At 43.0% G+C, this 127,327-nt stretch overlaps 3 protein-coding genes and 1 long non-coding RNA gene across 6 annotated transcripts; 1 reads left to right on the plus strand and 3 right to left on the minus strand.

Annotated features, from left to right (window-relative positions):
• Positions 1-38,985: 38,985 nt before the first annotated feature.
• Positions 38,986-42,241, minus strand: LOC309587951. The gene is made up of 3 exons (XR_014227634.1): positions 42,180-42,241; positions 40,837-41,005; positions 38,986-39,204 (listed from the first exon to the last, which is right to left on the minus strand). It is a non-coding gene; the product is annotated as an uncharacterized lncRNA (long non-coding RNA).
• A 999-nt stretch (positions 42,242-43,240) lies between these two features.
• On the minus strand, positions 43,241-80,139 carry CDC5L (cell division cycle 5 like). Of its 2 annotated transcripts, XR_014227633.1 has the most exons (17): positions 79,962-80,139; positions 77,477-77,580; positions 76,398-76,559; positions 75,458-75,585; positions 74,402-74,501; positions 73,927-74,145; positions 72,660-72,804; positions 72,347-72,535; positions 70,722-70,870; positions 67,901-68,063; positions 66,299-66,463; positions 65,073-65,153; positions 64,469-64,714; positions 61,586-61,783; positions 46,246-46,458; positions 44,198-44,457; positions 43,241-43,532 (listed from the first exon to the last, which is right to left on the minus strand). XR_014227633.1 is itself a non-coding variant. In XM_082306585.1 (16 exons), exons 1-16 carry the CDS (start codon positions 80,004-80,006, stop codon positions 44,353-44,355), a joined length of 2,412 nt encoding a protein of 803 aa, XP_082162711.1. In that variant the 5' UTR covers positions 80,007-80,139; the 3' UTR covers positions 43,977-44,352. The 2 variants fall into 2 exon arrangements, 1 of the variants encoding a protein (XP_082162711.1); XM_082306585.1 differs by lacking the exon at positions 43,241-43,532 and having other exon boundaries at positions 43,977-44,457.
• Positions 80,140-80,996: 857 nt separating this feature from the next.
• On the minus strand, positions 80,997-87,708 carry LOC309587953 (uncharacterized protein). Of its 2 annotated transcripts, XR_014227635.1 has the most exons (4): positions 87,605-87,708; positions 86,707-87,324; positions 82,920-85,824; positions 80,997-81,832 (listed from the first exon to the last, which is right to left on the minus strand). XR_014227635.1 is itself a non-coding variant. In XM_082306589.1 (3 exons), exons 1-3 carry the CDS (start codon positions 87,645-87,647, stop codon positions 83,174-83,176), a joined length of 3,312 nt encoding a protein of 1,103 aa, XP_082162715.1. In that variant the 5' UTR covers positions 87,648-87,708; the 3' UTR covers positions 80,997-83,173. The 2 variants fall into 2 exon arrangements, 1 of the variants encoding a protein (XP_082162715.1); XM_082306589.1 differs by having other exon boundaries at positions 80,997-85,824.
• Positions 87,709-116,373: 28,665 nt separating this feature from the next.
• Positions 116,374-121,727, plus strand: LOC309587385 (opsin-5-like; the record flags this gene model as incomplete). The annotated part of the gene is made up of 4 exons (XM_082305503.1): positions 116,374-116,446; positions 119,311-119,604; positions 120,225-120,556; positions 121,380-121,727. 4 exons carry the CDS (start codon positions 116,374-116,376, stop codon positions 121,725-121,727), a joined length of 1,047 nt encoding a protein of 348 aa, XP_082161629.1.
• Positions 121,728-127,327: the final 5,600 nt, after the last annotated feature.

The raw sequence follows: 127,327 nt of genomic DNA on the forward strand, positions 1-127,327 counted from the left end.
GGGTGCGGACTCCAAAAATGCAATTATAGATGGTTTCCTCACAAAATAGAGGTCTGCAGTTGGTGTCTTCTCCTGGATCCCCACTGCTGCGAGGGCCCCAGGTAGCTGCAAGCACAGCCAGGTTTGACCTTGAGGACAATTTTGACTGTGGATGCGAAGTAGCCATGATTCTGTACCCAGAAACAAAAGCTAAGCATCTAAGAAAGTGTTAAAAAACACCAAGTCCCATGCCTAGACCTTACTTTGGAGGTAAAGCACCATTTTATTTTGACTGAAGCCTTTAATTGTTTTACTGATCACTGGGAAACACTTTTCACTCTTTCTATCCTAGTAATATTGTAGGGGATCAAGCAGCATAAACACACTTGTGCACTGCTTGCTGCCAAGATTTCTGCTTGTCAGCCAACCTGTAGACTACATGCATGTCCCTGTTCCCTAACTTGTTATAAACAATAATGATTTTCAGTGTTTTTAGAAGGTCCCATTCTCATTGTGCATGCACGTCTACATGATTCATGAGTTTTGGATTGCTTTTGAGGTTTGCTCCAAGAGCTGTTGCAGGTGGCTGTGATGTTATCAGGAGTAGCTGGAGAAACAAAGGCCTTTGTACAGAAAAATTGGCAGGTAAGGGAATAAGGAAATAATTTTCAAATCATTTGTTTTAAGGTATATTTATCATACTCAAATCTAAACATACTGATTTATATTATGACTTTGGCATCATAAACATTTGATAGGATTATTTATTAAAAATGTGCTGTTCTTTTTTGGCTTTCCAAAACATATTTCTAATGAAATATTTAAACAAACACATGCTACACAACTGGCTGACTCCAGCTCACCTTCTCAACACAACTGGATTGTATGAATATTCACATCTGTCATAAAGAAATCCAGCACTCATGAGTGCAGACAGATCACAGAATCGGGCTTCTGAGCTAAAAGCTACAAATGGACCTAAGTGCTACTTCTAACATGGTTATTTTACAGGGATCCTTCAAATTCCTGTGGCTGAGGGCTATGCACATTCACTTTACTGCTGGCAAAGCCTCATGGGCCTTAAGTCTCCACCACTAGCCTTAAAACTGTCATCCCGCTCAGACCCCTGTGTCACATCAGAGGCCAAGCAGAGCTCTCAGACTGCCTGTTTACTCCATGGTCCTTCCTCTAGGACCTGCTTCAGGGCATGTTGCTCTTTGAGCACAGTTTTTGTACTTGGCTTTGCACAGCCAGAGGTGGTAATGAAACTTTCTGATGTTGCCATGTGTGTCCCATCGTATCACACAGCCCTGTGACTGAACTTGATTGGTTTCTTGCTAGTTTGCCTATCCTGCTACGGAGATGCCCAAAAAACTACCACAAAATTCGAGATGTGGGTTAAAGCTCCTGCCTCAAACAAATGCAGAGGCTATGTGAGAAGACAGGTCCCCACTTTCCTCTTTCACTGTCAAAGAACAAGGGATCTTCCTGCAGGTTTTCATAAATTTGAGCTAATGCGATTTAGGTACCTAATCTGGCTTCAGAGCTGAAAATCCCAGCTAGAGATTCCCATGTAGCCATGTCTTCCTTCATACAGGACCAGGTATCTAGATGGTCCAGAGGGCCCGTCTTCCTATTTTCTACAGGTTGCTCCAGGTGTTCTTAAACTCTTCTTTCTGGCTTTGTGTAATCCCATTCACTCATCTAATCTGTTTACAGAGATCCTGAGTGCTTGATACCTAAACAACCTGAGTCTGCTTATAGATCTAGTTTTAAGTGACTTCCAAGAGTAGGGAGAAAGTGAATGCAAGAGCCAGGAATGGAAGCCAAGTTTCTTGTTTCATAAACTCCTGAGTTAACCTCTTCTGCTCATAAGAATCAAGTATGAAAAAAACATAACAAAGGTGAGTGAGAAGCAAAGCTTTCAAAGAAACAAAACCTATATCACCTATTCAGATTTCTTGCATGCCTTGTGGTGCCAAACATTTATGGCTTTGAGCACTGCTGGAATTCTAAAAGCTGGTGGATAATTTTCCCCACAAATGTTATTACTGTAGAATTTGATTCTGCAACCCATACACATCTTGGTCAGCCCCACTTTTTCCCCCAGAGGTTGAAAAGAGCCCTTAAGCATTGAGGGGACAGAAGACTGCCAAGTGCAGAAGCTAACTTTTATTTTGTTGGCTTTTTCTTAAAAAAAAAAAAAGGAAATGAGTAGATGAAATCCACGTTGCTCTCTAAGCTTTTTTTCTTGTTAATAAAATTTGCCTTCCCTTATGATGCTAACTTTTCCCTGCTGTATTATCCAGGACAAGGTAACACTGAATATGAACCAGATCCAGTGAGAAATTCTCTCCTCAGATCATTTTCCTGCCAGGAAAGGCAGGTTTGCTACTATCTGAATGCTTCTTGGAAGTGGTTTGGTTTTGGCAAATCTTGCAGGAGACCTAAGCAAGAGGCTGCACTGGAAATTTGTGTTATTTTCTGTCAGCTCAGAAGGGTGCTTCTGAATTCTTTTGAGTGGCAGTCTAAGAAGGCTTGACGAGGACCTGGGTGCTCAGTGACCAGGGTCTGTGGGTCTTTCCATACGGAAATTTGGTAGCAAGTAGAATTGAGTCTATACTTGATGAAGTGCTTTGAGGTAAAAGAGAAGAAGAGAGGATATTAAGATGGACTTTTTTACTACAGTTTAATATGCATGAAAGTAATTGCCACAGCAGTTGCTACAATTAGAGTGTAAACATTTATAAACAGACATCTCTTCTATTTCTTGGGGAAAGAAAATATGTAAATGAATAAAACTAACAGCAGTGAAGATGAAACTTCCTGGCTTCTGACCAGCAAGGGAAAAAAAGAAAAGAAAAATAAAAAAAAAAGGTGGCTGCTGTGCAACATTGGGGAGAGGAAAAGTTCGGTAAACAAGACAAAACAGACCTAACTAACTGGAAACAGGGCCCTGGAGGCACTCCGGGATGGAAGGTAAGTGGAGAGAATGGGAGAGCTGCAAAGATTAGAAGAACTGAAAAACCCAAAGAAAACCAAGGGAAACTGAATAAAAACAAGTCTGCTTACAAAAGTAAACATAGGGGGGAGAACATGCAAAGGGAAAACAGATGCACAATGAGACAGTGCTCAAGAGACAGAAGGAGATGAAAGCGGTCTAAAACAAGAGGGAAACTTGGAGTGAAAAAAAAGGAACAACAAAAAAAACACAACAAAAAATATTGGCAGCAATGCCTTGGTGAGCTTCATGTATTGAGATGCCTCTGCTTGTATGGGCCCCGGGGAGGTTGGTGGCATTTTGTACACACAGAGGAATTTGCCACCAAGGAGCACACTGAGAAACCTGAAACACAGATGTGCTCTCTTACTCAAGATTGTTTTTAAAGTCTCCTCCCTGTTTGTGCCTCTTCCTCCTGAGTAATGCAGATCTGAGATGGAGCAGATGAGAAGGAACTCTGAAACTGAGCCAGGGTACCCATCTGAGGTCTGGCTTCAGCCCAGACCATCCAAAGAGAGCCTGATCCACCATCAAGCATCTGAGCAGCCTCTCCCAATGGGCTGTAGGTGCACATATCTCCCATAGGCTTGAAGCCAGAAGGTCTACAAAATCGTGATTTCCAAGCACAAGTTAGGTTGCTTGTAGCAGTGTGTTCTTTCTGCTAAATAGATGCACAAAAATAAACTGCCATAGAAAAAAGCTGCTCTTTAGAGCTTCTGTGGAACCTGTTGGAAACCCACAATGGTTCACAGCACAGAAACCACATGCAGAAGGTCTTCTGATGTGAAGTAGTTTCTCTGAGCTTAAACTGAAGGACTTGGGATTCTTACAAGGCGATTCTGGGGAGCTGTGCAAGGAGTTTTAAAATCTTGCTCTCAGCTGCCTGTCCTCCTCCTCAGGCAGCTCACAGTTTGGTGAATTAGTGCAAACTGACCTTCATTATCAATTTAAAGTAATACTCCAGACTGAGTAGGTTCCCTCTGTCTCCCCTGCTGTGGTACAACAGAATCAGGGTGATACAGTGTGAAAGCAGCCACGCAAAACTTCCCCAAACAAGTCCACCTGGCTGTGTGGGAACAGGTGGAGCAAGGGTGTTGAAAAGGGATAAGGAGGCAAGTCCATGAGTGCCCTAGATGGGCTCTCCCAGAATTGTTTTGATGGTGAAGCAATCTGGCTTTGACAGTGGTCCCATGAGTGATGAGAGTCTGGCATGGCATTTGTCTGTGGTATGGAGGGTCAGACCAGGAGGCTGTGAAGAGGCTCAGAAATGTGATTTTAATGCGCAGTGATGCCATCTCTGTGATACTGGCCTGTGTGACACGTGCTGGAGGATCAAGGGCACCTGGGGCGTGGGGTGATCTTATTGTTTCCTCTTTGATCCTGCTGGGAAAGCATTCATGACAGGGAACAGCAAGCCAGAACATGGGATCTTTAAATTATTGCCAGTGATTACCATGACAGGGCATGGCAGACACAGAAAGGATCTGTGTCTTTTTGGCAGACTCTATGGCATGTGTTTGACTTGGTCCGCTTCAGAGTTTAGGAGTTTCCAGAGCATCAGATGAGTCTTATTGACAGCATTGGCAAAAAGAGCTAATGACTGGGTCTGGGAGGCTGAAGATGGTCTCAGAGAGCTGTGATTTTGGGTTAGTGATATAGCATTAAGTGCCGCTGCCTGTGTTATTCCCATCTAATGAAAAAGCAGAGGATTTATAGACCAGACTCTTATCTTCTTTCAGTCCTCATCTCTCAGAATACTTAAATGTGTCTGTCTCTTCAGTTTGCCTCATTGACCTCAATGGCTACATCTGTATTAATAAAACAAACATTGCCAGGAGTCATTCTTTGGTTTGGAGACTAACAGTCTGGTTACATTCACGCTATTAAACTCTGTTAGCCTCTAAAGCAGGGTGACCGCATCCAGCCATCTATTGGACGTGGTCCCAGGAGCGTGCCTGTTGCTGCACCATCCCTGGGAGCAGCCTGGGAGAGACCTGGCAGCCTGGCGAGGACCACTCTGGCAATGTGACAGCAGATGCCATCAGCGAGGTCTGTCCAAGGAACTAGTTGTTCTTAAGGAGACCGAGGCAAAGAGCAAACTGTCCTCTGACTGCTCGTCTCTATCTATTGGTTCTCACTATCCCGATATAAAAACTTGTAGAGAAATGGTTGTACGTGCCAGAAAAAAAGACCTGGTACAATTTCCTTAACCAAAAATATCCCAGATCTCTTTAGGACAAATCCTCAAAGACATATATAATTTCCTCACCCTGTAAAATTTCACTGTTTTGCCCAAACCATGGTGTTTGCCAGGAGAATTTTGGAACAAAATTAAATCTTCTGTCCAAACACAAGAGGAGTAAAATTCCAGTTTCTCCTTTCTGTTTTGTTTAGAGAAAGGTCATGTATGGTTGCTTTTTGTCAGAACCAAACTTCCTCAAAGCCTGTCTCTTAGAAATGGAGTTTTGGATCACTTTTGTTATAAGCAACAGCCTCCAAATCCAACAACATTTGGATTTGGGACTTAGGTGTGGGCCTATTAACAAATTAGGACTGTACATGATGCTAGGTTGAAGATCCAAACTTGCCCAAATGTTAGGGAGTGATCCGATCTGTGGTTTTGGTTTAGCTCCATCACTGGTTTAGAGGGAGGAAAGTAGTTTGGACTTCGCTGATAAAAGAAGCTCGCACTTGAATCATTTTATACCGGTAATGTGTTAAATATACCGCAGCAGATTCATATGGCAAGGAAGTATTTTAAGCATTGCAGTGAGTTAACTGAAAGGAACCATAGGAAATATATACCAGAAGTTAATTTTTTCCAGTTCTTTTCCAGCTCTGCACCCTGCCTGCATTAGCTCTTGTGCAGGGTGGCTTATTTTCACTTAGAACTGTTTTGGAATCATTATAAAATACAACTCGCGCGCCACAAGGACACGGGGAGTCTCTTGGTTTATATTTTGCAGATGTCCGTAATTTAATTGGACCAGCAGGTGACCAAGATTACAAGGTCACCTTATGATGGTGATCAGCTCATGGCTGAACGTGGGCAGCTCACAGTAACACATTGGGACTGTTGTACCCGTGCTCAAGCCCTGCACTCAGCCGCTTTCCAGCAAGTCTGTTGTGGATATTAGATGCTCTCTGCCTGCAATCTGTCCCTTGAGGTTGAGTTACAAAATCTAATAGTGCCTTCTGGCCCTAAAAAATGTGTCAATCCAGTGAGGTGGTGTTTTTGCTTAAAGGTAAAGCAATCCAGGGAGCTTTCAGGTCGAGATGCAACAATCAGTGATTATGGAGTTTATCATGACATTTATTAGTTGTTAATGGTGGTGATTCCAGAGAGCTAAGCACTTTCCAGGCAGCCACACAACATCCTTGGCCTGCAAGAGCTAGTAGTTTAAGAACACACAAACACTAAAGGAAACAGCAAAAATAAAAAGGGGTTTTAAAATTTGAAGGTTTTTTCTTTGTCATTAAAGCTCACTTGAGTCACTACTAGCCAGATGGCAGTAGGCAGTTTCCCAGAGGTGAAAATATCCATGGGGAAGGGAGCTGCAGGTTGACCTAGATGGGCATAGTGAGGTCAGTTGGAGCTTGGGCTTGGCCCTCTCCAGGTGTAGTGCGTGCCAAACCCAACAGGGATTTGGCTACAGTCTGAGCAAGAAAAATCACTGCTTGGGTGAAGAGCCTCAGTGACAGTGGCAGAGGTTGTGACCAAGGAGGAGGTCAGCAGAGAAGAAACAAACAGCAACTCAGGAAGTCACGTTGAGGAGTGTTGCCCCTTTGAGATGCCAGCAGTGCTGGGACCATCTGTAATGGCTGGCGATCCTGAAACTATGGAAATACAGCTGCTCCTTTCCCACTAGAAAGAAAAATCCTGAAAGGCTGAGATCCTTTTGGGTGGTCCTTCCCATCAGTGTCTGGTGCTGTCCTGCAGCTGAGGATGGAGGAAGGATTCGGATGTCTCTGGGCTCAGACCAAGCTGATAAATGGCATCCCAAGACAAATCACCTTACACGGCAAAGTTAAGTCACTGAAGCTCAGTGTCAGTTTAACCAGCATGGGCTGAGTTATTTCTGAGCAGAGCTTTTTGCTTACCAAACTGTTCTCTTGACTACTGCCTTAGGGGTTGCCATGTGACATGAAAAGGCCTTTTGTCTTTCACCAGGAGAAAACCTTCTTCCAGCAGATAAGAGAAACATCTCATTCCAGTGACTCTCAGTATAGCAGAGACAAGTGGATGAATGGCCAGGGGAAAAAAAAATGCAGCTAATTGCATCATTGAGTCTTTCGATATATATTTATTTATTTTCTGGTTTCCACCTAAGCTCAGAAACTGAAATTCAACTCTGAACTCTTCATCTACATAACTTGGGGAGGTCTTTTGACCTATCTGGGGTTTTCCATTTGTAAAGCATGGGTAATAATGCCAGGTAGCCTCTGTAATTGCAGAAAATGCCCCCATGAAGTAATTTGCAGATCAGAGAGAAAAGTACCATTTTTCAGCAATCACAAAGGACTGTGTAGAAATGTTTTTAGATAATGATGTATTACTTCCTTGGGGTAATCTCAGATTTCAGAGCCATCTCACACCACACCCTGTGTCTCTTCAGACTGTAGCAGTGACACTGGAAGCAGGACCCAAGTCAGACGGATCCTGATACACAGATCTCTGTTGCTTCCATTAAAGCTGGTGCCTTTAAAATTATTTAAATTATTTAGACTCATTTATTTAAAATAAAAGAGACTGCTACCAGTGCAGGTCCTCTAACAGACCCCTGAACACTTTGGATTTCCCCTGGCAGATGCCCTACATATGAACAAACTCCTTTTAACTAAGTTTATGATAAATACGTAGGCTTAGCCACCACATGACTGCTCTGAGAAGTGCCAACGCCACAGCACAGGTGCCCCTGCACATCTGAAAAGGGGCCACATATAAGCCCTCCTCCAAAGATGAACTTGTCTGATTCCCCTCAGGGCAGCAGCAGATTTTGGTGAAGGCAGCAGCCGCTGCTCCTCTGAACTACTACTCCAGGCTGCTCACAAGCTGGCAAAGGCATTGGTTATGTCTCTCTGTGCTCCTCAGCTTTTATTCGCAGCCATAAAGAGTAGGGACTTTAAAAAAAAAAAAATCAGCAGATAATCATAGATGTGTCGGTCCAGATCCAACATCACCTTTTGGGTCCTAAATCCAGTTTGTTAAGAAGGTAGGAACCTAAAAAGGCTGCTGAGTCTGGGTTGGGGCATTCACACTGAATACGGCAGCAGCCCCAAAAGGGTGGAAATGGCTCAGCTTGAAAGTTTTACAAGTGCTTGGGAGGGACGAGGGTTTGTAAGATCCAGGCGAGATGCCTAGAAGCTTAAAGAATGCTGAGTGCGGCTCAAAAAGCACTCCCTGTGGACAGACCATCTTTTCGACACAGCCAGAGATTACCCATACGTCTTTAAACCCCGTTGCACGCTACATGTTGCATTGATTGTGCACAGCAGCTGAGCGCTGAACAAATAAGCTGCCGCTGCTGTGCTGGATGGGGGAACATCCTGGTGTTGCTATGACATTTCTTGTCAAGTTTTCAGACTCAAATGGATCCCACATGGGGGAGTGCATCAGGCTCCGTTGGTAAGCGGGAGATTTGGAGGCTGGAGTGCTCCCCATCTCCTGTTCGTGGAAACAAAGCATCTTTTATGCTTTCTTCCAGCCAGGACAAGGGGCTGAAATGAATCATCAAGTGACCCAGCCACTCCCCTGCTATTATAACAAGCAGCTGGAGGGCCACCAAAACTGGGCACCGCTGCTAGTCAAACAGGCGCTTTCCTGTTCGTCTTTTATTTGGATTCACTGGTGGCACTCTGGGGGTTCGCCGCTTCTTTCTTTGCCTCCTACTGTCCAGAGACACTACCAGTAAAACCCCAAAGCGATATTAAAAAAAGGGAGGCTGGGCTCACAGCCAGTTGTTGCTAACAGATGTGCCTGTGAGCATCGCAAAGAATAAGCCAATTTAGCCGATCCAGCCTGCTCATAAACCAGAGTCCATTGTGCGATGGGGCACAACAAGCAACTGCAGGAGGTTAAACAAATCCCAGGGCACAACTTCTGCAAGCTGTGGAAAGCTTCCAGAAAGGTGCTTGGGACTCCCCTGTGCTCATTGACGCAAAGAAAGGTCGGGGAGCTCTCTGGAGCAGATAGTAGGTGCCCAAACACTGGCGCTATGGCACCAAAAATATACCCTTGCATTTTTAAGCTCTTATGCACCTACTTTGAAGATAATAGGAGTTTATTTAAGGGTCAAAGTGCAAGTTCCCGGGTGCCCAGGTTGGACGGGGTTGACTTACATGACCTTGAAGATGAAGAGGGTCTGTGGTGGAGCCAAAAGCAGATGCCCAAGCCTTTTGCTGCTGCTTCAAAGCCACCCTCCCTCCATCCCTCCCCTTGTCTGGAGTCTGTCCTGCACTACGCAGAAGTGGCAGCTGCTGCAGCCTGCTGGGGTTTGTTTCCTACCTCGAACCACAGCCTCAAGGAACAGCAAAAAGATGAATTTGGCGATGCCCTGCAAACCAGCTGCTTTTCTGGGCCTGCTGCCTCTTCTGCTGGAAAAGGAGAGGCGCAGCGGGGGGGAGGAGGCTCCAGCTGGGAAGGTGGGGAGGGCGAGAGGAAAACCAGGAGGGAAGTGCCTGAGCAATTTCACAGCAAAGGCGGCGTATGAAGTTGCTTCGGTTCGTGGTCTGCACTCTGGGGGTTGTCTGTGGGAAGCCTGCAGGGGTGTTGCAACCTGCCAGTGCCAATAAACATCACCACAAGACCAGAGGAGCTCAGGGCCTGCAATATGAAAGGCAAAGAGAGGAAAATTAGAAGGAAAAATATGAAGTTAATAAAAGTCCTTTATCCAATCAGACTCTAAAGAGAGCACAGCCATGGGCTGGAAGCAGCAGCCGGGCGCTCCGAGCCCTCACTTTGCCTAATTACCTAATAGCTTGCAGAGCCCCTTCAGTTTTATGAGTTGCACGTTTATTTGCAGCTGTCCTGCCTTGCAGGAGCCATCGTAGCTGGTGGGGGGGTGTCTCTGCCCGTGCCCCCTGCCTCGATATAGGGCGATGGGGCTTCATGGCCCAGATGCTCCAGATCTCAAAGTTTAAACTGGCTAAAGCCCTTTAGGTAAATAATCTTTCTTATTAAGTACATAATTTGCCTGCTAAGGGAAAGAAATTCCCCCCTCCCCGCTGTTTGCACAACAGGTCCTCTGGGCAGTTTATCTGAGTCTGTATTCCCAGGACAGCGGGTTGATGATTTCATGAAGATCAGAAATTGTGCCTGTGGAGGCTGGCATGGGCTTTGCTTTGGTTTCCCTGCCCTGCTATTACTGCAAGAAAAACCCTTCCCAGCTCAGCTCCAATCTCCTGCTGGGAGCAGCTCCCAGAGCAGGGGGTGGGTGGGATTCTGGAAAATCTTTCAGCACTGGTGGGTGCACTTTGCAGGGCTGGAGTTGGGCATGGACAACGTAGGCACACAGCTGCCCAGGGTGTGGGCAGCACCCTGGACCCTGATAAATAATGGGGCTGGGCACAGTAAATCTTCTGTTTTGCTCCAGGTCAGGCTGATGCTGGCTCTAGTGAGATTTTTCTCCAGGTTGGATTGATGAGGACCGCTGGGGTGTGCTGTCTTCCCCTGTGTCATGGGATCCTCCCTGCTTCCTGGGCATTTTGTCTACATGCCCCATCCCAGCGTCCCAGTTCTGCCAGAACAACCCCCTGCATCCCCATCCAGAGATCGAGCTGCAGGCACAGTGTTTCAGAACTGCTGGCACCCTGGCACCAGGCTGTGCTGATGGGAAGGTCACCGCATCTGTCACGCAGGCAGAGAAAACCAAGCCCTGCCTTCAGCAGATTATGAGAAGCCGGGTAGAGTTCTCTGTGCTGACAAAGGACCACTTGATACCTGCTGCCTCAGCGTGTCCCAGGAATAAGCAATGTCTGAAGACCTCTCTAATCAACAAGAAATTATTTGCAAGGTGCCCATGACTAGAGAACTTCAGCTTTTGATTAACAGCTTGCTTAGCAGGGCAAAACTTAAAGGCACCATATGCAGAAGTGCTTGTCCCCCAAAGCTGGGCGATTACTTCTGGACTTTGTTCCTAGATGTTTTCTGGGGGAGGGCGTGTGCCTAGATGGCTATGGAAAAACATGATGGCTTTTTCAGGGCTCTTAGACCTGGAGGGCAGCACTCATGGCTGACATGCAGGGATAAACACTGACCATCTGGGAGGAGCTGATGGCTTACTTTATAGCTGAGCACCATTAACGCCACGTGGTCATTAATCCCCAGGAAATTGAATCATATCACAGAACTGAAGGATAGAAGAGTTGAGGGGATCTTGTGAGACCGCCTTATCTGACCCTCTGCAATGTGGCAATATCAGGGAGCCCCTGTTTCAACACCTTTTGGTGTTACAAGCTAAAAAATGGAGACGGAGAGGGAAAGGAGAAGAAAATAAAAGAAAGTGTTTAACCAGAACTGCAGTGTTATCCATTCAATGCATGTCCTGTTGTTATTCCTTCTCTGCTGGCAGTTAGGTGTTGGTATAACTGAAGAGGGGAGATTTCTTATGGCACAAATCCTCTCAGTGAAAAATTTGGGTTGAGCATCTGATTTCTGTTTATGCATTAGGAGGGTCTTTCTGCTCTCTGTCTGTAGTATATTACTGCCAAAAGGTGATGGACCCTCAAAGCAAAGCCTGCCCACAAGCTCTGGACTGTCTGGCTATGGGGCAGTGCCAGCTGTGTGTTTGCTGGGTGCCTGCACTAGTCGTGGCTGTGTGTTCCCATGCCTATAAGGTGAAAACAGTTGATGGATTGGTGGGCTTTTCTCCTGGGCAATTGCAGTTGGGCTTTGTATGATGATGCTCCTGTGATCCTGTCCTGTGCTCCACTGCCTTGGCGAGACAGCGGAGAGATACCTCATTCCCCTGACAGGTTAAGATGGACCCAGAAACTGATATGACTCTGCACATGAGGAACAATCCCTGACCTTCCCTGCTTCAAAACCAGTGTGAAGTCCATCCTAATACACCCAGCTAGTCAACTGAGCAGGCGGTGGGGTTTCAGGGCCCCCCTTCCAAATGTTTGGGTGTGGACACACACAGCTTTGTCCCAGTCATAGAGAGACCTCTACATGGCTTTTGGGATGTTTCCTAGGTACCTGGGCCCAAGTACAAGGTGCATCATGCACGACCGGTTCACCAAGCTTCAGCTCATCTTTCATTGCTCTGCATTGGGTGCCACCACCCTGAGTGCCCCCAGTGCCAGATGCTGAGCATTGATGTGGCCCCGATGCCTTCCACTTGCCAGGAGCCCTGTTAGACATGGCTGGTGATGGACACACCACCCTCTCATTTCTCTGCTGAGGTTGTAAGCTCTACCTAGCTCTACCTAGCAGAGCTCACAATGTGCCCAGTGAAGCTTGAGGCTCCACAGAGATCAACCTTTGAGAAAGGTGAAATCCCCTGGGATTTCATGGTCCATGGGACCCCAATCTGAAACATTGGGCCACTTACCGGGGCACCTACAGAGGACCCAGAGAGCCCAATACAAGACATTGATCTGGCAATGATGGGTTTTGAGCTGATATTATTACTGGGCAAATCCACTACGTGGTCTTTTCTTGGCAAAAGAATAGCTAGGTTATGTTTCAATAGCAGACCCAGAATTTTTTGTTCTACTTGAAAGAAAAATGGCAAAAATTCAAATCAATATTATGCCTTTAGTGGGTGCATGAAAAAAGTTCACCACTCTCTAACTTGGGCTCATTGTGAAATAGTTTTATTGCACATGGAAAATATAAGTAAAATGAGCATTTTTTTCCTACTCATTGATATTTTTGAAATAGATACTCTAAGGCTTCCATTAAATCTCAGTCAATTCTAAATGGAACACAGATAAATGAAAAGCTTCAGGTTTCAGAAAGAAACTGAAAAAAATTAAGATGACCTGGGAATAAAATATAATAAAATAAGAATCCTCTTTCTGTAATTATTAAACAGAAAGAGAAAAAATTCTCTCATTTCCCCAAACTGTTCTCTGTAGGAAACCCGACGTGATGGGAAAAGACTATCCATGGTTTTCTGTGTTGCAGAAGAGGAAGATGGTAGATACTTGCTTAAGTAAGGTTGAAATGAATAATTTCTTCGTAGAAAGGCTTTTTAATTAAGTCCAGACATACAATCTCAAGCTGCAACTGATAGAGGCCGTGTAAACCTGGCTTTTCATACTCTCAGTGCACGTTTTGATTCTTATTCCCATTTTTCCAAAACATCTCAAAGTCCCACACTGGCCATTTCTGAAAATCCGCCCACTGTCTAATTAGGATCTGAGCGCTTTTGAAAATGTATCTCCAGTTGGGAGAGCTGACCACTTCTGTAAATCTGGAACAGGTTTTCAAAGGGAATTAGATGTCAAGCTTTGAAAACACCAGTCGGCATTTAAATACCACCAAAAGTTTGGCTGTAGGTGCTCCAAGGATAATAACCTTTTCTTCCCTTCATCTAGTCTTTCTTTGGTGTCCTCTTAGATTGTAAATCATTCTGTGTACAAGCTGTCTCTACCATGCATGTGTGCATCAGAGCCCTGACTTTGGTTAGAACTGCTAACCATTGCCAGAAATGCATTTAAAAACATTGATAATCATCCCTTTCATGTCTATAAGTGAAGAAGGATGCAGAATTCAGACGTAAATTGCCTTTAATCCTAATTGGGCCCATTATCCCATTTTTATGCCAGGCAATACTGCAATAGGTATTACTTGTGCGTGCTACTTAGAGTAAGCAAAACTTGCAGAGTGAATTTGATGTGAGCTTAGCAGATACACGACCTGAAACCAGGTTTAATATTAGATCTGACACTCATGGCTTCAGCGGAGATGTGTGGATGAGCAACAAGTGAATACTTGCTCCTGCTCCCCTGCATCTCAGCCCCTAAACCCGTCCTGCTGGCACATGATGCAGTGAGTGCTGGGTCTAGCTCTTTTACGAGCTCATCACGTGCAAGGGTTTCTGGAGACAGGGGGGATTTGCAAGCTCCAGACACATCTTGGTGGCTGCAAAGGGCCAGTCCATCTGCTGCACGGTGTACGCTTACGTGGAGTCAGCGGAGCTGGCTGCCAGCTCTCAACAGACAGATCAAAACAGCATAAAACTAGATTAGTATCTGAAGTCCGGATGAAATTCCCTGACGTTACCCCTTAAAAGTTTCAGGTGGAGGATAAAGAAAAATCTTGTAACTCGAAACCTTCTGATGTCCAAATTGTTATGTTACATAGGAAATCTCCTTCTTTCTTACAGCCCCTGGTGGACTTTCACTGATGAGTGACTGGGCCATCTGTTTAATTTCATGATTAACATATGTGTCGTGCAGTTACAAACGCTTTCCTCCCGGCGCTGTCCGGCTGCCCGTATCTGAAGTGTAGCTGATTTTGGTCCAAAAACCACAGCAGGGCGTGTAATTAATAAGGGTAATGTTGTGATATGATAAGTGCTGCAGTTTAGTGTGTGGTTGAGCCTATTGTTAACCCCAGAGCTGTTAATTTCAGGGTAATGTTTTAAGCTGATTTACATGAGAGATAAGCAAATTCATCTGTATTACAGCAATGACTACTTAGCACTTATCCAGCTGCAGATCTTAAAGCACTTTATAAACATTAATGAATTAAACTCCGTGTTCAACGAGGCTGCAAACAAAGTTACAATGCTATAGCCCCATTGCTAAAAAACAAAATTCAGAAGAGTGGGAGAGAAATCACTGTTTTACCAACACGAGCTGAGACCAACTGCCTCCAGTTTTTATTAGTAGTTGTAAGAAGCCTATTTTGGGGCTCTGTCCTTCTTTTGACACCTGGGGCAAAACTCCCTTTCACTTTGACGGCCATTCAATGCTAGGTTTCCCCTTACAGCTTAATAGTGAAATATCTCTTTACCAAAAGCTGGTGTTCGAAACACACCACTAATAGGTTAAGAAGAGGGAGTGGGTGAGTTTTTCCCATGGTATTCCAATCTATACTAGAAAAATGTCTTTTATGCCCCATTTATCTATGTCTGCTTCTTCTCTGTCTATACTCAACAGCAACATGAAAAAGAAGGTCTAAATTTTTGCAGCAGTCAGTAGGGGTCTATTCCCAGCCCTGTGTAATCAGTTAAAAGGGTCCTCGTGCTTTGCAGTGGCTCTAGATCAGACCCTGAGGATAAATGACAAGGTCATTCTTCTATGCTCCTTCTTGTTTAAAGATAGGTAGCTCCACAGTAAGCTAGCCAAACCCATCAAGCGAGTCAAAGACATTTTATCTGCCCTACAAAAAAACCCTCGTTGATTAAACAGGACTTGCCCCGGTAGGTTTTGCAGCATGTGGTGGTGCCCTGCAGGCATTATTTCATGGTGGGATGGGCAGTCCTCAGTAAGATGGCTTCAATTGTTGCTATAGGGTTTCATAGCAGCAATACAGACTTTGGTTAGATGTGATCCTGATTGCTTGTGATAGGCATTTGACTATTCAGTAGAAATGGCAAATAGGAACGTTAAAGTCTCAGCAACCTGCAAATGAAATATAACCACAGCTGGAGAGAGCCCATACACTGGGGAGCATGCAAGGAGAAGGACAAGAAAGGAGTTGCAGGCATCCCCCCTCTGCACATGGAGAACAGAGTCAGAGGAAGATCAGGCCAGATTTGCAGTGAGCTCATCTCTCAGCATCAGTAGGGTTTACCTTCTAGGTGCCCAAATAAGTAATCATATTTTCTGGAGCTTGAGTGGACTGCAGTTGCCATCTCTGGCCACCAGCGTCATGTAATGAAGGTTCTCACACGCTCTGCCCTCGCTTACACATCAGGGCAGGGTCACAGTCTCCTGACGAGCTCTGAGGACAGATCCTACTGAATGCAGCGCTGAGGCAGGAGTTGCATCCTCCAGTTGTATCCTAAAGGCCATCTCTGTGTGAGTTGCCTGTGCTCATGCCCACCATTGCTGCATCCCAAAACAAACCCAGGGCTCTGCTGGCAGGGGAATCGCAGGGCAATGCAAAGCTTTGCGCTCTTGTGGTGTTGGCAAGGGTCTGGTTATCACAAGGGCTGACTTACTTTGTGTCAAGGCATCTGGAGGCAAGTCTGCTATAACTTGGCCTTAGTTATTGAGGAGAAGGGAGCGGCCAAGTTGGAGAAGTCTTGCTGAAGAGACTGACCACCATATGCAACGGGGTCCATAACACTGCAATTCCAAGTTTCTTCCTCTAATGTCTGGGGCCAGCCCTGGAGAACACACTTGCACCAGCATTTTTTTCTCAGATTCAGCATAATTTTTTTATAAATCCCTATTATTGTTGGCTGAGCTTCTTGTGGGCATCACCTGTGATTTGCGTTTGTGTGGAACACTTAGAGAAAGTGCGAGGTGCTTCCAGCTGCAGGTTTTTAATCGTTGGTGTCACCAAAAAGGATGTCTTACGGATCTTTGTAAAGCTTGCTGAGAGATAGGGACCCACAGGGAAGAGGAAAGCTGCATTTATCTGGTTGGCATTCTCTGATACATGAGCTGGGGCACACATCATAAGCCTTTTGCTCACAGACAGAAAATAATCACTAACAGGAACTTTCCTGCTTCAGCTCATCTGAAAAAAAAAAGTGTGCCAAGAAAACTCCTATCCAGGGCCTCCTAGACACTTTCCCAGTGCCAGAGGATGATCTTTAAACATCTGTTACAGCTCTGCACATGAAAGGCTCACAAGCACATTAGTTTGCATGTTCAGTCATCCTATCTCCAAGGGGAATGTGCTCATCGGCTGACAGAGCTATCTGCAGGATGCGATTGTTCGTGCTGCATCCAGGTACTTGGCAAGCAAAGCGGGTGACGATGTTCTTGGCATCACACCTGCCTTGTGTAATCAGCCACGGGCGGCGATTTCCGCATTGCTATCTCGCTCTGCCCGGGGAGGAGAGCGGCTGCGAGCTCACAGCTGTAGCTGGCCAAGCTGAGCCGCTCAGGAGGAAGGATTTTTTCTCCCTTTTCAAGGCAGAGCTGTGAAAAGACTTGCACTCGGCAGGTTTTTCCTCTCTAGCTAGATTGAAGATGCTCAGCGAACTTGGTGGATGGTCTTTGCTTTAGCTACTGAAATAGTTTTTAGGTAAAATGTTCTTCTTCCCTGGGAGGGGATGGAGGTGACTTGTAGGAGGTGACACACCACCCTTGCCCCACCAAATGCATCTGTAGCTTTCCTGGTGGTTTCAGAGCAGCCTCAAAATTACTAAGGAGCCGAGTCCAGATGTTATCAGCTCCTGTTGGTTTGCTTAGACTGCAAAACCCACCTTCACATGCTGCGGTATCTTGTGACATAAATCCCCATCACCAGCAAAAGAGTTAAAAGAAACATTGAGTGTTATAAAAGGCCAATTCACCACATGCATCCTTTCACTTCTCAGCCTGGAAATGGTTCCACTCACCACAACTGAGTGCAGACTTCTGGGACCTGTTGGACATCTCCAGCCTCTGCTAGTTGTGTGTTAGTGCTGCAATTCTATGGTAGCATGAGCACACACCAAAGCAGCATCCTTCCCTCCCTGTCTGCCACCAGGGTACCAATTTAGACTGTTGTCAGTTTTATAACCATGCCTTTATACCAAATATTCTAGAAATCACCCCAGAAGAGTCAGTTGTCTGAAATGTCTTGTGCTTCTTGGTATTTGCCCAACCAGAAATGCTTGCAGTAAGCAACGCCTCCCAGGCCAACTCTTTCAGGTGAGGAGGCAACAGAAAAAAGACGACTGCTGACATGTCCTGGGGTCTGTGTCACACGAGTGTTCAAGCCTGGGCTTGTGTTACCTAAAAGTCTTTGGTCAATTGTCCCTGCTCCTATCTCTTCTCTCTTCTACAGATTTATTTCCAAGGAATTGTCTGGACTGTTCTTAGGCTGAAGTCCCCTGTTCAGTTCAGTCCCCTGATATATATAGCAGTGTGTCCATGTTATACTTGGATTTAAGAATTTTATATGGTGTAGACAATTATCTGCTGGAAACCAGGTAGAGAACAACACCTGGTTTCATGTAGCACACCAGGCAAATGCCGCACAAGTAACAGCTTTTCGTCATCAGTGGTATGGGCTGGGGTTACAGCTACTTGCCTGGAGATGGAAAAGCATTTCTTCCTGGGCCAAATGCTGATCTGCTCATACCATCTGCCTGGTTGTGGGACTACCTCCTTCAGAACAAGGAGACAGAGACAGGGCAAAACTTGATCCTAAATCTTACCAGAGCTTCAATTTTTCTCTCTCTTTTTCCTCAGTCTCACCCCATTTAATTCAACTCTTGCCTTCCAAATTTGCAATAGCGGGTTATTTTGTATCTGCAGACACAAATCCAAATCCTGATCCCATTAAAGTTAGTGGCAAAACTTCCAATAACTTCAACTGCACCAGGACTTGGCTCAGTGTGAAGAAAATGTTGTTCTGAAGGCAATATGTACTGCCACAAGGATTCAGACATCTATAAATCCATCAGGCCAATGAGTATTTCCATCTGCCATCCAGCATTTGGAGCCGGGTGTGTTAACAATATGAGCTAGAGAGTGAAAGTTACCAGCAAATGCATTTCTGCAACCATTTCTCCCACTCTTATTAATGAGGTTTTTGCATTTACTGGCAGAAGGATAAAGAACAGCTTCCAGAGCACAGTGGTTTATGTGCAGGTTGAGGTCCTGGGACAAGAGCTTGGATGCTAGTGTGATGGACATCTTAAAAATGTTGTAGTTAGACCTGTTTTAAAGAGACTGGTTTGGGTCTCAGGAAAGCTGAGCTCAGTTCCCAGCTCTGCCACTGACCTCCTGTGTGCCCTGGGGGCAAATCATTTGATCTCACTGTGTCTCTGTCCCTCTGCTATAACATTTCTAACTCCTGTCCTTTGCCTATGCAAACTTTCGGGCAAAGCTGTAATACACATAATAATAATAATAATAATAGTAATAAAAATAATGACAATCTGGTATATACACTGCATCAAATCTCAGCCACCCGCATCTGGCCAGCTGCATTCTGGCAGGACTCTCACAGCCGAGCAGCACACACGGGAACCCTTTAGCTGGGAAAAAAACTTTCCCTTTCCCAGTGAGTAATTTTAAGGACTAGACTGGTAGCAAAGCCAGAGTGAAACCTGGAGGCAATTTCGCTGGCGTTCTGAAATGAGTTTTATTTAAGTCCATAAATGTTTTTGAAAAGTCTGTTTTAACAGAGGCCAGAGTGCCCCGGGGTGACTCTCTTTAAAGTGCTTTGTTTTGTTAATAATGATTTGTAAACGATGTCTGTCGGAAGTGTCGCTGCCACTATCTGGAAAAGTCTCGGCTGGGAAACACAGGTACCTTGTTACTTAATGTGCTTTGAGTATTTTTCCTTGCAATAACGCCTGTTAATGCCGCGAGTCTGTGTGGTCACAGCTGCCAGAACAAAGTGCTGCTCTGCTGAACAGCCAAGGTCTCGGGCTAGATTCAGCCATCCCTTCCTCTGGTGGCATGTGGGAGGTCACCACAGGGAGCAGATGGCATTAGCCCAGGACATGGGGAGCAGAACATCTTGGGGAACTCACCGGGTCATTTCTGAGTGAGGGCATCTCATCCCTGCTGTAACCGCAGCTGGACGGTGGTGGCGTATGAATAAAGGACCCATCTCACCTGTCGGAGGGAGGACCCAACTCATGGCACGGAGAGTGCCCCGCTGGGATGGAGAACAGCAGCTGTGGGGATGCCCTGAGCAGAGCAAAAAGGCCAAAGCCACCAGGTCCTAACATTAATTGTCAGAGAAAGGAAAAAAAAACCAACCCACTTATTTCAATGTCTGTATTTGTATTTAGTGGGAGTTAAGATCCCTAAGTGCCTTTAGGAAAAACTCAGAATTGTACCTGTTGGAGATATGTCTCCAAGCATGTACTGTATGAAAACACGATCACTGCTATTTCCCTTTAAAATCCCACAATTTGGTTTGCCTACAAGCACCGTTTCAAGCCTCTGGGTCCTTTTGGAAGACCCAGTACCGTCTTCTAGGGATCCACAGCACTATTTCCATCTTTCAAATCTACTCCAGCAGCTTCGGTTGGCTTAAAATTACAACGGCCATCAATCCAGCCCTCCTACTTCAGAGCATACACTAATCACCACAGAGGGGAAGGAAGCAATTTTCTTCACACTTTATTATTGCACAGCCCTGTACGTTACAGATCTCGGTGCTGCTCTTTGTTTTGCATCCTTGCGGAGCATCCGTCATTGTCTGCTGATGGAAAGCCTGACAGAAAGCCAGGTTGGACAGACCTCCGTGGTGCCCAGACGGGATTCGCCTGACCTAACTGCAACTGCCTGCAAGTTTGGCTAATGCCAGATATCCTTCTCTTGTCAGTGGAGAGAGGGGGAGAGGGTCAGGGGATGATTCATCCCATGCTAAGAGAAGTGTCCGAGGCAGCCGAGATAAATCACCCTTCAGAGGCCCTGACTCTGTGTTGGCTGTAGGTGGAGCCCATATGATTCGCCTATGTGGGATACTTAACTTCTAGATGGCTGGAGGGAAGCGAGGTGTCTCTTGCCTCCCTTGGCCGTGTGTGCTGTATTCCTGCTCCTCTGCAAGATTTCTTCTTCAGATGAATGAAAGATCAGAAGATTTGTTTATGCTTAATAAAAAATTGCCCCCAGCACACTGCCTCTTAGCAGGTTGATGCCAGGACACTAGCACAATATGGATGTGAAATGATGATGATGATGATGATGATGATGATGATGATGATGATGATGATGACGATGTTGATAATGATGATGATGATGATGATAATAACAATTGCTATTTTGGAATAGGGGGTATATAACTGCTGAAATCCAGCGGAAGGGGCCAGCAAGAAGTCCTGTTCTGAAGTGATTGTGCACTGAGATGAGGTGGAAGAGGAGAAGTTTTATTAATTATTGTGTTTAAACCTGAGTGAAATGGCAAACATTGCTGCTTTTAAAACTTCCCAGCTGCTCTTTCCTTTGTTCTGGTGACTGCTTGGAAGTTTGAGCAGTGATAAAAGCAAGGACTCTTAAAGCAGTTTGCAAAGTTGTAGGAGACTTTAAACAGCTGGTATGATAAAACACCCACATTTCCCCTGACAAATGTAAGCTCCACCGGTAGCTTTTAGAGAAGGGATCCATACCAGAGCCATAAAAGAAATAAAATGGTTAAGTGTAGAGGTGACGTCCTGGGTTTTCCCAGCTCAGTAAAGATATATCTAACCAGCCATTATCACGCAGGTGCACGTATATCATTCAACATCAGACATCAAGGAAAAATAATTGCCTGGAGTGAGAGAGTAAAGTTCAATGAAAGTTTGAATGCATTACACACCAGCACTCCTGGAAGTATAATCAGACACCAAAAAAAAAAAAATTACTCCCATACTTTTGTTTGGTTGATGAGTTTGGGTTTTCTGGCTGCATCAAATGAGATCTCATACAAATCTGTCTTCATTAGACTTCTTCTAAAAACAATTGTACATTTCCTGGAAGCTCATTAACAGAAGAGCATTGCCAGGCTCTTATTCATAATGGCCCTGATTCAGTAAAGTACTTAAACATGTGCTCTGGGCCCAATGATTTATAATAGAGGGTATAAAAGTAACCCAAACTTTTTCTAAGTTGCAGAAAATACTACGCCCAGCTTTCATTTGCATTTTCAGTGAAAATTCTGGTCAATTCCTCTTCTGTTTGATCTGATCTGTTTTAAATTATAACATGTTCAATATCTACCTATCTATGATTCCATCAGTCAGCATAAAGTCGTGCTGTGCTTAAAATTGTTGGTGGCTCCACCTCTGCATCCACTGATTCCTCCTTATCTCTTCTGGAATACTTCAAACTCCCCCGCAGGCTGGGAGGGCAGCAGCTATTACCTGTTGTGCACAGAGACATCTCTGTCTTCGTCCTCTGTTGTCCTACCCTGTTGCCAAGTGTGCTGTAATGGAGATGGCGAAGGTGCTGGAGGATGGCAAAGTTGTGCCGTTACACATACTGTGGGCCATCAAGCTCTGCTAACTTTCCTGCTGGGACATGCTGAAAGCCTCCAAAGATATTATTGCTTTTGGGTCCCTCTGCTTTTCATCGCCTGACTTGAGGAACCTCAGCAGGAGACCAATTTTCAGGAAGCCGTAAATTCCTGGCTTTGCAAACCAGCTGCCTGGCTGGGCAGCTGCCTGTCATTCTTGTGTGCATGCATTTCTCATCTGCTTTCAGCTCTCGTGTCTAAGGGATGGCTCCTCAGTGAGATGGACTGCGGGACATGCAGAGATAGCTGTCTCTGCCCTAACCCTGAGGCCAGCCAGACCCTGAACAGCACCAGGACTGCTCCCAGCTCTGGCCAGCACAGATATGGCTGTACAAACATGCAAAACATTCACATGTTCACCAGACTCCAAAGGAGCATGCAGGTAAAGGTCCTTCACGTAGTTTTATTTTTTTTTAATAGTTTAAATATATTTTCCTATTGCACTTTCCTCACTAGAATAGATTTTCTGTTCCCTGCTAGCTGTGATCCAGCTTTGGTCCTCCAGTGGAGGACCTTATCCAAACCACCTCCAAGGGACCTGCATCTACTGCTACTTTGCCCAATTTTTTACTCCTTCACTGTTCCTATTACTGTAGGCCAATAGCCCTAACTGCGATTAAGTCCTTACTACATACTAGGCGCTGTACAAACATGTAGGCAGAGATTAACATCCCTCTGAAAAGCCTATAACCTAAATAGATAAAATAAATAAGGAGGTGAAATGATTTGCCAGGAGGAAAACCTGATTTTCAGATTTGCACCTGACCGCGCCAGATCTCAGTGCCCAGTCATTAATCCCCAATTGCCCGGGGGAGCACGCGTGTTACCTGCTGGAGGTCCACAGCTGGAAAGCCTTCCAGCTACAGATTTCCTATTGCAATTCTGCGGGAGACAAATCGTTCCTTGCGTGACACGCGGAGTTGTATGAAGTCTCGTTACAGAAAATGTTTTATGCTGTCGATCTTCCAAAGCATCGTCACTGGCAGTAGGGCACTGGCTTCAGAATGGGTGAATTGTGCTTGCAAAAGCTAATTAAAATCATTATCAACTCTCTCAGATCAGTTGCCAGAAGCTATCCTTCATGACAGCAACCTCATATTCCCCCTTGTCTGCTTGGGTACGCTTAAGAGTTATTCTGAAGTTTATTATCTACCTTCTAAAAAATAATTCATGGTTCTTTTATGGTAAGTAAGGGGAGACATCGTAAAATGATTATGTATACCCAGATAAGCAATAAAAATCACAGAGGTCAAGAAAGAGAGGGCCTGTTTTGAATGTTACAAGTGCTCTGTATCTGCTGCTAGGTTCAAGCCCAGAATCTTTGCCAAATCCCCTGAAGTCAGATATCTTTGCGCTCTCTGCCTGTTACAAATGGTAGCCACGATGCTGCTCAATGGGAAGGGGATGGAAGGATGAAAGGGGAATTCGCAACCAGAAAATAGTCACGAGACAATATCACCATTTAGGATTTTTTTTCTTTGCCCTGTGTTTCTAATTCTCTCATCCTCCACTATTCCCGGTGTTGTATCCTTTGGAAATGGATAGAAACAAGGGTTTCATGCAAGCTAGTATATGTGTATTTGTGGTATGGATAAAAACTTTGACAAGGATTTATACAGCTTACCTGAATACTTGTATTAAGAGTACAGCTGCTCTAAGTCCCCAGATGATAGAGAAAAGTGGTTCAGTTCACTGAATATAGGCTGTGGCCCTCAATAAATCGAAATAATACTGCTCTCCTCTGAACCCTTACTTGTCCTGTCTGTTTAAAGTATATTATATTTGCCTTTACCATGTTGTACAGTGGATTCCCCAGATGTTGACACAAAGTCAAGATTTGTAAGCCACATTACACCTGCAGTGTGCTGGGTGAATGCTGCAAGAGGCGCAGTAATTTCAGCTATGCTATGCTGAGGGCTGCTTGCCACAAGGATTTTGGCAGTGAAATCAAGTGGCTAAAACAAAGGATTTTGGGCTACTGTGGGCAATTCTTTGTGTGGCTGATTGCTTTCATAGACATGGAAATTCATGCTGGAAACATGGTTCTAATCATTAAATTCATTTGGATATTTAATATAGAGTGTTGGTTTAGTTCTGTAATAATAAATTCCAGTTTTACTTCTATTCTGTTTGCAGCAATTTAACTCTTACTGGAAGAATCATTTCTGTTCTGCTTCCCACTCTCTGGTTGCTCTAGTGCCATCTATTCAATGGATTTATCCACCTATGTAGTTTTGAAAAGCACAGGATCCCAGCAATTTCTCTATATTTGTAAGTATATCAAATTAGTGAATACAAATCTATGAATCCTAAGTCCTAACTGTGGCTGAAGTTGCTTAATGACACCCTTGTTGTGCTCTGGCTCTTTAGATGGGCTAGCTTTTCAGGTCTCATGTAGCTCTGCCAAAATCACGTTGCTCTTACTCTGGTACTCTTCAGCAAAAAGCTCTGTTCCCATTAATGATGATTATTGGCAATAGCAATGGTAGTAAAGAACTGAGCTCTGCTAGCACAGCCCTGGCTGTAGGTGGGTTGCCTGCAGTGCCTGGGTGAGCAGCAGAAGACCCATGGTCTTGCTTTGCCTCCAGCAAAGGCTGGTTGCTTGTGGTATTGTCTTCAGTAAGCATCTCAGGGTGCATTGGTGTCCCTCTCCTGGGTGCCATGCCACAGCAAGCTGCATGCAAGACCCCACTTTTTTCTCACCAAGACTACCGTGTTTGCTGGGTGTGAGCACTGAGCATGCTCGTGACACTTGTTGTGGGGTAAGGACCTTGCCCACGGGCTCCTGACAGAGATTTCAGAGGTCTCCTTTCCCCCATCCCCTGCATAGGAGGCGGTTGGTGAGGCTCACATGTTCCTGACAGACCTGCTTTTCCATGCTGAGGAAGCAATTTCAGTGCCTATGAGAATATTACTCTAGGCCTGAATCCAGTGACCTTTATTCAACTTTTACTCTGTCAGGAGAATAACAATGGAAATTGGAGGAGGAGATTGAAAACTTTTTGAAGGAATGCTTTCCCATATGGTGCCACCAGGACTGTAATGGTGTACCCCACCATAGGGGCATACCGTTGGCTAGAGGTTCGGCCTTGGCTGGTACACTGTCCTTGTGCCAAGTGAGGCTTTGAGGGATCATCCACCACCTGCAGTAACTTACAGATGGATATTTTGGTACTTGAAGTCCCCTTAGCAAGAGGAGGGGAGTCCAAAGCTGGCTGTGTCACCCAAGAGGGAGGCATTCACCCAAATGAATGTCCTTGATTAAAGGTTTAACCCACTTGGCCCCTTAGCCTAGTGCCCACAGCTGTAGGTATCTGCCTACTCCTCAGTCCAGCTCTCTTCCAGCTGAAGCTGTTCTCCAAGTGCTCCACATCCCAAGGCACCTGTAAGATGGGGCTCCCCATTGCCCCTCAGCCAACCCAGTCTGTGAGCAGTGCTCCTGCACATGGCTACCAGTGATTCCAGCACAACAAAGAGCAGCTCTGGATGGTTTTGTTCAAAAAGGATGAAGGAAACTATGATGTTCTTTATGACTGTTTCTTACAGTGAGAATTTTCCATGGTGATGGAAGGTCCTGGTCCAGTTCCTGCCTCTGTTTGAGGGGATGCAACCTCTCTTTCCCACCTGCACAGGCTACAGAATAAGAGCTTTTCTTTTTTTTTTTTTTAATCTATCTTTGGCCTCTCTGCAGGCAGGACTGCAAGATATTTGGGGACAGGAGTAAAACAGGTAAGAGAAAGTGGGGCTTTTGTACCCTCAGCTGGGACAGGGGCATCCTAAGGCTCTGCTCCCTGGGCAAGTAATGTACTGCAAATTGCACTCCTTGGATATAAGAGAGAGGCTACTCAGGAGCGTGGTTGGGAGGGCAGGATCCCCTCCTGCCCAGCCATGGGCCCTGCGGCTGCGAGCAGGACCTGTGTGCTGTCTGGACCGAGGTGTCTAAAACCATGTGCGAGTGCAGACTTCCCCTGTGAAGTTTGTTCCAAAGGCTGCTCGGTGGTCGTTTGGCCGCGATCCCCATCTGCTCGGTCAAATCCAAGGTTTTGAAGGCAATGCCTAAGACTGCTGGATGAAAAGATAACAACTAACAACATTCCCTGGCTTTAAGTGAGTTGCTGCTCAGCCAGGATCTGCTCAAATTCCTTGAAATTGTTGATTCACCCCAAATGTGCCCAGAAACCGAACAAAAGCTTTTGCAAGCCTGATCCCTGCCATGCGCGAAGGCTGTACCTGCAGCAACTAAGCCATGCCACTCAGTGAGAGCCACCTCTGCAGCCATCCCGGAGGGAAGCAGCAGTCCAGCCACATCCATCAGTTCGTAGTGATGAATAAATATAGTAGCTCTGTGCATCGTTCACCTAGCAGCGGGCTGTTTTCAAAAGTTTTACAGCTTTTTTTTTTTTTTTGGTAGTAGGAAGCGTCCTTCGAGTGAACATAAGACCATTTGATGTTACAATAAACCATTCTGCTGGCGCAAATCAAAGATGAGGCACCGAGGTGTTGTAAAAATCTTTGAGTCAACGAAAGACAGCTGGTTGAATCATTTCCCAGATTTTCATATGACTCATAAATTTGTTACATAGTGAGGAAATTCCCTGAAAGCTTCTTGGCAGGCACTACCAGTCTGACCAGTAGCTAAGAAACACATAACCTTCCAGTTAGAGGGGGGGAGCGGTGTGGGGAAGAAACAAAGACGACTCTGCCTTCAGGTTTGAGCATGGGGTCAGCTGAAAATGTATTCCTGCCACCAAATCCTTCTGCACATGAGGCCAGGAGATTTAAGGGACAGCTTCTTGGTTGCAATGCGTATGTCCAGAAGAGTCTGCCTCCTCCCTCCCTCTCCTTCCACCTATACACCCGGGAGCAGACATGCACAGAAACACACATGGCCAGACTCCACGGGAGTGACCTGGTGGAGCAGATACCTGCATATCAGGCAAATGCATGAAATTAGACCTTGTCCCTGTTAACCAAGAGCATGACATTCCATTTCATTACTTGACAGGCAGCCCAAATCCTGTCTTATTCAGGCATCTGGCTAACAGCAAAATTGTACATGTTTCTGTCACCAAGATCCACGTCTCTTTGGGTAGTTGATAGTGAGCGCCTTTGAGAGCCTCTAAAGGGAAAAGCCTGTCTGCCTTGGGTAGGTAGGTTGGGTACTTGTGTTTTGGTCTCCTGTGAGACCTTCACAGGCTTCTTCTCTCACCACTGACTGTACATGGAGAGAAATGGCTTCCTTCAAGGGAACCAATTAATTAGACACCTATAGTCTTGGCATGGATTGGGGCCTCAGTGATGTGGACCTCAGCTCCTTGATGTAGTCCCCCCCAAATTAAGCAGTGTGAATAAGGCCCAGCGACCACCTGCGTTAATGCAAGCATTGGGCCAAGATCTTTCCTGGCTTCTCAGAGACCTTTTGAGCTTGGAGTTGTCTCCATTACCCCACAAAAATGGAGCGTTACCCACAAAACTCCCCCAACTTCAGATGTCACTTGTGCAGACATCTGCATCTGAATTACTCAGTTATCCCTTCTTCATGGCCAGAGGAGAGGAAGGGCAGGTTCCTCTCATCCCAAGTTAAGCAATATGAAGATCCACATGATCTCTGGTATCATACAGATAAGCTCACAATAAATTTTTTTCATGTCCCTGTGATATATGAAGAATAAAACAAAGGACACCTTGTTGAAAGCTGTGATGTAATATCATTAGTACCTCTATAGTAAGACCTTACAATGCAGCTTTTGGTTGGTTTTGGTTGTTCTGCTGGGTCTCTCAACTCTGCGCTTAGTTATATTTTGAGGAAACACCGAGGCATCTGCAGGGCTTGGTGAGCCAAACATTTGTACAGCCTGGGTGTAAGCGTGGTGCTGTGCTGGGGATGTGCATGTCTCGGGCTGTAGCAGAGAAGCCGTAGTGCTTTGGTGTGTTGGCAGACAGGTCATCTCAGGCTGGTTCCCTGTCACTGGGACCGTGGGAGGAGTCCATAACCCAGCTGCATCAATTGACCCCAACATGCCGGGTTAGGTGATGGGACAGTGTCCAGGTTGGAGAGTGTGACGATGATGAGGGCCACCTTGCAGAGACTTGGGGACCACCAGAGAGATGGGTGATCCGGTTTAGGAACCATCAGTTCAGATACTTTAGTGCTTCAGAAGCTGTGTGACCTGGAAATTTGCCCCATGGAGTTTGCGTGCACTTGATTAATTCATTAGGTAATTCAACAGCCATGGACAATATCACATATAAAACTCCCACTAACATCCCAGTGCGTGAGCACACACAGCCACACGCACGTTTAATGTAGCGCTGCTCCCCGCTCCCCAAATCCTGCTGTGTTTAAGAAAGCCAAAGGAAACACAAATGACATTTTGTTTCTTCTCTGTGAAAAACACTTGCAAACTCTGACCAGCAAGAATGGATTGCATTTCAGGGACTTGTTTATTCATCCAAAGCTCAAAAGATTTAAGAGTTTAAATAAAATGTCTGAACGAGGCTCCGTGTATGTGAGCCTCTGAAATGCTCTTTTTAAGAGACAGACTTCTGACGCCTTGGAGGAGCTCCTCAGTGGCAGAGAGGGGTTTAGCGGCTTCAGTCGTGCGCAATTAAAGCTGATCAGGGCTTCGGACTGGTTGACAACATAGAAAATCATGCCCAGTGCAGCCCTCCAAAACGCTTCTCCATGTCACATGTTTGTCACAGCTTTAGCTTCAAATCGCAGCATGAAATATACAGCCAATCACCAGGTTTAGGAGTAAAAATGTTCTGAGGAATTCAGAAACTTTACCAAACCGTTATTCTGACTGCTTTCCAGACTGCGTCTTTTTTTTTCCTCTCTCTTTCTTTTGGTTGCTTTAATTTAGTAGAGGAAGTGAAGGCAAATAGTTTAATCATAACCATCCCTAGGGGCAATTTAGAATCATTTTCTCATTAGTGTATATAATATGCAGTATAAGTAATGTTCAATCAGATGGTTGCTACAAAGGCCTGTGCAGACACTGAAATGAAATGCACTCCAATGCTATGAATAGCTGAATGAGAATAATCTTGTCTTTTTGTATCATCTTGCTTCTTTGTTGGTGGGTGAATAGGATTTTTTATCCCCCCTTTCTTCTCTCTCTTTTTTGGGGGTGGAATCAAACTTTCTTCTAAATAGTAAAATCAAGTTATAAAAGTGGAGGGATTCCAAGACTATTAAGGCTCCAGGGAATTCAATCACAGACAGCCAAAGGCAGGAAGTATTTGAAGAAGGAGAAGAAAATAAAAACATGAGGGAGCAGGAAATACGTGCTCCATAAAGATGACTTAACTGGGAGACATGTGTCACACATCCACAAGAAGGGTCCAACAGGAGTACCTCAGGGTATTTTGGGGGAGACAGTAGCTTTAAAGGCTTCTCCTGCCCCAAAGCAACTCAACATATGATGCATTTAACGCCTCTCCAGTTTTGTCATACTACCTTGTGTGGGTCAGGCTTACAGACGGATCATGGAAATGACCCCAGTTAAAAAGCAAGCTATGAAGAGCCAAGGTGGTGGGGCTCCTACCAAAGCTGGCACAGCATGGGATTACAACCCAGCCTTGTAGATGGGCAGATAAGCAGAAGTAAAATGCCTAGTATTTGGATGGCCAGGCAGCTCAATGATTGCCCTGTCGCTCCTACCCGCCGGGGTGGGCTGCTCACTGACAGCTACACCATGTAATTGGGATCTCATGGATCATCCTGACCGTGATGGGACGCCCAGAGAGCACTGCCTCTGATTTCAGCACAAGCTGGGAGCTGAGGAAGGTAAACGCTTTCCTCTTCCTAGGGGAAGAAGTTAGTAGGACCCCTAGTTCTCTGCCTCTTTCTGCATTTCCCAGTCGGCTCATGGAGCGCTCAGGATGGTACCTGCTGGCTTTGATGGACCTTGTCTGGGAGAAAGGAAAACTCTGGGATTTCCTACTTTCCAGCTGGCCTCAGGGTGGTGACTGGGACTGGATGTTGCCTCTTGGATAACGAAGTCTCTACATAAAAATGTAGTGGCTTCACTGGCCTGTTTTTTATAGGTTGGAAGAGATGCGAGTGCTGCTCCCAGCATCCACAGACATCAAAGGTATGAAATAGGACTCCATAGCAAGGGGGTTTGCAGATCATTTTTCAGGATCATTCAATGAGGGTTTGAACCTCCCAAGTTTCACTTAATTCTTCATAACTAAATAAAACCAAAAATTCAAAGTGAAACTCAACCCAGAAATCCACGTTCAGCTTGGTTTTGGATGGAAACCAAAGGAAATCATTTAATCCCAACATGGTTTCCACCAGAAGCTCTGTATTGGTCTGAGTTTGGTTGAAACTCGGCTTTTGCTTCCCTTTGCTGAACAGTTCATGTAAACTATGGGATAAGAAGAAACAAATTCAGGAAATACTTGTGTATTTTCCTTTAACGGTTTAAAAATATCTTCTGAATTCTATCAAACACATCAGTTCCATGAAATTCCAGGAAATACACCAGTCCAAATTCTCTGTAAATTGGAAATACGAGAAATTTGTAACTGTTTATCTTCAACACAAATACAGATATCCCAGCACTGGAAGAATTAGGAATATGTAGCCTGCAAACTTTCCCCATAGGTGGAGAAAAAGGACAACTCCAAAATAGATTCTTCGTTTTGATAAACAAAAATGAAAGGCCTAGACAATGCGATAAACTAGTTTTTCCTCTCACTTTTACAAAGTCTGAAGGAAGCAAAACCATCACGCTTACTGCTACAACAGACTTGGAGGATGCTTTCTGAGATCTTAAAAATTACGGTGTTGTACTAATGTCCTGTTGTGCAACAGGCTGTGTGCGATTAAGGACAAGTCTAAAGGTTGTCTTATCATCTCATAGGTCATTGCAAGGAAAACTCTATTAAAGCGGACAGGATAGTTCACAGTGTGTTAGTAGTGACTAATGTGTATCCAAAATGGATGTTTCTTATTTTATGACGTGCTTGTATAAGTCCCACGAGAGACTGTCATACAATGGCAAGTTTGCTAGACAGGCTTGTCTAGGTCGTATCCTCTAGACCATGAGAAGATGCTGCTTCATGGGAAGGGACAAGAAACCATAATTTATGCTTATGGGATGAGCAGTCCTGTGCAGGAGTATTTTGCTAAGCCCACAATTAGGGGTTGCCTGAACTCAGGAGACGAAGTACTTGCTCCTTTGAGCTCATGGATGAGTTGGTATCAGTAGATCTGGACGACTACTGTAAATTGGTATTGCCCTTTAGGCATGCTGGGTGGCAAAAATACTTGTTTCTAGAGTTTTGACTATGATTGTTACCCCATAGGGAGTGCTGGGCATCTGCAAGCTGCGTGCAAGGCAAAGTCACACCCCGGAGATATTTTGTGGAAATCCTGCTCAGTGACGTGTTTGTTGTTTCTCCTCAAATTCCTCATCAATATATTCTCCACTAATAAATCTTTTAATTGCTCAACCAGCTCTGTAGCAAACAAAAGTACTGTTGGGGGGAGTGTTTGATTGCAACATTTTTTTTTGTAGAAATAATTATTAGCCAATAAAGTTGGAAGGAATTTGGCAGAGTTAAATCTTCCACTGGGACTGGGTGCTTCCTCATTGGATCCTCTTGAAAAGACTCAAATTAATTTTGCCTTTGCCATGATTTGATTAGCTCTTGTTTCACATGTGGTTGAGCTTCAGAAGAGATTTATGTCTGTGTAGCTAACCTGTGTAATAGCACTTGTTGCTCCTTTTGACTTTATTTAACACATTAAGTACACTACATAAGCATATTTTAAAGACATGTAAAAAAGCAAACCTAAAGAAAAGATTTAAAATACTGACTCACACACATGATGTTGTTGTGCTTCTTTCCTTACTTTGACTGTATGCAAGAACATAATATGTTTTGGCCAGGCCATTGTCAAAACAGACGGAGATTAATTACCACGGCCATTTGTTCTGTTATAAAAAAAGATAAAAATAACTCATGAGTCATGACAACAGCGAATACTGTGGAGCCAAATCCTGCATCCTGTTTGCCATTTTCTAGCCTCAGCGTAGAAGAAAAGATGTGATTTTGAGAAATGATCTGATGCTATCTTTAGTACCTCTGCAGTGTTTACACAGCTAGGGAAGCTGGTGTCTGGCATTGCCTTTAACGACATGCAGACGTGGTTTGGGAGGAGAGTGTCCTGCTGCAGGCTGTGGAAATGGAGTGTTGCTGGATGGGGCTGGGAAGGGGCTGTGTACATCAGTAGATACGGCTGCAGGGCAGAGACATAACCTTAAAACACGTCAGGACTCAGAAATTAGAGGAAAACCTGTAGTTTTGCTCAAGCAGAGTCCATCAGCATGTGCTTGGCATTTATTAGCATGTTGTCATGGGGCCCTGACCACATGCTTAGGCGCTATGTGGAGTCTTCGAGTGAGCTTTGGAGGGTTGGGTTTCATCCCACCATGTGGGACTTGTCCTTCCATGTAGGGAACATGAATAACAGTATTCTGGCCCATTTGCTGGTATAACCTTAGTGTTTCTGAGGTTTCCTGCCCTTGTATTATTACTAGCATGGACAAGGAGACGGACTTCACCTCTGAAGCATTTTCATGTCTATAGGTCATCTTTGCATGGGCAAGAGATCACCGTAGTCTCCCAGGGAGCATTGTCACCATCTTTCATGCAGTCTTAGAGCTTCAAATCCAGCAGTGATGCTACCCACCGAAACACCGCAGAAATACGAGCTGATGGGTCTGCATCGCCCTGCCACAGGCTCCGTACGCTGATACAGAAGGAGGGAGGACACAACGGTGATCCTGCAGCTTAGCCCCAAGAAGCTCCTTGGCAAATGGTGGCCTCACCAAAAACCAGCACTGGTAGCACAAGTGAGCCTCATCTCCCCTCCTGCCTCCTGCAGGAGAGAGGGAACCTGCTTAATCAGCTCCAAATCTTGGATTATTTTATGAACGAAGATTTGAGTGCAGAGGGGAAGAAATCAGCCAGCTCTCCGGTAAAGTGGGCACTAAGCAAATAAGCTGATAACATTGGCAGAAAAAAGGAACATTTTAAAATGTGATCTAGATATGCTTGAAACCATCTAAAGCCTTAAACCATGTCAGAAAAATAATTCACAGTGCTCTGCTTCAACAATTGTAGCTGTTTCACCATGGTAAAAGACCGTCTTTTAAGAGAGATGAGTCTGTCATGAATTAATCATGCTACCCTACCTGATAGCACTATGCTGTGGCTGTGCCAGCATCTGCTGAGACGGTCAAGGACCATTTATTGCTGTTCCCTCACAGGGGAGGCACGAGCCAGCCCAGGGAGGATGGGTTTGGGTCTGTACATGCTGGAAATGATGGTAGTGGAATGTGTAATGCGGCTCTGCAACCCATGGGGTAGGATGCTCAGCCACAAAAAAGGCTGCCATCACCTTGTCACTTTTTGGGGTAAGAGAGCAGCTCTTCCTTGCCTACTTTCCATTAAGCAGTTACAGACGCAGCACAGGGCCATGTGTCACCAGCAGCCTGGACCTGGGGCTCCATATTGTGCGGTTGGTAGGATGCTCCCTTTGCACCATCGATTCCCAAGCTTTCCTCAGGTGTTAGCAGGGGCCAGGGCCAATTTTTAACACAGTTATCATTCTGGGAGAATGAATTTAATAAGGTATGGCCATGCCCTACCTTAGGGACAGGGATAGGCATGGTTTATTTTCCTGGCACAGATGTGGCCATGCACTGGAAGGAGGACCCAGTAACCTCAGTGGGGCAGGCAGCAAGCAGTAAGCAGCTCTGGACTCTACACCCAGGTCCAAGGACTGCTCAGATATTTTTCATTTAACTGTGACTGGATATAATAAACAAAGACAAACCTGACCAGAGCCTCCTAACCTCTTCCTTGCAGTGCTACTGTCTGCCTGATCTGGGGACGGGGGGGGAAGAGCTGAGTGCCTTGTTACTACAGCACAAAATTGGGCAGCTCCTGCTCCAGGCACTGCTCCTCAGCAGAGAGCTATGGGGATGAGTCTCTTCCAGCTCCGACTGTCCCTCCTCTTGGTTTTTATGGGGCCAAGTGCTCTGCTGAGGAGCTTGAGCCAAAGATGGCCAAAGACCAAATACGTCACCTGAGTCCCGTTGTCTCTGGGAGTGTGGTGATGCCAGACAGAAGGCATTTGAGGTCAGCCCTGCACGTGTGACATGAGCAGAAAAGCATCAGGACGCACTTTTTTTTTTTTTTTTTTTTTTTTTAATTTTGCTGGCACACGTCTTGTGTGTCAGGTCATTCCTTCACACATACGCATGTGTGCACTTCATTACAGCTCCTTGTCTCCCTCCCTTCCTCTGCCTTGCCCCGCTTCCCTGCAGTATCCTCCTTCCACCCTGGGGCTTGGAAGCTGTGCTCAGCCTCTGCAAGAAAACTGCTTCCAGCTGTGGGCTGTGACAGGCTCTCAGCCGCTGTGCAGCTGTTCTCGGGCTTCTGCTCCCTAAACCAACGGGACGGGTGGAGAAAGGCTGATCCTTACTGCTGACTGTCTTCAGAACCAGTTACCCGAGCCCGGGTTTGGAGGTTGCCTTTGGACACTGCCAGCAATAGGCACAGGACCCTTCTGACAAGCTAAATCGACGTGCAGGGCTACAAGAGCTAAAGGAAGATTTCAGCAAGGTGGGTCGTAGCAATCTGGTGTCATCCGTTAATGCAAGAAGGGTCTAATGGCTGCTTGGGGAATCTCCCCTTCTTGAAGTAAATTTGGCAAAAAAGGATCTTGTATGTGCTGTGCCCAGGCAGCTCTCTCTGTGGCATGTGCTTTTTCCCCATTTGGTTACCGTCTCAACCTGTTACTGACTCGGTCTGGTTGGATGTCAAATACCATCAAACTCCCAAGGAAGCTGTTCAAGCCTCCTTAAAGCGCTCTCTCTGGCTTTGGTCAACCAGCCTTGGATACTCCGGCCACTGCAGGTAGAATTTCTCTGCCTGAAATGTCAAAATTCCCGTGAACCATTTCAGCCAGTTCCTACGGCAACTTTCTTTTTGTGCCAAGGGCTCTTCTCAGCAGTGTTCAGACAGGTTGAGTGTCTGCTTCTCCTTGAAACCAATGGGACAGAGGTGCTGGATTTGTGTTCCTGAAGACACCAGAAATAGGCCAAGTACATTGGGTGATACCAAGAGGAAGACCTAAGTGCTTGCAAGTGGGACTTGCAGAGAATTTAGCTAGCTCGGCCCAAAAAGCTCTCTGCAGTCCTTAGGCCCCCTCATTTCTTTGTCACAAACATGCCCAGAACTGGCCTAGGCCAGATGCTTCTTTCTAGTCTAAACACCACCATGATATGCACAAGCCAAAGTGTCCCCAGAAGGGCCAGGTACGGTATAGCCCAGCCCCCAGTTTGAAGTTCAGCACAGCATTTATGCTTCAAGACTTTTGGAGGTACCACTCAGTATCTCTGCACCCAAAGGCAAGGAAGTCCTTTAGGAAAAATCTGTCCCTTACAACACCAAAGGGTTGGCAACCTGCTGTCCTGCTGAAGAGGACTTCCTAGCAGGTAGGTAGGTGCCTCCCAACCAACTGGCATCTCTTGACCTCTCCTGGCCAAGTCTTTCTCATTATTTTTGTTATCTTTTGCTTGGTGTTCCAAGACATGTGTCTGCCTGGCTCAAGCTTTTGCTGCGAACCCGTGTTCTTCTGGCTGATTCGGCAGTTTCTTCAATTACTGTCACAACCGCCCCTTGCGTGGCCGCATCGGCTTGGCTGTGCTCCTGCGATCACTCATTACTGCTGGAACAAGGGAAGGCAGACAGACGTTTGTGCATTCTCTGGTGATGCACAATCTGCGTCCTGTGGTCACTGGGTAACTGTAAAATTAAAACAGATCCTTGCTGTTAACCAAAAGGCATTTGCAATAAAAGGAAGTTAAATACAGTGCGGGAGGGGTTGTTTTGCTGCTAACAATACATTATAGGACCTGCTAGGAAATTGGATTCACTACTCTATCCTCGCCCCCACAATTAAGTTCACCCCCAGTTTAATGTGATTTAGAATTAGGTGGCATATTTTATGTTGATAGTAGGTTCAAGGACTTTTTTTTGCCTGGACTTTGGTAGCATTGCCATTATTAAGAATGACAGAATAAAATCCACAGGCTGTGCTATAGCAAACATGAAATACATAAAATACAATTCTTGAGCCTCCTTTCCTCTCTGTGCAATCCTTTCATGAGGTAGAGGATGGCCAGCTACTCCCACCTTCCTATCTAGAGACCAGGCAGAAGGCCAGAGCCAAAAAATTCTGCCTTCACTGCAATTTGGATGCTTTCCAGGCAACAGAGCGATGCTGGATTGCCAATCCCTGGGACTGGCAAAAGTGTCCCCAAAGGTCCAGACCTTCAAATTCCTGACAATGCTGAAGGTTTGGCATCTCCTCCAGAAAGGCCCTTTGTCATACAGAAATGACACACTTGTGTGACTAAACATCTGCTAGCACAGGGACAGAAACTGGCTGGGGCCCTCTACAGCAATGACCGTCCATTTAATACATGGGGTGAAAACCCCCCATGGGGGTGATGGAGAGAGGCTCTGAGAGGTGCAGGGTTGGGGTTTTCCTGGCCTGGAGAAAAACAAGGTTTGTGCTCTGCTCCAGGTTACATCTTCAAGATCTTTGCTCTGGCTCCCTGAGGGAGTGCTTCAGCCCTGACACAGCTAGGGATGGTGAGGCTTTCCTTCTGCTCTCCCAGTGATCTGGGTCTCTTCATTAACTGCTATGCAGGTTGGTGACCCTGCAGAACTCAGCTTGGCCAAGGCTCCAAAGTGAGTCCTGTTAGGATGCTGGTCAGAGGTGCACACGACCAAAAGAAAAACGATGCAGCTATTACATGGTAATGAGGCAGGTTTCTGTAACACGAGAAAGCCCAAGGCTGGGTTTAGACATGTGAAGGTGCACCACAAAGCAATAGCTTTGGGATTTAGCCCACAGAGCTGAGACCTGTCAACCCACCTCTCCCGTTTCCCAAGTCACCAGGCGATGGTGCAGTCAGGGTATTTGAGCCATGTTTAGCTCATCAACAGTGATGAAAAATAAGTAGTTTGATGATGGTTGGGTAGGTTCTGTGCTCAGAGCTCCTTCACTCCAGGTCAAGAGAGTGATTTCTGAAGCACGTGGGATCCATCGATGTCTGAGAGCTGGGAGACCTTAGTATTTAAGGAACTCTCTCCTCTTTCACCTTACTGCTCCTAGGTTTTGTCTTGTTTTCCTCTAAACTTAAAGCAAGAAGACCAGCATTGCCTCTTTTCAACTAAAGCACCAGGAAAAAAGGGCATTAAAATCTTTGGGGTCACTGTTGTAGCCAGGATGAGCTAAGGACGTAGAAGCAGCATGGTTTGAAGGGAGAATATCTTTGAATAAACCAGCTGGAAAAGGGAGGTGTGATTCTAGTTTCAGAGTTCAGGGCTTCATGAGTATCCGTGTTCTCCACCTCTATGGTCTAATGAAAGACCCGACCTCTTCCCAAACCCTTGAAAGTGCTTTGGTAGCAGCACAGACCAAGGAGGGACAAGCCTGTTCTGTGCTAGAGATTAATTTGGTTGAGTTCAAATTAAGAAAGAGAAGTAGGGGGAAACAATCTATGGAATAATTTAACTTCTATTTATAGTAATTTTATGGTCTGCCATGCAGATTAATTAATGTGGCCAGTAAACTCACTCTTTTGTTAAGGTCCAGCTACAGTGATGGTCCTGCCCAAACCCTAAGATAATTCATGAACATTAATGGATAAGAGAGAGACAGCTTTGAAATCAATGCTTTACACAAGGGCCAGATATTATAAAGATCAGTACAATAATTAGTTTTGAAAGAAAAAATCATACCGTTGAATTACTCCGGGGGTGCCTTTGTGTCTGAGGTTCAACCAGTGGATTCAGTCCTTTTAATCAGAATTCATTCTGGAATAGATTTTGCTGGCCATAGAGCTAAAAACATAATCCTGGCTGGCTCGTTCAGCTTTATTAAGCATCTATGACTATTTTTCAAAAGAGGATCTCTTTCTTCTCCTGACAGAAAAGCTCATCAAATACAGACAGGAGAGGAGAGGAAAGGAAATCTCAGCTTCATTGAAGTTGAAGCCAAATCTCCCATTGCTTTCACTGGGGCCACAATCTCACCTAAGCTGCATAACACGCTTTAAAATGCTACTGGCATGATAATTGTACAAAATAGACGCCACATTTCTTTTTTGGGAGAGGGGAGGGAGTGGGAGGAGAAGAGGGCAACCTAATACACATGTTTGTCTGATCCTATGAGGCATTTACCTGTAGCATGTACTTGGCAAAAGATCTGATATATGAACTGAATAAATAATAAATAGTCTGTGTTTCCCCGCGTCACAATTCGTAAATGCTTTCAATGTACATAAATGATCTTAAAAGAGGTACTTACATTTCCTTTGAGGAATCTTTAAGGAATCCAAATACATCCGAACCACGGTTGTAACTTGGAAACCTGAAAGTGATCTAATGAGACAGACCCTGTCTAATCTGATATGTGAAAAACCTTTGACTTTTACTTGAAAACGAGATTTTTCTAAGCCTGACACTAAGGCATCTCTTAATAAATGACAAAGAAAACCCAGAAAACACCCCCCAACAACTGGCAATCAAACCCACTATGAGTAATCATATCAGCAGCAGAAGTGATGCTGTAAAACACTGCTTGTACCCACTTCTTTACCTTTTCACCTACTGCGTGGATCACAGTTAGGCCTGAGGCAGCAGGAATTGGTGAAAGCCACCTCATTTAAATACATCACAAGAATACTGAGCCATCGTCTAGCTGGAGGGGAGAGGAGACACTTACCTAATGGCAGTGCCTGTATACAAGCAAAAAATGAAGCTCCTCTTTATCCACTGCTACTCCCCTTTGCTTCCAAGTCATTAAGGCCCTGATTCAACAAAGCACTTAAAGGCCACGCTGAACTTTTAAAGCGGTGGGACAATTGTATTTAGTGGAGATATAGGGATGGATTGGCTTACGTCTATGTTAAGCACGTCTTTTAAGTCCTTTTCTGAATCAGGGTCTGATCTCGCTCCCATGTGCGTTAATGTGAGTGCAAGTCTTCAAGACCAGCAGAACCAGGTATTCTGTTATTCATAAGCAAAGGTACGAGCTGGAGTCCTGGAAAGGCAGAAAGTACAAGTCTGGAATCAGTTATAAGGACACTTTGCTTTTAGATGAGTATCTGGCTATTTTTCAACATGCATTTCACTCAACTAAGAAAATGGGGGAAAAGTTATTTGATACTTCACTTTTAAATCCTGCTTGGAAGACAGGTGTTGCTTTGAACCCACAGTATAGAAGATAACTGCAAGCTGGATTCCCAAGATGAATGTGAGGCAGATTAAGTCCAGACCACAATAATGTCATCTTCTCCAGCAACATCACTGTCCTGGGATATCGAAGGCAAGCCAAAGTTCACACACTAGTTTAAGATACTGCTAGCTAGTTTGCAGCCAAAACAAAAAGTTCAGACATGGGTTTTGATGCATTTTATTTAGAAATCTATGTTCAGGCCATGTTTGCAAGAAGCAACGAATCTCCAGCGTTTATCATCAGGGGCTCAGATCCAGTTAGAACCACAGAATCATAGAATCATTTAGGTTGGAAAAGACCCTTAAGATCATCGAGTCCAACCGTTAACCCAGCACTGCCAAGCCCACCACTAAACCATGTCCCTCAGCACCACATCTACCCGTCTTTTCAATACCTCCAGGGATGGGGACTCAACCACTTCCCTGGGAAGCCTGTTCCAGTGCCTGACTGCCCTTTTGGTGAAGAAGTTTTTCCTAATATCCAACCTAAACCTCCCCTGGCGCAGCTTGAGGCCGTTTCCTCTCGTCCTATCTCTTGTTACTTGGGAGAAGAGACCGACCCCCACCTCGCTACAACCTCCTTTCAGGCAGTTGTAGAGAGCCATAAGGTCTCCCCTCAGCCTCCTCTTCTCCAGGCTGAACACCCCCAGCTCCCTCAGCTGCTCCTCATAAGACTTGTGCTCCAGACCCTTCACCAGCTTCATTGCCCTTCTTTGGACACACTCCAGCACCTCCATGTCCTTCTTGGAGTGAGGGGCCCAAAACTAGTTGAGTCGGTTTGAGGGCCTAGTTATGGGTAGTTGCCTCATGTTAGCTACTTGCCTTGGAGCACTGCGGACCATGTTTCACAGTTGCTTTAAGCAGACAATGAAGTGGGACAGCCTCTGACAGAGGCAATTCCGCCCCACTTCTATCTTCATAGAATCATAGAATCGTTTAGGTTGGAAAAGACCTTTAAGATCATCAAGTTCACTTGCATTTCCTACCTTGAAAGTTGGCCCAACTCACATCTGTACCGGGGATTGGACAACCGAGCTGGATTAACACATTTTAAACCAAATGTGGCTGCCCCAATGCTTGCACCAGCAAACAAGGGTGCAAAAGCAGAACAAGCAGCAATGGGCAAGGACAAGATGCTCCTTCTGTTGGCACTGTAAGTCTCTGCTTAAGGAAGCCAGAGAACTACAGTGCATCGTGGCCATTGCTGGCTGGAGTGACTAATTACAACGTTAAAACAGTGCTTATTTCTCTGGAGATTTGCCATGTTTTGAAGAGCTGGCTCCAGCTCTGTTGGCTTTCTCACAGGGAACCTCCTGTGCCTTAGAAAAGTCTCCCCCTTAACTTTAGCTCATGCTTGATTTTTGTTATCTGTTGGGTATGGATGAGACACTCAGCTGTTACAACTTAACGCTGCTGTCCTGATAGCTTTCCCAGGTACCTGAATCCAACTCAATTGAAGAAAATGACAGTCTTATCAACTCCACGGACTTTGAAGCAGGGTCCAGCTACGGGATTGATCCAATATGTAAATGCCAAGTCTGATTCCAGGAAGGGAGGAAAATCATCAGCTGAAATTCTTTAAGGACTTGCAGATATATCTTGGCATGCTAAAGGGAAATGAAGGAATTGCTCAGGGAGAATGTTAAATAATTTTCAAAATAATTGTTAGCACACACAACACAACCCCCGTCCCACCTCTGTCACTCAGTCAGGTTATGGTTTACCCAGTGCAGTAAACTGTTAACTAATTTGCTCTGTTTGTGGTTATACTTACTATTGTTCTTGGAATCAAAGACCAAATTAGTGGCTGACTTCAGAAGTTTGAAATAAGAATTTGGTGTCAAGGTGTGCTGGTCACTCTTGTGTCCACCAAACATGTGTATTCAATTACAAAGCATTTTAGAAAGAGATTCAGGGAGCATTGTTTGGGACATAAACTGGGCCTAAGCCCAAGAAAGAGATCTAGAAAGCCCAAGCTCCATCACCACCTGCTGTTGGAAGCATTGACATCTACCAGCATCCAAATTTGGTTGAACGTAGCTCCTAAGCGCTCCAGTTTAAGCTACTACACCTGAATTCCTTGATCTCGGGATGTCCTAGCCAGGCTCTGCTGCTCCATTCACAACCCTCTGGATCCAACAGACACATGCAAAGAGCATCCAGTGTGAAGTTTTCGGGGTGATTTCAGCAGATCTAAGACTGGCTGCCTTAGAGTGGGCACTTTCTGTCCTCTGGTCGCTAGAGTCCCGGTTACACCAGGGCTCGTTTAGGACCCTCAGCAGTACCTGACACCAGGCCTTCTCCAGCACTCTTTTTGAGCTCGAGAAGCACCACCGGGCCTTGAGGTTCACCTTCTGAACAAAAAGGGTCTCCCCTTGGCTCACAGCAGGATTTCCTGGCAGCTCGGGGCAGGTAAAAAGCCAAAGCAGGGTACAACTGAGCTTTAAGTAAGGCAAGAAATTCTGTTTCATTAGTTTTGTTTCATTATTGAGATAGGCAGAAACTTCAGGACAAGAACTCTTAACTAGAGAGAGGGAAAACAGTGACCTTGCTTAAGCAGTCTAAACAAACTGAACTGGAGAAAACACTGAACAAACCTGCAGGTACCTTTCAAATAAAATAACCTCGTATCTGCTGCGTTCCATGTCACAAATACATATCTGCTACAATTAACAATTGGTTAATTGTATGCATTTCAAGAAAGAACAGTGTCTTTTGCAATTTATGAGTCCTTCTGAATTTGCCATTAAAAATATTTGCTAAAGCAGAGTGTTTGAATACCTGTCTAGCTCCAAAGCTGTCAAAAATACAGGAAACATCAAAGAGGCTCTGCTGCAGCCCTAAAAAGAAAGGAAATAATTGTAGTTGTGGTATTGGTAAACCTACAAGGGTTTTCTGTTAATATCTCTAGCTACCACACAACCACAAAAACTGTCATGATATGCATTTATATGATTTTTCCTTTTGGGTATAACCATCTAAGCTAAAATACCCCATATGCTAAAAGATTAATGCTTAATACTTCTTTCCAGATGTGCTCTGGTTTAGTTAAATATTTAACACATTTCTAGAAGTATGTAGTCTATAATTGCATTAATACTTCAGATGAATGATGTCCTCGTGAGTAAAGGGAAAGATATTCCAAGGCTGGCTGTGTACCTACTCCCGCCAGCGATCAGCAGAAATCAGACAGGTTGCCTTTAAAAAATCTGATTACCATTTGACAGCATTTAAACAGCTACACAACCACAACCCTGACAGCGTCCCCCAGTAATCCAGCGTCCCCAAGGCCTAAACAAAGTGACGTTCTGTAACACGGTAAAATTGCAAACAGTGAAGTCCTCATTTAAATTCAAATATGTACAAGCAAAATTGCATGATGCATGCAACTGGATGTATTTAATTGCTGAATTCTGTGCTGTTAACAATACAGTTTTGCCTTTTTCCTTATGCATTTCCACAAACAATTGCTCAAAAGACCCAAAGCGTAAGAGCTGGAAATAAAATGGATCCCTGAAGAAGCGATGAACGCCTCCACAAAAACAAAAACATGAAAGCAGTCCTCTAATGAGATGCCTGACTCTGGCAAATGTGTGCATTGAAAGCATTGGGAATAGCTGACAAAATTTTAAACAGTAATGTCTAGCTCAAGTGTGGTCTGACTAAACAGTACTCAGAGAAAGATTTTGGGTGAGATTTAGGAAAGTACCTCAATGAATAGGAAATAATGCATTCAGCCCTTTCAATAATCCCATCCTTACCCTTCAGAAGAACAGTCAAAGCAGTGAGAAAATGAAAACCTGCTGAGATGTGGTGAGAGGATAGGAGGAGTAAACAGGGAGCTTTTCTCCACCCCACTCCACAGCTGCTCTGGGCAACGAAGCATGCCGAGAAACCAACTCTCAAGGAGCAACAGGAACTACTACATGAATTCACAAACCATGACCTGGAGGTGCTTTGTAGACACCAGCTGATCAGAGGCAGCACAGAGCAAAGGACAATTCTAAAAACTGAACAAGCAACTGAGTTCCTGTGCTTGTGATGCGTAAGAGATATGGACATAGCCTCCGCAACCATCTTCCACAAGGTCCGGGCCAAGGTAGAACTGTGATGTGACCCAAGTCCTTCAGCCCACTGTATGAAAGTCAGCAGAAGAAGGTTCATCAACCAGATGGAGGGAACATGCACCATGCACGGATGATTTTAAAAGCATTAATACTTAGAACATTTAAGGGTACATTTTCTGCTGAAATCTACGGGAACCGTTAGGCTATGCTGAGTGCTTTTATAAAACTTAAACCTACCCTGTTTCAGGATGGTGAAGTTACGCTTACTGTCAGTATGACCATTTGAACATCGTGATAAAAATGGGAGTGTTTAGTCGCATACACAGAGGAGAATCGGGAACATGATATTACATGGACCACATTATCCCGCACAGGTCCTTCCTATTCCAAATTACAGTCTTGGAAAATAAAAGCAGAAGCAGGGAAAGGGAAGAAAGACAATTTACCAGAAACACAGAAGAGGCCTGGGATAGGGAAGGATTCAATTTTAGTTAAAAGAAAGGCATTTTATTTCTTAATCATTTTTTAACATTCCAGGTTTATTCAAAAGACATTATTCTGCAGGCATGTATCTTACAGGTCTTAAGACTGATAAAACACTAGGACTAATGTGATAACCCTAGCAAATGAAGACATGGCTAAAATCATACCAGAGTGATATTTTTTTTTTTCTTTTAATAAAATTTTGGACATCTCAATCCAATTTTTAATACCGGCCAAAGCCATTCATACCTAGAGCATTTGGAATAGTCCATTACAGGAACAAAACTTGACAAGATGAAAACAGCAGACTACACTTGATTTTTTGCAACTGATGGCAAAAGCTGCTGGAGAAGTAACTGTACACTTTAAAAATGTTACATCAGTGATGAACGGAATTTTGTGCTTTAATACTTTGCTTGAAAAGTCTCTTTATCCAGCATGAAGTCAGCAAATCTCTGCTGGAGCTCCTTTTCTCTCTCCTGCTGTCGCTGCACATCTTCTTTCAGACACTGTAAGGAAAACATAATAAAAGCAACCAGTCAGTTTTTCCAATAGTCACACCCATGAAGATCTTTACCAAAGGTTATATTTTAGTTCCTTCAGAAGAAGGGGTCAGAACTGAGACAGGACATTGCTAAAATTACTTATTTGAAATATAAATGTAAAACAAAGCAGTTGATGTAGAGTATCAAGAATCACAGTTATCTTACTTCAAACATCAGGTATCTTACCCTGTTTTTGACAGCAGTTAATATCAAATGCTTCAAAAGGAGAGAATTCAAATTGGAAACCTGCCACAAGCAGCACATTGTATTTAACAGTTATCCATAGATTCTTCTTCCATGAGTTTGTTCAAAACTGGTTTTGGGTAACCTTCCTAATTAACCCTGCATCCTGCCACCAGGCCTTCCACAGGCCTTCTTCCACTAACTACACAGTGCATGAAGGAGAACTACTGCTCGTCCTAAAACTGCCAGCTGCTAGTTCATTTGATCTCCCTTCACTCTTTTATCAGAAGAGACAGTAAATGTATTGAGGATTAGCCCTAAGTAAAGTGCCATTTACCAAAAACAGGTGCTATTAGTAGCTATCAAGCTATTTAATACACTTTTACTGTTAACTTTCACTAAATCAATTAATCACTTCTGAGCTTCTAAACACATCTATCAGCATTTCTAAACTATCTTCACAAAATGAGTTTTAAGAACTGATACATTTTGTCTTTTTTATAGCAAGTGGTTGAGAAGATTTGAGACTCAATGGAACCTTCTCTTTTGGAAGAAAAAAAATTACAAAAAAATTGTGCTCGGGTGAGTACTTGTTTCTTGGAAAGCAAGACTGGCACTGGCTCAAGCCTAGGACTGAGTCTTGGTTGAGGGTTGCCTTGTTAGCTGAATAAAGCGGAGAAGAATACCCTGGAGATCCTTAAACTGAGAACAGTGACTTTGAGGCATTGTTTTCAGGTATCGCAGTGTACCTGTTTCTGTTAGTTCTGGGCTGAAGCTAAGGCTGTTTAAGAGAAAAGGATAGCTTCCTCCTCAAAGCCATGCCAACCAGTTAGAGGCCAGTAAGGCAGGTGGTGGTATTCAGGAGCAATGGTCCAGATCACACATGCACACGTTGTTAGCCAGCAACAGGACTGCAGGCAAATGGCCTGAACTCTGACGGCGGCTCAAAACTGTAACGACGACGGCTCAAAACTGTAACTACGGAGCAACTGCTCAGCTTCTGAAACTGAGAGCCATGTTTAAATCAGTACAATAACCCCATTTCAGTACTGGCTTTCTGAAAGTCCAACCATCTGCAAGTCTGACAACGTTAGCTTCAGGGAGTAATACAATCAACATGTGAAAAGAAAGGAGAATCTCCTGTAGTATATGCTGCCATTTGGTCCACTGACTTTTAAGGAAGTAGGAGGCTTTACAAAAGTTTCAGATCTACCCTAAGTTCTAACAGTAATTAAAACCAAAACAAGCCAAATTAAGATAGATATGGAACTTCTGCTGATACGCATTGCAGAAGATTTATAAAATAAACCACACAAGGAAATAAAATAAAAACAACGTTAAAGAACACACTAGTAGATTAGTCCCAGCTTCTAATATATGTATCACAGAATCTTTAATATTGAAGTGAACAGCAAAGGAGTCTGGTAATAGCCAAACGTATAATTTGAAAAGACCATTAAAAACTTGATACAACCTCAGGCTGTGAACCTCAGAGCCCATGCATTGTAAAAACATCTTTTCCACAAAGTGCCTGTATTTGACCTAAGGTATTACATTTAGGAATCTCACCTCCAGTCTCCGAGGGATCGCAGCATCCTCATGTTTCTTCAGTTCCTCAAAAGTACGTAGCTCCAGATGTGCCTGTTCGATTTGGTCCCACAAATCATTCAACTGTTTGATGAGGCCCATTGCTCGAGACTGATAACCACCAAGCAAGATCTTCAGCTTCTTCTCCATCTTGGCAGCCCTCTTTGCTTCAGTTGTCATGTGACCTCTGTTTATCTGTTAGAAGGAACCCAAGAATTGTTTTATTTACCTACAACTCAAAAGTCAAGAGAGAAAAAAAAAAAGTAGTAAAAATATATCTGCGGAGCTGTATCGAGTAGATCGAGTTCTTTGATTTCTATTAACAAATCATACTGCACATTTTACAACAACCTAGATTTCTGGATTAAAACCTTTACAATGTAAATACATTATTCCAGGGGTGATGTCCACTAGCCAAAACAGGGGTGATGACACACTACATGAGTACAGCTTTATAGACAGGAATTGTTGCAGTTGCTGAGCTAAGTAAGCAGCCAAGTCGCATGATAGCTTGCTATGTCACATCCCACTTACACAGATGGTCTTTGCCTTAGTAAAGGAAAACTAAATAAATATATGTTCCTCCTTTTCAAAATTATATTCTTAATCTGCAAAACCAGTCACATCTTTCAATCCTTCTGCCTATCCCAAAAGGATTCACCTAAATTGTATTCCATAAAGTAAAAAGGCAATTGGGAATGCTAAGGCAGCTCTGAATCTGTCTCTCTGTTGCAGAGAACCATAATGAAAACGTTTAGACTGGTCTGAGTGGCAAATGAATGGCAATGTTGGGGCATGGAAGCACTGCAAGGAACAGCAGAAGGACTATTAGAACGGTAACCAAATCCTACCACCTATCTGCATGCGCTTCCTCAGGACAGCCATATCAGGAGACAAAGGACTAAGCCTAAATCCTGGTAACTCACAGAGGTGGGACAGGATGGACACACCACCTACTGTCTGCTTCTACAAGGTATGAAAGGCAAATAAAACCAAAAAACCCAAAAAACCAAAAAAAACAACAAACCAAAAAAAAGAAAACATGGTCACCATCCCAAGAAGAACCCAGGTGCCATGACGAGAACTCCACAGGTGGTGACCCTTCATTCCTAGTGTCATCATAAAGCATCTCAGAAAGATTGCTTGGATTCAAATGTCTCGGTAGCTGAATGCTGGACAGATTAGTTGATTAAGTGTGCAAAGTCAGGCTGGACAGGGCTTTGAGCAACCTGAACTAGTGGAAGGTGTCCCTGCCCACGGCAGGGGGGTTGGACTAGATGATCTTTAAAGGTCCCATCCAACTCAAACCATTCCATGATTATGCATCTTAGTGTTTGTAAGCATGTGAGTATGAGACTGCAAATAAGTGAAACTGGTTTTGTCTTAAATTAAACCTCGCCTATCTGTAAGATCTCCCATTCTGCTGTACTACATTGCTATAATGTTGCAACATTATTCCCTCCTGCACCATGGCAGAAACCTGGAGCTCCCCGGAGGCCTAACACTGCTTTTCCCCAGGGCTTTTCCCTTACAGATCTCACAGCAAGAAGGTAAGATTATCTCTAGCTAACAGACAAATACTGAGATAGCACAAGGCCAGCGGCAAAAGCCAGAAGCAAACGCCCACAATTTACAATCCAACAGCATATACAACAGATATGATAAAGTGATGTGATTAAAATGTGGTATCAAAACCACAGAGCAATTGGCATGTTGGACATGAAGCTCTCCTTGCTCTATCACTTGGGTAAGCACTACCTGGTATGCCCTGGATTTAGAAGTCTTAGTTTCCCCAAAATTGTCCAGGTCAGTCCTCCAAAACCATAATCCAGACATAATCCATAAACAGACAAGTGATACAAAATACAAAATTCTGCCAACTGTGACACAACACAAATAAACAAGCATATTCATGTTCACATGTTGTAAATGTTTTATATAACATTTATAAATAGCAAAGGTAACAGAAGCCTTTGCATATTTTTATACCTGTATCCAGTGGGGCAAAATTAAATGTGCAGTAAAAGCATGAAATAGCTATCAGCATTTTTAAAGCCTGATAGATGGCATCAAAGAAATCTTTAACACCGAATCACAAACCAACAAATAACACAGGACTATACCACTGAGCAAAACTGTGGAGAGGTGTAGCATTTCACATCTCTAAATATGGACATAAGGCTCCTGGTTCTTTTTTTTTTTAATGCTCCTTCCTTTAAAAAAAAAAACAAACCACCCTTTTTTCAGAAAGCTTTGTATGAAAGATGCCAAACTCAACAAAAAAGGCATCAGGCTTCTCGGATTTTGATTTTTGCTACAGTTAAAGACATATTAGTGCAGGAGACGAAGAAAAATGTTTAAGTTTCTCAATTGTTAAAATATAAAAGCCTAACTTGGAACCACAGTGGCTAAATCACCTATCCTTGCCTCGTTTCTTTAAAAATCAAAGCTCTGCTGGTGAATGTTCTTACCTACAAAGGAATTACCACTGATCAGCCAAAAAGCAGAAGCTTTTCACTGCTTTGAATCCTCCAATTACCCACAATACCATCTTTTACCAATGAAACTGAACTCCATTGGGAAGGAACTACTGTCTCATCTGTCCTTTACAGTGGTAACTACAGTGAGCCAGACAGCCCCAGACACTAGGACTGGTGCAGCCATCACAGTCTTATGCACCGAGCTATTGCAAAATGCATTTTCATCAACCTTTCAACCATCCAACTTTATTAAAGTACACTCTATTATAGAGCTGCATGTTTCTGTAAAATGCCCAACTCCTTAACAATTTATTCACTCATTTAAAACAGTTTTAGTAGGTGGTGTGGAGATAAACAAAGTGAATGGTCAAGGGAGCAAACTGTTAATAGGCGAATGAAAGAGAAATTTGACTTTCTGAGCTGTCTAGTTTGCTCCTGGGGAGAGAGATGCAGACTGCTATGCTTTTCAGATTCTGTTTGCAATGTAGACTTAAGCTATGCCCAAGGTGCTTTAAGCATACAGAAAGGCGCCTCTTTTTCAATATTTATATAAATCTAGAGAAAATTAAATAAATAGATTAGGGATTTGTGAGGATACTCTCTGATGGAAAAGTATGAAAGCTTTAAATGTCTTCACTGGTAAATAATATGCTATTACTGCAACAACAAATACAGCTGTGCGGTAAATGAACTATTTTCCAATTACTGTTTCTTGGATGAAAAACGTGTGTTGAGAGCCACTGACATTTAGAGATCATGGAATAGACGGATGCATAGGCAAACAGAATTTTCTTTGTAACAGAGGTGTAATGTAACAAAGATCCCATGTTGTTTCACAGCATTACAGACAACACAGAGTATGCTTGGTGTGAAACAAAACTTCAAGCACAAACTCAGGCTGGGTGGAGAATGGATTGAGAGCAGCCCTGAGGAGCAGGACTTGGGAGTGTTGGTTGATGAGAAGCTCAACATGACGTGGCAACGTGCACTCACAGCCCAGAAAGCCAACCGTATTCTGAGCCGCATCAAAAGAAGCGTGGCCAGCAGGTCGAGGGAGGTGATTCTCCCCCTCTACTCCACTCTCGTGAGACCCCACCTGGAGTGCTGCATTCAGGTCTGGGGCCACCAACATAAGAAGGACATGGACCTGTTGGAGCAAGTCCAGAGGAGGGCCACAAAGATGATCAGAGGGCTGGAGCACCCCTCCTATGAAGACAGGCTGAGAGTTGGGGTTGTTCAGCTTTGAGAAGAGAAGGCTGCGGGAAGACCTTATTGCAGCCTTTCAGTAATTAAAGGGGGCTTGTAAGAAAGATGGGGACAGACTTTTTAGCAGGGCCTGTCATGACAGGACAAGGGGTAATGGTTTTAAACTAAAAGAAGGTAGATTCAGACTAGGTATAAGGAAGAAATTCTTCACTGTGAGGGTGGTGAGGCACTGGAACAGGTCGCCCAGAGAAGCTGTGGATGCTCCATCCCTGGAAGTGTTCAAGGCCAGGTTGAAGGGAGCTTTGAGCAACCTGGTCTAGTGGAAGGTGTCCCTACCCGTAGCAGAGGGGCTGGAATCAAATGATCTTTAAGGTCCCTTCCAACTCAAACCATTCTATGATTCTATGATGCATTCTACGATTCAATCAGAATGTCACTTTTCTGTAACAGGTTAAAAAAGACCATTTAGAAAAGTTCCACTATTCTGTCATTCCAAGTGAAGATATGTCAACAACCTCATTTTCTAATAAAAAGTTAAACACTGAGTACCTGAGAACATGAAATACAGTTATAAGCGCTATCTCCACCGTACAGAAAAGAGACTGGATCAGGGCATTGCAGTCAGAAGTCCTGAATTCTCTGTGTGCTCCAAGTATCACCAGTAGCAGTGGCAGTAGTGGGTTGGTTTTGCACTTTTACACACTTCAGTTGGGATTCACTTTGCCTGGCTTTAGACATCAACACCTGAGCTTGTCACCCAAGGTCTTTCCATCATCAGGAGAGAAGGTGGCAACTCTAGGGCATGGCGCATCTGATCCAGGGCCTCAGAATGAGACTAAGCATGCCACTGAAGTGCTCTGCACTGACTAAGATGGGAGCACAGACTCCTTGCTCAGACACCGTTACCATTGGTCAGGCAGACCAATCCCCCCCTAAGTGCATATTGTTTTAATGTATGAGATATAATAAAGCATTTTTTTCTCCAAGAAAAACCAAAGCTAGTTCAAATCTAATGCTCATTGTAGTATCAGACCCTGATTATTCAAGCACTCTTGAAATTTTCAGCCAATGAGAACTGGACTTAGTATTTCCTAGTTGTTCTGGATATAGATTCTTAACTTTTAACTACTAGAGCTCCTTAGATTGTATACTGCTATTCAGCCCTTGCTTTTCTACTCAGTTCCTTGTCTATCTTGGATTATCATATGCCTCACTGCTGTAAAAAGAAAAATAAGAAGGGGGGAAAAAAAAAAATAAAAAAAGAAAAAAGCCTCCCTAGTATCTAAACCCAGAAATAACAGCCCTTTCTTCCTTCTCTGCTTATAGAGAGAAATGTGAACACTCACCACCTTTCCTCCTCCCTCCCAACTACAAGATTTTAGGACCTACTACGAAAAGGTCAAAAGGAGGTCTCAGCTTTTGTAACAAATACTATTTATTAAAAATTGCTGACTGCTGCATTAATGCCAACAACTGCATATAATTTTAGTTCAAGCTTCGTAAAATTTTAAGGCTCAGATACCAAGCTAAAAATTCCAAGCAGTTATGCAGAGGTGTGTTTAAACAGTAGTCTACATTATTTGCTTAAAGCTAAGAAATAGATTTCAGTAAAATCTGACAACCATTTCCCCCCTGAACCTAGCAGAAAATGTAAAGACATTTGAAAGATTTCTCCACTTATTTATTTTGTACTGCTCCTTGGCCGGCTTTGGTTCCGCTGACTTTTGTACCAGCTATAGCAAAAAATGAGAACAGCATGTACGGACATGGGGTAAAATGATGTATGATGTTAGGGCAAGTGTGAGAGCCTCATCCCATCCCAAATCTCTTATGTAAAGCCTTCCCCCATGCCTTGTAGAGTTGTGTTCATTTTTCAATACTACACTAGAGATCCAAAGAAGAGAAACCAAAACAGAGCAACAGACATAATCAGAGGTTTATAAAATATGGATCTAGAAAAGGGAGACTGACTGAAAAAACAGGGGGGGTTTTGTTTATTTTTTTCTCCATCTAATAAAAATAGAGAAAATGAAGAAAGACACGACAACATGTTTTAAATATCCCAAAGATCATTGTGAAAAATTAGTGTGTTCTTACGTCCACTGAGAAAGGAAGAGGGATTTAAATTTGGCAAGGAAATTTTAGATAGGAGGTTAGTCGTAAGGTTTAACTGAGGACAACAAAGAACAGGGAAAGACTGCTTTATGAGAACAAACATCCACTGGGAAAGATTTAAAAAAAACCTGACCCTGAGGAAGGAAGGGCTCAAGTGCCTTCAAAACTGCATTTTTACAAGTCCTTATCTCACTAAATCTACTGAGGACACCCCTCCTCAGTTCAAAGGGCTGTTTTTCCCTGTACTGACTGTTTTGTTTATCCTTCCATTAAATGTGGAGCTTCTGGTAATTCCTAAACAGCACTAAACTCTCGTCTTCTAATTGATCTTCTTAATCATGCCTGCTGGATAAAAAACATGGAAGAAAAACTGCTGCATGTTCTTACCAGAGCCATAGTCAAAAGTAAACTAACTTGCTCTGTGACCTTGGAGAATCAACGTATCATCATAAAGCTGCTTAGCTTGTGCAGAGAAATCCTCTGCCAGCTTCAGCTACGCTGGCTGAATAGGTTACTCTTGGAACCTATATAGGACTACTCCAAATGTTACTATAACTTCCTTCCTCACCTCAGACCCACAAGTGGCCCTCCCATACTCAATTCTGCTGGCAGGAGCTGGATTAACTTAATTTAAATAGCAGGGTTTGTGAGCTTGCCTCATATTGGCTCAGTCAGCCAGAGTAGCTGGAACGAGGCAATGCACAGTGAGATGACAGCCTTCCGCTCAATGCCAGGTTACACTGAACAGGTTTCACCAGCATTTCAAACCACCCCAGGGACAATGATGACCGTAACATTAGGGCATCCTCTGTGCATGTTTAGGTGATCTGCCTTTACAAGCTTGATGGTGCACTCTACAATAGCACGTTTTTAAACAAAAATTCATTAATTGCTCTACTTAAAAATATTTTTCCACTTCCATGCTCTTGGACAGAATTCTCAATTTTTTGGCTTGAAACAGTTTCATCTGTCTACAGTTTGACCAGGCAAAACTCGCTGTAGAGCCTGCCTCTTACTTTTGAGTTAGTGAAAGATAACAGTCAACTCTGCTGGAAACTGAGGCTTAGGGTTACTATCAAACAAAAAATTGCATTTCCAGTGTAGCACAACACAGGCTCGATCTACCAACCTGACACCAACACTAACATTAGCTCAGCTAACCAAGTGAAACCACTCCATGGCCTGACACAATTTCTGCTGTGACACTGAAGATGATGCTTACTTAATGTACGAGGGAGTATGAAGATTATTAAGAAAATGTGCTGAACACTATCAGAGCAGTCAAAAAAGGACAGAATCTATCATTTTCAAGAGGCGATAAAGTAGGATTTAATTCTAATTGACTGGGATCACACGAAGTTTTTCATGGAAAGATTCAGTCATAGGTGATCCTCAAATTAAGACACTGCTGGTACGCAGCTGCAACTTCACAACTGAAACTAGACCAAATGTTCAAAGCTTGCATGGGAGTATAAAGCTACCTTTCCCCAATTTAATAGGGAAGCCTCAACATAAACCCCTATATTGTACTTTGTTATGTAGATCATATATCATTATGACTTACTGATGTCTCCAGAAGGCTGTTCTCTCTACTCACAGTCAAAACTAATAACCCAAGAGCAATCTCCATGTGAACTACGTTTCAGAAATTATGACGACTTGCCTTGAAATGTCATAACACAACTTGGTAGGACTGTTGAGTAAAGACAGTACAGGGTACATGAAGAGCAAGTGTTCCAATAGAAGTTCATAGCATCCAACTATCTGGATCTCAAATAATCCAGAAAGTTACTGGATAAGTTTGCAGTCACTGCTGATCTACAATGATGACATTAAAGCCCACTTTGAATATTTTTATTTGGGAACTCCTTCTAAGACTAGCAGTATTATCAGTGATACCCATGTATCACAATCGCAGTAGAAACATGTCTAGAAGAGCGCAGTTTAAGAAGAAAACCGAATAATTTATTCTTACTACGCTTTTCTGAAAACTCTCTGCCTCTCCCTGGGGAAAAAAAACTACAGTAAGATCAGACAGCAAGAACTACCGCAGGCTAACAGCTTTGATTAACTGTAAGCAAACATGGGTTACTGCTGTGTCTGATGAGATAATATGGCAGCGAGCACAGTGTAATTATCTTAAAAAACTATCACTGCAAACCCAGAGTTCTTGGACTGGTCTCCTCCAGGGAAGAGGCTAACAATCTTGTGGAAGCTCACACAATAAAGTTAGCGAACAGGCGGGTTCCCCCCAGTACGTAGCAGAAGGCCCATGATGAGCTTGCAGCAGTCACTACTACTCTATTCCAGCAGCTACTATTACACAAGCATAAATGAAACAAGTTACTTTGTGAGCAGCAACTCACGCAGGCCCAACATTGACAGGTTCTGACACTGCTTCACATTAGGACAGGCTTTAAAGAGTGACAGGTCTGCGGATGAGGTGGCTTTTGGCAAAAGACCGTATCAATCTATACTTTTCTCTGTCCAAACACAAGTTTCAACAGTGATGGTGTACAAAGGCCTTTTGCAATGAAAAGCTTTGTCAATGCTGAACTTTATTTCTAAGTACCTAAGTCCCCATTATGAAATACTTTTCCAAATGTGAAATCTGATTTCACCTACCACCACAGAGGAAATCAATGGTTTTAGACATGGAGGGAAAAAACCTCCTACCATGCTATGAGCAACTGGCCAAACAAAAAGTAACTGCTATGCAGTCTAAGCTTATTTTTAAAGAACTTTTTCACTGCTCTTTTCCAATGTTTTGGCACATCCTGGACTGAAGACATGCAGAAAAAGACTTTTTTTCTATACAAAAGGAGTTATCCAGCCCCCCCGAAATTTGACCTTAGAAGAAAGGCTAGCACAATGGTCCAATCTGAACACGAATTTCGACTCATAAGCAAGATCACAGAAATAAGAATATGAAGAACCCTCTTAGTGGGGTTCATCTGCTTCCTTCCAAAGGTCTCAAAATAAGTCAATACTAAAAGAATTGGTATAAAATCAACTAGTAGCATTTTCCTCTGAAAATAACGGTTTAACAGCAAAAGTATAGCGCTGTTTCCCAGAGCTGTTCAATTGGCAGCCTGGGAAACGTCATTGTTTTAAGAGCTGACTAGTTATATTTAAATAAAACTAGACCTGCTTTCCTCCTTCCTGCTCATGGTGATGAAGGTTTCAGGGGGGTAGCTGCTAACTGCAGCTGTAATTTGTGGGGAAAACCAGGGATGTGGTAAGCTAATTCACCTAAAGGACAGTGAACAATAGGGTTTTTTCCAGACTTACAACATGCAAAGATGCAAGGCTCCAGCTCGACTAAACAAGCTCAAAATGCAAAAGACAACAACTTTCCAGGTAGTACAAGTACACTTAAAAATTTAGCAGTTTCAGGTAGTGATTTTCAGTCACTGGTCTGCAAGCGCTTCGTAAACAAAACTGCACAGAGACCCACAAAGCAGACATTACTCTTGTTCCAGTGACAGAGGAACCAAGGGAGACATTAAGACTTAGTTTTGTTTCACTGATCTGAGGTGCTCTAGGTGCCTCTGTAATAAAAAGAGAAAAACAGGAAACTCGAGAGGGAAATTCAACTCTTAAATGGGCCAAGCTGCTCTCAGGAGGTGCCTTGTCTCTCTACCAAAAACAAAGTGAGCCTAAGGCAATTGCAGCTTTGTTTTAGTTAGGAGGCTAAAATAAGGTGTATTGAATCTGAACTCATGGGACTTGCTCGAAAATAGGCAATGAATACTCACCTGCGCTAGAAAGAAAACACAAGATTTCTGGCTAAATCTGTTTATCTTCCTTGGCAGGGTATTTTTTCTTACTGTAGACATAAGTTCTCCTTGGCAATACAAACCCTTTTACTTATTGCTTCCCTCATTATAGGTTATGGGTTACCTTCACTGTGGATCTCACAAATATTCCAAGATTCTGCAAGCAAAGATGTGATCTGTTATAGCTAACCTGATCTAATATCCAGCTACTGTGGAAAGGGGTCTGCTGCTTAATCTAAAAAGAACTTTTTTTCTGCCAATTCAATGAACTGATCCAGATTACCACAGAGTTATAAGAACACTGGTACAAGGACAGAGGTAATGGCAGGGAGCAGCTGGAGAAAAATAAGTAGCACTGACCCTTTTTGGCACCAATTAAAATGTTAAAGGATCCTAGCTATAGCACAAACTGCATTCTAACCATTCTGGTAAACAGTAGAAGTCTTTTCACACACAGGTAAAGACAATTCTTAGGGCATCTGCCATATATCTGTGTTGCCCAGGAGAAGTATATACCCTCCAAAACTGCCACACTAAATACATGTACTCTGACAATCAACTGTACATTAAGCAGAGATCAGACACTGCAACACTGGTCTTGCATAAACAGTCAGCTCTATCAGGTTCTGAACAGCTTGACAGTGAAGAGCAATGATAACCCTCAGATGTGATCCTCTGGTGCCAACTACATTTCCAACAGACCTTATTAAAAAACCAAAAAGCATATTTCACACAGGCAACACAGTAGTACAAATGAATATATGTGTTTATAAAAGCAGACTACTCAGAGATTCCACCATATTTTAGCTTTAAGAGTAATTGCTCTATTCCTAGTCTTATAAATTCTCTTATTTTCTCCAGGTGTTTTCTCAGTAACAGCACACCTGAAAATCCAAAAGAAACTGCAAGCTTTAGAAGCGTGTAAACTAGAGAGAGATTAAAATACAATCTCCAGTAAACTACTAAGTGATACACCTTGCAGCAGAGTGTTATATGCAACCCATAAAACTCCAGCTAAGCAACTGGTTTTCAATGCAAATTAATTCAGAGGACTTGGGCTGCAACCAAAAGCAAAAATGGACACTTTGGTCTGGTAAATTATCATCTTGGTGTATCTTGGCTATTGCAAAGAATAGATAATTTACTGTGCTTTGCATATACAGTGTAACTAGAGCTTCCTCCCCTGTAGACTTTCAATAGTGTTTAGAATTTAGCAATCGACTGAAATGATGTTGTTAACTACCACAGTTTTAATAAAAATGTTTGGATGCTGCAAGCCAACATTATGAACCCTCTTCAAAGGAAAAGTAATGCTGGCAGGAAGTTTCTATGTTATGAACTATGAAGGGAAGCACCTAGCTTGTTAAACAGATGCCTCTGCTATCTCATTTCATCTGACAAGGTTTAACATAGAACTTAGGTAGGAATGCTTTTCTTTATAAATATGTTGCTTGGAAGAGAAGGGAATAGAAGGTATCGCAGAGAACTGAAGCAGTTACTAAATGCAATTGTGAGCATCAGAAAACCCCCATTTCTGACATGACTAGCTCTGCAGTGTAGTGTAGCCTTGAACAAACACGCTAGACTTGTAGAAGCTATTGGAAAGATCAGAAAATTCCACCAGGATTCAAACAAATTTAAGCTGTACCACAGACACATAATGAGGTCACAAGGATTCACTTGCATGGACCTGAAACTCCCCATCCGTAACGCAAAAAAGTCCACATACTAATCTTGTAACACTCTTAAGCCACATTAAGTAACACATTCATAGAGCCCAAAACCCTGAAAATACAGGGGAAGTGAAAAGTATTATTAATACATAGCAGTATATTCCAATATTAAAACTATTGCTGAGTTTTGCATTACTGCCGACGATGCCTGGACAGCATATCTAGCCAAACAGAAGCTCTCCACAACCGCTCCTCTTTGCCTCCTCAAGTCCATCAATAACAGCACAAATCTGTTTGCGATATCACCGTCAGTTTCAGAAAGATAAATGTCATGTCAACATATACAAGGCTGCCACCACTAAATCACTCAGGCAGTGAACACAGGCCAATTAGAGAAAGACGACTGTTTGTCCACGCCATCAATCCACCCAGTAATCTCCGTGCAATGAAGACAGCACTAGAAATAGCTGGCTTTTTTGCACAGGATCTGCAGGGTGTTAGCAGTCCCATATGGAAGTATTAGACAGTGACTATCTGATGTGCAGCTGTCTCCAGCAAACATCACTAAACTCTCATGTTTTTTTTCCTAATGATCTTAGTGCAGTATGAAGGGGAAGAAGCAGCCCCAAAAGCTGACCAACATCACTTTCTGTTGCTGGCAAACTCTATTTTACAGTTTCTACTCTTCTCTCAAAGGAAGTTAAGAGCAGAAGCAAGTATCTTGGGGTATTGAAAGCTGAGCTAATATCCCTGCTTTTCATTAAGGTTGTCTGATACTTCCCATTAAAATATCTATTTCAACTGATATTGCTTTCAGACAATTTTCCTTGGAAAAAACATTAAAATGAAGGTGGGTTTTGCCATTGCTGAGAATGGGTTAGGACAAAAATAATTGCTGTGCTTTTTTCATCGTATATGTTTGTTCATTATACTGCTAGGCTTTTGATTTATTATTTAAAAAATTATTCAGCTGGTGACCTATACTTGGAAAACTGTATATGTATACTGTGCTTTTAGGAAGGGATTTTTAAATAGGTCAGGCAACAGAGCTGCACTAAACTGCATTTTGCACACACTTGGGAGAGATTTTCAGCTCAAATTTAACTTTGCAAAGAGTCCACCTGCACTCAATGAACAGTGAGTTGTGAAAGGCAGCGCAGTGCTTTCACTGCACCTGCGGCTGTGGGGCACAGCCAGCTCTGCTGGCCCCGGATGGTGACTGAACTGGGGTGTGTGGTATTTTCACAGAATCATAGAATCGTTAAGGTTGGAAAGGACCCCTGAGATCACTGAGTCCAACCATTAACCTCACTGCCTGGTCCACCCCTAAACCATGTCCCTAAGCACCACATCCACACGTTTTTTGAACACTTCCAGGGACTGTGACTGCACCACTTCCCTGGGCAGTCTGTTCCAATGCCTAACCGCTCTCTCCGTGAAGAAATTTTTCCTAATACCTAATCTAAATCTCCCCTGGCACAACTTGAGCCCATTTCCTCTTGCTCTCTCACTTTACTGTAAGGGCACCACAATAGACTTGTCTAGCAGTGCTCCAAGCTCCCAGCTGATCTGAAGAGATGTAGCTACATTAGCGAGACGTGGAGGCCCATGATCGCAGCAACTGATCGTAGACACAGCTAGCTGGATTTTGTTAACTGCCTTCCATGGAGTCCCATGCAATGTTGGTAGCAAATGAAACCCAACTTTTTTTCTTGGCAAGACCTCTGATTTGTATTTTGCTTCCTGGGTGACTGTCTTGTGACTACAGAGCAATGAGCACTTACAGAATGAACAAATGCAACAGGAGTTTGACGAATGGATGACTTGACCTTGCTTTTTTTGCTTCAATATCCTTAATAAGCAGACCACCACCAACTACTCCTTCAAATATTGGGAGGAGATGAACAGAAATCAACAGCACAAGAAAGCCCACACAGAAGTAACCAATTTAGACTGCAGAAATAGCGCGCAGCATAAAGGCACAGGGCCACACACTGAACAATAAAGGGAAAACAAAATATTCAATAGCTACTCATTAAGCAAGTACCATCCACCCTGTGCAGTAAACGAGTCTGTGGAAAAACTAGTCTGTAATCATGAAATTAAAGACTGTCTCATAATGCATATGCATAGGCAAATTAAGGCTGCCAGAGTAAGGCTGTTTGTGCATTCCCCAACTTTGACTGTTTGACTTTGCAACTTTAATAACGCACTTCTAATGTAGTTTTGGGCGTAAGATATTTAAATTTCAAAAGCATTTGTACACAAATTAGGCACAGCCCTCAGATGGCTGGCGTGCTGCCAGCACAGCCCCTGCTGCCATGCAAGCTGGCTGCTGCTGCGCTCAGATACCGGTTTTGTGAGAATAAGTGTAGAGCAGAGCGTGTGAGAGCGCGTCAACGGGCGGGCAGCGTTGGGCAGGGTAATGGTGCTCTCTGCTGGGTGAGCAGCAGCACGACAAGTGCTCGGGCACTAACGCTAAACCGCTCGGCTACTGGGCTACGTGCAGGTGAACTGCTCCTGGGCCCCGTGGTTGACTAACAACGGGGGAGCCTATACCTGGACGACATTCTTGACTGACAGACTTCACAAAACACATATTCACGCTGTATTTCACGTGTATGAATCAAGTGAATATTCAGCCTTTCTGGCCTCTCTCTCGTGTTATTTCTGTGGTAGTAGCTGTTTGAGGAGGTTTACTTCTAGCAACAGTAGCCATGTTGATGTTAAATACAGAAGAACTTAAAAAAAAGCTTCCTTTTACCATGGAAAAAACCAATCTCGTGTCTGCATAATTTAGAGAGACTTTCAGGCTAAAATGGTATTTTGGAAAAACAGTTAATGACTGTCTGAACAAATCCATGTTCTGTGGGAAGAAACAATTTAAAACCAGCTTACCTTTTATCACAAAAGCCGTATATTTTTGTGTTTTGTGTGGAGTGTTTGGGTGAAACTCTAGAGAGGGGACAGGGCAAGGGAAATCAGTGTCAAAGGGTTTGAATTGCTTTCCTTAACTTAGTGCACCATACCTCAGATGATTTCCTCTCCACACACACCTCCCTCAGTCCCAGGACACCTTACCAAATCTTAATGCCTCGTTGAGTTAAAGGCCCGTGACTGTTGCGTTTTGAGTAAACCCATGCAAGCATGTTGACGCTGGAGAATGCTGTACTCCACAACTCAGCAGAAAAAGATGCGGTTTCAGTTCTTGGTCGCTTAGTACCAGCGCCCTGCCATAGCACTCAAACTGCATGCAGACACATTGGTGAGACATTGCTATCTGAACTCTGGCACTTTGTACTTGCAGAAAATATTAGTTATGCAAATACAGAACAGCAAACTCGAAATCTGAGTTTAAAATGCACTCATAAGGAAGCCTACTATTTCCTGACAAAGTGGAATGGGATCACAAACATCCATTGTTCTCTTTTTTGGAGGGCATTCCTGGAACTGGCAGAAGATGCCAGTCTGGCAAGAATTCAGGACTATCTGGACTTCCATGTGTGTAACAGCCAATCAGAAACCAAATCTTAAGTCGTAAAGAGAACATGAGAGGAGTTTTGGGACAGAGATATTGTTTTTAAGCACCTTTCTCTGGAGTATCTCATACTGGCCACTATCAGGGACAAAGTGCAAAACTAGAAAGATCAGGTATCTGATCCGCTAATAGCGGAGATTAAGAAAAAAGCAAAAATCCACACGGAACTAAGAGAGAGCAGAACCTGACCTTCTCTCCAGTTGAGGACAAAGTGGGCGAGATGAGCAGTGTTAGAGCTAATAGTGCAAAGAAAAACTGTGTGTGGGAATACTCTAGGGATACTTTAAGAAAAGGAGGAGGATGAGAGAAGGCGATTTAAACACCTCAAGAACATCTATGAACTCCCTAGGAGAATTCCTCAACAACCTTTTCAAAGGAACCCTACCAAAAGACCTGGATGATTTATAAAGTAACCTGTAACTCTTACATAGGAAAAAAAAAACAAAAAACACACACACACAGGGAGAAACTTTAAAAAAAAAAAAAAAAAAAAAAAAGCAGGTGCAAAAAGCAGAAAAAAGTGACACTGACCTCAAGCCTCTTTTCCAGTGACTCTATCCTGTCTTTTTTGCTGGCCAAGTTAGCTCTTGTGTAGCGGCTCTGTCCAGGCAGGTATAACACTTGGCTGTAACATTCTTCCCACACCTGGTTATAAGCTTCACTTGAGAGCTCTCCATGCCCCATTCCTTGCTTTACCACTTCCATCTCTTGTGCCAGTAGATCCTGCGCCTGTTGGAAATGATGAGAAATAAATTGAAGTTACAATACACAGGATGCAAGAAAATTCCTCGTTTTCAATCCTTCAGTGTGCAATTCACGGGGGGCAGTTTCTCTTTTCATACAGAAAGCTCACCATCAGGTTAAGCTAACTATGAAATCTAACACAGATGCTGTGGATTATAAATGAAACCCAGGCTAGAAGGATACTCACAGTGCAACTATCCCTCATTTTATATAATTTCGCCAAACCTGACATCACTCTGCTGTAGCTAATGAAAGCTGTGGCACAGCTAGATACTTCATCTTGCTGCAGAAGAAACGAGATAAAAGCAAGGACCTCGAGGGGAGGGGGGACTGTACAGACAGAAGCAGCTGTTCTATGAAACAAAAATCACTTTTCATTTCCTTTTGCTTGCCCTTCTCTACACAACCTGGAAAGTCAACTCTAAATATTAACGTGTGAGCTGCATAAGCTCCACTGCAGGAAATACTACTCTGACTTTAACTAACACACATTCTCTTGCTAGAGAACTACTAGCGAGATACGAGCATTCTGCTGCTTCCAGTTTAGTTTACAAAGTAACTTAGAGTGAACTGAAAAGATTCATGTTGTTCTCAGAACTCTTAATATTTCTGACAAAGAGCCTGGCCTACAAAACTACATAGGCACCCAGGTCCTTTCAATTTTATCTGTAAATAGAAAACTAAAATATCTTTGCCGATCTGGACTTCATTGGTTTTAAGTGCACATCTTCTCTTTCAACAGGATTTATATGTGCACCACAAATTTCCATAAATATCTCACTACAAGCAGACGTATGTTTTATAACAGCATATTGCCCAGGAAGTAATTCAGGTATCACAAGATTAGATGATTCCAGGGATACTGGGGAAAGGAAAATTAATTACTGGTCCTCGATGGTCAAGACAGATAGAATAAGAGTACTCTAACCACACCTAACAAAGCTAAATCTTAAAAACGTTCACTTTCAATTAGCCTCTGCTTGTACGCTGTGAGGAACTACTTAAGGCTATTTAGCTGTGGCACCAAAACAGTTCCACAGCTTTAAGAGCTCAGCACCACTGCTAATCCTTCCCAAAAGAGCACTACGCATCAGGAAAAGAAAGGAGCATTTTATGAAGGGACTGTAGTAGGAAGACGTTCTAAAAACAAAAGAAGAAATAAAGCAAAATCAACAAGTCCCAGATGAGAGCACACAGATAGGAAAACTTCCTGGTTTGAATTTGATTTTAGACAACGAGGGAACATTATGCTTAATGTTAGAGAGCAAGCAGGAGCAAGGATGCAAAAAACTTCTACCTATTAGTTAGGAGACAAAATTTCCAGGGACTCTGAAGAAAGTTTCCAGACAAAAACTACTGGACTGTGTAATAGTCTCTAACGGAAGTGATAGAAAACCCAATTCTCATTGCACTTCAAAACAACCAGAGAAAGCACTCAGAGAGTGTTCCTAAGGGAACAATCTGACACTGGCAGGGCAGTGAAATTCATGATCTAACTGTATTTTCCATCTTTAACATCTCCTGCTCAGAAATCTTCAAGTATAATTTTTCATTTAACAGCAAATTGGAAGTACATACTGTTCAGTGTTTCTCATTTTAGGCTCTTGATTCATTGGTCAGATATGGTCAAGGAGACGGATTTAAAATCTGCTTGTATATCTTTAGAGCCACTTTAAAGGAAGATGGGATTTAGGTGTAGAGATACCACAGCTATTGTCAGAATGCAAGTCTCAGGTAGCAGGAGTCTGCATAAAACAGATGAGTTGGTGGCACGTGATTTTGTCCTTTTCACTCATTTTTATTCCCGTAAGCATTTCGTCAAAGGTTACTGGCACAACTTCACAGGTGAAACTCTTTGAAAGAGCTAACCACAGCACTGCGCGTCTGAACTGTCTATCTGTCACTTGGCAGCAAAAGGCAACATCTGTAGCTGCTTAAATAAATTAACAATCTGAACCAGAAGCCTTGGTACAGGACTGCTATTTAACTTGGGATTACAATGCAAAACAGGACAGAGTGCCCAGACAGCTTACTCATTTCATCCAGCAACAACCTATTCTGCCTATTCAGTGCTTTTTAACCAGGTATGCTTTAAGATCAGTTGCCATAGCCCAGCAGGATCTGCACTAGTGCAGCTCTGTTGAATCAAGCTTGACAAGCATAATTAAACAACTTGATTTGCTGCTCCAAGTTATAAGCTGGCTACCACTGTCATATTTAGTCTGCACTGCTATAAAAAAAATGCTTAGTAACTATGGACTAACAAGCTACACAGGCAGCAGGAGGTGGATATCACAGCTAGTTGAAGTCTCAATGATTTAACATCAATTTCCAGAAACAGCAAAGTAGAATTTGATAACTGTTGGGGTATTATAGTGCCTACCCTTACTTAAAATGAGAAGCAATCACAACACATTCAAAATTGTATCTAAAAGACAATGTCTCTGGACAAAGGCAGCATCCTCATTATTCTGCCGAGTGCCTAGATTAACATTAGCTCACAGAAAAGAGAACGTGCACTGAAATTATCCTTACAGCTCTTCATACAACCCTCTAGAGATCTCCCAGCTCAATTCTGTGCAGGCTTGAATCCACCTTTTTTTGCAAGATTACAGGACCATGACAAAAGGAGACATTAGGTCACTGGTAATTAGGCCATACAATTCCCACCTTCTTGAGATCCTCTTTGGAGAACTTCTCATAAGGATTTTGTTCCAAGTAAGCCATATGTTCTGCATTGTTGCTTCCAAATCCTGGGCCTTTCCCCTTCTTACCACTAGGCTGATCTCCAAACGGGTGGTGTAAAAGATCAAAATGAAGCATGGTGATCATCTCTTTCTTTATTAGCTCTTCACTTTTCTGCAAGTCTGTTAGAGGTGGTTCCACATTTAATGGTCTCAGAATTGTTTCATTAACCTGCCCAGGAATAAAAAAAAAAGTTCATAAACACCATAGACACCCAAGACCACATTAAATTCACATAACTCCACCTGAGCATGAATTTTATGTATCAGCTAAACCACACAGAAGAGGTGCCAAAATCCCTTGCAGTATGACACACACAGCAATCCGAACACCCAATTGTGCTTTCATTTGTGCCTATGAAACACCTCATGACAATTTCGCTGTGAAAGTTTCCCATAACGCTGAAATCAGCACACTCAAATAAAGATTTCATTCTCTCATGATCTACCTAGACCGTATTTCCTCCTATAATGGTTACCACCTTTATTTCTATTTTTTTTCCTTAAAAGTGAATATTGTTTCCACTTACTTCTGAGGGCCGTGGTAGATTCTTCTGAACAGCTTTGTGCATTCTCTTCAGTTCCTTTGCACGCTCTGCATCTCGGAGAGCCTAGACAAACAAGCTAAGTGTTACTCCTGCTACTGTAATACAATCAGATGCTTCCTACAGATGTATATGATATAAAAACTGATTAATTACTGCAGCAAAGTTTCCTTAAAGTACAAAGACTTCATGTTATGAAGCCAAAGCCAAATAACAGGTCACTCTCTATGTGATGACATCGTAATTTACTGTCTCTAAAGTAAACGGGAAGAGCACAGCAGACTAACTCTAAGCGGAGAGTCTATGATTAAAAAGTCATTTCCAGCCATCAAATTCTCCTTCAGCCTCAACCCCAACAGACTTCGTTCTTTACAAATTTCTGCACATCAAGTCTGACATCTGCTCTAACTCTCCAGATGGGAAATCTACCAGGAAAAGAAAGATTCTTAAATTTGCGGCCAGGACTCTATCTGTCCTCTTCTATGACACAGAGTAACTGCTTCACTAAAACAATACTTGTGAAAGTGTAAAAACATGAGATTTCTCCTCACATTCCACTTTCAGGCAATAAATAACATGAAAAGGCAGTGTTGTCTAAAGCTTCAGAAGCGATGATCAAGATCTTCCACGTTCCAATTCCAGCCATGTCATGCCTTCGTTTGAAAGGCAGGATGCTGGCTGGGTAATACTGTGGTACAAGTCATACAAAAGGGATCAATTTGCTGCATGGCAGATTTCTACTTGTGTGCTACCAGCCTGCCTGAATTTCTATATACTTGCCTTACGTTTCACAAACAGTAACTTTTAACCTTGAGAAAATAACTTTAAACAAAAAAAAAACCCCAAAACCCACAATTCTCACATGGTTAAAATCAAGCATGTGCCTCTGTAGAAAAATGCTTTTAATTATATTTTTATCTTTTGGGGGACAAATGCAGGAGGTAGGACATACACACTCGTAGAGACGTGATCATAGAAAATGACATGTAATACATAACGTTAACAAATTAAGAAAAGGATTCAGAGAGAAAACTGATTTAGCCTCTGTGTGTGTGTATACTCTGATGGCAGCACAGAAAACAGGTACATTTTACTTTGTTATTCTGTAGAAGCTGTACCACTTCCAGTAAACATGTATGAAACTATGGGAACCATACAAGGAACATATTTTATTTTAAACAAAAGGCACTATCCGCATCACATACACCTACCTGCTTGCGGGCATCTATATCAGCAGTATCTTCTACAAAGGCTTCATCTACTTCATGTTCCTCAAGTTCTTTTTCTGCATTTTCAGGTAAAACAATCTCAAAATCATTCTTTGGAGCAGGAAGGGCCATGAGTCCAAGGCGCAGGTGTTCACGAGACTCTCTCTCCTGTTGAAATAACAGTAAGTTATAATGCTTCTGAATTCATGCACTAAGGTGCAATACAATCAAATTACATTCATCGACATTAACAGATATGAAAAACACACAACTAGTATCAGCTGGCAATCTTAGTCTGCTATAAAGCCAACAGAAACGAAATCTTTGAAGTCTGACAAGAGGAGCATGTTACTAATCCAGGTTGGCCTACACACCCCTCTCCAGAGTTTATGGACTATTAAGCACAGAAACTCTCCAATGCTAAAAAACACCACACAGCTTTCTTAAAGATAGCTAATGAAATCTTCAAACAGGATGAAATACTCAGCTAAAACAACAGCATGGCACCTTTGCCTCCCAGTAGCTTCCTTACAACAGTGGGGATTCACATAAACGCCTTTCAAGAAACTGAAAACCTGTGAAAATGTCTCCACGCTGACGACTGACACAGGGGTATTTGCAAGCCTAACCGGAACTTTTTTCCTTGCAGTTGTTCACAAATCTGGGGATTGTGGCACAGTGCAAAAATGAGACAAACACCACCAGATCTTGAAACCAGTGGAGCCCATCAGGAAATTGAAGCCCCAGTCTTCCTCCTAGAAGCAAAAAGCCTTTTTACTATAAAAAGGCTAAGACAGAACCACAGTAAGTATAAGGACACCAAATAAACCTTGTCTTTCAAGCTAACAGGAAATCTGAAATTCTGAACTTGAAGAGTTATTTTTGTGAGAAGAACATGCCAAAAACTTGAAGTGGATATCCTTAGCTAGGAGAGAAAAAAGAAAAACGTCAATAGCTCTGGTGGGAGATACCCAAAGCCACAGTTATGGCTGCAGAATCAGCCACATAAAAGGAGCTCCCAAGGTGCCACCTATTAGGTATATGCCCTTTTATACCATGTCTAATTGGCAGGGTGCATCTGGCCGCACCTCCAAGAATGGAAACATCTGTTGCCAAAGGCGATGAAAGGATCTGGATGGGACTCAGATTACGGGACATCTCAAACCCAAGTGCTCCTAATGGCAAAAATTAAACTCCTTCAGCTCAATGTTGTCAACAGGACAGACTGATGAAAAGGTCCTGTAGGTAAATCGGGAAGCCAAGACGATGAGGGATTTGAGGGCTGCGTAAGATTGCAAGAAAAATGAATTGTTCCTTGAGATATATTTCCTGCTCAGCTTCAAAAGATACATGTAGGATTGAAATTTAACTGTGTCTTCTTTGACGAATAGCTTTAGAGTGATTTTACTGAGCACACTGAAAGCTGTTCTAAGTGGTAAGATTTCTGTTCTTTCAAATAAAGATTTGATCTTATCAGGTGATGAGTACAGACCTGTAGACAACTGGTGGAAATAACACTTGCTATAAAGTTCTGTTCAGGAGACGAGAATTAAAAATCCTGAAAATTAAAAGAGCACTGATATCCACTTCTTAAGTACTTCTTACCATTTGTTTTGCATAAGATGGGTCACTGTAATCTGCCATTCCCTCTTCCGGGTTGATGTTCAATTTGTCACGCAGTGGAGTTCTACCAGGAGTTGTACCAACCACAGGTTTAGGAGTTAGTCCTCCACGTGGAGTTAAGCCTTCTGGTCCATGAGAAGGCGTTCTAGAGGAAGTGCAGATACAGTATTTTATTTTTTCCCCAAAAAGCTCTACTTGCAAAAGTCTGAATGCTGCAAAAGTTATATAAATACTGTTAATAAATTCAATCTAGATTTTTCTCTTGGGAGGCAGTGAAACCATAATATGCAATTAGATGAATCCAAAAAATCAATTGTTTAAATCTGCCAAGGTGTAACCAAGTACCTGTCAAACTGAAATCTAGGCACATCATTATGTTAAGAGAAGTTTCAGGAACTACATCAACACAAACTCCCACTGTTACTTTTGAGAAAAGAGATTATCTAGTCACCAGGCACTATTCTGGGATACAGTAATCAGGATTTAATTGCAAGCTCTGATTTCCCTACCACCTGTGGCAAGTCATTCACTCTGAATTCATCTGGCTTAACAGCTGTCCCACCTTACAACTGAATGAATCACTCTGAAGATGGCTCTATGCTCTCACTGATTATTGAAGGAGTAATTACATTACAATAATTACTTTTAAGCATCTAAGGTTAGGCAAGATGGATTAAGTCTTAGATTTTGTGGGCCTCAGTTGCTTCTCTTCTAGACTGGGAAGAAATATTGTTCTCTATCCCAACAACTTACTACATGAAAGGCGTGCAGACATTGTCTTGGATATAGTCACAAGTTTTCTGTTGCCAGCTTATAATGAGGTTTCACGTGATGATGATGATGATGATGATAATAATAATAATAATATTAAACTGGTAAGACATTGTTAAATGTCTCAAAGAAAACAAATTCAGGAAGGGGAAAAACTTTCAGAAAAAAGCCTACACTATGGTACTCATCTACACTTATGTAAACGTTTTCCAACAGCAATGGCAAGTATGTCTGCTGTAGAGAATAACCCTGGCAGAGACAGACTGGACAAGATGATTTAATACATCATTTCCGCTACCAGTTACTTGTAATTCCATAGTGCCAGTAAGATGCCATAATGGTGGACATACACCATTGTGTATGTGGCCTGACACACACTACTGGTCCGCTTTTAAGGGACACAACAGTGCCTTACTTACTGGGTATGCCTGTGAGAGGCAAGTGATACTTTCATCTTGCTTGAGGTTGTTCACAGGTTTTTACGAATTCTCATTTAGTATAACAAATATAAGCAATAACATTTGTAGGATGACACCCACAAAAAATGGCAAAATGAATTTTTATGTTTTCGAATTAATGTTTTGTAGGATACATTTACTTTGTTGATTACACTAGTAGACAAAGTTTCATGCTGAGTTCCCAGATGAAACAATTTTCAAGTAAGCAGGCTGTTTTTTTCTAGTTGTCTCAGTTCCATGCAGTGTTTAAAACCATATTACAATTTTCAACCTAATACATTTTAAGAAAATTTTTATAACCAGGATATGAAAAAACCCAAACAAAACACCTAATGCAAGGCAAGAACTTCCATAAAAAATCAAAAAATTGCATCAAAAAATTGCAAATTTCATACCGTCATAGGAAAAAAAGGTGTATTTAAAGTAACTATTTGCTCTTTTGGCCTAAATAATAAGATGATGGCTCTGCTTTACTACTCTACCTCCTTAAGAAGTTATGGCTTCCCTTTATTTATTTTTTAACCACTTAATGGATATTTTTTTTCCTCTCTGCTCAAGGTCTTGGATTTTCACACTGATAGAGCATTTCTGCAAGCAAGCCATGTTCATACATAGGTACTATATTTACACGTGCAAATCTGAACTTCAGAAACTAAAAAAACTACCACAAACAAACAAAAAAACCCAACCAAACAACAGAATTAGAATGTCTTTACATTTTTTAATATAAAATAACCGAAATGAACAGCCAGATCACTCCAGGCCAAACTCTACATTCATTCTGCACCGCACTGACGCCAATAGATCTCCAGAAAAGGATTTGTTTATGTAGATCTAATTAAAAGAGCAGGGTTTTGCACACAGCTTTTAAACAACAAAATAAAGCTGCTTTTGAAAAGCTGCCATAAAGGTCCTTTTTATTTCATTCTCCACTTTTCCTACTAGCATGATGCAAGTAAAATTAGAACCTAAGTCGAAAAAATTGACAAAGTGTACCAAGTGTAATATTTTTTAGCTGTATGGTATTTGACATTTGTGGGATATGTATTTATTCAGGACCCACCGTAAGAGTTAAACCAGCAATTCCATACTATTTAGATTGGCAATATAAGAAATATTTTATTTTAGATATATATGGCTTATAAAATATTTACTCCAGCTTTTCAAAAATTCAATGTGGGTTTGGCTAAGGGACCTCCCACACCTTCAACTCGGAGGTAATACTTTGGAAAGGCTAGGATCCACATACAGAACGATACTCCATCTTACTATTTATACTCCTGTATTACTTCAGTATAATTTACATTGCTCCAGACCACAGAAGACCTCATTTTGGACCAAAACTCCAGTGAGCTATACACTATACAAATATAGATGAGATGATGTGGCTGGAGCTTGTGAAAGACACAGAGAAGGAAAAAGTTCTACAAGGGCTTGAAATAAAAGCGAGTTAAAATTTATTTTGAAGGACTGATCATAACCTACTATTTCACACATTGCAATCCGCTCCCTCCACCCACATCCACTAGATACGTGCCCAGCCACACACCCATCAGAAAAAGAGCCCGCTTTACCTGAATGGTGTGGAAAGCACAGTGTTTGGAGTCTGAACAACCTGTTTCTGTGGTGTTACCCCCGAAAAGTCACTTTCATGCAAGGGAGTGTTAAGACCTCCTTTCAGGGGGGTATCGACATTTGTGAGAGCCATCAAATTCTGTGCTTCCTGTAAAACAGACAACACATGCAGTACATCACTAAGACTTTCAGAGTCACACTCTACTATGCACGTTTAACAGATTCACTAGCAGTAAGAACAGCTGAAGAGTTATTTGAATATCAATCAGTTTGTGGACAACGTTTAACGCTTCTTAACTTTAACTCCCATACACTGGTATTTACAAACCCTACTGTTCCACTGAAAGGGATTTTAATCTTCATTTCCAGTAAAATGTATTATAAATTGGAATTGCAAAAATGAGCGGATTACTTAATGTTTCAACTTCCCTCAGGCTGCGAGACTCCATAAACCTGCAAGATTTATTAGTGACTGAATACTCAAGTCATCCTAAGGATCCCGGTCTTCAGACGGAACAGCACACTTGCACTCTGAAATCCAACATCGATGAAGTTTATCCAAACTGCACTTCAAAAAGAATGTTCCAAAAGAGAGGGGCACTACTCAGACTTTTTGGTCCGTGACTCAATTAGAGCTTTTATGAATACCCCCCCTATTTTTTTTTATTTTCCCTTTTTACAATGAAGAATTAAGGCACTCTGAAAATGAGCTGAGATAATGAAACTGCTGCATATAGCAATTATCTTCACAGAAGACTACTAATCCATCTACAGAACTATGTATATACATAATACTGCGACATATGTGATGTCAGAGTACTCCATTTGAAGGTGAACATGACCATTCCTGCAACCACTGCACAGAAACTTAGGTCATGATCTGTAGAGCCAGGAACTTACTCTTTTCTCCTATCATGAAGCAAAAACTGTTGAAATACAGCTGATTATCAACATAGGGGTTTTTTTGTTTTGGGGTAGGGTTTTGGGGGTGGAGTTTTGTTTGTTTGTTTTACACACTAGCTGCACTGATTTCATTTAGCCATTTCCCCACACTCAACAAAACATTACCCAACACCACCACTTTTTGAAAGAACCCAGACACTTACACAATCAATATAACACAAATATAATTCAGAGGTTGCAAAGGCAGGTTTTTGAACATCTTTGTCTTAAGTGGTTTTAAGCCAATAAAGTGCTAGGAAAATATTCTTGCATCATTGCAGTTAATTACTTCTTGTTAACTGAAATAAAAACTGAACAGCAAAACGAAGTAGGAAACAACATAAAAGACATTGTTTTAAGGACATGAACACCATATACATCTGTGACACTGAGAGGTACCCAAGACAAGGGAGAATTATATAAGACACCAGGAGTTAATGCTAAAAGTTGCACGCAATATATAACACAAAAAAAAGTATCATAGTGTCTTGAAGCATCGTGACAACTGATGAGATAGAAGTGGATCTGCTTCTGTGCCTTTCAGTGTATCCTGGAGATCGTGTGTCAGTTCAAACCCCAGTACTGCACATAATCTAAGGAATGTTTCTATGGTACTTACACCTCCTATTCAGTTGACTGCTGCAGTAAAACTAAAAACCCATTCTGCACACGTATACTCTACCTGCAGGATCCTGTCTTGTGCTGCTGGAGTTTTGGGAGTCCTTAGCGCTATGCTGTTGTTGGTCACATTATATTCAGACAGAAGAGTGCTGGAAGCCGAGTTCGTAATTCCAGATTCCTCAGCGGTCTGGCGTGCAATCTCACTTGCCTGGCCTACTTTTACAACTTCTTCAAGTTCTGTATCAGATATCTTTAAAAGAGAAAATTCCAAGGCATAGTAAGATAAAATACAACCAGGAGATCCATGTGATAAAACAGAAATCATTGATTGGCATTGGCCTTATAAGTCCTTTATTGATCAATGAACAGCTTACCTGAGGAGCTGGAAGCACTAGTTTACTTCTTTTTTTAGTAAATTCTGACACTCCGCTGGTCTGTAGAATAGCTGAAGGCAAGTCTGACTCTTTTTTCCGTTTCATATGTTGTTTGTCTTTTTTGCGCTCTCTTCCCTCCCTTTCACTGTCATTATGGATAAAAGAATCATTTTAGAACACGTAGAACAACTACAAAGGAAAACAAACAAGCAAAGAGCAAAAGACCTGTACCCTAATCAAAAGGTGGATATAAAACGTGTTGCAGGAAGAGAGAACCATCTTGTGGTACAGAAGTTAAGTGACTAGATATGGTCTGCAGATCTTGCAGCAGAACCTACAACAAGGCAGTGTAATGCGTCTAAACTATGGAATTAGGCAACAGGTGGTTGCTTCAGCTACAATCAACAGCGTCACTGGAGCAAGAAAAAAATGTCAGTCCAAGAATTTAGACAGCAACAATCAGAGGATGTGAACAGTCCCTTTTTCTCCAGCAGCTGCTAAGGGAAGACCAACATTTTCTGTGGGATATGGGAACCAATTTCTCTTCAGTATTTAATAAAAATGGTATTTTCTTCAAACAGCAATGGAGTTAGCCTGTGAAACCACAGGCTTCAGTCTGAAGCTCCTGCCAGACCATCTGAACTAAGAGCCATACAGAAAGAATCAATTAGATCACAAGCTAATAAACCAAATCATATGTAGTACTGGACCTACAAGCAGTTGGCAGAAGTAGCGGGAAACACAATTGTACGATTAAATATGTACCACGCTGCTCATGATGAAGATGGGCATTTCATTTCTTAACTGCGTATTTTGGGGCTTTTTTTGGAGGAGGGGGAGAAATTAGGCGTTTACGGAAATTCTACTTAAGAACAATTCCATCAAAAGTAATACTACAACAAGTAAAATCTACTCCTATAAGCAATCTTAATAATGTTGTTACTTGGAGAAAGGACTGCAAATACACAAGCAAAGCTACTGCTAAAAGAAAATGAACCTCAAAACACTTAAGATTTCCACTTAAAGAGCAAGAATGTGCATGAGGAACTTTATTCCCATGGAAAAAGGGTCAACTAGACCTTTAAGAAAGATAAAAACTACAGGAGACTGAAAAGGCAGAAGCAACCTGCACTAGTATCTGTCCCACAGGAAATACAACTCCTGCCCACATTATATTTCAGACATTTCTAGGACTTCACACATATACATACATATATGGGGCTTTTTTCAAATCTACTGTTCCCTCCTTAGCATAACACACACTTACGATCTTAATTCTCCATCCAGGTCTTGCTGACGTAGCTTCCTGAAATCTGCATCCAGGGACTGGTAGTTTTCCTCTGATGTATCATAAAAACCAGGGGCAGGCTTCTTTTCAAATGGGATTTCTGCATTATAATCCACACCTCTCTTCTTTTTTCTTTTCTTCTGGATCTCAATTCCAGCAGCCCGAAGTTCTCGTCTTTTCTGGAGAGCAGCAAGCCGTCTAAAGAAACAGTAACACTACGTGATTTAAAGCGCATACCTGTAGGTGGCTCCTGTATCCTAAGGTCTGGTACTACTTGAATCGGTTGCTGCTGAGATAGGGCTGCACACATTCATACAAGAAAAAAGCTCTTGTCACAAATGACTATCACAAAGTCTGATTCTGCAATGACTTAAGGCTATGCCTGACTTGATGCATTGTAAATGCTGCAGTCAACAAAAGCAGTCCCAGTGTATGAAACTAAGCATAAGCTTACCTAGCTTCTTCCAGCTGCTTCTCTCTTGCTTTTCTTTTGGCCTTCTTGCCCTGCGTATTAGCCAGACGAGCTCTAGCTTCAGACAGCATTTCAAGTTCATCTACAATAGTACAGATAAATACAGCTATGAACTTGCACTTAACAATGGGAATAAGGGAAAAAGTGACATTAAGATCAGAAAGCAATCTTTAAAAGCTGAATAAATCAATGTTTTCACAGGCATTCTGCATGATCACTGAACTAGTTTTCTCCAACTTGCTCCAATATATTTTCTAAATCATTGGCCAGATGAAATGAAGACTTTAAGAAAAAAAAGCCTAATGTTGAAAATGATTCAACTTAATATATTTTCTAAATCATTGGCCAGATGATTGATGATTGGCCAAATGAAGACTTTAAGAAAAAAATGCCTGATGTGGAAAATAATTCAGGTAATTTCTACAGCAAATCAAAATATCCACAGAAACAAGCAAACTGACCACACTAATGAAATTTTAATTTCATTTACATCTTCATCTGAGAGTACTATATTAGAAAACTTGTTAGTTTCATTTACATCCAGACCCAAGAATGCTGTATTTGTGAACCTGTGACTGTTCAAAAACACCACTGGTCCACTCATGGGATTTTAGCAATGTTCATTTTTTAGTTCATAACATTGCTATGTGCAAGGAAAAAAGCCATGTAGTCCTCCTGTGCTTCAGCAGGGATTCATCTGGGAGGTATGAGCTGATGGAAAAAGATAAAGATACAGAAATAAGAATGCAAACAAGCAAAGCAGCTGTCAAAGCAAAGAACAGTCTGTCACGGCAAGAGATGACAAAAACTGATGAGAAGGCAGGAAACACACCAAAAAAAGGAAAAGAAAACCAGAAAAATATAACTGACTGGCCAGATACAGAAATAAGACAAAGGCTGCAAGAAAAAATTATCTGGAGAGGGAAGAAAAAAAAGACAAAAGAAACCCAGGGTATGGAGGCTGTGCTAAGAGGGGGCAAAAAAAAAAAAAGAGAGATCAGATTTCTGTCAAAAATGGTAAAAAACCTCCTATCTTACCTTCATCCATGTCAATAGGATCTGGCCTGGCTGGTTTGGTTTCTGGATTTGGATCAATTTCTCCAGGTTTAAGCTTCCGAGGATCATCAGCAGTTTCTTCCTCATTGTCTCTCTGAGCAGCTTTGTCCCTAAAAACACATTGTATGTGTATCACAACTGGCTCTTTGTCCCCAAAGACTGATCAAAAAAGTAACCTTGTACTATGCACCATACATAAAGTTACACAATTACTGCAGAGAAGATTCTTGAACGTGGTACAGTTACATAAGATTAAGTTAGACAAGAGAAAGAAGCCAACATAGTATTATATTAAAACAATAAAATATTATATAAAATACAATATTGACAAAGCTAATAGTAGAGAACTGTCCTTGGGTAATCCTTAACAGTAAGGGCAAAAATTCAAGCAGTGTAACAAAACAATCAAGAGTTTCCCATTATGCTTTTATACTCAACCAATAACACCAGAATTAAGAAAGCTCACAAGGGAAAACAGCACTTTCCTTCTCTTCTCATGGCCTAAAGAAACCCTGTGTAGCATACAGAGGTGACACATGACAACTTGTGTTTTATGTTTTTCTTTTTTCTTTTCTCTCACACACTCACTCGTGCTTATCAGCGAGTCAAAAAAATACCCAGATAAACATGAAATGGAAGCCCATAAAATGCATCAATCTTGACACTCCTCTAGCCAAAATGACTAGAAGCAAGAAAATATACACCTATCTCTATTCAAGCCTGCTCTCCCAGGTTTCAGGAGCTGCTTCTTTCAAGCTAGACACATCAACTGGAAAGAAACGGTCCTTAAGGACTTGCTTACAAAAAGACTTGGTCAATCTGAAACCACCATACTTCAGCACCATGGGATAAAGGAACGACACATTGATACAACAAACTGCAGATTTTCCTGGTATGCGCCTCTAGCAAAAGAGTAACTTACAGCAGAAATTCATAGTGTTCCAAACACTGTGCAGCAGTTCTCCCAATAATTGGGGCAATGGTTCTCCACTGGGTTGGCATTAGCTTGGCCAGGTGCAACAGTTTCTCCTCTTCTTCCCGTGACCACTCTGTCTTTTTGATGCTTGGGTCTAGCCATTCATACCTGTTGAAAAGTGAAAAAATTAAGGACAACAGAACCAAGTTATCCATCGACAACAGTGCCAAGCTATCCATTGATTTGTCTTGAATTAAATCAGAGCAGTATTTACCCAAATTATCACAAGGAGATTTCAAAATCTTGTCATGCAAATTTCATACAAGTTTTTTCTGTACAAAAGGATATTACTCCAGAGTATTTTTATGACATACATATTTGAGCTTTAAAACGTATTCTATATCCACCACTTTTCATACAGATATTGCCTCCTCGTCCTTTCCCTTCTCTACTCTGGCAAAGTAAGGAGTCACAAAATTAATCCAGAAAAAGAAAAGTAAAAATCGCAATAACCAAAGTTACCAGAAATGGTGGATTTGTTTGGTCTGGATCCTTCAGCAGTTACCTTACTAATCTTTAACTGTGCCAGTACTTTACACAGAAGTATTCTAATAAATATGTGCAGTTCAGTACTTGAGAAACTAAGTCCGATTCTGAAATAGATTCATACTACATGTATTTGCATTAGTTTTAAGCTTCTATTTTTTTTATATAAACTGAAATTTCACAGCCCAAACATTTATCCTTAAGTCAAACTCTCATAATTAGAAAGTTATCTGTAAGAGAGATTAGTATCTTACAAATTTACTTCATTGGAAGTACTCATTTTTATTAAAAATGTGTAAATGCGGTAAAAATTTTAAGTGATCTTACATTTGCTGACACTGCAGTCACTGGCAAAGAAAACATTTTGCTACTTTTGTTCAATTCCTTTCAAGCAACAGGAATTTGAAATATCCACAATAGCAGAAATGAAACAATCTTAAAACTATTGTTTCTCTGTGGACATAAATTAATCTGTGGTAACTTCCAAATTCCCACTAATTATGAATTTTATATTCCCAGACATGGCATTTCTCACTTACCATCTGGCTTTGCACTGCTTTGCTGATTTTCTATGCAATAAAGAAGCAATACGAGACCACTGGTTTTTGCCATATTTCATCACAGCTGCTTTCAGAATTTCATCCTTAAAAAAAAACAAAAACAAACGAAACTGTTATGGATCACAAAAGAGAAAGTTTGAGCTCAAGCAGAAGACAGCGTGGTAGATTTCATCTAATGGGCTGACCCAGTGGAAACAGCACAGCACTGCTGCTTCTTCTCCACATTTCATTCTCAAAATGAATGAGGATTTGTATTTCAAAGGCCAATGAAATCAATAAAAATTAAATGAAAAAGATAAGTGATTATTATTGTGGCCTATTTCACAAACCTGGCAGAACTTCCAAAACAATGCCTTTCAATGCTCTCTAATGCATGGTTTTTAAGCGTTCTCTATGTCTTCCTTGAAGAACAGCAATAAAGAGGTAGGGAAGTGTTGGTCTGGTAACAATACAACATTTGGAAAAATTAAATAAAACCAACAGATACCTCTGGATGGCTTGTTTTAAATAATACCATAAAGTTATCCTTTTTTTTTGATTTTTTTTTCCATATTTTAATGAAAACAGAATATTTACCTATCAAAGGAATATGCTGTTAAAAAAAATTATCACAAAAATAAAGGAACTTTATACTAAGTTTTTCTTTAACAAGTAAATCTCAAAATAAATCTCTTTTAATGTTCAGAATGTAACATCCAAAAGTGCTGATCCCAAAGCTTATAAAATTGGGGGGGAAAAAATGTAATGGATTCAGCTTGGGAGCCAGGTTGTTCATATACATCAAAGTGTGCACTGAGATTTGATCAAAAGCTAGAAGTCCTATCAATTGTCTGTCAATCCACTCACCAATCCCTCTCTCTCCTCCCCCCACATAAATGGGTTCATTATTTCTGGTTTACCCACAGGTCAGAAAGTGGTATTTTAAATGCATCAAAGCTATTCTTGCAGCCTTGTCAACCACAGATGTTCCTCTTCTGTATCCAATAAGTACTTGTAGCTGTGTACAGAATCTGTTCAGCTGCACCATGCAGATGCCAGTCATCAAGGACAGATACTCTGTCTAGCACAGGCATCCCTCAGCGCACACAGCAGCTTTAAGTCTAAGCTGATGATGAGCTCTGGCTTCAGCTGCTTCAGGAAACAATTAATGTAACTTCTATTAAAAATAAATAATAAATCCTCTCTTGTTTTTTAAAATAAACCTGGTGTTATATGGCATACAGTAGCCATACTGATGACGTTAGCAGGCTTTTTTGCAAGTAATCGGTCATTTTCTTAATGACCCGATATCAACTGGTTCCACTTTCTGTAATTTTAATGTTGTATGTATAATCAAAATGTTAATCAAAAAAACAGCACCAGGGAGAACTATTTCATCTCTGGTACACAAAAATAGGTGAAACAATGATCTGTTTAACCCACTGCTTTTTCTCTTAACAGTCACCAAAAGTAGTCCGTTATGGAAGGTCATAGGAATAGGGTAAGCATACAGTGGTCCTTCCTATTCTCTGCTGACCTCCCATTTAGCTGCCTCCTGGCACATAGCTGATATGTCACAAGTGGTTAAAAGCACATGCAGTGTATTTCCCAGCACACAGTATATTCATCTTCCATTAATTCTTCTCACTGCTTTTTGGAACTATGTACATGCCTAGTGCCCACACTATGTAGTGGCAGAGTTCTGGATTTAACAGTCTCGGGTATCTCCATTTGCTTTAAACATGCCATCTAATAAAACCGATATCCTTGATTTCTCGTGTTATTATTTTCCCTTTTCACGATCACTTGCAGTTCTGAAAGCACGTGATGGCAAAAATGGGAGAGAGAGGTGGGGTTTTTCGCTCTTTCTTGAACAGCACATGAATTTCTGTGTACAAAACACTTCGGGCTGCAGAGGAAGAGCCCACACCCATCTTCACCATTTCCACATTTGGAATGGTCTTCAAGGGCAAGAGATTCCAGCTCCCTCATACTCCTAGAGAATAAGAACCCTGCCTATGCAGTGTAAGACACACTCCAGCCTCCAAAAGGGACATCTCCGAGGACAACCCGGCCCAGGTATCCCCTCCAGCTGCTTTGGATGGTTTCTCCAGGGGGCAGGGACAGGCCACACGCATGGCTGAGCACCCTGTCCTCCCCAACGCGCAGCCTTCAGGCGAAACGACACCGACTTGACCTCTGCCCACTCGGCCAGGGGCGGGGAGGAAGGCCCCGGCTGCTGAGGAATCAAGCCCACTAGAGCCACAGCGCCGGCAGACGCCTAACGCTCTACGTCCCTGCTACTGAGGGCCCAGGAAGACCCCAACCTCCCCGCACCGTTACAAGGCGCCCCCCGACACGAACCCCCCGCGCATGCGCACCGCCACCCCTCCGGCGCCTGCGCACTAGCGCAGGACCCCCCCACCACAGCCGCTGCGGGCCCAGCCCTTGGGGGGGTGGGGGATTAAAGCGAGCAGAGCCCTACCTCGGTGTTCCGCCACACGCCGCCTTTAATCATAATCCGCGGCATCTTGGCGGCGAGGGGGCTCGAAGTCCGGCGGAGAGAAAGCGGAGAAGGGAAGGAACCGCCGCTCGCCTCAGCGGGGCCGGCCCGGAGCCCGCGCAAGCGCCCTCCGCCGGAGAGGCGCGCGCTCTGCGCAGGCGCACGGGGCGGGTGCTCTGCGCATGCGCAGCCTCCGAGGCGCTGCGGACGGGAAGGCGCTCTGCGCTAGCGCCCCCTCTGGGCTGGAGGTGCGCACGACGGAGCCGCCCGCGCCGGCGGCGAAACGGTTCAGTGACGTCTTAAATTGTGTCACATTCGCCAACGGACAGAAACGGGGAAGGAAGGGGGACAGCACAAGAAAATCAGATTTTACCAATGTTACATTTACAGTGTGTTTTGTTAATTTGAGAAAAAACGTGCATTTACATGGATGCACTGCAGCCCAAATGAAAATTGAGGTCATAACATATGGTAAAATAATAAAAAAAAAGTTGTATTTCCTTCCTTGTATTGTAGATAAATCTGGTTGGTGGCTAACCGTATTGCAGCATGGCCTCATTCACCTATATTAATTTACTTCACCCCGTGTTTAACATTTATTCACTTATTTAGCAGATGCGTAGCACATAAAATGACACCTATTTGCTCAAGTTGGTTGTCATTCGTGTGATTTCCTATTACACTTTACTGTTTTGTCCAAATTCAAGATGTGTTCGTAAAGAAAATTCAGCAGGTGTTTTTGGCTGAAATAGAAAACTTCATAGCGTGATTGAGGAAAGGCTTTGATTTTTGTTAAAACTCTGCAAGACTAGAAAATATTACACATTTAGCGAGCAAAAAAAAATATGAAGAACAGCCTGTGTCCTTATTTTAAAATGAGCATGCCTTTACATCTAAATTTCTCTGACTTGGCAGACTGAGAATCACTTCCAATCCCCAAAAGTGCAGTGCACTGCGTAAGGAACAGAGGGGAACCTCATGAGTCATGAAACACTTTATTTATTTTTATTAGAGGCAACCATATGGAATAATTATTTTTACAAACTCATCAAGCTCCATGTGAAAATATCTCCTGTTCTTACTTACAACTAAAAGAAACTTCTGTTGTTTACAAACTCTTTTAAAAATTTCCTTCAATGAATTTATCCCCCTTAAACTGGGCTCCCTTCTCCATCATTGCACACCATACTTTCAAACAATCATTCTCTATCAGATTTAGCTTTCCTAGTCTCATCTGATCTATAGGCTTACAATTCTCTTCACCATTTTTGCTTCCTCTTCGTACCTGCTCTTTTGAATTTTTCTTCAAATAAATGGTCAGATTCGTACAGTAACGCAGGTAAAAATTCCTCCACCCTGGTATAACAGTGTTAATATTTCGCAGAAATGCTTTTCTTTATTCGTATCAGGATAACGTTCTTCTTTCTCACAGCTGTATCAGGTGTTAGCTCAATCATTCTAAGATCCGAATCACTCATTCCCAAATGGTGACTCCCCAACTTGCAGTAAAAACACCTGTAACCACCAGGGTTCAGAGTCACAGATATTTACGTTTCTGATTTTACTGCAACTACGAAGAACTAGATCACTGAAATACCTCTGCTGATCTGGCCTTAAATACACGCATCTACTCACGAGTTTCAATCCACTCTTGGAAAATTGCGCTCCGAGTCACCGACTGGCTGCAGGACTTCTGGAGGCCATCTGGTCCAAACCCCTGCTCAAGCAGGGCCACCCAGAGCTGGTTGCCCAGGACCACGTCCAGATGGCTTTTGAATATCTCCAAAGAAGGAGACTCCACCACTTCTCCGGGCAACCATTTCCAACCTGTCTCCTACGTTACCAGAAAGCCCCTGCAAGATATTAACTATATTTATAAAGAAAAGCATACATTTGAGAGCAGTAAAAAAAGCAGCGGTAGTTTCATGTTTCCATTCTCTAAATTAAGCTATAGGTTTACTCTGCTGCTTCACGGACTGAACTGTAACGTTAAGGGACAGTTAGCACCAGCCCTTGGCCGTTGTCTTCCCTCACACAAGAGGGTAACACCGCTGTTATCAATACCACTGCACATATTACAGTCAGCAACACCCACACAGAGTTTCTAGCACTGTATAACTCTGTAAAACAAGCAAAGATTTGTCTAGATTTGAATATATAATGGAAGAAGCATTCATCTGTCTTCACCATACCAGGTAAAAATTGCCGTTTGGCACAAGTGGTCCTTATACGTGGTATTTTAGATGCACAGTAAAGATCTTTAACAAAATAAATTTTATATTTCAAGACACTGCTAAGGTTTTCAATGTAACTAAGTAGTATTTGCAATATATCTGCAAGTGGTTAAATTAACAGATGTTCTTTGAAAATTATTGTCTATTTTAAGAAACAAAGAGCATAGTCACTACCAGCCTGAGAAAAGGTAAGGCATTTCATACTAGATTAACATTAGACATTTACATAAAATTGAAGATTAATTTAAGGATTCTCAGTATCATAAAATATCTGATTAAGGACATCACTATTTCTGTCAGACTACTCAAAGAATTATCAAAAGTACAGACAAGATAACTGCCTAATAAACCTTATATATACACACATACAGAAAACATTTTCATGTCCCAATTATCCAGTGAGGACACGAATCTTTTGTTTCTGCAATTTTGTGAGATACTATTTTTTTACTTTTGCAATACTTGCAAGAGAACCTGGGAGTCGGGAATGCAACTTTCAGCAGATTGGAGGTAGCATTAAGCCTCCAAACACATTGACAATTTTCAAATGAAAAGTTACTACTATACAATATAATGTGTGCTTCCTTCCCTCCCTTTAAACATTCTTTCAGTTAGACAAGAGTTTTTTTAATTCATTTTTTACAAGAAAATAAGTGGCACAAAATAACTCTTTAAACTGATGAACATTGGCCAAATTATAACTGACCTCATGGTATTAAGAAGTTACTCAGGCACGAAAAGTGCCTTCAGGATCCTCTTTAGCACAGCCTGTGCTAGAACTGAAGCTCTCAGAAGAACCTGGAGCAAACCAGCACCCCAAGTTTCACTCTCTGACCCAAAACCCTGGATGTATCCATTACCAGCCATCAGTCTGCAGACAGCGGGGGAACGTAAAGCAATGAACAAATTCAGGACATGCAAACCTCTCCGGAACCGAGTGCCAACTTGCAATTCCCAAGCTTACACTCCAAGCTTATGTTGCCGCTTATGCTTTTCCAGAAGTTTTTTGGTAGGCAGCGTCACATTACACATTCCACACTTGTACTTTTTTGTGTGTGTTCTTATGTGCTTTTGGAAAGCACGTTTATCTAACGTAGAAAATTTACACCTTCTGCAGTGCAACTTTAGATGAGTCAGTAAGTGGCGCTTCAGGTGGCTAGATGTGCGGAAAGCAACAGCGCACTGACTGCACTTGAACGGCTTCTCCCCTGTATGAATTCTCAAGTGTGGCTTCAAGTTTCCATTGTGGGCTGTGGAATAGCCGCACTCTTCACACGTATATGTTTTGACAGGTAGCTGCTTTTGTTCGTAGAGACAGCCAGGAGATGAGCTTTCCTCACAAGAGTGCGAAGCCAGGTGCTGTTTCAAGGACAGCCATTTGCTTGTCGAATAGTCACAGTTCCTGCACTTGAGATGCTCCATATTAAAATGCGTGACCCTGTGTCTTTTCAGGTGACTGGAAGTACGAAACTTCTTCTGACAAACACCGCAGCTGTAAGGTTTCTCACCTGTGTGAGTTCTTACATGTAGTTCAAGGTTGCTTAAAACATAAGTAGTGTAGTCGCACTCTGCACACCGATAGAATCGTGGCTGACTTTCTGCTACCAAATCATTTTCTTTGCCCCTCTGGACATCTGGCTGTACTCCACAGACTTCCGAACCAAGCAAGGAATGGATGCTGTCTGAATCTTCCAAGGAACGAAAATCTCTTTCTGGACACATGCTGACATGCATTTCATGATGCAATTCAAGATTCTCTAAAGGGCTATCTGCATAGAGGCAATGGCCAAACTCATATCCATTCTTCACGTGAACAAGGCTGTGTTTCTGCAAATGGTTTGATGTTTTAAATGTCTTATTGCATTCTTTACACACAAATGGTCTTTCATCTGTATGTATTTTTAGATGCAGCTTAAAGTCGCTATGAACAGCGGTAACGTAATTGCAGTGTTGGCACTTGTACATTTTGAACGTAGACAAATTGGAAGGCCACGTATTCTTTAAGTTTTCCACAAATTTATGATATGCATCATCATCTTCAACTTGTGAATGAGAGGCCCTGGAGTTGAAGAGACATTCCTCTTTGCAAACGACACTGTCCATTTTGTATGAATTCGGAGAAACTTCTGATCTATTCCCAATAATAGGTAAGCTGTTGCTTCCACTGTTTTCAGGCAATTTCTTTCCAGAGCACATTTTCTTATTGTCCTGCACATCACCTGCATGCTCAAAGTCTACTTCGGAAGCCAGCATTCCCCCACTGAAATCAGTTTCTTTACCAGAAAGAGACAGAGAAACACGGTCCTGGGAAACACTGTCAACTTTGCATATTTTGCTTTTATGATATTCATTGCTCTGATTCGTATAACCGTTAGCAGTAGCCTTAAACCGTTCATGAAATTTCTTATGATAGCTGAGATGTCCTCTAGTGTAAAACACTATGTTACACTCATCGCACGTATAATTCTTTAAAGGTCTTCGAGTTCTCTTTCTTCCATTTACGAAATCGAGTTGCTGCCCTTGCAACGTTTCTTTGCCTTCATGTAATCTTCTGTGCCTCTCTAACCCAGTGGTGCTTGTGAATGCTGACTGGCAGAACTCACAGGAATATGGTTTAGCCCCTGTGTGTAGGTAGCTATGCCTTACCATGCTTGCAAAATATAACGAAAAAAAGGTGCAAAACCTGCACTGGTACAGCTTATACCCAGCATGCCAGTACATGTGATTTAACAGAAAGGATAAGCTAACGCAGGAGTAATCACACTGAGGACACTGGTAAGGTGGTCTCTCTTTATGTCCCTTCATGTGATGAATAAAAATCCTAGGATTTGATGAAGCAAAGAAACAAATTTTGCAGGAAAAATTAACTGGCACACCCAGAGGTGTAAAGTCCCTTTCAATCTTGATGAAAAATTTCTCATATCTACTTTCTTTTTTCTTGGTCTCAGATTTTCTTTCTTGAGATCTTCTCTGCCTAACTTTTCTTGCATTTATTCTGTTTTTTCTTGCCTTTTGTAACCTAGTCATTTTCTTATGAAATTTAAGGTGATTCTTAAGGTTGACAGAAAAGAAAAAGGTTCTTTTACAAAAGCAGCATTTATGTATTTTCTTATCTTTATGAGCTGAATAAACATGTCTCTTTAGATGTGCACTGCATTTATATACAGAACTACAAAACCTGCACTTCAATCTTTCATGCTTATTTATAGAACAAGATGCTTTAGAAAGGGGTTTGATGGTCCAACAATTATTTAGCCATGCTAAACCTTCTTGCTGGCTTTGGAATTCTTTTGTGCTTGCATGAGGAGAAACAACTTTTTGTTGCCGATATCTTTTTTTAGGAAATGGTGTTAATGTCTTATAAATATGCTCTCCAGTAGTATTTGATTCAGCAGAAGTGGAAGCGTTCATCTCCGTTTTCCCTACATCTTTTAGCAATTCTTCTGAAGTAGAACATCCATTAAGAACTGGAGCAGAACAATTATAGGCAAATTTTGGTTCTTCTTCCAAGCCATGTTCCAAAAGAGAACTCAGAGTTTCATCTTCAGATGTGCTTCTCTTTCTTTTTCTGTTCTTAGCTTCATTATCTCCACTCTTTGAAGAATCAGGATCTACAGGGGGATAAAAAGTCACATGCATGACATTTCATACTATCACCAATGTTCATGATTAATTGGTAGTAATAATCCCAAATTGTCTAACGATTTGCTGGCTTGTCACGCCTTTCGCTTCCTTAACATTTTCCTGTCTCCACTTCTTTCCTAATATCTCTCTCCATGATTCCCCCCCTCCCTTAAAAAAATGTTTTAAGAGAAGAAATCCTAGTTAGGAGCCTCCTTCGTTCCACTTCCTCTTTTCACTCAAAGCTCTGAATTTCACAAGACAACACTGCATCCCCTACAGTTTTTAATGAAATAGTTTTATGCCAGAATTCCTATGAAGGTACTGTCACCAAACTTTGCGAGGGCTCCATTCTCACAAGTATGGTGCTCCTTCTGCTGTCTTCTGTCTGTTAGAAGGGAAAGTACTCTTAGTGCTTCTCTACATGTTTCTTCCTGAAGGATTTACATCTGCTATAAGGAATGGTGGAGTTTAAACCTAAATTATGCCTCTCCCAGTCTCTGTTTATATTGATGACAGTTACTGCCTGTTGGTTTTCTCTCCCTAGTATCTCTAATGAGGAGAAAAAAAACCTTTAACCTAAGTTTTTATTTTCAGATTCTTTTCCCTAATGAAAGGCCACGCTTTGGCAAACTGCAGCAGAATGAAACAGTACCAATTTATTGTAGTTTCACTATTTTTCACAGGAGTCTGTGGAAGAACTAAGCATACTCCAACCAATATTCTCTTTCTGGTGCATACGATATTAATCTTTATTGAAATGCTAAAATAAACAGGTTTGGCATTCTTCCTATACACTTTCCTACCTATTTCAAAAACTTGATATTTACCAGATTTCTTAAACTCTTGCACTACTCTTATTAACAAGTTACCTTCCATTTCAACAATTGTCTCCATCTCCTTGTGGATTTCTGGTTGTTTCTCTTGACTGCCATCAGGAAGAACACTTGCAACACTGACAAGTTCCTCTTCATGTTTGGATATCGCTGCCGATGTCAACTGTTTGCTTGTCTTGACGGTATCATCTCTACCCTCACTGCCAGCAGAGGAGAGGAGAGGAGGAATCTTCTGAAAGCCATCATCACTGTCACATTCTTTTCTGTCACTGGTTTTCTTTACCTCTGTAAGCTCTGTTTTGCAAGATGATGCAGGCAACACATAATTTTGACTACATTTATCTGTGCCTGCATCACACTGATCGCTTAAAGGTGATTTTGATCTCTCGACAACCCTTTTTTCTTCAGAGTATTTCATACTATTATCCTTATTTGAAGCAGTCTTGTTTTCTTCCCAAATGCTTAAACTGTTACTGTCATTTGAAGGTGTCACATTGCTTTTTAGGAAAATGCTATTGTTTAAGTTGACCTCCGGCTCATCCTCCTTCAACTCGGGAACCGCCGCTGCCTGCTCCTCAGCGTCCTCTTGGAGAAAATCATCATCGCTCAGCACAAAGACAGTGATCGGGAGAACAATTTCAAAGACATCCGACTCTGAGGACAGAAAACTAAACTATTAATACTATTTCCAAAATACCTGAAGGAATCGCGTGCCACCGCCCCCCCCCGGCTGGGCTCACGCGCCGACCAGTGCGCATGCGCACGCCGCCGCACTGGCCCCGCCCACCGCGGGATGGCGGGTGAGCCGCCCCCCCCCCCCCCCCCCGCCGGGATGGCGGGTGAGCCGCCCCCCCCCCACCGCCGTCCCTCTCGCCCCTCAGCCCCCCCACGGCCGGAGCCCCGCTGGGTCCCTACCGGAGAAACGGGCACCTACCGCTATCGTCCGCCGGCTCCGACCTCCCCTGCCCCACCGACATCTCCCGGCCCGGCCCTGCCCGCACCCGGCTGGCTCCGCGCTGTAATCAAACACCCGCACGCTCGGGGCCGCAGCGCCGTCACGCATGCGCCGACCTGGCGCGCATGCACACGGGGGCGTGGGGCGTGTGCACGGCTGCCGCCTCCTGATTGGAGAGAGCGGGGGGCGGGGCCTGGGAGGGGGGTGGGGCATCCGCCTCCCTGAGGTAACTGCGCGCGGCGGGGGGGTGGCCCTCGCTCCCTTGGGTGGCAGCGCGGTCGCTTTTAAGTGGTTTAAAAATGAGTTTAATCACCCATTAGCTGCACCAGAACGCCCCAGCCGTGGGCAGGGAGGGGCTTTCAAAAGCTCTGCAAAATCTATTCCCTTTTTCAGCAAAACAAAAAGATCATAGAATGGTTTGGGTTGGAAGGGACCTTTAAAGGCCATCCAGTCCATCCCCCCTGCAATGGGCAGGGACATCTACAACCAGATCAGGTTGCTCAGAGCCCCGTCCAGCCTGGCCTTGTGTTTCCAGGGATGGGGCATCTACCACCTCTCTGGGCAACCTGGGCCAGTGTTTCACCACCCTCATTGTAAAAAATTTCTTCCTTATATCCAGTCTGAATCTCCCCTCTTTTAGTTTAAAACCATTCCCCCTTGTCCTATCGCTATTGGCCCTGCTAAAACGTCTGTCCCCATCTTTCTTGTAGGCCCCCTTTAAGTATTGAAAGGCTGCAATAAGGTCTCCCCGCAGCCTTCTCTTCTCCAGGCTGAACAACCCCAGCTCTCTCAGCCTTTCCTCATAGCAGAGGTGTTCCATCCCGCTGATCATTTTTGTGGCCTCCCCTGGCCCCGCTCCCACAGCTCCATGTCCTTCCCGTGCTGAGGACCCTCGAGCTGGACACAGGGCTCCAGGTGGGGTCTCCCCAGAGCGGAGCAGAGGGGCAGAATCCCCTCCCTCGCCCCGCTGCCCACGCTGCTTTTCATGCAGCCCAGGATACAGTTGGCTTTCTGGGCTGTGAGAGCACATTGCCAGCTCATGTCCAGCTTTTCATCTATCAGTACCCCTAAGTCCTTCTCCTCAGGGCTGCTCTCAATCCCTTCATCCCCCACCCTGTATTCATACTGGGGATTGCCCCGACTCAGGTGCAGGACTTTGCACTTGTCCTTGTTGAACCTCATGAGGTTCACACAGGCCCACCTCTCCAGCCTGTCCAGGTCCCTCTGGATGCCATTTTGTCCCTCAGGCGTGTTGACTGCACTACACAGCTTGGTGTCATCTGCAAACTTGCTGAGGGTGCACTTGATCCCGCTGTCTATGCCATTGATGAAGGTATTGAACAGCACCGGCCCCAGTACGGACCCCTGAGGGACACCACTCGTCACTGATCTCCATCTGGATATCGAGCCATTGACCACTACCCTCTGGATGCGACCATCCAGGCAATTCCTTATCCACTGAACAGTCTGTCCATCAAATCCATATCCTTCCAATTTAGAGAGGAGGATATTGCAGGGGACCATGTCAAAGGCCTTACAGAAGTCCAGATAGATGACATCCGTAGCTCTTCCCTTGTCCACTGATGTAGTTACTCCATCATAGAAGGCCACTAGGTTGGTCAGGCAGGACTTGCCCTTGGTGAAGCTGTGCTGACTGTCCCCGATCTCCTCCCTGTCCTCCATGTGCCTTAGCATAGATTCCAGGAGGATCTGTTCCATGATCTTCCCAGGCACAGAGGTGAGGCTGACAGGTTGGTAAGATAAGGTAGCCCATCAACCAGGCGGTGGAGGGCTCGGACCTCTCAGTGACTTTTCTTCATCACACAGAAATATGAGACCCTTGTGGCGGTCAGGCTATGGAAAGCCGTGTTTCCTTCAATCCTGCTTCTCAGGAGGGGAGGTGGAGGTCTGAGAGCGTGCAGGGGAGGGGAGAGGCTGTTGCAGAGCAGGTCTGAGGACATGTTTGCTGGGTGAGGACGGGGAGCCGCAGGGTTACCCAGCCCACTATTTCTGTGGGTGTTATGGACAAGCCCTCAGAGATGGCTTCAGGAGACAACTTCAGAGCGTGTTGGGGAGGGTCTGAGCTCAGAAATTAGTGTAATGCTTTCCTGAAGGAGATGCAGAAGGAGGGGTTTCCTGGTCAGTCAACGGTTTCTCAGGGCTTAAAGACTGCTTTGCCCCACTCTCACTTGCTGCTCTGTGCCAGGTCCTTGCCAACTCAGCTTATAAACTGAGGAAAAAAAAAAGTCATTGTGTCATTAGGCCCAAAGGGTTTCAGAGAAAGTGAATTATTGTACTGGGTCTGGCTGCGATAGAGTTAATTTTCTTCATAGCAGCCAGTATGGTGCTGTGTTTTGTATTTGTGGTCAAAACAGCACTGATAATGCTCCAGTATTTTGGCTGAACTGGGTTTGCACAACACCAAAGCTTCACTGTTTCTCCCTTTGCCCCCCATGGAGTGGGCTGGGGGTGGGCAGGAGGCTGGGAGGGGACACAGCCGGGAGAGCTGTCCTGAACTCCGCAAGGGAGTCTGATCCAAGTGACCCACTGGGTCATTCTGTATGGTGTGACTACCTTGTGGGTTATTAACACTCTTTATTTACAAATCTAAAACACAGCACCATGTGAGCTGCTATGAGGAAAGTTAACTCCATCCCAGCCAGAGCCAGTGCCGGTGCTGATGGCCGTCTTACAGACTGATAGGAGATTTTGTTCTTTTTTTGTTTATTGCTTGACTATCCATGCTCTGGGGCTGTTGAGAGAAAAGACAGCAAAGGAAGCTAAACTGAAATGAAAAGTAAAGCAGTAATGAGACAGAAAACACAAAGCATTCACACAAATATGAATGGTATGGGTGGCCTGGTCCTGATCCTCCTCACTGCCTGATCACGGTGGGGTTCTGCTAATGGAAAGGGTATACATACATACATAGATATATGTGCATACTATATATATGTACACATAGTATGAATCACTGCAATAGCTGGTCTTGTGCTCAAAGTCTTGTTTATGGGCAAAGAAGCAGCACAACTTATATGTATATATCAAGCTAAGAATTTATTGTTAGCACAACTGATAACAGTCTAATTGAAGAATCATTATTAGTCTAGATCTAATTATTAGGAAAAAAAGAAAGAATAAGATTGCACGTAGAACACTTCTGTGGAGAAGAAATCTCAATAATAGTAATGCAATTAAAATTGTAAAACATGCAGTTAGTTTCTATCACTTCATCTTGGTGTTATGCTCACCCTTTCATTGTTTATCTGTGTATTAAAGTCAGAAGTTTTTGACTGTGAGGAGGATAACACCTGAATTATCATCCTCAAGTCCTTCATTGGGAAGAATATGATGTTGATGTTGCTGGTTTCTTCTTCCTGCAGTAGTGGACATTCATATTCACCCCCCATACTTAATGGTCCATAAGCTGTGAGTGACAGAATCTGTCCTTAATTCATGGTAACTCCCCAGTTCATTAAGGCAAGTATCCACCTTGTGGTCCCTAGGCTGGAAACATGCCAATTTGGTACTTTTCCTGACACGGTGTACTTCATATTTTGTCTGAGCTGTAGCTGGACTGTCTCCTATAAGACCAGTCTTCTAAGGTCCATATCGGCACCACACACTCTTTCACACCAAGTGAACTGTTTTCAGTGTTAGTGAGGGCATAGTGAGAGCATATACCGTAGCTTGTTGCTTCTTTCCTGTTTTTTGTGATAACATGGCTCCCTACACGTATAGTGGTTGCAAACTGCAAATGAAATGGTTATGCTGGATCAGAAAATCATCATGCAGGTGCCTATGCTAACTTGATTTTCAAAGCTGACAGGGCTTAATCTTGATCTGGTTCAGATTTCCAGTCCTGTTTTTTTCTTTAACAGCTTGGTTAAAGGCTTACAATTTCTGCAAACATGGGTATAAAATCTCTAGAAAAGTTAAATATTCTCAAACTTAACTCATGCAAATTTGCCTGTGCTTTTCTCTGGGCGAAGGACAGTTTGCTGTAACACCCCCCACAACGCCAGGATGAAATTACCTGCCTTAGGAGGAGCAGGGGAAGGGGGAGCACACCACCAGGAAAATGGGGGAAACTTTGTGTAAAGCAATTTTAATTAGTTATTATTTCTTTTTCTGAAAAATTGGATCTCAAATAATAACGATTAGACTCCCTCCTGCCTGAGCTACAGCCCTGCAGCGTTGCAGCGCTGACTGCACCTGGTCACTAATATGGACCCTGACCCCGACCCGTGGGCTGGCTGCCTGGGCTGGCCTCGGGCCTGCCGCAGCACCGCGGGCTTGCCCGTCTGTCACCGGGCTGTGCCTGACCCTGGTTACTCCCATGGGGCCTGATCCTGACCATGACTTGCTGTCTTGCGTTCCCAACCTGATCTTGGACTTGCCCCACCACTGCTTGCCTGGGGATCTGGGCTTTTTGTTGATCCAGGCGGCCACCCCCGGGCCTGCCCTGCTCCCTCGCTGGGGGCAGAGGGACAGACCCCGGCTGGCAAGGTCCTCATCCTGCCAGCCCAGGGATCCCCTCTGCTCCCCGCACCCTGGTCCTGAGGGAGCAGCCAGCCTGCACAGCACCCTGAGAGTATTTTATCACCACCCCCAGGCTGTGGTCCCAGGTCCTATGCTGCTAGAGGATTTCCAGTTCGCATTTTACAGGCTCTGTACTCGTTAATGGTGCCTCCAGAAGAAGGTGGCACATTTAGCCATTCCGATGAGAGGAATTTCCGCTATTCCCTATCTTCTTCCTTCCCCCCATAAAAAGCATGTAAGGACCTAATAATTACGAGTCTTACCTTCAGTGCCTTGCTTCCTGACATACATGCAGCTGCACCCATTTATTTTTTTTTTATCAACAGGCAGGCGTTGTGTACATAGGTCACTTTAGTACTGCTTTGGGTCGAATTAAAGTAAAAGTGTAACATGTTTAATATACAGCAGTGTTTGATTAGGTCTGATCAAAACATGCATGGATATTAAAAAGGATAAGGTGTAACTTTCTCTTCCCAGTTACAATTCAACCAAATCCCCGCTAACTTTGGCGTGTAGCCAGTCATTGTTTGCAAAAATTGGTTTTATATGCACAGAAATGTTACAACTGGAAAGCTAAAAGAGGATAGAGAAAGGCAGTACCATCCAAAGCAAAATATGGCTCTCTGCAACTACCTGAAAGGAGGTTGTAGCGAGGTGGGGGTCGGTCTCTTCTCCCCAGTAACAAGCGATGGGACGAGAGGAAACGGCCTCAAGCTGCGCCAGGGGAGGTTTAGGTTGGATATTGGGAAAAACTTCTTCACTGAAAGAGTAGTCAGGCCCTGGCCCAGGCTGCCCAGGGAAGTGGTTGAGTCTCCATCCCTGGAGGTATTTAAAAGACGGGTAGACGTGGTGCTTGAGGACATGGTTTAGTGGTGGGCTTGGCAGTGCTGGGTTAACGGTTGGACTCGATGATCTCAAGGGTCTTTTCCAACCTCAACAATTCTATGATTCTATGATTCTATGTGCCTACTTCTAAGTTTGTCTACTGTACTTTTCTGCCTTGTGTGAATGCTAGCCAGGTGCATACTAGCCAGAGTGATTTTCCTGTACATACGAGTGTGCCGGTAGCCTTTATTCTAGAAGCCTTTATTTTTAAAATAAGGTGGCTTTTCCTAAATGCAGGGTTGCAGCCCCCTTTTAACAGAAGATAACCTGAAACTCCAGGACAGTATAACTGAAATACTCATCTTTCTCCTGCCTTTATAGGTAGAAACATTGGTTCAGTTTGTGAAATGCAGATGACATAGTTATATTTTCAAATAGAAGCGGCAAAACCTCTTGGTAGGAGCATTGCCAAAACCCTCCTAACTGGGAGTATTAAATTAGGCAAAAATGAGAGGAGTATCGGCTTCTGTGTTTCCGCTCTCGGGGTAAGAAGACTTGCTGATACTCCAAGCTGGGTGAAGGAGATGCTGGGGTGAGCGGGGTGTCTTGCCTGGACTTTTTCCTGCCACAGCGATCCATAGGACGTCCTTCTTGTTCCTCCCATGCAAAAAAAAAAAGTAACAAAAAACTCTCCTCCTGCCAGAACCGTCTGGTTCTCCACAAGAGGGCTCTGCGGCCGCGGGTTTGCTCCATGGATGTGCGGAGAAAGGCTCTGCCATGAAAGACCCTGAAAATACACGAGAGATCGCAAATAATCCTGTCCCAGCTGGTCCAGAACATCTCCTGCGGAAAGGGAGGCAGATAATATCTGAATTTCAAGTAGAAATTGGGGAGGAAAAATACATCATCTCAGTTGTAATTATCAAAGCTAATGGAAAGGTAATATCCCACACATTTGTTATTCCTATTTCATAGGTGACTTCCAAAATGCACAAAACCCAGCTGAGACAAAACTGCAAGAAATCCTTTGTGAATACGATTTCTTTTTTGGCTGTGAGTCATGTTTGAATTCTCAGTAACGTATACACTGATTTCTTGTAGTGATTTGCGTTTCAGCCATTTGCTGAATCTTTTTCCCCCCGAGCTAGTTCCAAATTTGCATTTTAAAAGTGCAGGGGTTAACAGCTGAAAAGGATGTCACAACTCAGACAATTGCTTTTTCTTGTAACCTGGGTCTGCATCTGAGGAAATGCAGAAAATGAGGATAAGAAGAACTTAATTGGGAATGGTTTAGTTGCTCATATATCCTCACTGGAAGGAGATTAATTTCTGTTGTCATTCTTTCTTTTTTAAAGCATAAACTTTTAAACAATCTTATTTGAAAAATATCTCCTCCACAGAAAAACCTGCAAAACTCTGTGCAGACTTTACAAAGCTATAAATGACAAGACTTCTTCCTTGAAAGTGATTATTTCCAGTTTTTCTTAAAGTTACAAGCTATAACTAACTCGCAGAATAGTCCTCCTTGATGCTGTCATCCAGCAAATAAATTTATCATGCAATGGCTAAAGAACACATCTGGCCTATGGAAAGTGAGTCTGGGCAACAAAGCTGGTGAAGGGTCTGGAGCACAAGTCTTACGAGGAGCGGCTGAGGGAGCTGGGGTTGTTTAGCCTGAAGAAAAGAAGGCTCAGGAGAGACCTTATTGCTTTCTACCACTGAAAGGAGGTTGTAATGAGGTGGGGGTTGGTCTCTTCTCCCAGGTAACAAGCAATAGGACAAGAGGAAATGGCCTCAAGCTGCGCCAGGGGAAGTTTAAGTTGCATATTAGGAAAAATTTCTTCACTGGAAGAGTTGTCCAGCACTGGCACAGGCTGCCCAGGGAAGTGGTTGAGTCCCCATGCCTGGAGGCATTTAAAAGACGGGTAGATGTGGTGCTTAGGGACATGGTTTAGTGGTGGACTTGGCAGTACTGGGTTAACGGTTGGATTCGATGATCTTAAAGGTCTTTTCCAACCTAAATGATTGTGTGGTTCTATATGACAAATTGTGGTTTTGAAAAATGTACTTTGACAAAAAACAGCCCAGCAACCTACAGCTTTCTGTCTGCAAGGTAAAAATCAGACATTGATTTGTATTGAAACTTTGTGCTGATTAACAGTCAAATATGTGTCTTGTATTTGTGGAAGATAATAAATTTTGAAAAACAATATGGAAAATATTGGATGCCATGAGAAATTGAAGTATCCCCAATAAAATGTAATTATTTGAACTGTGGATTTTTGATATCTCTGGGGCCAGAATGGTGGCCCAGATTTATCTCAACTAACATAAGGTATTGACTTGAAATGCCTAACTTGAGAGGCAATCACCCTAGGCTGCTTCTAGAGCAGTGGTTTTTTATCCTCGTGAATCTCGTGCTGTACATTGGAAGGGCCTGTAACAGTAATTTCATAAGGTCTTCTGTCAGTATGCTTCAGTTTGCCAGACGGGGCTCTGTACCTCCAAGAGGGAGCATTAAGGCTTCTTCAAGCTGAAGAAGGCTGAAAACCATTGCTGTACAGTGAAAGCAGAGGTGAGGTACTCTACTAGAGAGCAGCTAGACTGAATCACCTTTTAGAGTGCGCCTTTCTTGGTTATGGAAGAACCTATGGAAATTTCACTCCTAATACGCAAGCTTTGGCTATAAGGCTAAAATGAGGTGGAGAACACGTGGCCCTCTGCCTCTCTATCTGTTTGCATAGTACCTTGCTTAGTGGAGCACAGTCTGATTACAGCCTCTAAGTGCTGCTGCTGTATAAATATAATTATTGCAGCAGTTGCACATGCCACTTCGTATTTCATGCTCCTGATTCCATTTCCATTAGTGGCTGTGTGTCATTATCACTAACACAGATACCCGTCATTTGTAAATGCTGGCGGATGGCAACACAAGTCCTTTCCTAGGCATTACAATGTATTGTTTAAAACCCCAAGACAAATATGGTCATCTGTAGATGCTTTCAGATTGTCGCCTGGCCATAGACATTTACTGCTCCTACTAATTTCAGCTAAACCTTTGGGGGTTTGGCACGTAACAAAAAATCAAGCTGGAAAAATCTTAGTTGAGCAAAAAGCCTGAAACCCCAGGGATAAAAGATAATGTCCCTTTTAGACCAGGGAGAGTCAGAGAATTGTTCCTAGGAAAATAATGTAAGAGCAGTTATGGTCTGGCAATTAGAGCAGGAAAAGTGGTAGCTGAATACAAATCCAGCTGGAAAAGCATGGAAACAGGCTGGATGAGTTGGGAATGAAATGATTAATCTATCAGCTAATGTAAAGAAAGAAAATATCTCTCTAGAAGGGTTGGTCAGCACAATATCAGCTGTATTAGGACTGTGAGCTACAACGACTGAGAGCTTTTTAAGAGCCATAATTTTGCAATCGCAAACCAAGACTTAGTAACTAAATGGCTTCTTTTATTGTAAAACCTGCTGGGTTGTTGTTTTTCTCTTTTTCACACTGCCACTGGCTCTTCTTTTTTTTTTTTTTTTTTCTCTTTTTGCAAACAGCATCACTAAAGTCTGTTCCAGAGGGAAGAGAAGAAAACACATCAGTGGAGAGCTAGTCGTTGACAAAGAACTGAGCAACACTTAGGGACAGAGCCTTCTAACACCAAAGGCCCACGGAGAGATGCAGCTGGGGACTGAGAGTCACACGAAGTCCCCAGCGCACTCTTCAATACTTTCTGCCCCAAGCTGATCTCCTTGTCATTAAGTTCACCTTGAACTTGTTGAACCTGTATGACTACGGAAGAAATTCAGTCTTATGGTTAGGGCATAGGAGCCAGGAAGTTTGATTTCCACTCCTGATTATTGTGCAGGTTTGTCTAGATCAGTGTTGTTTGCAAAGTGTCTCAAGTTCTTCACATTGCCTAAAGAGCACAGTGCAGTGCTATTATGTAAGTGTTTGCAGCTCTTGGTAACTGAAAACAGAGGTTGATTTATTGCCATACACAGCATTTCCCGAAATCAGGAGACAAATATATCCAAGGTAGAACCTAGGAAAACCTGGAAATACACTGCCCTTTCTCTGGTAAATTGAGCATGGTCCATTCGACTGAATTTGCTCTTTCTCTCTCCTTGCAGTTCCCTTGTGCCTTTCTGATGTGAAAGACGGAGAATCTCTGCCAGCAAGGATACCCGTCTGAGAACTCCTGAACCAAAGGATTGCTTTTTATAAAGCCACACGTAGAGACCAGTCTGATACCAAAGCTGCTATTCTTGAAGTTATGCAGAAAGAACTAGTAACATACTAAAAACCAAATTTTGTTTCCCATTTTGATCTGAACAATTAGCCAAAAATTCTGGTTTGTGGGGTTTGTTGCACTTTGAGAGAGGAACAAGAGATGATACCAAATATTTCTGTCTTGCAGTCCTGGTCGCAGCTGTTTCCCTAGAGAGGAGGGAGTCCTGGAGGTCCTGTGTCCTATGCTAAAATGCATAAGCCATCCACTTCCTTTCATCTCTTGCCCATGTTCTGGCAGAAACATTGCAGAATCCGCGCTTCCCTCTGCTCTTGTTTCTATTCTTTTACAGTTTTCTCTCCCTTTTACCTACCTGCCAGTTTTCTTTTTGCATTCCCCAGATACCCATCTTTCCTTCTGCTCTCTTTCCCTGTTCTTTCTCTCCTAAATCTTTTCACTCCCCGTCTTATCCTCATTTTTCAGAAATCTTCATTTGACTTAGTTTGCACCTTTCTTTGCATAGTAGGGGCTCCAGCAATTCCTTCTGCTCTCTGTATCACTGACCAGCACTTTGGTGACCTGCAGCTTCTTGGAGAAATCTTTACAGGGAAGGGCCTTGCTCAGCCCCAGTGACCCCAGGCTGGATGTGCCTGGTGATCCAAGGGATGGTGAGAGAAGGAGCGGTGCTGGGAGGAGCTCAGTGCCTGCACACTGGACAATATAGCTGTCAAACTGAGGCTCTCCTGAGCACGTATAAACTTATTCTTCCAGGGCCTCAGAGCTGTGTTGCATTTGGGAGAACATAATGAAAACAGCCAAAGAAACAACATTGTCCCCAGCGTTACGGGTGGCTCACTTTCAAGTTCCTGCTTCAAAGCACACAAATGCTAGAGCTTTTCAGCAATAGTGTACGACTGATTGTATTTTTTTTTATTCTTTTACATACACAAAATATTTCTTAACATTGGTCTTGGAAAGGACTGCATTTTTTTTATTGAACCTTTCTGAAAAAATATGAGTGTGAAACAAATGTGGCAAAAGAAATTTCAGCTTGAAAGTTCCAGCATAGCAAGACTTTATTGTGGAAAGCGTGAGGAAATCTTAATATAGGATATTGGTGCCTCTGCTTTCGATAATAATTTGAAAACTGAACATTAAAATACTGACAGTTTAACAGAGAGTAATGAGCCATCACTTGTCAAAAATAATATTGTAGGAAAAGGTCAGCTGTTTAGGAAAGCAAGTGCCTGTGAATTCACAAGGTTAATCATAAAAATAAGTGTATCGCTGCCAAATTGTCAGTTGCTGGGTAACCCACAGCTGAAGGAAAGTATATTTGCTTAATGGAAGGAATTCAATGATTTACCATCTGTGTGAAGTTTTCTTCAGTGGAGTGTGTAAGATTGAAATACGTGTCGTACAGACAAGAAGCAACCAGATTTGTTTGTGGAGTTCAGGTTATGATTAAGACATGAGGTTCAGTCCAGTTACCTGCACATAGGGAGGTGCCTTGGGCTGTTTGAGAAGCCCTAGGGTACCCTACTGGTCCTTCTGCTGCTGGTCTAGGAGGAGCAGGTATCCTAATTGTGTCATATTGGCCAGCCCTGTGAGGATGTCTCCCATATCACAGAGCATTTAAAATGGTGCTAGAAGTCCATCTGTGAACTGACTCAAGTCCTTAAAATGTGATTGAGCTACAGATTAAGAGACCTGCGCCACATGTGTCTACAGGTGCAGCAGATGTCTAAGCTCCCGTTATAGACGGTAGACCCTAGGGAGTAATTAAGCTGATCAGCCACTACAGACATGGTTCAGTTGCCTGAACACTTGAGGTGCCATAGGGCATGTGAGACATCTGTGTGGGCTGGCAGATATGACAGATACAATAGGAAAATGAGCCCTTCTGGAAGAGCATCCGTAGACCAAGCGAGATAAATCAGGGCATCTCAAATGGCTCAACACTTTTATTTAGGCAATGCAGTCTACGTCCTACATTTGGTCAGCTAATCTCTCTCTAGACTCCATTGATAACATTGGCTGCAGGCTCAATTCAATTGGCTGAACATGAGTAACAATAAAAAGTTCCTTTATTTAGTTTTGATGTATCCCTAATGGACTTAAAATAACTTAAACCAAAACATCCACACCAGATAAAATAAACTAGACATGATTTGTTTATGGAAGAGTTTCTTTACAGGACTGAAGACCAACCTGAAAACATGATAATCAGAACTTGATGGCTAACGTGCCTCACTCAAAATGGAGAATGTCCTGCTTGCTTTTGGCTGGATGTTATTTGATTGTTTAGCTGGTTCTTGACATGGTTTTTGCACGTGGCAAGGCTTTTTTGCTGATTGGAGGCCTTTTGGAGTGATCTGGTCATGTCCTATTGTGAATTTCTCTTACCATCCAAAAGTGGGTGGCTAGATCCCAGCTGCCATTTGGAAATTATCGAACCCTCTCGCTGTCTCTGCCAGGCTACACCCACAAATTAAACAGTGACAGACACCTGCACAAGGCAGTAGAACTCAATCCATCTATATTGTCAACAAGGTACTGGCCTGGCTTGGATCCAGGCAAACTAAAACTCTCCTAAGCAATATCCAGGAGCAGTTTAGGAGTTAGCATGGACCAGGGACAACTTCCCAGGACAGAGAACAAGACAGAGAAACAAACAGAGGGAATGACCAGAGAAGATTAATTTCCTTACTAAATCAGGTGAAAACCTCTAGCACCAGTGAAGTCACCTAGAATCACAATTGCCACAAAATAAAGTAAAACTGGGTCAATCAGAATTGAACACACCTTTTCTCCTCTTTTTCCAGTTCTTAGAATAATGTATTACTGTATTACCTCACCTATCCACCCTTCTATGAGGCTTCCTTTAAACTAGACACCTAAGGCCCTACTTACGGATAAAAGAGAAATAGGCACCTTTCGTGTGTGATCCATCTGACCTTTAGATGTCTACATTAAAAGAAGATGAGTCTTTCACCTGGAAATACCTGTGGTAGTGTGTAAAGGGGATCTAGGCTAACTTAGATGACTCCCATCCAAATGTACCTCCGTAATTTCCTGAGAAGCTTCTGTCTGCCATCTTGGTCCACTAACCACTAAAGTCCTCAGCAAGAGAGACTAAACGGGCACATGCAGAGCAACAAATGTCAGTGTTAGGACTTGTGTTCTGGGCTGCAAAAAGGATATTTCTTTTGACTACATAAAAAGATATTTTGTCTGACTGTAACATATAAGATGCATTAATTTTTTTGTTTCATAAGATTTCTTAAAAATTCCCTCCAAAACATAAACTGTATGCTGACCAGATGTGGCTTATGGAATTATACTCAGCTTGGTTATTTTTCTGCAGTTAGGAGGAGTGCCTTAATTGAAAACAAAATAGATAAAAGTTTTTTCAGCTGGTTTTTGACTTTGTTATGTATTCTGCAGCTGCTTCATAATCATAGCAAAAATCAACTCTGTTATTCATGCTGACAAGATTGAAAATGATTGAAAATTATGGAAAAGGAGAAGCCAAAGCTTTTTGTGTTTGCAACCTTTTCCCCAGCTAAACATGTCAGGTCCCTCCTAGCCTATTTTTGTATTTTCCTTCCGGCTTAGATTATTCCATCCTAAAAGAGTGTAGGTTATACTTTTAATAATGGAAAAACACATGAGGGGCATTTTATGTGATAAAAAAATTCTCTCCAGAATTGATTTTCCCCTGCATGTTGCAGAGTACCAGGTCTGGCTTCAAGCGAATTCCATTAATGCAAGTAAAAAATAGTCTTTTTTTCCATCATTTTGTCTTGCATAAGTGACAGTTACACAGCATGTTAGAAGTGATTGAGGCTTTCACCGAGTGGTATGGACTTCTCATTAGAGCAGGATGATTATTAGGGTGACCTATCAGTCAAAAGGCATTATATTTGCAATGGCTATGTTGTAATTAAGCGCAGATGAGACCCACAAGCAAGCAATGCTCTGAAAAATCCAGTTCACATAATGCTGAATTGAAGGGGCTTTCCAAGGAGAGAGGCTAGGAAGAAACTTCTTTGGCAGACATGATTTCTCTGAAGTGTCCCAAGCCACTAGCTTGTGGTGCTTCCCCAGAAACCAGCCTGTGACATGCTATAGGAAGACACTTCATTCTTTCCCTGGCAGACAAAAACAGCACTTGGGTTTTTTCCAGAGGGTCATTTTGCTGTGCCTGCATTTAGCACATATTCCAGAAGTGGCAAAGTTCACACTGACAGATTTCTCCCTAGCTAAAGTTACCTGGAGTAGCTGCGGTTCACTCGGAAACAAACCAAACCAAACCACCTTTCTATTAGACAGGCTTCTCACCAAAGATATTACAAAGGAGAGATCTCATTTTAGAGAAAAGAAAACACAGAGGACTCTTGCCTAAACAGAAAACTGGAACACAGTCCTGGTGTCCCAGGTGTCATCTCCGTGCTGTATCAATGGGAACACAAAAGGCAGTTCAGTGTTGTTTATTGCACTGACACTTCTGCAGCCCACGCTGGCTCCTTGCACCAGTTCCCTTGCCTGATACTGCAGTACATCGAAACCATCTCTCTAGTTCAAAAGAGAGAAATCCTACTTACTGCCGCTCATTAAAAAAGAAATCATTCCACTCTTTTGAAAGTTAAGTATGGTTTCAAGGCACATTCTAGAGCAAAACTCATATTCAGCCTACCTGAAAAACCAAATTGGGCTCAATTTTCAGAAATCTCTATTCATGTCTTATCTGTATTTCTTTATAGAATTTTTGAGAACAGAAGTCCAGTTCTTGCCCCAGAGGGAGCTGCATTCCCTAATACATGATATGAGTCCGTACATCTCAGATAAGTCTGTTAAGTTCACAAAGTGATTTCAAAATACAGCTATTATGGAAATAACCATTGTTATTCTTGTTTTTAATAGCTGCTGACAATCATGAATATTTTGAGGATAAGTGCCAAGTTAGAAACTGTGTTTCTGAATAGAGCTTTTCAAATACGCAAGGACTCTATTATGTTTTGGGTAATTTCGTGAGAAGCTTTATGTTGGTGTCTCTGGACTATCATCCGAGAAACATCTGGTGGAAAGGGATCAGACTGGCACAACAAAGACTGGCAGTCATACTTACATGTCCCCTTGTGGAGCCAGTTTATGGTTTTGGTTGTGCTAAAGATGTTGTACACTTCATCTTTGCAGGGCATCATCGAATTTACTTGAGCTGTTTGAAACTCAGCATTTCCATTTCATCGCAAATGTTGAAGTTTCACAGTATATTTTCATTCTCAGTATGAACAAATACACAAGTATAAAAACTTTCCTGCCCATTTAGAAAAGCATTGCTTTAAAAAAACATATATATATATATATACACACACACACGAAACATCACTTAAAAATGAACTTGTTACTTCAAAGCTTATTTTGGGTTCTTTTTATCTTTGTATTAGTTCATTATCTCCTGCCATAACAGTTCTAGTGGTCCAGGACACACACATCTCATCACACTGTAGCCTGTGAGGATATGGTCCAGGTAAGGATATTATTACTGGGCAACCAAGTGGGCAGTTTCCAGTGGATGGGATTCAACTACGATTACCTAATTTTAGGTATCTTCTTTGTGTAGTGACTACATTGGAGCTGGTGGCCAAATTCCTGGTTTGGAGAGGGATTTTCTACAGCCAACAGAGCCTAGAGTGTAGTCCAAGTCACTCTAAAGTAGATGCCTACATTTAGGCCCGTGAATTGCTTTCCAGTCTCCATTCCCTGTATTGACTAGTTCTCCAGTAAGTATAACAAGAGCCTAGACCCTGTTGTAAACATGTACATTTAGGTTTGAATTTAGTGCTGGATTTCACCCTATACTGTTCACCAGTGGGATGAGAGCTTTCTGAGAACAAAGTAATAACAATAATTTGAAGCCTCTTGTCCATTTAATATTATGTTTGGAATATACCTGAGACCATTTTGGACCTGTCACGCAGAACATGTAACCAGAGCAGGGTACGTTAAAGGCTATCTTGTCACTGAAAAAACTCGGTATATTTTTAAGCTATTAATATAAAATCCTACTGAGGCAAAGCTCTGTAGTTCATGCAAGACAACTCAAAGCCGACTGCGTTTACCTGAACCTGTCTCCGCTAGGGTCTTGTGTTGACTTAGCTGTTTGATTTAGCAATCAGATATAAAACCACAACATTTTTGAAGCTTGTCTAATGAAGATGCTTGGAGTGAAATTCTTCCAACCGCATGTCAATGTCTGAATCTGAGAAAATTACCTCAGGCTCCCTTTATTGTCAATGGGAAGAAACAGGCATTTAGAGCGTGAGTCATCTGACCTATTTCAGATGTCCATTTTGGAGTGATGAGTTGCAGATGAAATGCTGACTTCTCTCTATTGAGTACCAGAGAAGCAGAGGGTGATTAGCTTAGATGTAGATGTCTAATGGGATTGATGAACTCATCCCATCCCCACTTCAGAGTACAATGAGGGTATGCTTCACCTTATCAGCAGCAAATAGTTTTATCACCCAACAAACACCATGGCTGACAGGAGATCTGTCCCAAGACTAATCTGCATGGAGATGAGAACACCCACTGGAACTGGAGCTCCATTTCTGTTTGAGAATGATTCACAGCCCACTGAGGTCAATGGGAATCTTTCCACTGGCTTCAGTGGGCTTTGCAAACCCTGGGGTTTCGGCATACATTAATTTAGCAGCTGGGTGCCGCAATTTAAGATAACATCATTCTTCTGTTTTTTATTATTAATGTTTTGTCAAAGGTTGCCACTCTCACAGCAGAGCTGGCAGAACAAAGTGAGTCATAGACTAATATGGGGGCTCACTCAGTCGTAAAGGCTGTGTATATGCTATCCTGTTAGTATACGTTAGCACAACAATCCCTTCCCTTAGCACCTGAGTCTTCTCTGATTTGGTCTATCTAGTCCACAGTCTTCATTATCATGGCAATCAATACTTAATCCCTTTGTCCATCTAATCCAAGGCTGCCACTGGTCTGTAGTTTACCAAGAACAGCTTCCCCATCCACTCCGAGTCTTAACTACCTTCCTCAAAGAGCCCCAGCAGTCTGGTCAGCTGGCTCATCACAGACAGGACTAAGTTAGGGAGTCTATTTTAAACCGATAACATAGGTTCTCGTTATGATCTGTGGAGGGCAGGTCACCTCCAGCTGAAGGGAGGTGGGATGATGTTTCGTATGGAGGGTGCCTGTCTCTGATTGTGCTCTAAGGTGTGCCTGTGGGCAACTAACGTTTACAGGACTGTAACCAGGATGTGAACCCATCACTAACTGTTTCCCTGACATACAACCTCTATCCTTTCATTATTTGGCCATCTTGAAGCCTAAATCTCAGTAGCAAGTCTAATGGATTAAACAAACTACCTCTGATGATGAAGGGACTGAAAGTACCTTTGATAAGAATTCAAGGTAGACAAAACTTTTGGGATAAAACTGCATGTTCTTCCTCTCCGCCAGACAGGCAGAGATGTTGCTTCTATGAAGGAGAACTGATAAGAGGAAATACATTATTGAACTGTGTTACTGAAGCTTGAAACTTGATTAATTGACAATAAGTAACATGAAAGGACATTGTAGCTTTTGGGGCAAATGAAGACTTTGGAGAGAAAATATAACGGTTTAAGGATTTGTCTTATTTTTGTGGCATTGTGGGTGCTTTTGCAATATGTATACTTTTACTCACCCCACTGCTCCAATATTCCTTTTCAGTTTCTGGGAAAGATTACTCTTTTGTGCCTGGAGAATGCCTCAGAGAACATGCTATTGCCTTACTAGCAGAGCCTTACAGGTACCAACAATTTTCTGTAACAACAAAGTGGCAAACTCATGTTCCCCCTGTTGTCCAGGTCAGTGGGATATGACTTTCACAGTCAAACTGGGATCATTCAAATACTAACAACATCATTGTCCTAATCGTGTTTCTACAGGAAGAAACTGGCAATTTAAAACTTTTGGGAAAATAATATTAAAGTTGGATGGCTAAAATACTTTTTCATTTTAAATAGCAAGCAGGATTCATGTCTGCTGCATGGTCTGAGGAATTTCAGATTTTGATAGTAATGGAATCAAGGAGAATATATGCAAAGTTTAAAGCCTTAACTGAAGATTTGAGACACCTAGGTTCCAGTTCATCCTTTCCTATACGTTTCTTGTGTTACCTAGAATAAGTCTGTCAGGACAGGATTCAGCTCAACCAAATCTAGCCACCTCAAAGCAGCTGGGTTGTTTAAGACACGTCTCTGGCTCTCCGTAATGTCAACAGGCACTTCCAAATGGCAACTGATCCCTAATGTTAGGGTTATAAAATCCATTTAAGTACATGTGACAGATTTTAATATATTCGGTTACAAGCCAATAAATATGTTTTGCTTCTAATGTTAGGGTCATAAAATCCATTTAAGTACATGTGACAGACAAATATTTTAATATATTCAGTTACAGGCAAAAATAGACTCATATTATCTTGTCAACTCCACGCATTAAAGTGGTCACAAGTCAGTAACACAGAAACGATGAGTGAAAAAAGCATCATAATTATGGTTCTTTATTTACCTCATGGTTTTTGTGCCTGTTGTATTCATGCTGTCAGAGTTTTTCTAAATAATCGTAAGGGATAAAGATGGCCTAGAATTTTCCCTTCTGAATGAATACAGAGATTCTCTCCTAATGAGGACATGGAGTCTACAAACAAACAAACAAACAAACATGTTTGCAACACAGACTGAATAGAAAATGCTCTTGGGGAGGGATTCTCCAAGTGACAAGCATCTCTACTTCCAGATAAGCCGAAGTGTGCCGTGGGGGCCTTTGCCCCCATGTGCTGATGTGAGTTCGACAAGCCCCCAACAGCAAGCCCCTTTTGCCCCCAAGCTCTGTGTCTGTGTGAGTAAAACAAGCCGTCAACTGTGCTCTGAGCAGCAGGGCAGGTGGCACAGCACAGCTCAGATCTACGTGCCTGAACCTTCCTCCCTCCCAACACAGGAGGGAAACGGCCCACCAGGAATGGTCCCTGGCACGCCGATATCCTTCGAATCGTGTCCAGACATTGCCGGAGACAATGCCGATTTGCACAGGCCAGAACTCTGCCATGAAGTGTGCCAGTGACTTAAAGGATAGAAAGAAGAAGAAAGCTTTATTGACATCCATAGTTTAATTTTTGGGCATTCAGGCACAGAAAGATTTAATCACTTGCCGAAAAGCAGACAGGAAGACTGCAGCAAGGCAAGGAGCTGAACCCAGCGCTCCCCAGGGCCCTCGCCACAAGACTGTTGGGTTTTTTTTCTGAGGCTAGGTTCATCTCTGTTTTTTCAGTGTAATTGAGTGCAGAAAGTATTCACACTTGCTGTTGCTGTTTTTAAGCATGGTCCATTACAGAATAATCTGAACCAGTGTCTTAAAAGCGAGACAGTATTTTTTCCGATGTACAGCAGATTACTTAAGCAGCAGAGGAATTTGTGTCATACCTACCTAGAGATGCAGAAGGCTGCAGTGATGCATAGCTTTTCTGAGGTCTTTTGTCTTACTAGTTTTTCACTGTAGGGTGGCCCCTGGAAGGTTATCAGAGGGATAACTCAATATTAGTAAAGCATAGCTGAGCAGTGTTTAAACATGGAGGAAATAGCTGGAAGTTTCTCTGTGGAAATACAGGGAATATCCACTAAATATTTAACTTATCCCTTGATCCCACTTTCGTTTCCTGTCAAGTATCAAGAGCAATGAGCAGAGCACCTGACTGCAAGTTAATAACACTTGTGGGAATTGTTTTTTGCAACTTAGATGATCTCTGATATCCCTGCAAAGGGCATTTCACACCAATGCAAAGAGGGAGTGACGTGCCAGAAGTAAACCCTAATGCACCTTCCAACGCAGGGCTGTGGGATATGCTCTCTGAAAGCAACGTGTAGCTCAGCTAACTTGGAAAACTCAAGCAATTAAAATGCTAGTCCCTAATATCTAATAATATCTAATAATATCTAATAATATTGATAAAGTAGTACAGTAGTTTCTCTTCCTTGCCTCACAATCCTACTCTGTGCCATATTTACAGCCAGCTTGAAGCTTGGCAGTTTTGTATATCGAGGATTAAACACTGCTTGGCTTAAAGGGTCAAAAGGGCATGGAAAGGAATTCAAGACAGAACATCAGTGACTTCTCTCACTCACATAAATATAACCTGAAGACTGAAAAAGAGACCTGAACATGATTTTGCAAATTTGATAAAGACCTCGAAAGTGACAGAGGGTCTTGACATGAAGCTTCTGGTGCCATCCCTGCTGCTCAGGACCCTTACACTGACTCAGCCAAGCGATATCTTTCACATGAAGTTAAGATCCAGGGACGCTGCCTTAGCCGTGGGTTGTTGCATTAGCAGTTGCCGGGCCGGCAGCTACGCTGAATGCTGTCCTTAACAAGGTCATTTTAAAAGTACCGCTGGTGCCACCACAGCTTACTGTAAGACAGAAGTTTTGTCTTCCCCACTCTACCTAATAAGAGATTTGTTATCATCAAGTCTCTGTTGCGCCTTTGTTTCCCAATCTTTCTGTCTTCTTTCTCCATTAAAAATTGTGTTCCAGATTGAACAAGGAAACCTGTTCTTTTCCATCCAAGAGATGCATCTCCATGAATTTCCGTTCATATTTTCCACTATATTTTTACAGGATTCGGTCTCTCAGCTATTTTTCTCTTCCAAGTCTCTCTAAATAATAAGTTGTAATCCTGGCATTTCTGAATTCCCAGAGTGGGTCCATTTAGAAATTAGTAAGAGTAAAATTAGCCATATCCTAATATGAAAGAAAATTGGCCTCCTTCTTAAAACTATTGTTGTTGTATCACAATGGTGCTGAGAGGCACAAGGCAATAATGGCACTGCATTGTTACCAGACACTGAGCAGAAATAGTAGGAGATCGGTCAGACCTTGAAAAATGTACGATCGCAGTGGATAAATCAGAGGCAGAAAAAGGAAGGAAGTGACTTGATGAGTGTTAGACAGTAGGCAATCGCAGGGCCAGAGCAGTACCATCGAGTTCATCTGTAGTGCCTTATGATTGCACTCTTGAACCCTACTCCGCTCTCTGTCTGCACTGGGTACGCAGCCATGCTCGCTTTGGTATCACACCCCTGGGCTGCTGTATTCCTGCCTGTGGGGAGAAACTGGAAGAGGGAATAGAGGCAGGTGCACTTTGGAGCTTCAGTCCTGCAGACAGTGTTTGCAAACCCAGTGTCCAGAGACTCCATGGTGTCAACACAACTAGGTTACACCATTTGGGTAAAGAATGTCAGTATGTACTTCAGCTCTGTCCCCAAAGGTAGTAAAAATACCTTGATCTCTTGTCTCCCACTATGGTAACCTTTCCTCTGACTACCTTTAAATAAATCTAACAAGCTCCCCTCAAAACAAATCTCCCTTTACCTCCTCCAGTGAAGCATGCAACACCAGTACAAGCAAGGATGAAATCAGTAGAATCTACCAGAGGCAGCACTGGGCGGGTTTTATTGTCCTCATGCCTATGTTCAAAAGGGCGCTCGAGTGTTTGCCATTGCATATGACTTTGCGTGCCAGACATCCCCATTTGTGGCCATTGCTGCCAGAGCCTGTTTTGTCCTGTCTCAGTTCTGCCAGATCCTAGTCCTGCTACCAAAGTTAAGGAACAAAGAGAAGGACCGGTTTCACCTCTGCTGTTGGAGCGATGCGACCTCTCAGCACGGTTCCAGATTTCCCAACAAAGTGGAGAGAATTGAGTTTTGTCATTCAAAGGAGGGAGTGAGTCCAAATCAGCACTAGGTCATATGAAAAAGAAATGAAGAAGGAGCAGAGCTGGGACTAGTCTTGAAGCTGGGGAGACTCCTGAAGAGCTGGCTTTCCTGCTCCCAGTGTGGCTGGAGGGATCTGGGCAGGTATGGCCCCAACCCGAGACACTGTGATCCCTTGCTGATGTCTGACTTCCAGTGGCATGATTGCTCTTTTGCTGCTTCCAGGACACTTCTGAGCTTAGGATCACAGTCAGTCAAGTCTTTGTTGCCACCATGCTTCAGTTACACAGAACCAGAGAGTCTTAAATGATTCAGTCTGTTCACTGGCCTTTTGGTGTGTAGAGTGGCTGTGATGCATTGCTTCCCAGTTCATCCTTCTCTTTAGCCACGCTCCTGCATGTGGTCTGCATAGAGGTGTGCAGAGGGTGATGATACAGAGCTACTGCACAGGAATATTCTTGTGGTGGTAGAGTTCTGGGTGGTCCATTCTACAAATTGTTTGACTTTTTCCCATGGTCTGAATGACACAGAGGAACCATGAATAAATGGAGCGCAGGACCCAAATGCAAAGGAAAATTCAGTGAAGCTTGCTCCCAAAAACTATTGTCAATAAATGGTTGAAAAAATTACTTGAACTGCAAGCAAGTGTCCCCTCATCATTATTTGTGCAATATCCAGCATAACGGGACATGAATTTGTCTTTGAGACCTTGAAAATTAGAGGATTAGTGCTGTTCATACTACTATTAAACGGAGGTCTGGGAACACTGTCACTGTATTCAATATGAGCAGGTTTGCATTGTCAAATCCCACACCATGGGCAATACATTTTATTCTTCTCTTTTCCTAACATAATAGTAGTTTTCATTTTATGTTAGCACCTTTGGTGCCATTTCCTTCCCACTCATAGTGTATTAGTGTGTGTCGTCTCACACCTTTGAAAAAAATAGCTATAATATGCTTCATACTTGCATGTTGAATTAACCTTTTCGTATCTCATTACCATCTTTCCCTTCCCACCTGATGCTATGTTTCTGCTTTGTCTTGTTTTCATATTGCTTCTCATATAGCGCCTTTCATTTCATATTTGGCAACTGTGAAAAAAAAATTAAAAATTGCCCCTGAGAGGGCAGCCTGTTGCCCAGTTGAAAAGAGCTGGCTTGTCATGTCAGGGGCATGACACATCTTTACTCCACATGCGACTTTCCTCACAGCTGTACGTCTTGTCCTCTCCTTTTCGCCAATGTAGAATGAGTATTCATGGTTACCAGCTACAAACCAGTAATGACACGGTTGTTTAATAAATGTGAGCTTCTGGCTTTAGTTCCACGATATACTTACTAGTGCTAGTGTGGAAGTTGTACAAGTTTTTGTTTCCTCATATCTCAATCACTGGTCATTCATTTAGTGTTAAACTGCTATTTACTCTCACCTCAAACTGCCAGTAGCATTGAACAACTCTTAAAAGTGAAGAATAAAAGTGATGTAAGAAGTCTTAAAATCATCTTTCAGTCCTGTGCGTACAAGATGGTCTGGGGTTTGGAGTCCATTTTCTGCTCTGGGGTCAAACACTCACTGGAACAGCAGCTGGAACTCACGTCTTCCTGGTGAGTCTCTAGCTGCTATGGTGGAGAGCTGTACTTGCTTTGACCGGGTTAACCAACAGCCAAGTATCGTATGTAAAAATGGTTTTAGTGAAAGAGCAAAATTTGTTGATCCAAACTGGATCCTTCAAGGAGGCAGCTACCTTCAGTTACTGTAGAGGGAAGCTAGGGAGGTTAGTGTCCCTAGTCCAAATTTAGACTTTGTAAATACCCTCCCCAGGCAACAACATGCAAGTCAGTGCAGACATCCAGAAGAAAACAATTTACAAATTACTATGCTTGAGGTTGCAAATACCAGCTTAAACAAGATTTGGTTGTTGAAAACATACAACTTCATGAGCAGACTCTGAGACTTCAACTTAAATGCTGATTCTGGTTTTCATAAGTAGAGGTGAAAGCTGTAAGCTCAGCTAGGGGTCTCAGCTCAAAGATGAGCTTCCAAAATTAAGACTGCAGAAATAGCCTAATAGTTAAATGAAAGGAAGTTGTAGGAATTCCTGGAGAATATGAAGTTGTCTCCTCCGAGGAGTTTGAAAAAGGTGGGATTTGTTAATGGAAACGCTTGAGTGTGCATCATGGCAGACTTGTTTTGAACCAAGGAGAAGGCATCCAAAAGGGACTGCCCAAATAGACTCTTTGCAGTACTCTGCTCAGCTTGAAACCTTGGAGTCTTCATGGGAGATCTGCACAGAGCAGCCAGAGATAAACAGGAAGAGTGAAGCCATGCTCCTCCTCTAAATAGTACCTGGCTATTTTTGATAGACATGAACTCTGTGCAGATATGGATATACATTCATAGCCCTCTCCAGATAGCAGGAGATCTAAATGATGTTGATATATGATACCAAACCCAATATTCTTGGCCGAAACATCTCCAAACCTTGAGACATTTTATCTCTGCAAAATGAAGTACCACATCCTGGCAAACTGATCATTCAGAATGGTTCTTTTGCTCCTACAGATTCAGAGACTTTCAGGCCTTCAGAATAGTCTTTTTTTTCTTTTTTCTTTTCTGTGGAAAGGAAGAATAAAGTTGTAGGGTGTTCTAACTTGGTAGCATCGAGTAATTAGTCAACCCATACCTTGTTTTTACATAAGCAATAGGAATTTGTTTTATGTACATGTATATATTTACATCAAATATGTATGTATGATTTCATGGTGAGTTCAGTTTTTGTTTGGTTTCACATAACCTTTCAGAAGTGAGTAGGTAGCAACTTTATTCTTCCATCTGTTTAATTTAAAGAGTACTTTCTTAAATTGAAGGGAAATTTCACAAAACAATTCCAAAATATGATCCCCAAGAATTGGGTCTGTCAAGATGTATAAACTTTGACTGTGCTTTGGCTGTAAACAGATAATCTAGATTGATCTGAAGTGCAGAAAGATAATGCTGGGTACAACTTGCTATTGTTAAATGACACATGAATAATGCACTGGGCTTGGGATCAGTCAGCTCTTCTGGTTTTAATCATTTATTTTCTTTTCTTCCATTTCATAACTGAACTGTTGATGTAATCCTACCCCACGTGAATGCTAAGTTCAGGGTTTCACAATAAATGAAATGCCATCTAAACCAGCATGAAATATCCACACAGTGTAATCTAAGGTGCCCACAGAAGTTGGAAGAGGACTAGGCTCCTGATGTAGCCAATGGGGTCTCCAGGGAGTAATTAAATTCTCAGCAAAATGTTTTAATCTGGCCTCTGGTTTCTCTTTGCTTGCCTGAAGAAATTTAATATTTTATTTCAGCAGTGAGAGGATGGACCATGCAACAAGTGGGAAAGCAGGAGATCTGGCTTGGATTGGGTGACATCAAGCTCCTTGAACTGTTTTCACCAAGAAAGGCCAAAAAGAAATGTTAGGTGGGCTGACTGCATAGCACAGGCCAGGAAACTTTCCAAATAATTTTCTTTACCAGAATTATAAGCTCTATTTGAGCACTAACAATCCTTTAGAACAGTCACTTCTTATCTAATGACTGCACCTTCAGAATCTATTTCTCAGCTAAATGTTTGCACCCATGATAAGAGCAAAACACGTGGGCAACATCCGTACCAGGGAACTAAACAGTGTTACTTTGTCTTCAAAACCGATGACCTTATTGCCTACTGGGAATGGTCCTGGGCCCATTTTAGGTGACCTATGCCTGGGAATGACTTAGGACAGTGCTTGCTGGCCCAGCCCAAAACACTGTCAGCAACTGTTCTGTGAATTTAACAAGGTGAACAGTCGAATTCCAGCATCTTTGTGGTGATCTGGCATTGTTTAATTTACCAATATTATGGTTTTGCGTGCACTATACTGGATTAATTGTCAGAATGCAGCAACCTTCTACTTTCAGTCACGGGATTTACTGTTTCTTTTGCTGACTCTAGCAGACATTTTTTCCCCAAATTGGGATCAAATGGTAACATCTCTTTCTTGAACAGACTACAATGATTTGATCAAGCTATTTAACACTCTCATTACTAGGCATCTTTTTGAGATATCATAGCTGCCCCTTTTTAGCCTTTTCTGATATGAGAACTTCATTTTATAATAAATATTGTATGTATCCTACCTTCCTAGTCTAAATTGATACTCACTTACTTATACACCCAAGGCCTGAGAGGCACTGCAGCAACCAACCACATTCAGCTGACCATCAGCTGCCAAGGAACATTCAGTGAAGGACATCTGCACCGAACAGCTAATGAGTAGGTGCTTGGTTTCTTGAGTTAGGTGGTGTCATTAGTCAAAAACCATACGAGACTTTGAATGAGACCACAGAGGGGCACTAGAACAAGTTGCCTGTTGTAGAGTCTCCATCCTTAGAGATATACAAAGCCCAAGCGGACACAGCCTTGAGCAACCTGCTGTAGCTGATCCTGTTGGACATTAGGAAAAGGTTCTTCATCCAAAGGGCATGGAGCACTGGAACAAGCTCCTCAGAGAGACAGTCACGGCACCAAACCTGACACCATTCAAGAAGCATTTGGACAATGCCCTCAGACATATGGTGTGATTTTTGGGGTTGTCCTATGCAGGGACAGGAGTTGGACTCGATGATCCTTCTGGGTCCTTTCCAACTCAGGACATTCTATGATCCTATGATTCTATGTTCTGAGCAGCGGCCTTCGACTAGATGAGGTGCCTTCCAGCCTCAGTGATTCTGTGATTCTCTGTGCTCTTTTCATTGGATCAAGGTTTGGAACATCAGTCTCTCTTCACCCAGATAAGAGCCAAAGTCCCTCCTGCTCATTTTGTCTTCCATCTGCCCACAACTCATACCTTCCTAGCTGTCCAGTTTAAACAGGAACTTTGCAACCTTTTTGTCTTATCTGCTCAGATTTTTCAGACCAGCAATTTCTGTCATTGAATTAGAATTTTATAAGCTCTGGAGAAGAACTGGTGGACTGTTCCATCTCCTAATACTTATCTATGCCATGAATACACGCAGACTCCGTTGTGCTTCTGCTGACTTTGGAGCAACATGGGATGGGTTGGGGGAATTTTTCAGAAACACTTGAGCTGACTACACATAAACCAGCCTCAGTCAAGAAGTAGTCTAGCACAGGAAAATGATTTCTGAGGATGGGGATCACTGGGTTGTATCATCTCTTGTAACCTCCACTCTGATAATACAGGAGGTACAGTATCTGTTCTCTGATGGCATTCCCTCTCTGCTCTCCTCTGCTCTATCTTGCCTACATCCAGCTCCTGGCAGTGGGACTTGGGAACTAGAGCATTGCTGTGGGCTAATGAAGCCACCTAACTCTTAGTAGTGCTCAGTCTCCTTTAAAAATAAGGTTTGTGTCTGTGACAGCAGAATTAGCGCTGAATTTGGTATCCAAGTTCTCTATTCAGTGCTGGAGGCAGAATTAGTAAGAACAAAACTCGTAACACCCAGCATGCTGACTGTGGGGAATCCTGATGTGGGGCCATGGTCCCAGATACGGGGGTTTTGTTTCTCTGAAGTGGTAACTATACCCTGAGCAGCACCGCTGTAAGATTGGTTCACTTTGAAGCTGTAGCTAGTGGCCAATACTGAACCACCAATACCCCGCGTATTTCTTTATGCCATAGCTGTTTGTTGTAAAATATATTAACAACTTTTGGAGCAAGGGCTCCCCTCAGCATCATAGAGAGTCAGGTACCATTTGTTTTCTCTCCCTCCAATCTTGTGACTTAGGTGTGGTGCAATCCAGCTTCAAATGGAGAGGAAAGCACCTTTCTGTTATGGCATTTTCCTCACCCCAATGCATCTATAAACTGCAGAGTAAAGCACTCCTGCAGGATAAACATGTTCAAGTCTCTGAAACCAGAGGAGGGAAACGATTTCTCCATTTCAGGGAGGATGGCTAAGCTTTTAAGACAAACGTGCCCTGAGAAGGCTGGGAGTGCTACTGAGCCCTGTGCTGTCTGTGCTGTGTTGCATGTACTTGGTTGCTGAATTAAACTCCTCAAAGTCTTCAGTGCAGGGATCCCTGGTGTGTAAATCCCAGACAGCTTCAGCAGGGAACAAGCACAGAGACACGTAGCAAAGCTGAGGTGGCGGCATATCTGTGCATGGCCAGTTTTGCTTTCTGGTGAAACTCAAAGCTTTTAAAGTCTCTCAGATTCCTAAGGATTTCAGAATTTAGGCTGGTACTGCTATACTTAAGTGCCTAAATTCCACCTAGATGGCACACAAGATGCCTACGTGCTCTTGGGAATCTTAGAATTCCCTATGTCTGAACAGAGTAAAATAGGGCAGGCAGAGAATGATGCTGATGCAGCTTAGCATATGCAGGTACTGGAATTAAATAATTTAGAATAGATCAGCTCTTCAGTGTGCTAGCTGGGTGCTGCCCAGGATAAAAGTCAAGTTAATGACATTGCAACTACAGAGCTGTAAATTGCGTGCACCAAAATCAAGACCTGCGTATGTAAATTGATAGATGAGCCTGTAACACATATGTGGAGCCTGGAGCAAAGCTTAGCATTGTTTATAAAGACTGAGAGAGCATTATGATGATTTTAGGCTCAGCTGTTATAAGGAGAAGGTAAACTTGGGTGTGAGGCGTTGCTCTGGTTGCTTGCCAAGTAAAAACACTGGAGTGTCACTAGAGTGAACTCCGAGCGTGGTTGTGCTGTGGTGCTCCGCAGCTGTGCACACCGGGCTGAGCACCCTCCAGTTCTGCCCCGGAGCAGCTCGGGAAGCCCTGCCTTCAGTGGTGTGACTTTGACCCTTCTGAACCCCTGCAGCAAACAGCTTTCCTCTAATACTTCAACATAGGGATCCCCCTACCCCAAACTTGTGTTTCCCAGACCTAGCCATAAAGCTGGAAAACAAAACTCCCAACCTTCCTTCCCCTGCCTGATCCCTCAGCCTGGATTTATTTCCCAAGGCTGCTGATGGTTGAACGACAGTCGGTTTTGCTCAGCAATGGCAGTCTGAAGGGATTTGCATTCTGAAGTTGCTTGACAAGCCAAGGAGCAGAGCGGTGTGAGAGGAGGGAGTGGGTGGAGAGATGCTCTGCCAGGCAGGCAGGATCGCTCTGGCAGTGGCTCTGCCCAGCTTTCACTCTGTCTCTCCAGGGAGGGAGCCTTTCTCTTACTCCAGGCTTCTCCCCTGCCACACAGAGGGAGGGAGGAGAAAGCAGAAGGGTCCTTTCACACAGACAGCACCCAACTGCCCGGCTCACGTCTGCAGCAGGCAAGCCATGAGGAAGGGTCTCTTTGCCCCTACAATCACTTCGCCTTTGATTTAAAACTTTCACCCACTTCCCCAAGGGACGATGGAGGAGCAGTACATTTCCAAACTCCACCCGGTAGTGGATTATGGAGCTGGGGTCTTTCTTCTGATCATAGGTGAGTTCTGCCTTCACAGCCTGCTTGTTTGCTTCAAGCCTAGGAGCGGACACACCAGGGCTGCCCTGTCTGTGCTCTGGTCAACACCGGCAGCTCCAGAGGGAGCTGGACAGAAATGATGATAGAAAATCTATTTCCACACAGGTTCCTGCTTATTGCCTTTGAGTCGGTTGGATGCCAGGATTAATCTCCACTCTCAGATTTGCACTCTTTTGTTTCCATGCTGAAGACTTGCCAGCATAAGTTTGTCTCTGCGGCATCACAAGTATTCAAAATAAGTTGTCTACCGCTTATCCTGGCATCTCAGCCCTGTGAGTTGAGAGATGAGGCAGCCCGTTTCATGAGACTGATGAGGGGAGAGCAACTTTGGTCTGACCCTTGCAGGGGGATATTCATTACGCGTGAAGAGCAGCTGCGTCTTGGTAGGATAAACTGGTATAAAATAGCCACGGGTTTCCAAATAGCAGTTCTGGTTTTTATAACAGCCTGTTTGGCCTGCTGAAGGCAGATTTACAATGAAATACAGGTGGGGATATGTACCAGTCCGCTCCAGCATGGCTTTAGCTAAGCATTTTCTTCCTTGTCTGTTTGTTGCATGTACCCAGGTGATTTGTTTACTATCATTGTAGATTTGGAGAGGAGCTGAATTGGTTTAGGCGTGCAGTCCAACTGAATTTTGCTAAGATGCAAGTACCTTCCTCCCTTCAGCTCATTTGAAAATCCTGGTTGAGATGCATTTAAGAAAGACAAGCCTATATTTTTATGTGCTTTAAGAGAGAGGCTTTGGGCAGCAATGCTGGGCTTTAGCATTTCACATCTCACCCCTGTTTCTACATGCTTTTCCCTGCACCGTGCTGTTCCCTCAGTTGTGCTGACAGCAGAGGGAACAGCTCAGGGTGAGAAAAATCACCATCTGCAAAACAACAAAGGGTTTTTCTTTTAATGTAAGTCAGGACGCCAGCTGTTTTCTCACAGAAAGGTTGAGTACATAGATGCAGTTGACAGTTTTGCCCCATGCCAGCCAGCAGCCTCACCGGCAGCGGGATGGAGGGGAATTGCATCTGGCAAAGCAAAAGCAAGGGTGGGCCTGGACGTCCACCCCCGATGGCAAGACTAAGAGCTACTTCCTACCTCTTGCGGAGTGGTTAGGGCTCTCACAGAGGAAAGGGAACGGGGTTCATTTTGGTCCTGAAGCCTGAGGATGTCCCAGCCTGCGGCTGTCATTTGGCAGGAGAGTGCTCTTCCCACCAAGCCACAGGTTGCTCTCTGTCACCGAGCGGTCCTGTGCCAAGCCACCGTGGGCATCTCTGTGGGTGCAGACATGCAACTTTTGAGAGCTCAGGGAAGTCTTCAAGCATATCCAGAGGTGCCAAGTGAATGTGTGTGGTTAGAAAGGGAATGAATGAGGGATGTGGGGTCTCAGATTTGTACCTCTGTTCTGTTTAAGGCTTTCTCTTGGCATCCCTTCCCATTCGTGGATTTACACCCATGTATTTATTCCATTTTGTTGCACGTGCCTTTATTAATTCCTCTGTGGGCACTTTATTATGGTGTATCTGTGAACAAATGCAGCCTTTCTGCTTTCACAGCGAATGTGACAGAATCTTTTTCTGTTTCCCTGCTTCACTTCTGACTTTAGAGGACACCTTCTCAGGAAAACCTTTGATCAAAATGCAGCTCCAGCACAATGTTCACTTGAAAGAAAAGAGAAAACGAGTTGTTTGCTACGTGTACTTTTGACACTGTTGTCATGAACGCTTTGAAGCCCTATTGCATATCTGAATAATGTATGTCTGACACGTCCTTTTGCAAAGCAATCTCTCATCTGTTGCACGCCTCTGGCTAAACAATTTCTATGGTCTGTCTGACTGCACTCAGAGACCACCGGAATAGTGTGGGTGTCTGAACGGCGGCACGTGGTGATTCTCGACCAGCGAGGACCCTGAGCTGCCCAGCCAGCACATCAACTATCAAGGCAGCTCAGAGTCCAGGAGGCTTGTGCTGGGGCTCCAGTGGAAGATATGTTGCAAAGAGGGAAGGCTTTGGGAAGTGGAGGGCACCAGATGAGAGGAGGGGACAAGCAGGCAGGACAGCTGGAGTTCTTCAGTAGGAAGGAGAAGTAAGTGGGGATATTACCAGGGAAAAATGAAGGTGGATAGGCCCTTTTTACTTGATAGTATGTTGTGCAAGATAATGTAAGAGTGGAGGGAATGGGTGTGGGCTATTTACATGGTAGGAGCCTCAGGGGAATAGGTGGGATATAGTGCATGGAGGTGGGGGTGTGACATGGAAGTGAAGATCTGTAGCGTGGTGATAGGAAGGGGCAAGATACGGTCTGCTCTTCATAGGACAAAATTTCTCCCAGTCAGTGAGGCTGGCCAGGACTACAGGAGACTGTGAACAGAAATCTGAAGCGCTTTTTGCTCTAGCAGGTCCATAGTGGAAACACAGCCTGACTGGGAAATCCCTGTCTAGCAGGGAGGCAGGAACTGAAACCCAGGAGCTGGCTGAAGCAAAACAGAGGATGGTGTGGTGAGGATGCCGAGCTGTGTAGCAGCTTTCAGAAATGCCGTCCAGGTGGTATTTCCTATCTGCTATCTAAGAAAACAAGTTTCCTCGTCAGCTGAAGAACAGTTTCATTGCAGGGCATAGCAGATACACACCAGCGTGTTTTCAAAGCATCGGCACAGTACTGTGTTGGCCTGGGAGATGCTGAAACCTGGCTAGCCTCCCAGTCTGTCCTGTCTTCTAGACTTTAGTCCCAGGCTAACAACCAGCACTTTCCACATCCTTTGTATATGTAAGCATTTCACAGGTGTGCTAACTATGTGATATTATTGTCTGTGCTGATTCTTCTTTTCCAGCCATCCTGACAATCCTTGGAAACTCAGCTGTCCTTGCTACAGCTGTGAAGCGCTCTTCCCTCCTGAAGTCACCGGAGCTGCTTACAGTCAATTTGGCAGTAGCGGATATTGGAATGGCAATCAGCATGTATCCGCTGGCCATTGCATCCGCCTGGAACCACGCTTGGCTGGGAGGAGATGCGTCCTGCATGTATTATGCCCTGATGGGTTTCCTTTTTGGTGTCTGCAGCATGATGACCCTGTGTGCCATGGCCGTGATTCGATTCCTTGTTACCAATTCATCCAAATCTAACAGTAAGTAATTATGTTTCTGGTAACCTTGTAGTGGTGCATTCGATCTATTATGTTCAGAGAGGTACTTGGCTGAATATGGCATGGAGTATCCGTTCAATAACTGTAGGAATAAGCCTCAACTTTTAGTCCAATATCAAACCTCTAATGTTCCTAGAAGGAACATTAAATTCCTTATTAAACAGTGAAGCTTCTCACTTCTCAGTAATACCAAGTGAAAGTACCTGAGGCTGCAGAGCCCAAATTTTTTGCTGGACCAGACTGTCTTATCTCCCTATTTGTGTGCAAGCAGACATACTGAAACTTGAGAGGAAGGCGTGTTCTCCTGGCATTCCTGGGCTGGGAGCATGGTACATTTTGGGCCAACTTGATCTTGTAAAGCTGCCTGACTTCCCAAACCTTAGATCAGCACTGAGGTTCTGCACTCAGGTCTCACCAATCCATGGACACTCTCTGTTATGTTTCTCAAGAAGACCAAAGGTTAGGGAACTGCAGCAGCAGCCCAGGCATATTTGTAGCCACCATCCTTCTGTTGGAGAAGTTATGGCAAAAACCGTGTTGCTGAGATGAGGTCCATATATGCTTGCAGGTCCATATATGCTTGCTCTTTCTCTTTGTTGCAGGTAATAAAATCACCAAGAACACTGTTCGTGTCTTGATTACTTTCATCTGGCTCTACTCCTTGCTTTGGGCCATTCTGCCCTTGGTAGGCTGGGGCTACTACGGTCCTGAGCCATTTGGCATCTCCTGTACAATAGCCTGGAGCAAGTTCCACAACTCCTCCAATGGCTTTTCATTCATCCTGAGCATGTTCCTCCTGTGCACAGTCCTGCCTGCACTGACCATCGTTGCCTGTTACTTGGGGATTGCCTGGAAGATTCACAAAGCGTACCAAGAGATCCAGAATATTGACAGGATCCCTAATGCGGCTAAACTGGAGAAGAAGCTGACATTGGTGAGTTATCCCAGCGATGAGAAGAGTCCGCAGTAATCAGGAGCTTGCAGAGAACTGGCTCTGCTCATGCGTGGCTCATGATGACCCTTCATTGCTTTTGTCTGGTATTGACCAAAGATGGAGACGTGTTTCCAGCCTTACCCATACTCTGCACTCCTCAGAGGAGCAGGGGGGCTCCTGGAAACCTCGTCATTTCAGTGGCTTGATCAGGGTTATATATTGTAGGTACAACACAGCTTGTTAAACCTCCTTTAGGCAGTTGTACCCATGATTTTCATGAACATATAGATTTCCATTCATGCTGGAATAGCTGTTGAATCCATTCATGTTGTAGTTGGGGTGAAGATCTTGTTCTGTCATCCTAGATATTTTTAATTGACTGAGTGGCTATTCTGAGTGAGAGCTGCACAGAAATTCTGTATGGAAACAGGATTTTTTAATATAACATTTTTTTTCCAATAAGTACTTCAGTTGCTCATTTCTTGTGGAAAAGCAGAATTGACCCAAGCTTTCTTCAGGCCAGCCTATTGATAGGCTATACTTTCTGGTTGGGCTGTGTTTCCCATGACATATTGCAGCCAGAGTCAGGGGAGGAGATGAAAATCACAACTGCCTTATAAGAAACCCACAGTGTAGATGTGCTACGTGGGAATAAAAGCATATATGCACTGTCCAGTGTTACCTGTGCTCATGTCACGACATAGCAAGCGTACAGTTTCAGGTATTCCAGCTGGTTCAGGTGTGGTTTCGTCCACCCACCACGTGCCTGAGTATCAGACCCAGCCCGTGCAAGCTGAGAACTGAAGCCCTCTTTCCCTTTCAGATGGCTGTGCTCATCTCGGTCGGCTTCCTGAGCTCGTGGACACCGTACGCCGCAGCCAGCTTCTGGTCCATATTTAACTCCGGCGACTCCCTGCAGCCCATCGTTACGCTGCTGCCCTGTCTGTTTGCCAAATCTTCAACAGCGTATAACCCTTTTATTTACTACATCTTCAGCAAAACTTTCCGTCGTGAAATTAAACAATTGCAGTGTTGCTGTGGCTGGCGGGTGCATTTCTTCAGCACCGACAACTCTGCTGAAAATCCTGTGTCGATGATGTGGAGTGGGAGAGACAACATACGTCTCTCTTCAGCTGCAAAGGTGGAGAACCAGGGAGATGCAACTCGCTGAAATGCAGCGATGGTTTCACAACGTAGGTCGAACCTTGGGCCCGCTCATGGGTCCAAATGAGCAGGAATGAAGCACGTGGGGTTGTCACTGCGTATCTTATGTCAAATACAGAGGTTTAAGTATATATTTTTAAGCAACTCTCAAATATTCTTTAAGCTACACAACAAAAAAAAATGCTATTTTTTTCAAGAATTTACACTTTAAAAAATAGATAGATTTATGTACTAAACATAAAAACATGTAAACTGAACTTATTTTCAGGGAAACAGGTATAATTAAAAGAGGATTTATTATTTTGTTTTTTTTTTTCTTATACTTTTGACTTTTTAATGCAATCTATGTGCACACTCTTGGCTCTATCAGTAAAACAGCCATCAGAGAAAACCGTAGGTTGAACACAAAAAGTGTTACCAAATAAATACAGCTGAGAGTGTAGCTTTCCAGCAATACAGACAGAAAACCATATGGGTAGCAAGAAATATTCACTGCCAGGAAAACATGATAAAGCGGCTGCTATCAAAATATCTTATAGAGATCTACAGTTCCTTGCTCCGCCAGAGGTATGGTTCCAGCTCCCCAAAACATAAGGTCGAAAAGGAGTCGAGCAGCCTTAGCCTGAAGAGGTTAGGTGGGAATGTGGCAGTCAGCGAAGGCTGCCTTCTGCCTACCGCAGATAGCACAACGAGAAGTGAAGGAATCTCTTAGCGAAAGGAACCGTGCACTTACGCTGTTGCTTGCTGAGCTGTAACAGCTCTTCTACCATGAAAGCTGTCGGAGCATTTGTTTTCTGGAGGAGCACTCTGTATCACATGCCAAAAGACATCCCCAGGATAACCTGCCCGGCAGCAAGTAATCCTGCGGATGCAGTCCCAGCTCTTATCGCCTCAGTGGGAGCTCCTGAGATACCGAGTTCCCCGCTGGCTCGAGCACTGGCACAATTGCAACTGAGAACGGCGTTTGGTGATTCGGTTTAAAGCATACGTACAAGCGTAACATCGTTCTGCTAGCCAGCTTTAACAAAAGAGATGCTGAGGTGGGAATGATGAGCTCCTCCAGGAGCTCCTCCAGTTTAAATCGCTCTCTCTCTGACTTACTGTTTGTGATTTTAAAGGACATAAACACGTATCTTTAGGGTTTGAAATGTTGTATAAAATATGGCTTGGTAGCTGCAGCAGTTCTTGCTTCCCCTGCTTGCCCAGCTGGCCACAGCTGTCTGCATTCGGTTCGGTGAAGACAACAAGAGTTAAATCACAGGCAGATTTGGCACAGATTTTAAACAATAATCTAAAACAATAGTGAATGGACTTTGAGTTCTTGAAAGCTTTTACCACACTCAAACCGTAGCAATTAGTTTCATTTTATAAACTACAGCTAAGGCCAAGGACAGGATTAAAAGATAGGCTTAAACGCTTCTGCGGCTATGAGAATTTCTGTTCCTGTGGAGCGTGGATGACAAAAGAACAAACAAAACGAGACACGAGCTGTAACATACACCGAGGCACAAATTAATTACTAAGTCAGGGGTTAGGAAACTCTACGGAGCTTGCCTTCCCCTGAACTCCTGCCACTGGCAGCGTCACCAACTCTCATAAATATTCCACTAGATTAAACTAGGTTTATTTGTAAAAAGTTGTGAAAAATTCCTAAATTAAGTTGGCCTCCAGGGTGACATTATCTTGTCCTGGGTTGTCGCTCACGGCTGTTCCATACGGCATGAGACTGCGCTCAGTCTTCTGTCCCAGATACAAAGAGGTGAAGCATCCTCTGGGAGACAGTCACCTCCGGCAGCCCGTGGCTCAGGAGAATGGGAAAAGGGGGGAGGAATGTGGGGAGCGGGAGAAAACACCAGTTACTGAGAGAAGAAAATATTTGGGAAGCGGAGAAGAGGCAGGAGAGCGTTACCAAGTGTGTTTGTGGGGAGGGCGAGGAGATGGCAGTGGGAAATGCAAAAGGGACGATAGTGTAAAACAAAAGAGGGGTCAGAGGAGCGCGTCAGCGGCTGGAGAAAATGTTATCGTGCTGGAAAGGGACTCGTTATCCTAAACATCCATTATCAGCATTGTTTTCAGCTTTAAAAAAATAACCTGATAGGAAAATGAAACTGTATTTTAATAGTTATCTTCCACCTCAGAGTTTTTGCTTTCACTTGCTTGGTTGCTTGCTGTTTAAAATAAATAGCAAAATATATATTCCCATCTGCTAATTGCAGAGGTGTGAAGAGAGCAATGAGCTGCACGTTGCTAATGTAACGTAACGTGAGCTTCCTCTGCGAAAAATTTAGGAACAGAACAGCTCCACATCCACTCGTAAATGCTTTTAAAGTGTACGTAATATGAAAAATATGCCACTCTACAATACAGACAAAATCTCTGTAAACCCAAAAGATCTGTATATTGTTAATGTTTAAGTATAATCCTTTAATAGCCTGGTTTATTACCTGTTTATGTACTTCATTTTTAAAAATCAAAATCCAGGTGTTTGTGTATCAAATATGGCTCAAATCTCTTTTTCATTTTTCAGACTCGGTGAGAAGCAAATCAAAACTTCCCCAGCAGAGATTCTGAATTTTAGATGGGTTTATGTTATATACAGAAGATTTAAAAAGCAGGGCTGCCCTTGACCAGAGAACTAGGAAAGGAAGTATAGCATACTGTGTAGGGGACTGGTTGTTTTTTTCTTAAGTTTCATGAAGTTGATTTCTGGTCAAATTATAACTCTAATTTCCTGATATTTCCCGCCCAGCCCTGGACTGTGGTGTCAACTAAGTGATCTCCTAAGACACCGAAGCAGAATGCACGCATGTACCTCAGGGGCGAATCTGGGCATCTCAATGTTTGCAATCACCAGCGCAGTCATCCCAATACAAATACTGAAGGTAAAATCTCCAAGAGCAGCTGACCTGCTGACATAGGAGGAGTTATCCCACCAAACTGCGGTAGTTTACGATGCAGACATCCACATCTCAGCGAGCCACCTTCGGCTCCTTTCTTTCTGTTGAGGACAAATGGAGCTCCCTACCCAGATGATGTATAAAGTTAAGTAAAACACAACTAGCACCCTGATTTGCATTAAAATAAATTGGAATTCAGTGCCTTACTTTGAAAAACCTTCTAGGCGGTTTGTCCATCTCAGCACAGGAATAACTTACAGAGGCAGATCACTTCTATTAATGGTCAGTTTTCCATCTGCAAAATTAAATGTGACTCATTTCAGAACAAAGATCAATGATTTGAGGGAGATCATTGTTCTAGCAGTTAGAGCACCAGGCTAACACCGCGGAGACCTGGCTTCCACCCCATCACTTTGCCAGTGACACTGTGCGACTTTGGGGAAATCACTTAAACCTTGTCTTGGGTTCTTCTCTGATCCAGACGGTAGAGACGGGCTTGCTGCTCGTCGTTGTAAAGCACCCGTTGTTTGATGAGCAGCTTCATACAAGTGCAAAAGCACCCATCCTGAAGGTTGCGAAAGACTAAGAATGAAGAACGGATTGCTACTCCCTTACAGTAATTTGTCCTCTGGATCATCTACCATGCTGGGGAGGTTACTTTACCATTGAAAGCCAAGAGGAAAGTTTGTTTCACAGCTAGGGCACTGGCCTGGGACTTGGTGCTGCGCCCAAGTTCTTGCTTTATCATGGCTTCTTGCATGGAAGACAACGCATTGTAGAAAGTTAATTCCTACGTGTAAATTAGGATCTCCAAATCTCCAGCCCTTTGTCCCATCTGTATTCCTTGCATCTTTGCAAATCAGAAAATGTCTACACGCAAAAAAAAAAATCTACTCTTTTGGAACTTCCCAAGGGAAATGACTTAGCCACACCGTAACCTGCCACTACGTTGCCCATTCCTACTGGAAAGACCTGAGTGTCAAGTCCCATGGTTTACAGTTATTTTGTCCTGCAATATGCCAAAAATACTCATATTGAAACAAAACCTTTCAGTATATTTGCAGAGTACCTACTTGATTTTGCGCTAACCCCAATTCTCACCAGCCTGAACAGCAGGTTGATGAGGAGCGTGTGCAGCGCCTGGGATTTGAGCCGGTAACCGTTCACCGCCATCAATGAGGGCCGACAACCCGACATCAACTTGTCAGGAAGCACTACGTTCATTGCTCTGCTGCTCCAGCAGCAGAGAACATATGGGAAAAGCATGTTCTGTCTTAGCTTGTCATCCCATAAGGAATCTCTACTTAGGCAGCGAACTGACGACTCGCTTGAAGGGAAGTCTGTTCACTTGAGTATTTTCTTTCCTTAAAGAGCCCAATACAAACACTGTGCCGGGCGAGAAAACTATTCTTTCCCTAGACTCACCACTTTGTTTTCCAGCCTTGATAAGACAAGAGAGAATCGATGTACGTTAGTCAGTCCCAACCTAGCGCTTCAAAGGGCCCTCCTTCAAGGATTGAGGCCTGGAGCGATTCCAATTGAAGTTGGGGGAATTTTTTTATTGAGTTCAAGGGAACAAGATGCAGATTTTAAAGATCGTGAGAGTTAAAAAAAAAAAAAGAGGACTCTGTAAGGCAAACACAGGTAGATGACATAGGTTATCAAAGAGCAGAGAAACCATAGACAGAAAGAAATGAATGAAACCAGTGTCATTATAAAGTTTAGAGGTCACCAGCACTTTAACTATGTATTTTCCCAGTTGGCAGGCAAGAAGGCTTGTGAAAAGACATAAGGGAGTATTTTTATTGTTGTTACTTTCTGTATATCCCAGTTCGAACCATACTAATCTTTCTTGGAGGGAATCAGACACTTATAAAGAGCTGAGGATAAACCCCTAACGAGTTTTAATGGCAAAGGTCTGGTTTGGGATCAATACTTTACTTTAAACCTTAATTAGAAAGACAGAAGAAAACAGCAAGTCACTTAGCCTCCTTGTTTCTGAGCAGTCACTTAGCCTCCTTGTTTCTGAGCAGTGTGAGACTACAAGCACAAGCCCCATTAAACAAGCTTATTTTAAGGAAAGATCTCATAAATTGCAGTCTTTGAAGTGAGGCTACAATGCTTTTGACTGGATCTGCAATTTCAGGCAAACTGCAGAAAATCTCATTTTGAATAAAGTATGATGGTGCTGAAGCTCTTAAAAGTCATATATTCCTCACATGGTTTCAGCCATCTAAAATATAGTTTCCCAGGCTAAGCTAGACTTAGAAACAAAGAATCATAGAATGGTTTGGGTTGGAAGGGACCTATAAAGGGCATCTAGTCCAACCCCACTGCAATGAGCAGGGACATCTTCAACTAGATCAGGTTGCTCAGAGCCCCATCCAGCCTGGCCTTGAATGTTTTCACAGATGGGTATCTACCACCTCTCTGGGCAACCTGGGCCAGTGTTTCACCACCCTCATTGTAAAAAATTTCTTCCTTATATCTAGTCTGAATCTCCCCTCTTTTAGTTTAAAACCATTCCCCCTTGTCCTATCGCTATTGGCCCTGCTAAAAAGTCTGTCCCCATCTTTCTTCTAAGCCCCCGTTAAGTAGTGAAAGGCCAATTATCCCAGGCATTATCCAAAGGCATTATCCCAGGGAGGCTGTAGTCTCATTTTATGATGGGATGCAAAGAACAGCAAGGCAAAATGAAGTGAAGTGGGAT

This window comes from Platalea leucorodia (assembly GCF_965183815.1).
Source record: "Platalea leucorodia genome assembly, chromosome: 3".
NCBI classification, from domain to species: Eukaryota; Metazoa; Chordata; class Aves; order Pelecaniformes; family Threskiornithidae; genus Platalea; species Platalea leucorodia.

Coding starts and splice junctions, on each gene's coding strand:
- LOC309587953 (XM_082306589.1), bottom strand. CDS start 87,647: ATGTCGGTGGGGCAGGGGAGGTCGGAGCCGGCGGACGATAGCG. Junction 87,325..87,604: donor GGAGCCGGCGGACGATAGCG/GTAGGTGCCCGT, acceptor TTCTGTCCTCAG/AGTCGGATGTCTTTGAAATT. Junction 85,825..86,706: donor GACAATTGTTGAAATGGAAG/GTAACTTGTTAA, acceptor ATCCCCCTGTAG/ATCCTGATTCTTCAAAGAGT.
- CDC5L (XM_082306585.1), bottom strand. CDS start 80,006: ATGCCGCGGATTATGATTAAAGGCGGCGTGTGGCGGAACACCGAG. Junction 68,064..70,721: donor GTGCTTTCCACACCATTCAG/GTAAAGCGGGCT, acceptor CACTTCCTCTAG/AACGCCTTCTCATGGACCAG. Junction 44,458..46,245: donor CGATCCCTCGGAGACTGGAG/GTGAGATTCCTA, acceptor TTTTCCTTACAG/TGTCTGAAAGAAGATGTGCA.